This window comes from Etheostoma spectabile, chromosome 8 (assembly GCF_008692095.1).
Source record: "Etheostoma spectabile isolate EspeVRDwgs_2016 chromosome 8, UIUC_Espe_1.0, whole genome shotgun sequence".
In the NCBI taxonomy this organism is placed as follows: Eukaryota; Metazoa; Chordata; class Actinopteri; order Perciformes; family Percidae; genus Etheostoma; species Etheostoma spectabile.
In genome coordinates, this window is record NC_045740.1 from 8,434,085 (window position 1) to 8,553,559 (window position 119,475).

At 40.4% G+C, this 119,475-nt stretch overlaps 4 protein-coding genes and 1 long non-coding RNA gene across 12 annotated transcripts; 2 read left to right on the plus strand and 3 right to left on the minus strand.

Moving 5' to 3' along the window:
- Positions 1 to 294: 294 nt before the first annotated feature.
- frmd5a (FERM domain containing 5a) lies at positions 295 to 65,136 on the plus strand. 5 transcript variants are annotated; one of them, XM_032523418.1, is made up of 14 exons: positions 296 to 696; positions 46,824 to 46,928; positions 48,129 to 48,171; positions 49,395 to 49,473; positions 51,536 to 51,633; positions 52,383 to 52,506; positions 53,368 to 53,455; positions 53,651 to 53,739; positions 54,390 to 54,453; positions 54,565 to 54,656; positions 55,595 to 55,669; positions 56,755 to 56,823; positions 57,016 to 57,122; positions 60,296 to 65,136. In XM_032523418.1, the coding sequence occupies exons 1-14, from the start codon at positions 595 to 597 to the stop codon at positions 60,880 to 60,882; spliced, it is 1,722 nt and encodes a 573-aa protein (XP_032379309.1). In that variant the 5' UTR covers positions 296 to 594; the 3' UTR covers positions 60,883 to 65,136. The 5 variants fall into 5 exon arrangements, with proteins under 5 accessions (XP_032379311.1, XP_032379309.1, XP_032379310.1 ...); XM_032523419.1 differs by having other exon boundaries at positions 54,574 to 54,656; XM_032523420.1 differs by lacking the exon at positions 56,755 to 56,823 and having other exon boundaries at positions 295 to 696.
- On the plus strand, positions 22,343 to 34,198 carry LOC116694014 (uncharacterized). The gene is made up of 3 exons (XR_004333055.1): positions 22,343 to 22,614; positions 25,369 to 25,371; positions 34,187 to 34,198. It is a non-coding gene; the product is annotated as an uncharacterized LOC116694014 (long non-coding RNA).
- A 774-nt stretch (positions 65,137 to 65,910) lies between the features above and the next one.
- Positions 65,911 to 75,057, minus strand: blm (BLM RecQ like helicase). Of its 2 annotated transcripts, XM_032523711.1 has the most exons (22): positions 74,646 to 75,056; positions 73,789 to 73,846; positions 73,080 to 73,701; positions 72,821 to 72,956; positions 71,833 to 71,936; positions 71,613 to 71,727; positions 70,882 to 71,519; positions 70,150 to 70,326; positions 69,919 to 70,037; positions 69,715 to 69,828; positions 69,490 to 69,588; positions 69,251 to 69,399; positions 69,050 to 69,156; positions 68,654 to 68,814; positions 68,293 to 68,488; positions 67,878 to 68,068; positions 67,648 to 67,792; positions 67,315 to 67,514; positions 67,007 to 67,199; positions 66,790 to 66,912; positions 66,482 to 66,683; positions 65,911 to 66,349 (listed from the first exon to the last, which is right to left on the minus strand). In XM_032523711.1, the coding sequence occupies exons 1-22, from the start codon at positions 74,738 to 74,740 to the stop codon at positions 66,172 to 66,174; spliced, it is 4,122 nt and encodes a 1,373-aa protein (XP_032379602.1). In that variant the 5' UTR covers positions 74,741 to 75,056; the 3' UTR covers positions 65,911 to 66,171. The 2 variants fall into 2 exon arrangements, with proteins under 2 accessions (XP_032379602.1, XP_032379601.1); XM_032523710.1 differs by having other exon boundaries at positions 73,080 to 73,846; positions 74,646 to 75,057.
- A 259-nt stretch (positions 75,058 to 75,316) lies between these two features.
- On the minus strand, positions 75,317 to 79,625 carry ctsh (cathepsin H). The gene is made up of 12 exons (XM_032523713.1): positions 79,352 to 79,625; positions 79,128 to 79,159; positions 78,787 to 78,892; positions 78,627 to 78,697; positions 78,435 to 78,539; positions 77,480 to 77,566; positions 77,307 to 77,362; positions 77,130 to 77,211; positions 76,961 to 77,029; positions 76,774 to 76,880; positions 75,757 to 75,882; positions 75,317 to 75,668 (listed from the first exon to the last, which is right to left on the minus strand). The coding sequence occupies exons 1-12, from the start codon at positions 79,422 to 79,424 to the stop codon at positions 75,599 to 75,601; spliced, it is 984 nt and encodes a 327-aa protein (XP_032379604.1). The 5' UTR covers positions 79,425 to 79,625; the 3' UTR covers positions 75,317 to 75,598.
- Positions 79,626 to 81,128: 1,503 nt separating this feature from the next.
- Positions 81,129 to 107,608, minus strand: rasgrf1 (Ras protein specific guanine nucleotide releasing factor 1). 3 transcript variants are annotated; one of them, XM_032523841.1, is made up of 27 exons: positions 106,867 to 107,605; positions 102,446 to 102,552; positions 101,995 to 102,142; positions 100,302 to 100,394; positions 99,967 to 100,220; positions 99,042 to 99,121; positions 98,688 to 98,881; positions 97,470 to 97,579; positions 96,245 to 96,363; positions 95,576 to 95,736; positions 94,709 to 94,772; positions 94,268 to 94,410; positions 94,052 to 94,134; positions 93,713 to 93,964; positions 91,655 to 92,025; positions 91,441 to 91,560; positions 90,173 to 90,343; positions 88,467 to 88,573; positions 87,661 to 87,773; positions 87,499 to 87,559; positions 85,518 to 85,621; positions 85,335 to 85,419; positions 85,033 to 85,230; positions 84,857 to 84,936; positions 84,577 to 84,694; positions 84,422 to 84,490; positions 81,129 to 83,901 (listed from the first exon to the last, which is right to left on the minus strand). In XM_032523841.1, the coding sequence occupies exons 1-27, from the start codon at positions 107,140 to 107,142 to the stop codon at positions 83,809 to 83,811; spliced, it is 3,774 nt and encodes a 1,257-aa protein (XP_032379732.1). In that variant the 5' UTR covers positions 107,143 to 107,605; the 3' UTR covers positions 81,129 to 83,808. The 3 variants fall into 3 exon arrangements, with proteins under 3 accessions (XP_032379732.1, XP_032379733.1, XP_032379734.1); XM_032523842.1 differs by having other exon boundaries at positions 93,713 to 93,961; positions 106,867 to 107,604; XM_032523843.1 differs by lacking the exons at positions 81,129 to 83,901; positions 84,422 to 84,490; positions 84,577 to 84,694; ... (2 more) ...; positions 85,335 to 85,419; positions 85,518 to 85,621 and adding an exon at positions 87,174 to 87,230 and having other exon boundaries at positions 106,867 to 107,608.
- Between the last annotated feature and the right edge of the window lie 11,867 nt (positions 107,609 to 119,475).

The following is a 119,475-nucleotide window of genomic DNA, read 5'->3' on the forward strand; positions in this document are numbered from 1 at the left end:
ATCTCTGGATTGAATACATTTTACCATCACAGCTTTTGTTTAAAATGGGGTAGGCCTAAGGGGTAAAGACATTGCAGTCATCCCCTAGCCTAGTTGCAAACAAAAATGACAATATCCTATTCAATCTGTGAAGGATATTTAAAAAAAGAAAGAAACCAATTTGAATATTTTCTGGACCTAGGCTGGCTAGCTGTGTGTCGGGGCAAATTGCGGTGTGAGAAAAACAAATCAGCGCAGAGAAAACGCCACACACTCCCGTTGGTTCTTTACGACGTCACTTTTCATTGGGACCCGCCCACTTGCTCAAGTGGCAGCGGTGAATGGTGAGAGATAATCCTCGGCTCTACCACAGGCACACAACGGGGCTGAGCTGTCTCTGGATCTGGATGCGGGCATCCTTGGATTCTGCTCTTAGCAAGGGCCCGCTGCACGAAAACTTAACGGGACAACAATGGTGCACGCCTCGGCGGCTAAATCCTTGGCTGCTGGTCGTTTAGCGGACCGGGGACTGTGGTCAATGTGACATTCACTAGCACGCTGGTGTTGAGTTTATTGTTCTGGTCCTAGACGCTGAGCAGCGATTCTTCTGAGAAGATGTTGAGCCGATTCATGAGTGGCAGCATCAGGAATCTTGAGCGGGAATACAGCTGTACCGTCAGACTGCTGGATGATACGGAATATACGTGCACCATTCAGGTTAGTCACCTGTCGACCACATATTCACTCCGCAGAGCTCTGAATAGCGATGCAAATGTGTCTGACTTGGCAGACAGGAAAAAGCGACTGTTTGAGCAGAGGGACAGCCCGGTGTCTACCAATAGACAACAATAGACCCTAAATAGGATTATGTAGAGTTTTGCCATTTTAAGTAACACAAGGCTGATGTATTTCCTTCAAGTCTCCTACCCTACTATTGACAGGATATATGAGTGAATTTAGTGGCAGGCTTTCAGGGAGCTTTGTAGGACGGACAGTTCCCTCAAGCTCACGTTGATGGGGTGTCAAAAGCATACACTCTGAAATCCATGACAGAAAGGGCGTTTTGGACAGGATTGTTTTTCTTATGTGTCAGTTTGTCTCTTTGCTTGAGGTTGCTTGCTGGAATATTGCTTGTTGGTACTAATTATTATCATTTAGTGTTGTTGCTCATGCAGTTTCCCTTGGACCTCTGACATCAATAATGCACATATAGGGTATCCCGTTGCTGCTTTGGGCAACATGCCTACTAAGTTACATTATGTGGCTCTTGCAGATCCACACATGTGATGGTGATGCAGGATTGCATGTTGTCATTAAATGACCACAGCATACCTATGTGCATGAATAACATTTTCTTTTTTATGAAAATGGTCATTTAACACAGTGGAAAACAAACAGCTAAAATTGACAATATCAGCTTAGACATCTTGCTTGTATAGATGAAAACAAGCCCTAATATTAACATGTATTTCTCTGCCTTTGATCTCACTTCTACAAGCACTGCTTTGATGATTGTGCAGTTTTATGTTCATGCTGATTTCATAAAAAGTAGGTGAGGGGGGGCCTGTCACATCAATTACAACACAAATCCGTTCTCTTTGTATATGCTGTGCAGTTGTAGTAAAGGGGTGTAAGTAAATCCTTAGAGAATTCTCTGAGTAGTCAGCAACATGTAGGCTACGCGTTGAAGCCACCCCAAGACATATCAGGGAAACATTTAACCTGTGATGTTAAAGAATAAAACATTAATAAGACATGCATGATTCTTGTCACTTTGATATCTTTGTTATCAGCAGGAGGCTGTACGACAATCGCTCCACTTTACTCCTCTGAGCAGTTGCTGTAGGATCGTGACTGTGTGCCCAGGTTGTAAACAGACCTGCATGTTTGCTTAGAGAGCTGACCAGAGATGGACCTGGGCCAGGTTGACTGGGAAGCCACAAGCCAGCAGGTGTGCTGTTTGCAGCAGTCGTGTGGTCTGGTTGGCTGACGTCAGCAGGCTGGAAGAAGGGGAGTGTAGGGAAAGAAGAGAATGCTCCAGCTCTGTTGTGACTGTCTGGCATCCTGACTATCTTTGTGTCTAACCCGGCCATGGGAGGGAGCAGGCTAACCCACATGACTAGCCCCACCGCTAGAGTGTATTCCTCATTTAGTTTGAATTTTGCCCTTCCTTCCCTCCAGGCTTCTGGCCTGCCAAAAACCAAAATCACCCAGGATACCTAGACTAGGGAATGCAAAGTAAGAGGCATAACTGGGTCATATAGGATGGTTAGTGATCTCTCTCTACCTCTCATTGTTTTTCTGTTGATCCATCTTTCTCTTTTTCATCTTCCTATCCTGTGTTCAATGTGCTGGTAATTTATTCCCAGTAGACCTGTTTCCATTACTCTCTGATTGTTTCCCTGAACTGTTTAATGGCTCCAAATTCAGATTTACCTCTGACTTACATTAGTCTCCTTTCTTTGTTTGACATTAAATCAGTTATCAACTTCCTCAATGACAGGAACATCCCCATGGCATCTACATTTTTAAAGCTACCTTTGGCAGAAACGTCTCAATCTAAACTATGACAAACAAAATATGCATTGAGGTGTTTCAAAAGAGGCAGCACATGTGTGTATCTTTTTAAATCAGTGGCAGCTGTAATGCATGAACTTAAGTTTAGCTTTAATGCATTATGGATGTTTTGGCTGTGTGTGGATGAGGAAAAAGTGAGCACTCGTCATTTCACAGCCCTTTAGATTTAGCTCTCATCTAGTCGCAGGTTGATGGAAGTGCCTGAAAAGTCAGTTTTGCCCTCAAGCCTCTTCTGCTCCGATTTTAATGCAATGTTGCACCAGAGTCAGAATTCAGAAGTGGCTCACATTTGTGTCATGTCTGAATATAGGATAAATCACATGATGAAAATACCACATTGTTAATCAAAGACAAGACCAAGTGGATTCACTCACTATAAATGCATTTGTTTGTGGGTCTGCTCCTTAAGCAAAACTCAAAAACTGTTCTAATTTAGTTCATATCAGATGCAATATTGAATGAATCTGAGACACCTAAACGCAGGTTGTTTATTCCCAGTTTGCCTTTAAAGTTCTGTCAGTCAGTTTTTGCATATAAAAAAGCCCCAAATATGCCTTGTATACAAATATGTCAATTGCCAGTATTTCACTGGTGGTGATGCTTTGGTGGAAGAGCACATTGCCATTTGTGAGCAGCAGCAGAGAACAAAGCAGATTTAAAATAGCATAACAGCTGTAAACCTCCACGTGCATAACAGCGGCATGAATGTACTAAAGGCAGAGAGAGAATCATATTTAAATAGAGGCAGCAGCAGGGTGATAGGCTTACAATGTTGGTGTGTCGCTGAACTATTGGATGGATGAGATCAGCTAATGTGAGCAGCTGATAAGATAATCGACAGCCTGGACAGGACAGCAAGGAACAATGAAGAAGCATACTGTATGTGTAAGGATTGATTGCTGATGTGAGAGAAATGCAGAAGGTCTAAGCATGCAATAGTATAGTCTTCCTGACTGAACTTATGCTACAGCTTTGTTTCTTCAAATGCTTATAAAAAAAAAAACATGATCATAGAAGACGTATCGTATTTATTTTGTTTTCAATTAGTGCAAATCTGTTATGCATTCCAAACACCTCCAGTATTTTCTTCGTTGTGCTTCTAATAATTACATATTTATTAAGTGGCTGTTGGCCCACTCTATTCCAGATACAGAGTTAATTATAGCTTACACCCTGTGAAACCTGTGATTTCCCTTGGTTTTCTAACAACTATTTTGTATAAGGAAACCACAACCACCAGCTTTCATGTCACTAATCAACCCAAAAGGAAGAATGTAAAAAAATGGGGTGTGTTTTGAAGATTTTACTAACATATTAAAAAAGAGACTGCTGTGACCAAAATCAGTGCTGATGAAGTCCTCCTGAGGTCAGCTGACATCTTGGTGGGAAGAGTGCCGGGGGATGGGGTCTGTGTGTGTATTGTGGGGTGCCAGGGTCTCAGCTGTTGCTACGGTGACTCCACAGTTACCCTAACAAAATGTGAGCTCACTCACTGGTCAGGATTTCCCTTCCAAAAGCCCTGACAAAGACTCAACCGTTTGCGGTCACAGGAAGGTCATTTATTTTCCTAATGCCATTGGAGGGCAGTGGTGGTGAGGTGACCAATGCCATGCCCCTTCAGAGATCCCTGGTGACTGCAGGTCTTTGCTGACTTTACACTGTCGGGACCTTCAGAAGTATTCTGCGCCAGCTCTATAGGCATACATTATGTCAGCCAGGGTCCGAAAACTGCATAAGTTCTGTGTGTTCCTGTGTGCAAGTGTGTGTGTGTTCAGAGCTCACGGCGGCTGACACACTGTTGCTATGCTTTATATGAATGAATAAAATGTGTGCTAGGTCTGAATGTTTTATGAGGAGTAACCTCAGGAGAACGTCACTTGTGTTTACCAGCATCACTGCACACCAGCCTCACGATTGGCTGAACCTGTGGCGCATGGCTGGTTGCGATTAAGGATTACATCACTGTAACGTCTATCCTATCTACACAGCAGAGCAGGGCAGGACAGCCCCAGCATGCAGTTCTCTCCAATCTGTCTCATGGGGAATTGACATTTTACAGTTTTACTTTATCAGTCACGTCTTGTTGATAACGAAAGGGCTGGTGCATCGTGTCAAGGTTGCAAAGGGCTGCTTCTCTGTTGGTGCCTTTGGATGTGGTCCTTAATCTTCACCCTCATTGCTGTCTCACACACAGAGCTCTGAATGCCAGCGGGGTATTACTGGCAAATTAAGCTTTGCCTGACCTGCATTAGCTTACTGGAATTCATAAAAGAGCCAAGATGAAGATGAGATGCCAAATGTCTTTTTGGCTTTGCACTCATGAAAACACAAGCTCACAACATTAGAACTTTCCTCAATTTGTCGCACCGCATTGTATCAAGATGCTGAGGCCACTAAACCTCTTTGGGTTTGTTTTACCAAATGGCCCTCTCATATTTCCCAGTGTCTCTTTTTGTATCGGTGTATGTGGCATGGATGGAGAGCAGGCCGCAGTCTGTCAGTGTGTTGATAGCATTCTACTGAGCCCTCCATTGTGCTGTCTGGGATGTATTGTGTGACACAGAGGGGCCTGTGGTTATGCTCCACCTTGAAGCATGAATATGAAACCTTTTACCAGAGCAATATATTCCTGTTGGGACGTGTCTACTAATAAGAAGGGGACAAGAGCAGAGCAGTGCTCTACTATCAGGCCAAGGTTCACTTTAACAGGCGTTAGCCTGGAGCCATATTAATGCAAACAGATTGCAAAACTGTTGGTGATATTTATATACCTCACTGGCCTCATAAATGAGTTAACACAGTGTAGTGCAACTCTTGATGGTGATTCAAAAGAGAGAGCCTTGGATAGCTTAACTCATTTACAGTAAAAGGAGAAAAACAGTGTTGAGTTAAGCTTTGATCAATTACAGGTAATAAAGGGTGTTTGTAATCTGCAGTTATGCTGAACAGGAGTGATGCACAGCCTCATGCTAGAGAATCGGATAGGAGCTGTCTTCAAACGTCACCCTCAAACGTTTGTGAGCATAGTTTGGTATCTATCAGGATTTTAATTGCAGTGTTATATCAGGCACAGCATTTACTCTAGCAGGACAACAACAATTGATATTAGGTTATGTTTTATAATAAGACACAATTTGGTGCGGAGCATGGTGTAACAGCCCTGAAGTTCTTGTAATGGAACCATAGCATGCCCAAATCGCAGCTTTGCAGACAGATGCTAATGCAGGGAGCAAAACATATCAGTTGTGATTAGGGCTGGAATGATACACCCAGGGTTCGGTTCGTATCACAATTTTTGACCCACAATTTGATACAAACCTCAATTCTTTTTTTTCAGTAAACGTAAAAAAAGAATTTTCTGCCACATGGGATTTTTTTTTCCTTGATTACATCCCACTTTGCAACATCCCACCTTTTGCTTTTAGCCTTCTTTACAGTTAGCTAAACTTACCAGTCTAAACAGGGATAAGGCACCAAAAGGACTGATACTGATAGAAATTTAAAGATGTGGCAGCATTGGATCTGGACGGGAAGTATAACTCTGGGAGTTGGAAAGGGTGTGTCGCGATTCTGCCTTCTCACTCCGCAACACAGGTTTGTTGAGCTGAGTATCTTGATTTCGGTTTTATTTTCCATATCGTTACACCCCTAGTTGTGATATAATTGATATATTTTTCCTGCTGTATAACAGCATATTTTTTCTGTGTACTGTGTTCCTTCAAAAACCTTTTATAGACAAAAGTCCCAGTGCTGCTATAGTCAGTCTTTACTTTTTGTCCACTCCTTTCTACTTTGTCCTCGTTGCTTTGGTCCTGTTTGTCTTCGGTCACGGGGCCCTCTGCTGTATAAGAGAATCCAGTCTTTGTCTCGCTCTGTACTTCGAGGTCCTGTGCCTCTGCAGACTAATGAGGAAAAACAGGCATACGCTTCTACTACCACACTTGCAGTGAAAAACAGCAGAAGAGCACTTTTTGTTGACATTGTTGCACAACAGCAGGGTAAACATTTAGTGATTTGTATGCATTTAAATTCCATTCTATTATAAGCTATGTGGGGTCACAGAGCATGCATATATTTTGTCTCTGTCAGTCCAACAATGTCGTTACTTTTGAATAATCCTTGGTCCTGCTCTACTACACAAAAGTTGCTTTGTGATGGAAATTGATAATAATGGTGGTGTCATCAGCTCTCAGGACAGGTGCTGAGCTGAAATCAGATGTGTTCTGACAGCCGTGACACTCTGTTGGCCAACAGAGCAGCGAAAGTCACAGAAGTGCTGCTAGAGAGTGGGGTAGAGAGATTAATTTAATCTTCAACTCTCAGTTCAGTCTTCATTTCATCACTTAAGTTTGATGTGCTACAAGGGAGAATCTTTTAAGAAGAAAAAAAGTGAGCTGTTTTTATGAAGCATGTTCCTCCTTTTTTCCCTTTGGCCTCCTGCTATTTCTCTCTTTTATCCTGCTCCATGGGTCACCTCTTTCTCTCCGTCTGTACCAATCAGGCTTGTGGTTCTGCTGCACACAGCCTCACTGCAGGTTTTTTTTTTAGCTAATGTTTGCCGTCCCTCCAGTCCGTCTTCCAGCTCCCTTTTTCCTCCGTCCATGCCTCAGTGTCTCGTGTCTTCTTTGTCTCTTCAGCAGATTAACCTACTCAACGTGCTCTGTGAGATCTTGCCTCTGTAATGCTTTCAGTGTGGCCATTGCTGTTCAAGGAACAGATGATTTTAGCAATTTTTTTGTTTGTATGTCGGTATATCCGGTATAATACGTTTTAGAAGGCTTATTTCAAGGTTGACTGTGTTCATATACAAAGATTTGTGGTTCAGTTGATTTCAAGAAGGCAGCTCGGTTCATGGATCCTATGGGATTTCACTTCAGAAGATTGAGATATTACTTACAGTGTATTAATTTGAATGGAATGATGACATTGTGTTGGCTGGATAATGTCACACATAATATGTTCAGTATCAGGTAAGAAGATCCTTTAGCGAAGAGCTTTCAGGTCCTGCAGGCTTCATGTTAGGCAGTTTAACAGAATTACTGCTTGGTTGAGTATATTTTCAAATTATGTAAACAGAACTTAACCACTGTAAATTATAAGGGCTGGGTTTTAAAAGTTGATTTTACGATTCAAATCAATTTTCATTTGAATGGTCCAATATTATTTAAAAAAATCAGAATTGATCTCTGTCTGAATGAAACTGAATCTAAACAACATTGGTTACCAAACTATCCATACTGCTTGTTAGATGCTTAGAGTCATAATATGTGCATTTATTGTTGAACTGCTTAGTGGTCATGTATAATAAGTACAAAATTAATTACGTATAGCCTGAGTGTCACTGCGTTGATTCAAAAATTGCACTTTACGTAACTCCACCAGTTAGGGGGAACTGTTAAACAATTTAGAATATAATCTAAACATATTGGTTTGCAACCTGTAAATATCCCTAACTGAATGTTGTAATGAATGCCAAGGACATTGGCAATCAAATTGAACTTTGACCTGAATATAATTGGATGGCTAAAAATCAGTGACATTACCGAGGTCTAGTATATATAAGTACATAAATCTACAGATATACAGTATAGCCTCAGTTTCCACGTTGTATATTGTTTGGATTAAAAAAAAAGCAGTTACCGGTAACTCCACCATATAGTGAGCTGTATAAATAAAACATAAATATAAAGCATGCAAACATAGTTGAAAAGTTCAGCAACGGCTTAAATAGTACACATAAGTTCCATGTTTTGTAGAATATGATAATTGCTGCCACAGGCACCAGCTTCTGGCACCTAAGAAATTACTTTTGACACATAATATTAGTTTGCCAAGAGTAGGGCGATAAACAAAAAAAGCCCTTGGGAGAGGATATTCAAGTTAAAGCTTGATGCAGTTTGGATTTGCACAACCTGTCCACTGCAGCTGGAGAGGACAAGTGAAGTTTCCTTTCCTAAAGCTAAAGACCAGAATGTAAAACTACTGAGAGCTTGTGATTGCAGAACTTGAAAAATTGAAATATCTAATGCACTATTTGTCTGCCATAATGTGTATACCTCACTGCTTGGAACTCAGTGGGATTGTTTTTATTGCTGTGGCACAAACAAACAACAGCTGTGACTGAATGAATGTTGGAATATTTGAAAATGTTACATTTGAATTCTACAATGACATTGACAAAGAAATTGTATTCAATGTGGATCAGCCATGCCATGACACCCATTCTATTTTATTGGGTCATTAATACAATCCGGTGCATGAGATTGGTGCATCGGTGCCTACTGTAAACAGATGGTTTAACTTATCCAGGCGTCTGAACTAAAGGTAGTTAGAATCTGATATGAGCACTGAGAATTCTCGCTGGTTCTAAATTTTGATCGTTTTAACACCAGTACATGCTTAAAAAATAACAATGATAATACTCCCTAAAAAATAGGTAAAACAATAATATGTTTTACTACATATACAAAGGTTTTTTCTTGTTGCAACAGAAGCCAGCAGGTTGGTGCTGTTACCAGAAGGAAGCTGGTTGATCTTAAGCATCATAGTAAAAGTGCTCCCTAAGGAAAGCCATCTGCACTCTCACAAATGAGCGTCTAGCTCTAAGGGAACTCAAGATCCTGTGATCTTGGGACAGATGTGCCTAGGAGCCTGTGAGGAGGGCCACTTGAGCTGCACTGAGAGTACAAGGTCTGTTCTCTCTCAGCGGGTCTCACTCCTACTCTTCTTTATGGTCTTTTGTCTCTCTGTTCAGAAGAGTGGAAATACATAGCATCTCTCAGGTGTGCCACCGCACACAGTTGAACAAATCTGGTTATGAAAACAAGAAAGGCAGAGAACGGAGGAACTTGAAGAGAACCATGTGTATTGGTGCAAGAATATGTTGAGCCAAGGTGGGCTGGTTGTTTTTGGTAGTTAGAGTTGCAAAATCACCCTTTGAATGTTTAATTTATCTAAGTCTAATTTGCCACCCACTCCGAATAATTTCCCTTCAGAGAAAGAGTTGTTTTTTTCCGCTGTGTAGATAGATGACAGGCTAAGTTTTTTTTTATGAGAATCATTATTTGTGTGTTAGCATTATGGATGTATTATATAACTGGATACTGGATCACAAAATGGTGCCTATTCAATTCATTGGAGTTGCTCGCCTTTTTCCAGGTTTACTTCCATGATATGTGGCAGTAGTGTTTCCTCGCTGGCCCCGCCTGTGAGTTCTTGCTCTGCCCATTGACTTTTTAAGTTTTTAAATCGCTTTTCTCCGCTAGAGGGAAGTTTTCAATACAAAAAGTCCATGGATTAAACAATTCAGAATAGTGAGAATCACAACTGACTTTGTTTGCAGTTCGAAGTGCCCTGGCCGCAGTTTTACAGACGTCTCTTTGACAATAGTGGCCTATAGGAAAAAACCCTTTCTGGGTCGCAGAGGGATTTTTATTTTCCTGCAGTACCGCGGGTTGCCACTGGAAAACATTGGTGGAAAGGCTGAGCACTGTTCCTGGGGGCCGTTTAGCACTGTATGCTCACATTGCGTCTGTCTGTGTGTATAATCATTTACATGCCATATCATCCATCAGTCAATGTTTTATTCCATTTTAGAATCTAAAAAACTCTTGGGCAAACACCCATTGTAACACGTGTGTCTGTGCCTGCATATTACACTAACAGCTATTCATGCATGCAATCAGTCTCCTTTTCTTTTGTGTGTGTGTGTGTGTGTGTGTGTGTGTGTGTGTGTGTGTGTGTGTGTGTCAGCGCAGCAGTCAGAAGAGATGAGTGTCTCTGGAGAGGAGATAGATGAACACAAACACAGGAGACAAAGAGGCTGGCCATTGGAAATACACAACAAGCCACAGACACAAAGCCAGCTGTCCACTGCAGGTTCTGGGTCAATTCCATTTTTTTGTTGGATTAAAAACAGTAACAGTAGTGTTTGCCCATAAAATATTTTAAAATAACATTGTTTTTAATTAGTTAGTTAGTTTCAGAATTCCTCGCTCTCACGGAACCACATTACAAGAATAAATCATAGGTCATTTATACCTTCATATCATTACTTCTCTCAATTACTCCTGTGGAATGTCTTTCTGAGTCATCTGTTCAGTCTCTGATTATCTGGCCAACATGGAAACCAGCCAGGCCGGCCCTTACGGGCCAGAACAACCACTGCTTCTCACAAGATATTTCCCAGAGGTCTTTCTCTCTTAGCCACAATTGCTGCTCAAAATCAGTTAAGGAAAAACATTCTCATTATTCCTGGTTCATTAGGTTGTGTGTCTCCATATAATAGACAATAAGCCAAGATAAAGACTCCTCTCCTCTCCTCTCCTCTCCTCTCCTCTCCTCTCCTCTCCTCTCCTCTCCTCAGTGCTCTCTGTCTCCATTTTGCCTTGCCGACTTTAGTGGAGAGTGAGTACACAGCAGAGTAAATCAAAGGCATCTTTTCATTTGGTTCAGAAAATTCTATTTTGTGCCCTATAATGTTTCTAATTGTAAAAGTATAATTGTGCTGGATGTATTCCCACATCCAGCACAAGAAAACCATTGGAAACACATTAGGAACAGTTTAAGTGCTAAACAACTGCATTGCTGTCTCAAAGGAAATGGGTTTTCAGGCTAAGTGACACAGGTTTAGGATATAACAGTTGTGCATATGTTTTTCACCGTGATTGTCTCTCTGGTGGTGTATGTGTCATGACTGACTGAATAGAGCATCTGATATCTTCTGAGCTATCGGATGCACTTTCCTGCTCTCTGTTATGTAAAACTATAGATGAGTTGTTGCTTTTGTGTCCTGTCTTGTACTTTGTCTATTTCAAACCAAATATCAAATTGAGAGCTCTCAGTGACTACAGTTTGATGCCTGCGTCTGTAAGATTACCCTTTGGAAGAATTGGATATTAAATAATGGTGCTTAAAAGTCATTATTTGCACAGTATTCATGGTTAGTGTACTTTAACAACCTAACAATATAATGCGCTCAAGTGTGAAAGTTAAATTCATGAAAGTTTATGAAAACATTTACAACTGACAACACGAGAGAATCTATAAAATCCTTTCAAAACTGTAGAAAAAAGTAAGTACAAAATCAAAACACCAGTATAACACCAATATCTTAAAAGTGTCAATTTTTATGGCATGTAAGACTTGCAAACCTGGCTACATTTTTGGCTACAAAATAACCCTTCAAGCAGTGGTATTCAATAAAGGAAATTTGTTGAAAATTTATTTTTCCTCATCTGCCGAATTTGTACAAAGAAAAGACCTCCGTAAATAATTTTTGCCTTTGGTTGCAGCTCTGGGTTTTCGTTTCTGAGTACACAGACAGAGGTGTACCATATGGCAGCAGAATAGCAATCTGGAGGGGATTGTTTCAACATTGGTGCTTCCCTCTTAATAAATGGTGTTCATGGAGCTCTCTACTGTCCCCAGGGAAGGAGACAGGTGCCACTGAAGGGAATAAAGGGCTGTTTGCACAGCTTCCCAGCACGTCAGTCTCTTTGGCTGCACATACAGTGCAAGAGGGGAGGAGCTGCTTTAGTAGATTCTACACACATCATCTCAGTTGTTTCTGTTTGCATAATATTTTGTAAATATATTGACGTAGATCAAATATTCAGCGTTGGTTCTCTTATATTGGGAGAATTGTTTCATCATTCGCAGTGGCTTGCCTGATATGCCAAAGGTGGTATGATCGTTATGAGGCAAAGCTGTAAATCTAAAACCGCAAATAGAACTTTTCCAATATCATAACAGTCCATGTATCATATGAGCTCTCCTAACTGGAATGCAATTAAGTCTAAATCAGTCCAATCAATACAAAGATCAATTAGGTATCCTGTGGGCTATGGGTATATTGATGATGCTGATCACAAAATAGTCCAGTTTGTGGTAAGCTTAGCTATTTTTAGCACAAGTCATTCCACAGTGCAGGTACAGAGAATAAACTCTACAGAGGAGTTGGCCTAGCCAAATGCGCCCACATGCTGCCTCAAGCACAATGCAAAGGTAATGAATCATGAACACATTCGGTGACTATCATTGTCTGATCTGTCCTTGCTCTGTGTACAAACACACTTAAAGATTCAGTGATATATCTTGGATTGATTGTGTTGCTCATACTGCGCTACAGTTGTATTGCCTTTCAATCCAAAGGAGTCTTAGAAGTTTACTACATTGAGTAATGTGTAGCTTCATTTATTATTTAATTAATTAAATTATTAAACACAATTGCCATGTTGACAGCACAAATGTGATGTGTGGGTGTAGTTTTTCTCAATAAGATTGTGGATAAAACATGTTTTTCTTAAAACAAGGTTGATTTCATACAGACTTCTAGCTCCTACAGGAGCAGAGACTTTTTGTTTCCCACCACCGTAGCTTGGGGTCAGTCTACCTTGGATGGTTTAGACATTATGGCTGATAATCTAAATCCTAATGGAGAAAGACTGTTGACCGGAAATTCTGATTACCTACTCCGTTTCCGGAAGCAGGAAGTGTGACATAGGCCTATTGGCTCTACACCTAACGTTAGCCTTTTTTACTAATTACTAGCTGTGTGTTTATCAGTTTTTTTGTACCGCAGGGATTTCTATCTTGAATGTAATTTAGTTGTGTAAGATGTGCGGCTAGTTTCTCTATCCACTTGCTTATTTGCAGCGTGTGTCTTTGTGTTTGTTTTTCAAATTGGTATGCGTGTCTCTATTTGCTTCTGTTTTTATTTATCTACAGTGTTGTTGATGTTTTCCTGGATACAATGCTTGTGTTGCTGTAATAGTGAATATGTTTTCTTAATTTGATGTAATCTTATAGCCAAGAAATCTAGACGCACCCTAGCCCTGCCAATGGTGAGTTCCCTGACCCAACATCTTGATGTGGGTCTGGCGTGTCAGGCTAGCATTCTTAATTAGCTTTTCTGCACTGTGTATCTACTGTATATTGAGAGCTACTAAAAATCGTGGTCAAATTCCTTATAATTTATTTGTTAACATGCTCGGCCAATAAAAATTACTCAAATTTTTTTCAAATGGTAATTGGTTTGCGCATTTAGCATTATGTGGTGCTGTAACATTGCCGTAAGAATATATTCTGGCTTGCAAAAACAAAGCAATACTGTCACCCCCAAGACATTATTGATATTAATATTACTGAGGTTGATCTACTCCTGGACATTTGGTTTATCTGTGTTGCTTGACTCAGTTTATTGCTCATATTTTCTCAGTGTGTGATTCAGCATAGAGACAAGTTACTCTCCCTCCCTACCAAATGGCTTTTTTTTGGCTGCAGGATCTTCATTGACAACTGCTCTCCGTCCCAACTTCTTTGGCTTTTACTAATGCCTCTTATACACTAGGCATTAACTTGCCTCTATAATTAATGAGGGTAGCTAACTGAAGAGTGGCAGCAGATCTTTATGGAAAGACCCCTGGAGTGCCCTTCAGGACATCCCATTACTCCCTCTCTGGTGGGAATAGATTGTTGTTGCTGGCATGGTAATGATGTAGTACGGTGGCAGTCATGGCTGAGGAGTGCTGCAGTCTGTAGGAGGTACAATCAAGCGAGATTAATCAAGAGATTCTATCCCTTCATTATATCCCTTCATTATATCCCTTCATTATAGCTACAAACGTAGTGTAATTGCTGTCAGTATTCTTCTTTTATAGCTGTTTAGTTTCTATCCCTCAATCGCCAGTCTCTTTTAGCTTATTCCTATCCATTCAATAGATAAGTCATAATCTGTGCACATCATTGCAAAGAAACCACATTGAAGCAGGTTTGACAGTCACCATTTCAGCCACCAGAGATGTGATGAAATTGGAAGATGATGTGGTACATCCTCTGTTATGTTGCATTAATTACATCATTGCCTCAGTCAGTCTCTCTCTTAAAGTTGCAAGGGGCGAAATAATAGATGAGTGCATATATAAATGATTTATTTTTTTACTGAATACTGGGGATGTTTCATATTCAGATATTACTATGTAAGGATATTGATAATGCTTACACTCTTACATTAATGAAACTAAATATGGGCCACTTCTACTTGACCAAAGCCAGTGTTGGTTATTGCTAATTTGGCAGAAATCAGGATATTGCCTCAGGTATTTCACTGGGTTTTGAACTCATATATTTGAACTGTTTTGCAGGAAATACGTCTTTGCCCTTCTGTGAATGGTGGAGTAATTACCACCCAGTTGTCAGGCCCTGTTTGCTCTGTGACATCTGGCCAGACTTTGCAGTCAATACTTCACTGCCCACTTTATTAACTACAAACATCACCTTGATTTGATTTATCGTTAAGACTCTTGTCTTTGAGTCAAAGCACACAGGATGAGACTTTTGGAGGATCAGCAGAATTTTCTTTTGCGGTTTGTTTGGCCTTACGTACAGCAAACTTTCTTACTCAAAACGTTCACATCTTGACTTGCCAATCATAGTTGTAACTAACAACATTAATTATTGCTGCATGCCATGCCAGGTGTGCCAGTGCCACTGAATTGTACATGCTTGCTCACTCGTATGGTTTACTGTTATACCAAATGGAACAGAATCATCATTACTGTTATACAGTTGTGGAGTGGGATGAGTTATTTTAAACATGCTTTTTCAGGTAGCAAAAGTCAGATTAATTTGTTGCATAAACAATGACTCACAATTTTTCCATGGCTTGAAACTCTCACAGTTTAATCCTCAGTACAACAGATTAACAACTTTGTTAGAAAATATCTGGTTCTGTAAAAAGTCGAAATTACCAGCATGTGCACATCAAAACTCATAGGGTAGAAGTTGAATACAACTATCAAGGTGCATCAAAAACATCCAATCACAGAATATAAAATTATATTACATGTGCAGGTGACGGCCAAACTTTGTGCTGTTGAGGAAACTGGTTTTACAATCTGCAGATTGAACCAGTTCACTTATAATTTCTGGGTCACAACTAACTATGAATATAACAACTATAGCAGCATCTTTGGTTTCCAACCACAACATCAAAGCATTTTGTATCCTCTACCACTCTGGTATGTCCTCTGACTGGCTTCTTTTCCATGGCAACGGTGGCCAAGGCTTATTGGTTTTTATAGTATTAAGAGCCGCCTGGCAAGCCATAATGACAAAGAAAACATTTTCTCAGAAACAAAGTTGAAATAATTGAAGCTGGTATTCGTAGAATAACATTCAGGGTTGTTACATTCTCTAAGAGAGTCACATGTTTCTATGTTAAATAATATTAAGGGCATTTCTTTAAGAAATGTTTGAAACGCGAATTGGGGAAAATAAGCTAGCCCTCCCACTTTGCAACTCTAATACTCTAACTACCGCCCAGTGGCTCTCACATCTCATGTGATGAAGGTGCTGGAGAGGCTGGTCTTGGCCTACCTGAGGCCGCAGGTGAGTTCTTCTCTGGACCCTCTACAGTTTGCCTACCAGCCTCGACTGGGAGTGGATGACGCTGTCATCTATCTTCTGCAGCGAGCTCATTTGCACCTGGATGGTGGTGGCGGCACTGTAAGAATCACATTTTTTGATTTCTCCAGTGCATTCAACACCATCCAGCCTCAGCTACTTGGTGAGAAGCTGCGGGTGATGGGTGTCGGTGCGTCCATAGTCTCCTGGATCACTGACTACCTGACAGATAGACCACAGTTCGTCCGCCTGGACCGTGTTCTGTCTGATGTGGTGGTGAGTGGGACGGGGGCCCCACAGGGGACTGTGCTGTCTCCTTTTCTGTTCACCTTATACACCTCAGACTTCCAGTACAACTCAGAGTCATGTCACCTACAGAAGTTTTCTGATGATCTGCAGTGTTGGGTGTATAAGGGATGGACAGAAGGGGGAGTACAGGGCACTGGTGGGTGACTTTGTGGAGTGGTCTGGTAAGAACCACCTGCTGCTGAACGTGGATAAGACCAGAGAGGTGGTGATTGACTTCAGGAGGAAGGGAATGGCTCCGCAGCCCCTATGCATTCTGGAAGTGACGTGGACATGGTGGAGGATTACAGATACCTGGGTGTCAACATCGACAGCAGGCTGAACTGGAAGGTCAACAGCACTGCTGTTTACAAGAAGGGGATGAGCAGACTCTATTTCCTGAGGAAGCTGAGATCCTTCAACGTGTGCAGCAGGATGTTGGAGACCTTCTACCAGTCTGTTGTGGCCAGTGCTCTGTTCTCCTCCGTCATCTGCTGGGGCAGCAGCATCGGAGCCAGCGATACAAACAGACTGAACAAACTGATCAGGAAGGCTGGCTCCGTGATCGGCTGCAAACAGGACACATTTGAAGCTGTGGTGGAGAGGAGGTCGATGAACAAACTGTTATCTATCATGGATAACCCTGACCACCCTCTCCACCCCACACTGGTCCAACAGAGGAGCAGCTTCTCAAAGAGGCTCCGACAGTTTAAATGCCGCACGGACCGCTACAGGAAATCATTCCTACCTCAGACAATAAAACTCTTCAACACGTCATCCCTGGGGGGTAGATGAGACTCTGAGACACACAATACTACACACAATACTACAATAAGGGCAACCGGCACGACTGGGTCATATTTACAAAAGCTGCACATTTTTGTTTTGTTTTTTCCCATCTTGTATATACTTAAATATTTGTTCTTACATTCTTATATTTTTATTCTTATATTTTGTTATTATAATTATAATTATTTCATGTATATTGTATGTATGTATATTTTGTGTGCTGCTGTAACACTGTAATTTCCCATTTTTTTGGGATCAATAAATATCTATCTATCTATCTATCTATCTATCTAATAGTTACACCTGTAATTTTCCTTTTATGACAAGTTCCATTAGACTCTCTGTTCATTGGCACAGCAAATGCTGAACAGTCAGTGTCAGTGGAGACTGGTGCACATCTTTGTTAATTGCTCAGGCTTTTTGCTGTAGCGCTATGATGTACATTACGTCGACATCATGGGTGAATAGGCCCCAATCAGACCGAGCACATTTTAGCACACTTTTGAAATAGTTTTCTAGAAGAGCAAAGTGTCTTACTCGTTGCTTTTGCGTTGCTGAGCACCTTATGTTTTTTTTGCCAGAGCAACCTGAATGCCTTGAGATGCAAATGGTCTGGTTGGGGCATCTTCAACAAGAAAGGCAGTGTGGTTTTGTGCAACCAATTTGCAACCTGCAAATGCGCTCTGTCTGAACGCAGTTTTAAACATTAGATGGAGCATCTAAACCGAGAAGTATATCCATTTCAGTAAAAGCTGCACAACCAGCACATAGCCTTTGCTTAAAAGGTATCCATCGCTTCTTACTTGCATGTCCATAATGCATGTGCATTAATCTCTTTCTCTGGCTCGGCCTGGCTGAATGCTGGTCCATTGACAGTTGGTGGCTTTTAGATAAATAAGATGTGATCATTTATTTGTAAGAGTCATTTTTTGACATGCAAAAATGGGATGATTATCTGACAAAGAGTCTTTCTGGACACAAGGCAGTCAGGTGAAACTGTAGTTCAGGACAGTAATTTATCAGTAATAGACACTGATGTAATACTTGATTTGCACACAGTTTCTGCTATTTGAACATAAAATGAAGACTTCTTCCTATCTACAGTACTGATTATTTTATACTAAGTGTCCTCAAAATACATACATTTACTCTACAACATGAGGTGTTCAACATAAGCATGTTTATTTGGCCCAATTAGAATAGGCACAGGCATTTTTTTGGCAGTAATATACATGCTGCACATTGTAGTTGTCCCTCAGGACAGTGCTTGGCATATTGCACTGCTCCACTTTTCTTCCTTGTGTAGCTACTCTACTCAACAGATAAATTAGTTTTTTGTTTTCCCTCATGAGTGACAGTAACTCTTCAAGCAATCACACACACACACACACACACACACACACACACACACACACACACACACACACACACACACACACCACACACACACACACATTTGTGCTGTCAAACAATTAAAATATTGAATTGCTATTTTTTAAATTGAAAACAACATTGGCATATAGCCTATCAAGTGTTCAATTTGACATTCCCATTCTTTCTTGGAGCAGTCATTCACACTTGGAGCAAATAATCTCTCACACAATGTAACACTGTCCATCAATAAAAGGGTGAAAAAAATACTTTGACGAAGGGGTGGAGAATTTGCTTCAGCTGTGTGCTTGGCCATCAAGTGGTATTTCAGACTGGACGTGCTGCGATGATAGCTCAATTCACAACGACAAAACACACAAATCAATTTGGTCTTGTCAATAGAACCATTTGGGAACTTCTAAAAAAGTTAACTTTCCATACACAATCTTATCGGCATCCATTTCGGCGTCTCGTGCTTGCCATCCACTCAAAACTTAACGTTACTACTCTTGGCCGGCTAGCAAGCCCAAAGAAGTGTTGCGTGCCTGTTGTTTTGTTTCCGGTCTAGCTAGATCCGGTGTGGTGTTGTAGTTTTTCTAACATTACTAGTTGTTGCAACAGCATGTGAAAAAAAACTACAAAGTTTGCTAGGCCAAAAAGAATGTTAATCTCGCAATAAAAAAATGTATGCTGTTAAAATGGGTTTGTGTTAACGCCGTTAATAACGTGTTGAACCGTCAATAATGTGTTTAACTGACAGCACAAATATATATACAGCCCTCTACTGTGTGAAACCAAAATACATAAGGTTGACAAGTGTGTTAACAAGACTACAGCACTTCACCAGTAAGCCAGGCATAGTATGAAATTGCGTCTCTGTAATGCAACCTCCCACAGGTTTCATCAAATTCCCAGGTAGATTTTTCAGAAGGTGAATCCTGAGTATATAAATTTGGACACCTACATAATAGGGAAGATGACAGATGCAAGGAAATGAAGGCCAATTCTAAAGGGCTTTGTAAATCTGCTGAGTGTGGGTGTTGAAGGTCATTTGTCAAGGTTATTGCCTGATGAGTCACGATGGAGAGGCAATGAGAGAAAGGGAGAGGGGGCACAGCAGATTGCCATACCAACAATAATAATACTATTTAAGCGCGGCCACAAATCCTTCAGTATGTCAACACTGGAGGAAGAATGATGAATGCCTTATTCCTTTTAGAGAATGGTCAGGAATGGTGGCAGAAACAAAGTTCTCAGAAAATTCAATATAAGGGGTATTGAAAGCTTATATTGTATTGCTATCTATATTTTTTTAAACTGTCCTTGGAAGTAGAAGGTTTTGAACACTCATACCCCATAATCATCTCAGAGTAGATGTTTTCCCTTGAGCAAGAATAGCACTAGCGAGAATAGCGAGATATTGTTGCATCTGTGCAGGTCTGATTCAGGTTTTCTTGCTGTTCCATATGCACTTCCTTCTGCACACATACCTTTTATGTGTAGATCACGAGCCACTCTGCAGTTTTATTTCTCTGTGGCTATGTTCTGATATCCAGTAGTGGATTATTTCTCTCAATCAAGATGGTTTATGTAACCACTAGCCTGAGAGGATTATAGAAAAACATTCCGCTTTTAGATTTTAGTCCAGTGAAACATTAAGATGCGGTCCTACTATACTTTCTGTTGTATGTTGCATGTGACTAATAATCCAGCTGGTGTGAAAATGTGGTGGGTTTAATGGTTCTAAGGCATCATTGGACATGTAAACATATCTTTAAATATTTAAGAAAGAAATATCAGGTATAAATAAAATGTTTCTTGATTTCCTGAGCAAAAAACCTTTAAAACTGCACCGTTTCAAAGGTGTTGACATTTTTAATTGATGTACAGCAGCTTCAACATGCACTTGTGTTGTAATTCATGTATCTTTGGTGTTTCTGAGTGTCAGCCACTGAAAAATTACATTTCTATGTCATTGGGATGCTGTAGCACCTCATCACCATGGCAACTGCTCATTTCGTCATTGCTCCCCAGGTGTGCTGTGTAATGTGCGCCCAAACGCTCTCTGCTCCCTGCTATGTCTCACCTCATGTTGCACTTCAACGCTTACCTCACACAACATTACACTGCCTTTCTCATGACAGCACTAGATGTTATTGCTATTATGATTTAATGATTATCCCTTGTTTACTCTAAGCTTTTCCTTATGTTTTCTCACCATTTCACCCAATTTGTGAGTCATCACTTAAGGTGGCATGCAAACTGGGTACCAGACCTGTTATTGCTGAGATTTTCTCTTCAACACGCTAATCAAACTGCTGTCTACCATTCTTGTATTTACAAATTCAGCATGCACACCACAGTCAGCAAAACAGCCCACAGATGAAAATCCGTTTGTTGTGGTACCATAATTAGTGCCTCAAGGGTGCAGCATTCTGCTAATCCAGTGCTGGTGCTCTAGTGGGCTCAGGGCTAGGAGAGTAGGACTGAATTCCAGTGGAGCAGATGGATGACGTGATCCGAGGGAGGCTGATCATTAAAAAGGTTGATTACATGGTGGTAATGAGATGAGCATTTTGGGCTCTCCTTGGGCAAGTTCTCCTTGGGCTTCTACAGCCGAATTTAGAGGACTTTTGTCTGAAAAGGGCTTTTATAGTGACTTTGACTCAAAGTCATGGTTCTCAACAGGGGATTTGTTAACATATGCACATTGGGTTATGACATTGCCTTCATTAACCAAGATCACAGGACATGATTCAATGTTTTCCCGTCATTTGGTTTGTTTTTTGGCCAAAGCAACCTTCATATTTCTCCCAAACAGCCATATTGGAAACAACTTGGGGGTTTAGTGTCTTACTCAAGGACAATATGACAGTATGAGCCTTATGATTAATGGCTAACTTCTTATGAGAAATTACTCTTTTGATATTATAAAGGTCTGAATAAAGAACACTTATGATGATGATGATGATACTAATAATACTTGACTATATAATAAGTGATTATCTTTCTATTGTTCATTTTGTTATGATTATTACTAGTACCCGTTGAAAATGTGCCAGTTGGAAATGGGCCAATTGCTTCGCCTGTGGTATTGCTTCATGTGGAATTCTTCAAAACCAAATTGTACCCCAAAATGACTTACAGATCGACCGCAAATCACTTAATATGCAACTCCTCTGTATAGCCTACTACTGACTTACAGTGTACGTCTACATCAGAGGAAGACGTTGTACTAGCCTACTATTTTTACCTGAGAAACAACGGGGCAGATTCAGAATGTAATCACAAAATATCACAACGGAAATGTGGAGTAATTAGACAGTTGCCTGGCAGTGCGCTACCGGCTTGTTACGAGTGCTAATCAGCACATATCTGCGTTCATCAATCACCAGAACCGTGTGTGTGTGTGGTGTGTGTGTGTGCGTGTGCGTGTGCGTGCACACGCAGAGAGAGAGAGAGAGAGAGACGGTGTTGTCTTTTTCGTCAACAATATTGCCTGTTGATATCACCACAGTCAGTGTTGTTGTATGGTGTCTTGTCTTGTATTATCATTAACAAATTTATTAATTCAGCAGAGGTATTAATTTCCATACAGGTTTAGTGGCTTGACGGTTAACATTGAGGTATGAATTTGATTCGCGGGGATATTTTGCCAATGGTAATGTTATTAGTGTTATAACCATAAGTTAGCAGAAGGCTACATTTAATTAGCCGGACCCAGGGTGAGTCTAATGAAAACTTCTGTCTTTGGGCGGTCAGCTCCGAGATTCTTAACTTAATACTATATAGTGTCTGGTTTTTCTTTGATATTTAGTGTTGGCAAATGGCTTTTTATTGAGTTTCCTCTTAGCGAAATAACAGACACGGAAAAGCCAGCGATTACGTTAGGCCTAGCCCCTTTTTCCCCAACCTTATCCAACACAGTATTTGCAATGTTCCCGTCAGCTATCCGCTCGTGCTCCAGGAACGTGAAGAACAGTTTATATCCAGCAATCATGTTACGTTAGAAGAAGCAAAAAGGGAACCGCAGTTCCAGCCTGTACACCTCACCCCCCTCCCCGCTGCTGTCCAGAGCGTGTCAACAGTCTGTTTCGTGCTGCACCAGCAGCTTATTGTTCGGCCATTTAGTTTTATTTTTAATAACCAATGCTGTCCATATTACTCCAAAATCCAAACCCCAAGTTCATTGGGTACCCAGGAAACCAAGTGGGATTAGATTGGATGAACGGTTCATGAGATATTTCAAAGACAGATGCAGAGACATACATTGATACATACATACACACACATACACACACACACACAGAGTCGTCTCGCTTCATTATTATCACAGAATCACATCAACCAATGACAATTGTTTTTTAAATAGATGATACATCATCCCAAAGACCTTTTTATCATACCTTCATTAATCACTGTCACTGGACCAGACTGCCGGTTACACATGGCTGATGTATGTGCATATGTATCTTTTTTTCCTTTCTGTAGCACATAGAAGTTTACATACATGTCCCTAATGATGTGCCCATAAAAAAACATTGACTCTCTCTGCCTTCCATTGAATTCAAATAATGAAAATGAATGGATGGCTGGATGCGGCCTTATTCATCCCAGAACAGGGATTACAGTTTTGATTACAAGTTATTTATTAATTAGGGAAAGTAAAAAAGAAGCAAGAGCCTCATTTGGCAGGATTAAAACCGATTTAGTGGCTGTGTAGTTTCTGTGGGATTGAAACAACTTGGCTCTATTCAATTTATAAAGTCAAGCTGAATGACTTATTTCTGTTGTGTGTCTTTACATTTTCTGGAAAAATAATGCACTTTGAATTAAACAGTATAGTATTTAAAATAAAACCCAACATTCATTTGACTTTCAGTTGAGTTTTTAGTTGTTCCTTAACAGGTTATATATTTGCCAAACCTCAATCAGATGTGTCAGCGTTGGGATTTCAAGTGTTTCCAGGCTTTATGTACATGTATTTTTCATTCATGTCATTTTGATTGCGTGCTGTTTGAGCCATAAATTCAGGTATGCTGACAAACTAATCAGCATACTTCCCAGTTGCAGATTTCCTTTGCTGACAAGGGAGGTTTTCATTTTATGGGGCTGTGAGATTTTTTTTTTTTTTAACAACAGCTCATCCATCTAGAGCAGAACATTGACAGCAGCATCACTGCAGTGGGCAAAGACGGTGAAGATAATGTTGAGACACCTTTTCCTTCTGGGACCATTGCTCTCGATCACTTTAGTCTGACTGATGAATCTCTCTACCACACCCACCACGGTCACGATAACTGTTTCACTCAGTCTACCCCCCTGTTCATAGTGTATTGACTGGTACGTTAGTTCCTTTGGTAACTCCATAGTCTATATTATAGGCTTCGCCCTCTAAGGGCAACGCTATTGTTTATCCCTTCGCCATGCTCATCTGACGATTTTCTTGTCCCGCCCTAAGCGTCCACTCGGCCTCAACTACGTCCGCATTACTGCATTATAACATAGCTGACCGTTTTTCGACTCCCAAAACATCAGCTTTTTCTCAACTAATGTTCTATGAGCAGTGGCCCTTACCTTAGGGCCTATCGCTATACTATATCAGTCTGGAGTTCCAAAAGTAACGAACCGTTCTATTTCGTATAGGGCTTCGCCCTCTAAGGGATACCTATTGGGTTAGGGCGAAGCTGATGTAGTCAATGCCCCCTGCGGCACAAGGTCCCAGCAACATGCACCACATGGCCCAGCACGAAGTTACAGAGGCTAGTCATAGTCATTCTTCTACAAAGCCTGCCCTGCATGCGTGGCCGGAAAAGGTTCATGATCCCTCATATATGCAGTAGTACATGATTAGGGGGGGGTTCGTTATTGATCCTTTCGCCCGCAACGGAGAGACATGATTACCTCATGCCGGCCACTGATTAGACAACGTATTAGATACGAGCTTGTCTCACAAGAAATCCCCAGATACAGGAGGGTGAGACAGCAGAGCAGGGTCTTGCAGTCACTAGGCTTGAACGAGCATTGGCGACAAACAAGGCATCCGCTTTTTTTTTTTTTTTTTTTTAACACATTCAGCGCGGCATTGTTGTTACCGTCCCTGACTGTGGACCGTAACCGCATTAATGAAGATTCAGACAGTCTCCAGATAAAAAGCGGATGATGGTCACTGAAGCCCAAGAACGCTGCCTCGCACATGTCGGCTTACTGCCATGCTTTAATAAGCCGCCTACGCCGTCAAGCCTCGTAAGTGACCCGAATTGTTTTTTTTTTCCCCCCCCCCCCCCCCTTGGGGGGTCTCTTTCCTTCCGGCTATAGCCTGTGTATAGCCCTGCACAGCCATCGAGACGACGCTGTTTTTGAAGGGCGGAACCCTTGGGAGTGTTCTCTATAATGCACAACAGCTGCTGATTTTTCCTGATATTTGCCGTGCTTAAAAGTTTGGCAGAGCGCGCGACCTGACACAACCGGTGTGAAGCCTCCTCCGCATCTTAGCGTGAGGTGGGGGAAAAAACCCTCGAGGGAACACACCCGACCGCAATAACTAGATAAAGTCGTCTTTGTGAAGAGGGTTTGGCTTACTGTGTCGCGCTCCCATCCCGTCTATAGGAGAGGCAGACGAGAAACTGACAGTCGCATAATCACTAATTCACAGTCTTTTGGCCGACGTTAGGCAGGAGAATTGCTGTCTTAGCGACAGCATTCTTAGCGAATCCTGTGCCAAGGCTCAAAGGAGGGGCTTCCCCAAAAAGCCCGCACACCATAGCTAGTCCCAGTGGGTGCGATGGGCGAACATGCCGTTTTTGACGCCTAAAAACCCCTTTGCATGAAACGCTTCACCAGGGATCCGCAAAACGTCCTCCTCACGAAACCTTCGTGACGATGAGATGCTCTGCGTATGCTTTGACTGTATACTGAGCCAATCCATGATCCACCATATTTTGAGGTACGTCAGCACGAGAGGTAGTGACACAAGGTGGGATCTGCCGTCCCGTCTCTGTGCACCCAGCGCGGACGGCGACCAGCGCCCTGCGTATCCTGCTAGGGTATAGGGGGCCTGGAGCCTGTAGGGGCGTACCAGCGGTGGGCAAGCCTAATCTCTGGTAGCCGCTCCGCTCAGCAACCAGCCCCACAGTCCTCTGATTTATCACATGGGGCTGACAGATCCATCACCGTTCAGAGCTGGATAGAGCGTGCTCCCCGCCACGGAATCTGCCAGGGGGGAGCCACCACAGCTGAAAGGGGTTGGGACCCAAGACGCTCTCGTGCTCATCCGGGGCCACCAGAACCTTAACAGATCCTCCTCCTGACGCGCTTCAGGAGCGAGGGATCAGAGTGACCGGGGGAAAAGCATAATAGGAGGTTTGGGCTCAGGTTTTGTGGAAAGGCGTCTACGCCGAGGGGAAGGGTTGTCCCCGCGGCTCTCAAGGAAAAACACAGTGTCACTGGGTGTTCTCTCGTGAGTCGAACGATCCACCTCCGCTTCCCCGAACCTGCTCCATAACGTTTGAACTATAGTGGATTCAATCTCCACTCTTTGTGGGAGGGCCCCCCCCCTCGACATCAAGAATCGGCCCACCCGGTTCAAATCCCGGGATATACACTGCCTTGGGAGCCAGCAGGTGGCTGTCGCCCACAGCAGAGGCGCCTGGCTAGTTCTAACAGCCGGGCTGACGTATGCCCGCCCTGTGCTGTTATGACCGCCGCCGCCGCGATGTTTCCTTCCTTACTACAACATACCTCCCGTCACCACTGTGAAAAGTGTTTCCACAACCTTCAACACCGTGGACTAGCTCCAGGCATTTTATGTGGAGGGGCTAGGGGGAGGAGAGCCATGCCCCCCCCCACCCTGTGACTCGCAACATCCCCCCCAGCCAGTAGGTACGCGTCTGTGTACCCCGTCACATAGAGTCATCTTCCAGTTTAACCCGAAGACAGGCTATTGGGGGTTCCCCCAGTAGCCAGGTCTGATTGGAGGGCTTGGCTGACACCTGGCGTCCATGCTGCGAGTTCATGCCTACGTCCCAGGAACACCGATTGGTGCGGGGACAGGGCGCTCTTCTTCTTCTCCAATTTATGCAAAACCCCGGGTGCAGGTGCTGCAGACATCCATAGTGGTGAGCGCGGCTTGCTCCCGATAGGGGGCCCTAGAATGATCACGAGCCATCGTCCAAATAAAGAGGCCGCTGTATGCCCCTCTCCCGAGAGTCTGGAGCGCCTTTTCCATGCCTTGGAACAGGGCTGGGGCTAGTGATCCCCTTGGACGAGAAGCGCGGAATTTCCTCTGCCGAGAGATAGATCAAGATATTTTTTATTAGTCCCCATGTGGAATTACTGTTACTGCACTCTGTGTCAACGCCTTTTTAGTTAGTACTCACACACAGTCCTGAAATACACGCCATGCTCAGGACCGATACATGCACTAACATGAAGCTGTTCGAGTGATTGGCTTCCACTGACCCCGCCCTGGCGGTCGGTAGGGTACGTGCCTTGCTCAAGGGCACCTGGCAGTGCCCAGAGGTGAAGTGGCATCTCTCCACCACCAATCCACCTCCCAAATTTTTTGGGGTCCATATCCGGGGATTTGAACCGTGACCCTCCGTTCCCAACCCAACTCCTATGGACTGCGCTACGGCCACGATTTGGATGTTGAAAGTAATCGCTTCAGAGCCACGGGTGTAACCATTGTGCGTGGCGCACACATCCAACACGTGCCTGATGGTGAGCTTGGGGAAGGGGCCTCCATACATCCTTTTAAATTTTGACAGTCGGCAGGGGGACGCTCCTCCGACTTCTTTGGGGTGAAAAATGGAAAAACCCCCCCCTTTTTCCTCCCCCTGGAGTACCGGGAATACTCCGCCTCAGCCCCTTTCTAGCTCTGACGTCTTTTTGCCCTTCGCCAGGTATAACCGTCTCTCCAACCACCCGGGGAAAAGGGGGGGGGGGGGGGGAGGCAACTGGGTTTTACCCCGGTTTCGCTTTGACCCACAGTCACCCAAACCCACCGCCTGCACTCTGACAGCGGGACACATTTGAGGTTTTTCCCGCGGGCAGCGGGAGCCAAAAACCACCCCCGCCCTGGCGGACAGTGATGCGCCGCGCGCCCACCCATGGTAGGGTTTTTTTTCGAAGGGGCTTTGGCCGGGGCCCGCCGTGTGGGGGGGGGGAGCGTCAGGGGTAACCCAACCCCCGCCCCGCCGCACGCTGGGAGGGTGGGTGGACAACCGTCGTCCCCGTGGTGGACGCTCATTTTCCGCTGTCTCCGGGGGGACCAGGGCGCCCCCCGCGCGAGGGTTTGGGTGGTTCTTGTTGGGACGACGTCAAACGGTCTTGTTTAAGCAAACGGGGCTTTTTTGGGGCCCTTCTCCTTTTTCTTTTTTTTTCTCTTAAGGGCCCCTCCCCCCCCGGGGCCGCCTGGGGGGGGGGTTTTTGAGGGGCGTCACCCCCAAAGGGTGGGGCGTTTTCCCCCTGCCGGCCATAAAAGAGGGGCTGGGCCTCCGCATGGGGCAGCGGTTACCTTTGCTTGGGGGGGAACGCTGCATACCAAGCGCTTGTTAAGCAAACAAGGGGCGTTTGGTTGAGGGGAAAAAAACCTGTAAGGGAGGTGGGGCCCTCTAACATCCTTTGTTTTCCAACTCTCACCGAAACAGACGTCCCCGCTCCCGTCATAGCCCCGTCGTTGCGGCTTGCGGGGGGGTCGGGGCTTTGGCCGGGTTGGGGGCCGCTCTCATGGTCCCGACCTCTGGGGGCCCCCGGCCATTGGTCCGGGCTTTTTGCTGCTGGGGTTTGCCGGCCCGAAAAACCCTTCTGAAGCAAAGGGGTCCGTACGGACGCCAAACTACGCTAACTGCCGCTCCTGAGGCAGTGGAACCGGGTGTTTCACTGGGCCATCTTCCAACCATGACCCTGGCAGCCCACCCGGGGGACCGAATCCGGTGAGGTGCGGGGGCTACTTTTTTGTGCTCCAGCCCCTGGGAACCCCCGCCGTGTCGCCTTGGCCCGAGTAAACGGCGGCGGAGCGGGCCTTCATTTCCGGGCTGGGAGAAAACCCACCCGGCCGAAGCTCTGTAAGCGCACCAGAGTGGCCCGTGGGGCCTCCGGGCTTCCCTCCCCCTAAAAAGGGGCCGCGGCGGGGCTGCAGCCCCACGGGTGCTACCCTCTCCCCCTTGCCCCGCCTCTCCTCCCCGCAATCGCGAGGGGTTTTGGCGGGGGGAAAGGCTGGGTCCCGTTGGGGAAAAGGGAAGCCCTCGGCGGTGCCCCGGGCCCTTTTCGGGGGGGAAAGAGCTCCGGGGGAGCGTCTTCGCCGCCCAGGCCCAATTTCCTCCTGGGTAAGGGAGGGGAAAAAAAAAGCCGGGAAACGGCGGCGCGTCCAGAGAACAAGCCAGGGACTCTCTCTCGAAACCCCGCCCCCCCGCGACCCGGGGGTGTCGCCGTTGTTTCCGTCTGTTGCCTTGCTCCCTTTCCTGCCCCCGCAACCCCGGAAAACCCAAGAGCTTCCGCCTTCTTCTCTTTAGATGCAGGGGGGGCGAAAAACGGGCAGGAGGCCGGGGGGTAGAGCCGGCCGCAGAACGGCCCCGGGGCGGGCCCCGGGTTTAAAGCCGGCGGCAGAGTCCCGGGCTGGCGGGAGGGTCAACGCACACCACGGGAACTTTTTTTTCATACTGCTTTTGAAAAAAGTGGGAGTCGAAAAAACGGGTCCGCCTGTAATTGCAGTAATGGGGACGTAGTTAGCCCCGAGTTTGACCTAGGGGGGGGAAAGAAAATCTTCCCGCGCGCATGCGCGAGGGTAAACCCTGGGGGCCCTTAGAGGGCAAAGCCTATCAAAATAGAACTTTTATTTGCCTCAAAAAGTTCCACTTAACACATTTGCATTAAAACAGGAATTTTATTTCCCTTACCTACTTGTAATTTTCGTTTACATTGCAAGGGGTTCAATTTGTGAGCTGGACCACCACGATGATTACAAATTGACTTTGGGAGCAGAAAATTGTTCCCTTTTTAACCGGGAAAAGCTTTTGTTTTCATTTAAAGCAAGAGCACGGGGAATAAAAACGGGAATTTTCTTTCTTTTTTAATCTCGACTTTTGGTAAACTCCCAAGACCTCCCGCGAATACATCATAGCTCCCAGGCTGCCTGACCGGTAGGAGGTTGGAAAGCCGGGGAAAGGGCCTCAGGAAAAACTTGCAGCCTCCCACCCCCCCCTCCCGTAACCCAGAAAAGACCACCCTTGCCCAAGCCATCCATTCTTGGCTTCCCCCGGGGCAAAAAAAACCCCCTTCGGGCCCCATCCCTACGTGTCATCAACAAAAAATCGTTCCTTTTGGCCTCACTGTGAAGTAGCCCCCTTTTTCCCTTCTAAAACCTTTGCGGTTTTTGCAACTCACCACAAAGCTGATTTTTGGTTTTTAAATTTTTCTGCTTGCTCCTTCCATCTTAAAGGGGACATGAAGGCGAGTTATCATCCCCTAAACTACAGTTTATTAAAAATTTTCAAAAAATACCCTTCATTCCTGAGAAGTCATATGTTTTACTGCTGCGAACAAGGGGACTGGACACTGATTAAATAATAAAACCTCAAGAGAAAAACACCATAAAATGGCAACTGTAACAAAAAAAATTACTAAATTTAAAATAACTAAAAATTTATAAGATTAAAAAAAAAAAAAAAAAAAATGACTAAAAAGGACTAAATAAAATTTCATTTTTATTAAAAGACTAAAATTAAAACTAAATCAAAATCAGGTGCCGTAATTAACTGTTACCAGATAAAAGTCACAGCTTTTTTTTTTTTTTCCAAAGTTTAAATGCACAACTTGAGCCATCCATCTTCTAACCTATACCGGATTTGTTTAAATTTTTGGGGTTCCTACTGTTGGGCCCGCTTTTACTCCTGAAAAAGTGATTCTCGCGGGCCTCATGGGTATTTTTGGAATCCAACCTTGAAAAGGAAAAACTTCTGCCTGAGAGAACAAAGAAAAGATGAATTTACCCCCCCTCCATCCATTCCTTTTGAAAACTGAAGTTGGTTACTTAAATCTACAATATTAACATTGTAAATTGGCATTGAAGGATCCAACACATTTATCACACATCACATATGTTGTCGATATCCTGCATTTTTTGATGATGTGGATACTGAAAGTGGAACAGTAAATAATAGTATTTTACTGATATTTTCTAAATGTTCCTTTGGATGGTTTAGAATACTCCAGGGCCAGAATGCTATTTGTTTGACTGACGCGCATGCACCTGTACTACCATTAGCCCTCTGGGCTGATGTCATGTTTCCGCTCTGTCAGTCAGCAGACTCCCAATTTCTTTCTACCTGCAGCTTCAATCTACTGGCCTCATTCAGTCTCTCTCTCAGCAGTAGTCAGAGTGTTTAAGAAGCTAAAAAGCCTTTGAGCCCACAAGACATTTTTAAGGTTGGCAGCTTGGCTTGGCTGTGGCTCAAGAGGTAAAGCAGCTTGTCCTTTTATCACAAGGTTGGCGGTTTGATTCTGGGCCTCGTCTGCTTTAAGTCAAAGTGTCCTTGAGCAAGACACTGAACACTAACTTGCTTCTGATGGGGCGATGGGCGGGCCAGCGCCTTTTATAGGCAGCTCCGCAACCATCGAATGTAGTAATGTGTGTGTGAATGACGCACTTTGTCTGGTTTGGTAGAAAGGCGCCATGTAAATTCATTCATTTTGTTTGCAAAATTGATCTTCATCTATTGTCAAAAATAATCAATAGCTGAGCAAGGGTATTGACTTGTTGGTTTACAATGGTCTCTCCATTCTCCATGTCCATTCATTCTTCCTGTCAAAGAGTTTCAGGTTTCAGACAAATTAACAGAAAACCTAACCTATGTAACCCTGTAATGATTTCCTTATCATTCCCCTGAGTATTGCTAAATCAATTACAGCATTGTAAAGGCTTAAAGAAAGACTGATCTAGCAATAAATTAATGATGAATATTTAGCATTTTGCATGAAAAGAGTTTTTGTGCTGACATTACACCATCTCAACTCTTTATCACCTTGGTGGATGTGGGAAACTTGGAGTCCAAGGATAAGCATGCCAAGACACAGCAAATTCTTTCCTTATATAGTTATGTTCATTCTATTGATTTCCTGTTTGTGACAATTCTTTCTTAGTTGGAGTTTGGTATTCAAAGGGGGGAAAGAAGGAGCGAGGTTTAAGATTTTCATCACAGACGAATGACAGGTGTTGCTGTTATTTAAGGGTTTGACTTGCATAAGATGCAGTGTTTTCACTAGATTGTTACTGCTCTGTCTTGTATGCATTACTGAATAATTTATTGTGTATTCATTATTCTTGGAAGGCTTATGAAAATGTTCAGGCAAAACCTTACTGTACCTATGATTGTGGCACACTGCAATTTTTTTTTTAGTGTGAATTTTTTTTTTAGCATTTATCAGAAATGTCCTTGCTTTTATGAACAAAATTAGAATGTTTTCAGCAGAAATGTGAGTAAATGATGTGTGTGTGTGTGTGCGTGCGTGCGTGCGTGCGTGCGTGTGTGTGTATGTGATTGCATGCGTGCCTACGCTGAAGCAATGATACTACAAGTACTGTAGGTGAACAAGTTACTGAAGATGTTGCTCTCATTTGCAATGTTAGGATCTTTCAGTGTCACTTTAAGGGTGTGACACCCATTCAACTCATTCAATTGTTCAATTAATTTATGCCAGATAATACCAAACCTCGATACATACTAATTATTCAAGCATAATAAAAAAACATATACCTGAATTTATATGGATGCTGCTTTCTTTCTTTCTTATTCGTTGCGGGTGGCTGTAGCTCAGTCCATAGTGCATTGGGTTGGGAACCGGAGGGTCATTGGTTCAAGTCCCTGTATGGACCAAAAAGTAGGGAGTGTGTAGGGAGAAGTGGAAAAGTAGTGATTGTGTTTTGAGCAAGGCACCGTACCCGCTCAGGGCGCTGGTTCAATTGGCAGCCCACTCACTCTGACATCTCTCCATTAGTGCATGTATAGATCCTGAGCGTGTGTGTGTGTAGTTCAGGACTGTGCGTGATTACTAACAAAGTGTGGACACAGAGTGTACATTGTAATTTGTAAATTAAATCATATTTTGGGGAGGCATGGCAAGGTGAGGTTGGTGCCTCATTGTTTTGCTTTAGCCAAATGATTGTTTCTGAGCTCACATTTCCTAACTCTGAGGTGTCAGTTTGCTGTCATTTTACAGAACTTTGATATAATTTAAATATTTTATTTGCTAATCTATTTAGAGTTGCGTCTTACTCACTTGTTTTTCCATTTGAAGTCTGGCACACTCAAATCAATACCTTATGTAAGCTGCGTGGGAGACAGCTGAAGATGAATTTGAGACTCTGTTACTGAAGAACACTGAGTGCTATCTTTACATTGTGTATGTTCTGCAAAAAGTTGCCTACCTTCATTCAAAGGGCATGCATTGAAGAGTAAGGCCCTGAGTAAGTAAGGCTTAGTAAGAAGTGTTGCTAATGGATACTGCTGTTGCTATGAGACTGTTGGAAACATGTTTGAAACACAAGTCTGTTTTAAGAAATGTAAAAATATGTTCACAACTGTTTAGGCTGATGTGCATAAAATATGCTAAGCCCTTTGCTGTGAACGTGCAATAGTTTGTCCATTGAAGGCAGCAGTAATAAGAAGCCAGTGCTGTAAAAGTACACTGTGTGTTGTAAGACTGCGTTCAGCTCCCCTCCTGTCTCTTTCACTGTCGTCTGTTGTCTGATCATCTTATGAGAGACTATATTTTCCCAGAGCATGCATAACAGGGAGAGAAAAGGTCATGTTTGTCCCTCTGGGTTTGTGTTAAGAGGTTGAGCGAAGTGGTTATTGGAATAAACTCATATTGTCAGTATTAGTTTTGGATTGCGTTTGAAATGACTGTGTCTACTAAAAGATACGTGACAAAGTTAATTACATTTGCTTCTGCGTGTCAGTTTTGTAAATTTATATGCTCAGCAATTTGTCGTTCACTGCTGAAAATTTGCTGGAAAGCTTAGAGACGATCTCTGCCTTGTCTTACCACATGATGATACTGGATCTTATGTGACTGCATAGGAGGTTTTAAACCCTCGGTCTCTGTGGGCCCATAAGACAATCAGCACCATGTCTCCCCTGAGGAGAATAAGTTAAGCTGCATGGACTCATAGCTAAATAAAAAGCGGCTAAAACTGTTCTCACAGCTGCCTTTGAAAGTTCTATTTTTTGCTCCACTTCTGAAGATTTATTCTAAGAGGCTTAATTTATATTAGCTGTACAATCAGATTGCTCTCATACCAGCTATTAATTAAGCATGCAAACCACATAAGTTATGCTCCTCTTAGCTTTTTCTATGGTTAACCTCAGACAAGGTTAGTAGCTACAGAGAGGTCCACTGTCTCAGGGTTCTTTCTGCTCATATGTATGCCTTTCTAGTTTAAAGTTTACAAGGTGAAGCCATGTCAGCTCATTGAAAACTTCTGTATGCAGGTGACTGATGCACACATTAACAGTATCTGTCACAGCTTGTCATCTCATGTGTCTCTTTGCAATACATGTCTAATGCTTCTGCACATGTACATGCATTAAGTCATTTTTGCTTAGCAAAGCTCTTACTTTATCAGATTTCTCTTTATAAAAAACGTACAGTACGCTAGTGGAAGCACATGTTGAACAGAAGAGGCCCAAGAATGGAGCCTTGGGGAACTCTAAATCATTTAATTTCAGTTGTGTTGTTCAACACAAAGTAGTCCCTGTCCTTCAAATAGTATTCAAACCAGTTAAGTACTTTGCTAGAAAGTCCATCCCAGTTTTCCAGTCTGTCTAGTAATTTTTATGTTTTCAATTTTGTCAAATGTAGCACTGAGATCTTATAATACCCAAGCTGAAACTTTCCACTGTCTCTGCTTAAATGGATGCCATTCAAGACCCTAACAAAAGCATTCTGTGCTGTGGTGGTCAAAATACTGACTGGAAAACATCACAAAAATTGTATAGGACCATGAGGGTGGTAAGTGGTTCGTGTTTGTATGTTAAAATGGGAGGTTTGATGAGGTTTGAGAAGAGATTGCAAAAACTGGAATCAAGTTAATTCTCACATTTTCTTCGTTCGTTCGTTTCTCACTTTTTCCAATTTTTCTTTCTTATTGCAACATTGATCAAAGAACATATTTCCAGTGTTTTCACATTTAGCTCTAACAATGTCAAGGATTAGGGAGTTAGGATACTCCTCCATGAAGCCTAATAAGTAACATCACAGTAATTCTCTAAAATAAGCTGTCACTCCAGCTAAACTTGGTCCATTCTGTAATAACGTTTTTGATGTAATCCTCAAAAAAATATGTTGGGTAAAAATTATAAAATGATCATGACAGTGGGTTTGATGAGGCCTAATGACTTTTTTCACCTACAGAAGAGGACTTGCTTCAGTGTCCTCTGAGAGTTTTCAAAGACATGGCCTTTTGTTTCCCAGTAGGCAATGCAATTGTGTGTGACCAATACGATAATCTCCAAATTTTCCCCATTACAGTGGAGCCTGACAATTCTTGTCTTTATTAAGAGTTTCTGACTTTTAAAGGTTATTTTACCATAGTGCACCCCTGATAGTAATAGACTTCATGTTTTAGTCCATGTACTACAAATCATGCATACTTGGGGTGGCAGTATTTCGGTCCGTAGGGAGTTGGGTTGGAAACTGGAAGGTTGCTTGTTCAAGTCCCTGTACAGACCAAAGTACAGAGTGTGGACTGGTAGCTGAAGAGATGCCAGTTCTCACCTCAAGAGCACTGCCAAAGTGCTCTTGAGCAAGGCACTGAACCCCCCCCTCAACTGCTCAGGGCGCCTGTTCAGCAGTTGCAGCCCACTCACTCTTTGCAATGTTTACCATTAAGGCTGAAACTGATGATTGCTTTAAATGTTGATTAATTTGCATGTAGAATATTTTCTCTATTAATTGATTAATAGTGTGGTCTATAAATGTCATAAACTGAAAAAGGTCCTTTGCTATTTGGCACAACCCATAATGAAATGGCTTAATAATTTTTACCAACTGTAGGAAAACCACCACAGATGTACATTTGATAAGCTAGAACCAGTTTTAATCTTTAAAATGCATTGCTTAAAAAATACTTGTGATTATTATGATTGTTACCAACTAAATGTCTGTCAACTGCCTGCCTATTTGAATAATCAACTAATATGTGCAGCTCTACTGAACATCTGGTTTCATAGTTGTCACAGTTAAATGTAGGTGCAGATAGATTTGCTTTGTAACACAAACTAATACCATACTTAGATATAACACTGAATATTAGATGCTCACACAGCCTCTGACTCCTAAAATAACATTCTCAACTTTGTAATCTCTCTGTGCTAAGCTGCTACTCCTGACTCAACTGAGTCAATTGTCTCTCCAACCCTTCAGTACATAATTTAGGGACAGGAGCAGAAAGTTTGACAAAACACCCTTGGCCAGATTTACCCTTGCCATAACTAGGTGGAATGGCATTCTACGAAAGCCTGGTTTCTCTGAATCATTTATTGAGAAGACTGCATCTCCCTTGGCCCTCCATTAGAGCGTTGACACACAGGGGCAGTGGTGGGCCTTTCACGCCTGTGTGCACAGGCAGCTAGTCTCAAGGGCCAAACAGCTTTCTGCATTTTTATGGCTGGATTCACCACTGGAAAGTGATCTTTCCCGGGGCTCTGGACACAATGGAGAGGGCGAAGTGGCACCATGGAGGGCCCTTCTGCTCAGCATGAAATGTTTAAAACAGCCAAAGGGTAACAACTCTGAGAAATGGACATCTTCCCATCTGTCAATTAACCAACTCGTCTGCCAGTCACAGAAGTACTGCTCCTACACCATGTACAGACCCAGATAGTAAGATACATACATATACTACTGTAGTAGCTGTTTTAACATTTTGTAACATCAGTGGTTTACTTAAGAGGCCTAAACAGAGTCAGATTTACACACAGTAAGTGCCTCTAGCATGCTAGAGTCAGATGCAGCTGCAAAATATGTGGGAGGTCATCATAAGTACTAAAGGCACACTGAGTGAAATTCAGGCATCACTCCAGTGAGGGGGCAGCTGAATGCAGTTTACAAAGAAACACAACTGTATAGCTGTGTTGTGGGACATTGTTAAGAACAATATCTTTGTCGTTATTAATAAATCTAGAACTTTTGACAACTCTCCATCTACAAGTACAGCAGACTTTTTTTGTGAAACATTCTCATCCTCTGTAATTTTGTTTAGATATCAAACAGATTTAAATCCAACCAGATAACTTTGACGGAAATATCTTATTAGCAGTACTAGGGGTGGGTGATTTATACCAAAAGACAGTATGGATTTGTGTACCATTTTAGAGTATGTGGTACCATCACAGATTTTGCTGTTCTGTTTATACCTCAGTAGATAGCAATTTAACATCTCTAGGAGTTATGATAGTAGGACATTGTATATATCCAAAACAGACAGCCTTGTCCAGCTAATTGACAGTAGGCCTATCAACAATTTCTTAGTTGGCTTTCCAGAAACTTAACTACTTCATATCTTGATATCTCAATATATCACGATTTAAGATATACATATAACATGATAGAGAATTTGATATATATTGCCCATTCCTATAATGCACTCTATTTGCCCCATAAACCAAGAAATATGTAAAATAGAATAGAAAAATTGAAACAGAATAAAATAGAAAACAGCAAATCATAAATTGACATGTTTTGTGTTGTATGATACAGAATACTAAGATTATTAAGATTATTATTAAGATTTAAAAAATCGTTAATCTCTGTCAAGTTATTGTTGGTTGACTGATGATGACTTCCTCAGTGGGTCCGCACTGGGTCCACACTGCAAAGTCACTCTGAAAAACAAGCGAGTATATTGAGCAAACATTATTCCATCTGGAAGTAAATTCATGAGCAGAGCCAGAAAAATCAAGCTTCCACCTATTTGCCAGTGAAAAGCTTGAATTCCCTCAAAATGAATCCGCTGCCATTGCTTCTTCTTTACTGCAGCTATCTTATCACTGTGCCCTGCTGGCAAATGTGCAGTTTGCTTACATTGTCAAATAATAGAGCCCCTGTGTGCTTTGGGTTTTACAAAGTTTCTAAAGCCATCTGTCGCTATATGCTGCACAGTTTTAACGGTGTGCTGCTACTTGAATGTTTTTGCTTCATAGAAAGTAGGAAAGTTGGAGAACATGTTTGAAGCTTTCACATTAGCGGCTGTTGCATTTGCAAAGACACAACATTGTTTAAATTCACTCCACAGCCTGTGCATGACGTTTCCTGAGGTGACACGATTAGTCAGAATAAGGAGCTCTCTGAAAACAATGACAATGAAAAAAGAATCTCTGTGAAAGCTCCTTCACTTAATTTCAACAATAACTGATTAAAAGAGCTAGAGAGAGAGGAGGAATGCGATGGACGGATATGCTACTCACAGAGTGACGGCTGACTCATTAGGAATGGGTCCAGCAGGCGTCTCATGTAACGCTGTTACTCTACAAACTGAAGTTAGTTGCATTCAATAACTTCTTCTGTGTTTTTTGCCGTGGCCGCCGCGATAGCAGAGTTACCAGCGGAAACACTGGTACAAATACAGGTTTGCCTCTCATGCTTAACAATATACAGCTGTGTTAATAACAATTAAAACTGTGGACAAATGTCAGTGTTTTGGTGGAACACCGACGCAGTCGCCGCTCTGTCTCTGTTCCTGGGGAGCCTGTGTGAGTGAATGGGGGCGGGGCTGCGCAGAGAGTAAGAGGAGTGCCAAACACAGGCACGGCTTTACAAAAGAAATGGGTCATGTAACGTAAAATTAAACCATATCGTCTGAAAAACACAAACGGGACAACATGTTGCGTTTACTAGTAAACTGGTAAACTGTGTGACCGACGTATAACCGACTGCTGTCTGTTGAATTTTCCTCACGTTACTCTGTCCTCTGTGACTGTCTACATCTAGAAACTAAGCTGCGCGGTGCAGGGAACAACTCTGACTGGCTCATGATCAGACAGTGGTTTATGGAGCGGTAGATTGGCTTTGTAAAAAAACTTGCAGCGTTCAATGAACGGAATGACGCATTTAAAAACATTGCTCGATTACGCAAATTTGATTGTGGGAAGCCAAAATCGTGATTAAAATTAGATAAATTGTGCAGCCCTAGTGCATCATTTTATCCGTGCTCTGCAGATACACCAGAGACAACAAGAAAGCAGAGCCTACATCTGCTGGTGTCAGTCAAGCTCTTGATTGGTTTGATTGGTTACCTCTAGAGCAAACAACACAAACAATGACAACAAAGTCCATTCAGACAACTAAGGATCTCTTCTGGAATGTCGGTCTCATAATCTCACCATTATTTACATTCATATACCTGTAATGAGACATTGGTAGGTCCCGTCTTACCACCATTATGCTCTTCTAAGCCATTATTAAACTACCCTAGACTAGTAAAATGTGCCTGGTCAACAATGGTTCTAGGCTCTCAGACGAGTTGACTGTTTTGGACAAGGTAGCCTCACATTTCAGCTTAATGTGACAGAGAAGGCAATTTCAGGAACAAAAATCTCCATGGAGCCCTGAGGCTTCACTGCATAGCTATTCTTCACACAGGTATCCAGACACAACACAAAGCAATTGCTCTGAATTTTTAGGAAACTGCTGGGAATAATAGTAATTTGCTATCCTGTTCTAATATTCAAGATTCAGTATTTTTATCATTTAACTTTAACTTCTATTGAAAAGATGGTAATTCTCCTGTGACTTCACATTCAATCAGCCTACTTGACAAAAATAGAAGAGCTGCGGCTGGGAAATATCCCTGTTCGATAAAAATAGAAAAAGACCAAGGATTCAGAAGGGAAATTACAGTTTGACAGTAAAAATATAAAAGTGTCTCTTCTTCCCAGAAAGCCTTTTTCTCTCTGCCCTCTATCTCATGCCATCTTGCTTTTCATTAAAGATCTGACGGCATCCGTTTATTGAAGGAGACACACAATGCTTTAACCAGCTGTTTTCTTTGTGCCAGCAGATTGTTTAAGTAGCAGCACAAAAGACAGTTTTGTAAAAAACAGGAGGAAAAAAGAAAGTCAAGTCACTAATGTGCAAATTAAATGCTCTGGCACAGGAAGGCAATCAGAGTTCAGCGTACAGTCAGGAGGGGACCGTGAGACGAAAGCAACCGGTGTGCGCCCTCACGAAAAGGGGTTTCACATTATCAGCACAGTATCACTGATAATCGTGCCAAACAGAAGGTGTCATGGTAGTGAAACAATTAGGCCCCAATGGGTGTGCTCACATATCCTAAAGACGGCAGGCTGGATGCTGGAGAGAGTGTAGATTGCTAGGTAAGCTACAGCTACCTTTTCCTGAGCTTTGAAAAAGATGATTAAACTGGAGCTCAGATAACTGGTTGTCTCATTGTTTAAAAATAAAAGCCATGGTCTGGGACACACTCTCTAAGGTAAAGCCTGAGACCAATTAGTAGATAATGTAGCTCTTAACTTCTCACAATGAACCTGCATGGAAATAGTTTTTGTCTGGGTCTTATGTTCTTAGATATCATTTATAAAATAAAACACTAAAGGCTCAGAGACATTAACAGCTGCCCCTGCCGTGAAATCCTATAGTGCATTGCTTATGGCTATTACACTGATAATCAACAGACATTAGTCAATGTGTGAATGAGTCTTTGACAGCAACTCAAATGTGCATGTCTGGTACAACTCGATACGTTGGTGGGTTAATGATGTAGTTATGATAATGTAAAACTGTATGTAACTGAAAAATGTAACTGTAAAATTGCCCAGTTTTCATTTCATGTAGAGGTTAACAGTGCATGAGAATAAATGTCAGGTCTGAGGGGCTGATACAGTCTAAATATCCTTAGACACTGAGTCATTGCCCGACAGCCTTACTACACTGGGGGAGACCAAACTGGCGCATCACCACCAGAGCCGCGCAAATGCCAAAGAAATTAAGCATTGTTTAAATGCTAATCCCCAAGCATGACTCCAATTGTGTTGCTCATTCTGCTTTGGGGGTATTTGTCACACTTTTTAGTAAGAAAACCTAACTGTTGTACAGAGGGGGAGCAACTCCAAGCTCACTAAAATGTATATGGTAACCAGGGAAAAAACATAATTTTTTTCTGGCCACCAAAATACCAATCTAATGCCTGGGTGATTTTTTGTGTTATCAATCTTGCTTTGTTTACTTAGCCCACAGGGGTATACAGGGGTTATATTTTAATATAGTTGAACTCAAAATGTTTAACTGCATGTGCTGCTGAGAGATGTGACAGAAAAGCTGTTAGAGGCAGGCTGGCACTGAAATCCATCACCGGTGGGCTGAAGGACTAATGACTCAGAAATCCTCATTGAGATACGTATTTATTTACTAGTTCCTGCAGGAAGGCGCAGTGTCATTAAGGCACGCCTCACAAACAATTCTAAATCAAACCCACATCTAGAGCCACTTTGTGAGGTCCGAGGGTACATCGTTTTTGGTCCACCACTCTGTTCCAAACTGAAATATCTCACCAAATGCAGGACTGATTGATATGAAATTAGGTAAAACCAAACAACTTTTGCTTTAGCCCCACCATCAGGTCAAAATTCCAGTTAGTCCAATGCTTATAGTTTATGACCAAATACCTGCAAAGCCAATTACATTCCAACCAGCCTGTACTAGATGTTGCCAATCGCCAAATATATTAGCCATCCATCCATCAATCTTCGTGCGCTTATCCGGTATTGCGTTGCAGGGGAGCAGCTCCAGCAGCCAACTGTTAGCATGCAACAACAAAACGATGGGGAGCATGGTAAATATTATATCTGTTTACCAGCATTATTAGCATTGTCATTGTGAAGATTTGTAACTGGTTAGCGGCTGATGGCAGATGGCAAATGGCAGATGCATAGCCATTTGAGGGTATGTTTGTTAGAATAGAATACATTACATTTTTACAATACAATTATTACAATATTATTAATTATTACAATACAATACATTTTTATTGTCCTCCAGGGTGGACATTTTTCTTTGGCTCACCAGACCTACAAGATAGATAAACATACAGACAACATCTCAGACATAGTAAGTAAAGTATAAAAAGATTAAATAAAAATGGTTGAATTGCAAACAGTTTTAAAAAACCTCCAGTTTTAAAACCTCCAAGCTAAGAGACCTGCCTTGACAAATGTAACACATTCTGTTCACAACTTTTTCCTTACATGACTTTCTCACACAGTTAATAATCACTATTAAATTGACTATTTTCTCTATTATTTTTTCCTTCTATAATTACTTAACATCCTTATATCCTAAAGTAATAGCAAGCAAAGCCAACCACCAAGCTCACATAACATTATTGTGGTTCCAATCCTCTTATCACATACTGTACCCCCTCCTCTCATGTAGCATGTATAATTTGACTAGAAGATAACAGTTGGCCTTGTTAATTCATCTCTATTATTTGTATCAAAGAACCATAACATTAGTAATAATGCTGTTGATTTATTGAAAGCCTTGCCAACAGTGTCAAGCAGTGTAACAGCTAAACATATCAATTGTGAAAATCTGGAAGAGATGCCTTGGCATTTAGTGTAATAGAACATTTATATCTCATGAATTCCTCTTTTAATCATAAATGCCATCTCACATTTCACCTATTCAAACTGTCTACCATTGAGAAGCTTTAAAAGCAATTATCCATATACTCTATCCACAGCTTTCTCATGCTGTACTTATTCTCTTGATTCCTCACATTTCTGGGGCAAATCCTCGCACATTCCCATCATGTTTGGATGGCCCACTTTTCGCCTGGTAAGATTTTGCTGCAAACTGTTTCTCTTGTTTACAGCAGCATCTTGTAGGTAGACGCATTACAACTGCATGACATTGTATCTTTACATGCCATTAAACCAGTCTATTTCTTATATGAGTCAACAGTGTTAAAAAAAGAAAAAAATCTACAGTATGTGTATTCTGTGTATACTTGGCTGTAACTTTTAGGGCCAATAGTAATTGAATCTTTAAATGCTTTGTCTTTGCACTTTATGCTGTATTGTTCCTCGAAGCATCACTCTAATATTGTGGTGTCTCTTTGTCAATGTTGTTCTGTCCCTTTCACATCTTATGATTTAGAATAGTCTGAGTGAAGCTGAGTCAATTTTGAGTGATTATGTCACTTTCTCTTACATGTTCTATGTCTGCTTCAATCGCCCAGACTTACATATAAGTTAATAACCTTATTTAAAGGATGCCATTGGGCTACTGCAATGATGGCAAAGGTCCGACCATATAGCAATCACTTGGTTCCACACCTTAGGGAGAAGAGCTATTATGCTTAATTGCCTTTTATGGAGTATTTGGCCTCACCATTTCTTTTAGATATCAATCTGGACGCAGTAAAATCTATTGTGTGACATCAGATAAAGCTTGTAATTTCTTTCACTCCTGCTGACCGGTGGATTGCTGTGAGGCTGATGTTGTCATTTCCTCTCAGAAATCATACAATGCCCTCCTCAGCTAATGAATGGGATAATTGCTTGCTGACTTGCTACTCAATGGGAGAGGAAGCTTTTAGAGTTTTATAAGAAAAATGCAGAACTATTTCAGTTTATTTATTGTCTTCACCCCATTAGCCTGGCATTATCTTGAGAAGTGTATTTGAGCATTAACCCCATAAATGCAGTTCATTGCAGTCTTCTTTTATCAACTGTATAATTTACAGTTGTGTTTTAAAACCCAGATGTCTTGGCATTGGTTGTTAGAAATACTGCTGGTGGAGGAATCTGAAAATAATTCAACCTGGTCTTGCTTTTAATCATTTACCCTAAATAATAATGGCCATGGAAAATTTGGTGCTTTAACAACGCAGTGTGCCTTGAACTTGTGCATTAGGAGCACCTGTGCCATGTGACCAAAAAGTAGTACATTGTGTTATCGGAACTTAGCTGAATTTACATAAAATGAATATCCCCCTGTTCTCACCAGCTTAAAACTAATGATATAAAGTGGAATGGCATCAATTATTATGTTTGAAATCACTGTTGGACATATTTTAGTTTAATACTATAATAATTACAAGATAATAATGAACAAAACTAAAATAGTTGTAATTGCATAGATGGATGTGCTGTATTTAAACACTGCTGTGACTGCTAACTGTTTGTGTGTGCTTTGATTAAAGCTTTAGTGTGTCACTTTTTTAAATTGAACGTTCAGTACATTCAAGCTACGCGCTATAGCTTTAAATGATAAATATCAGTTATTGACTTGAAAGAATAAGACTTGATTTTTCCGCAAAGAGAGCTTCATTTAACTGTAAGTAGTTGTGGGTTGGCCTTTCTGTGCTCCCAGTCCCAAATGAAGTGACAGGGTCATGACTTGAACTCCATGCAGCTTGGTCAGCTCACTGAATCGCTCTGACACATTAAACAGTGCAACCACTCAGCCTCCTGGGACAAAAGAAAGTAATCTGCTTATGAGACTAAATAAATCACCTCAGGGTTTTAGGTACCTTTTAGGTAAAGTGATACAATCTTTTATTAATGGTCTGTGCTCCTGCGTTGACATGGAGACCATTTTAATGATTAATCTGGAAGGAAAGTGCCCATTGTAAACTGGGGGCTCTTTTGTAAATAAATATCCTCTGCATTGTTTTCAGTTAGAAGCACGTCAGAATGATCTTTTTAATTATTTTGTCTTTGTGAGATGCTCTTTTTGCCTACATTGCCTCAAGATCAGGTACCAAAATCTCTTGAATGATTTTGCTGTTTCAGATTTATTATTTCAATATTTGTCAGTATAACAGGCACATTTGGCGATTTGGTTTATGTCTTAGTCCATAAATCCATCCCTAAAACAAGCTTTTTGTTACATTTGCCTTCTCACAATTTATCCTGTTGGTTTCTCACAGTTTATTTATACAAAAGGGAGGTGACGGGAGGTTATTAATTCAACAAATATTACATGGCAGGATTGGATATTGTAAATAGGGTCTCACCTGGTTGTTTTAAAATTCAGGTCAAACCAATAAACCCTTTTGTAAATCTGTCTAGGCTCTTGTAGGGCTGTAGTGAGATGCCTATCTAAGCGAGGAAAAGGTTCATTAGTGTTAATTGGAAATTTCAGGACATCCTTTCTCTCCTGTTATCACCTCAATCTAGTAATTAGAGAGACCAGCGGGGGAATAATGCAGCTGTGTTCAGAGCGGGGCAAAGACGGAGATAGGGGGCACTGGGGAGCAAGAAAAGGGGGAGAGTTAGGGCGGTTGGTGGGAGTGCTGTTGAATACTAACACACTTGCTCTCTCCGTGCAACAAAAGAGCAGATGTCTTTTCTGCCTCAGTGTGCCCTCTCCATACAGAACCTTTTTTAAAACATGTGGTTGGCTTTGTTGTTTCCTATTTCTCCCTCTAGCAGAGTTACAGCCTGATGATAAACCCACAGGAGGAAGCACTATTTACACTTAAAAAAACAAACATTTATCCTTTATTGTGTCCTTTTTGTCTTTTAAGTGCATATAATCTGAACATCTAATTTAATTTGGATTATGAATGATTGGCAGGTTATTTTACGTGTATACTTGATGAAGAAATCGTCTTTTTCCAGGGAAAATCATGTTTCTCTAATCCCCTACTTTGGTTACTGGGACAGCTTTGCCCTTACACAGGATGTTTTGAGAAATTAGGTTACTGTAGAAAGCCACCTACATCCCAGTTACTATTTTATCTGTCTTTACATGTGTCTGTGATCCTTCAAAACGCTTCTTAATTTTTATCAAGGCCCTGTAAATTAGCAGGCACATCAGACTGGTTAGTAATGTTACAAAGAGGGAATAATCTCGAAGTGACAGTGGAGAGCACCCATGACGCCCCTCGGCCTCGCTACAGAAAGGTCAGTTATGTCCAGTAGCAGAGCTCCTATCAACATTTTGTCACAGAGAGGGAAGGCGGTTGAGCATCAACATACCTTTGTCCAAATGAAGTGCCTTTTACTGTATCTCCAGCCTGAGTGATGACATGGAGGAGAATGCTGCCAGTGACACTTCTACCAGCCTTTGGGCCACGCCTCCTCCTTTACATTGACAAGTGTCAAGTCAAAACGAAAAGCCAAATGTTAAATCTTAAAATGTCAAACGGCAATTTCCAAATGTAAACTTCAGAAGATAAAACTGAAAATTATAAAGTGCAAAGACTTTAATAAAATTATTTATTTTTTTCTATTTAAGATTTTGATTTAAGTATTTCCCTTTAAGCTTTTCTATTTTCCATTTTGAGTTTCATATTTGATGTTTCTCTCAATCAATGGAAAATGTCAAAGATTTCAGTTTAAGCATTCATGTTTCTTTTTTTTTATTATTTCATTATGGCATGATTTTTCCTAGTAGCATAGTAAAATAATAAAAATTTTAATTTGATCTTGCTTCATTTTCTCTTTGGACTTTCAATTTGAATAATGAATAAATGTTTTCTCCATACAATATGAGGGTTTGTCATGTTTCCTTGTCAGTCTGAAACGTTCAGACTAGATTCTAGCTCTTTATTGTGACTGACACGGATATACACAGTGTGGCACCTCCGCAGCTTTCGATTAGTCAATGAGCTTTCATTTATTACTGTACCTGGCTCGCTGCAGTGATGCACCCAGCTGTAATCTTCGCTCTTAATGTACTCATGCTAATAATATCTGCATCCCTCATAGCTGTATACTACTCTTCTGGAGGAAAAGCAATTAATTATTTTGAAGAGCAGCATTTGTTTCTGCCCATGCAATCTTTTGAGAGGAATTTCTAAACAGCGAATGCTACGTTTTTTAACAGTATTATGTGCTACTGTTGGATCTCTACAAGAAAATCTGTTCCAGTCTGAGCCAAATGTTCTGGTTTGAGCCACGGTGTTCAGCAGTGTTATGCAAATACATTGTTGATAACAGGAAGAGGGGTATCAGATATTTACTGGACACAGTGGAGGATGCCCAGGCCTCTCACTGTGCAGAGATATACAGTACACAGGTGTTTCTATGGGAAGCGTCCTCCTGAGGTTCAGAATTCAGAGAATTAGCAAAACCCCAGTGAGATTTTAGCATATTTAATCCATCCTTTCTTTGAGATCTTCTTTTAGCTGTGGATGGGGTTTATTCCAGACACTTCAGATGGCTCTGGCTGTGTATTAATATTGGATGAACCTGAGATATCTCTGGCAGGGTTTTCAAAAATAAATCTGAAGCTTATTCTGCGAGCAGGAAATGATATCTCATGTCTGCACTCAGGACAGTACCTTTTCTTTTGTTGAATCTTTTCCATGCCACATGTTCAAATATGTTTGCGATTTGTAGTTGTGGGCATGCTTGCTGAATTTGATATTTTCTTCTCTTCTATTACAGCGGGATGCAAAGGGACAGTATCTGTTTGACCTCATCTGCCACCATCTCAACTTGCTGGAGAAAGACTATTTTGGCATCAGATATGTGGATCCAGACAAGCAGCGGGTATGTGTTTGTGTTTATGTGTGTGTATGTGTGTGTGTGTGTGTGTGTGTGTGTGTGTGTGTGTGTGTGTGTGTGTGTGTGTGTGTGTGTGTGTGTGTGTGTGTGTGTGTGTGTGTGAGTGAGTGTGAGAGAGCATGACAGGGGTTCTTTGTGTGCAGGTTTGTTTCATTTATTCAATAAGGTATAAATGTTGAACTATTCTATTAATTGTCTGCAATGGTCTCCAAAAATAGACCCATGTTGATAATTTAAAAAAAAGAAGCTTTTTCCTCCTGTTGTTAGACCAGGTAGGCAAACTTTAAATGGAAATTGTGAGTTTGAAATCCACCTTGTTACATCCACTGTGTCCAATGTTTTGGATGTATTGGATAGTGGTTGAATGTGAACTTGGAAGGACTTCCTCCCGGCGTAACTGTGTTGCTTTGTGTCCATATAAAAGTCACTTTTATGGCTATACTTAAAAATGGATCAGGTTTGATTTAGTTGGAAGAATGAGACTGTGGGCCAGAGTGAATAGTTGTGTTCTTCAGTTTCTCTTATTCACACCACCTTTCAGACTCACGGGTGTTCCATCAGGCTCTTCTGCTGTGAGGCATGTAATTTACTGCACTGCTTGATTCATGAAGTATTCACGTTCATGTTCACAGATCATCTTGTAGTCCTGCAGACAAGAGCCAAGTCCTGCTGATGCTGCATTTCCTATGCTGTCACTCAGGACTATTTTGGTGGTTGTTGCTGTGGGTGGGTTGGGTTGGTGAGAAGACAACCTGGGAGAAAGACGGAGAGAGTATATGCTCCCAAAGAGAATGAAGAATCTGAATTTGGCTAAACTGTATAGACACACAGAGCTTGTGTAACTGTCACTACCAGCAGGAGCTCATTGTTAAGTCCAAACCTGTTGTCTCATCAACCTTCCTGCTCTAACAGTGTCTCAAGAGATCACCAGGGTCATGTTTTCAAAAGAAAACCTTGCAAATTCTTAATGTTCAATTCAGTTTTGGCGTATTGCTCAAACAGTGCCGATGTACTACCATATGTGGCACTAACAGGTTTCCCTAGAGAACAGTAGTAACAGCTGAACATCATGGCAACTAGTATTGTAAGTGTCAGCTAAATAATTTGTTGTGAAGATTTCTCAGATAGGATTTTTTGTGACATTTGATTAATTAGATTTACCTATTGTCTGTCTTTCTAATTCAGCACTGGTTGGAGTTCTCAAAATCAATTGCAAAGCAAATGAAATGTAAGTACTTTGTGTATTTGTTTATAGTCTTGAACGCTGGGCGATTAAATCCCTCATCCTCAACACAGGGTCTGCACTGATGTAGAATGACTTACTGATATTTAATCCATATAATTTACTGTGGAGTTGTAGCAACAGTTTACGGCGCAAACATTGACAATGGATTAATCATTTAAGTCATTTATCCAATGAAAACACCAAACATATGCTGGTTATGGAATGTTACTAATTCTATACAATTTTGAGGTACTTGTACTTTACTTGAGTTTTTCCATTTGTACCATTTTTTGCTTTTGATACTTACATTTGACAGGGAAAAATATAACTTTTACTTCACACAGTTTGCAGAACAACACACAAAATCACAGAGGATCTTGTTAAATATGATACATTGTTAGAGATAACATTAGTGTATATAAAGAAGTTAAGACTAGTTCCGCCTTGACCAACTGCAGCGCTTGATGCTGCTTGTAGACATTTACAGGGGCATTTGTTGTATATAATAAGTAGTAAGTGCTTTTACTTTGATACTTTAACTACATTTAGCTGTTAATACTTTTATACTTATGAGTATTTTAATACATTTACTATTACAACTTGCTTTCTTTTTTCATTATTGAAGTCAATTCTTTTGGGTTTTCTAACTGTTGACCAGAAGAAGAAAAAAACTTCACTTTGGGCTTCTGCACCTTGTGTTGGGCGAGTATCATTATTTGTGACATTTTATAGAGTAAATAATTGATCCAGAGGACATTTTGATTTATCTATATTGAAAAATCTGTAGTGTATTTATGTTTAGGATTTATTTATGACAGGGGTGATGCACATTGATTAACAGACTGATTCCAGACTGATTTCCATGTCTTGTCATTGGTCCTAAAAATATATCAAAACATCATATTTTATAAAATGAATGTACACAACATAATAAATATGCACAAGATAGTACAGTAAACTACCACCAATAAATAACGCCACCGTATAACGGATGGTAGCCACAAGCCATTATAAATGAAGCAAAAAACAAAAGCATGCAAGGAAGGGTAATAGCAGGGCCCTGATCAAGACCAACTAACTGACCTAGTAGGATTTTTGAAACTCTACTTTAAATCTGTCTGTTTGTCTCAAAACTGTCCTGCTGTCTCCCACAATCGATTGTTTGATATATGACAATGAAAGGATTCCTGTGTGTTTCTTACATGTTTTGTGTGTGTTTCCTCCAGCTCAGCCTCCATTCACCATGTGTCTGAGAGTCAAGTTCTACCCTCCTGAACCCGCCTCTCTAAAGGAGGAAATCACTCGGTATGATCTCCTGTTGTTGCCTTTACTTCAGATGAATTGATAAGGGCTCTTATACAGCTTAAGCTTACCTTTGTTTCAGTTTAAAAGTAAGGAAGAGAGACTGTGAACAGCAGCAGTGCTTTGCCTTTGTTTTTCTTTCAGATTTTCCTGTTGTACAGATTGTGCTCTAAAAGTTTCAGACAGAGCAAACATCTCTTTCTAAAACATTATTCATGGGCCTTCATAATTTAAAAGCCTGAGTACTTTAGTGTCTAAAACATTATGATAAATATTACGCAGAACACAGTTTGCAAAAGGAGCTGTAAAGCTGAGAGGAATGTAAAAGGGTTCACTCCGGTAGAACATTAAAGGAAACATGCCAGACTGAGTGTATAAATGCAAACATTTCTTTCCATGGTGATTCTTCCTAAATGGGTTTTTTACTAATTAGCAGAAACCTGAAATTAAATTAAAACGTGGAGAGCACAGAGTTTACACCGAGTTTACACTGCTTCCAGATAATGCTGAGAGTAGCCAGCTTGTTTATGTGTGTGCATGTGCAGTACTGATACATTCATCACTGACTAGAGGGAGAGGAGGCCACTCACTCTCTCTGAGGTTTAATGAGATGAAATGTGCACCACATGTAGAGTGTAATGAACAGGGCGGATAGAGGAGATATGGGTCAAAGAATGCTGCATGTTAATGCCACATTTAAATTCTAAACACACCACAAAATAGACAACCTTTCCATAAAATATGATGATGGCTTTGGTGCTATAGGTATTGACTTGTCCTAGTAGGAAAAGCACAGGTGTTACCAATAACGCTAACAATGGCTCCATTCTAGTCAAGCATCCCAGAAAGCCACGACAGAACTGAAACTGAAGGAGCTACATCGATTTTAGCCATCATTAATTGCATTCTACACACCTGCGCTTTTCCTACTGTGCCATGTCAAAATATTCTCTGTGAAAAATGCCTATTCAGTATAGTTAACATGCCTTCCCAGTGTGATCCTCAAGAAATGGGCTGACAAAACTGCTGACGTGTTTTGGCTTTAGGCCCTCATCATCTGGATGACATGTGATGAGAAGATCCATATGGCAAAACACAAACAAGGAAAACAGGGGAAAAAAGAAAGAAGGGGAAACTTATTGGGATATTTTTGTTAAAATTTACAACAATGCACAGTAGTCATCATTGACATTTTAAGAACATTAATGTTGATGTACCAGGGTAAGCTCAACAGCTAAATTATCCCTGTAGTCCAAACAAATTAAATAAAGATTAATAGGAAAAATTGAAATAAAGAAGAACAAAAGAGAAACATAAAATAAAAAAGGAGCACCATGTAAGTGCTGTACATAAAAGGTGAAATAACTTGGCAGAAGTGCTTTGTCTGTGAGTGTATGTTTGCTTTGTACAGATGTTTTGTAATACAGTCAAAACATCAGACGCCATCAGCTGCTGGCTGTAAACTTATTACCCATTAGTTGTACTCGTCACACCTTCACCTGGATCTGCTTCTGAGTGAACAATGTGGGAAATGTAAGCAGCTTTTTAATGCATCTTTCCACACAGAACGTGTTTGTGTAAATGGCCTAGATAGAGGGAAGCAGGTCTGCGAGGCTCATTGTGAAAAACAATGAGATGATTGTCGGATTTCCTGTTTTTAATATCCCACCTCTAAAAGTGATAATAACGACACTGATAACGATACAGTAATAGTAGTCATTGTCACCGTCATGGTATTTTGCCTCAGATGTTGTCCCTGGGGAAATTCCATGCTTCAGGAGCTGATGGGTTGGGTGAGTCTGAAACTAGGCTGGATGCGTTAACAGAAGCACAGCATCAGTAGCAGCTTTTGCCTCAGGGCCCTCCTCTACCCTCTATCCTCTTTCCCCAAAACAAAACCCTAATTTCAGCTAAATCAAAAAGAAATATTCAAACCAGCCATAGGAAACGTGAACTCAACATCTCTTGAGGTTTATCAGGTTTGTTGTTTTGATGCTCATCGGTATTCTCATAATAAACAGGCCTGTCAAACAGTCTGATGTGATTTTTGTCCTTTCCTTTGTAGATATCTTGTCTTCCTGCAAATCAAGAGAGACCTCTACCATGGTCGGCTCCTGTGTAAAACCTCGGATGCGGCCATGCTCGCTGCTCACATCCTCCAAGGTAATGGAAGGTGACAGATGGAAATGACTTGCACCACTTTCTGCTTTGACCTCTGTCTTACCTTGCCCTGAAGCTCACCAGTTTGATAAGTACTTAGTAGTTAGGTGATAGACTGAGAATGGACAGTGTTATGGTCCTCAAAGAATCGACACGATTGTTTATGCTTTAAGACATGTATTTCACACTCATTGAATGTGATTTTGTGCAGGCCTACTGATATTGACTCTATAACTCGTACAAAATGTAAGGTAATTCTGTACTCTGAATGATAATTTGTTCAGTGACTTGCACATTCTTTCATAGACAACCCTCCACTCTCAATTATAAAGTCTTTGAAGTGGTTATCTGGCATCTTATCATCCTTTTCAAACACACACACACCACACACACACACACACACACACACACACACACAACACACACACACACAGACATAAACAAACACAACACATAGAGGTATGCTGGCACAGCTAACATCACAGCACAGTGTTTGAGGAGAGGCTGGTCCTCTGGAGGAGGGGCTGCTGATGAATTAAAGATGGGCTGCCTGGTCAGCTCCTCCTTGCAGAGAGAAATCAGCATCAGGGTCATCTGAGGGAGTGCAGTGTGGCATGAAGGAACACAAATAATCCTGGGCATGTTCATCCTTATGAAGCAGCGCTGTGCTGAAAGCTGCAGACATTGTTTAAACTTTATTTCCCCTTTGTGAATCTGTTTAACATTTTACTTTTTTCTGATCCTCCATCCAGCTGAGATTGGTAATTACGACCCTGGGAAGCATCCTGAAGGTTACAGCTCTAAATTTCAGTTTTTCCCTAAACATTCGGAGAAGCTGGAGCGCCGGATTTCAGACATACACAAGACAGAGCTGATGTAAGAGCCAAAATATAAAACTGCACTTTTTAGATCAACATCTCTCTTGTTTTCACATACCTACAAATCCTGCTCTTAAACAGGTTGAACAAAGACCAGACCTCCTTTGGCTATTATGTGATTAAGTGCATTTTAAGCGGATAGCGGAGAAAAGCACTCTCTTCTCCACTGTCCAATCAAATACCTTCCCTTCACTATAGTTATTAGTGTGATTAGTGATGAGTCCTAGCCCAAGCTTCAAGTGGGAGAGCAGCAGAGTGCAATACTAAAAGTTAGCAGACGGAGCAAGTTCGTACACACACACATAGACGCGCGCATCCGCGCGCGCACACACACTACTCTCACAGAGAGCAGGTGAGCTCAGTCCAAATCCCCCATCTGATTGCACAAAAATATGTTTTTTTTTTTAATCATTTCTAATATGAATGAGCTGCTGTGTTAAGGACATACTGTTAGACACAACACAGGTAGAAAGACATCCCAAAGTAGTTTGGATACTGTAGGAGCAGGATGACCAACAGCATGAGACTCTGCTGCCCACTAGTGGTTTCTTCTTTCTGCACCACTACGTAAAGTCAGTGGTTCACTATGCAAACGAATACTCACATTTGACAGCCTGACTGTAACAGTTGAAGCACAGATTAACAACAACTGCTTTTTAAGTATATCATGACATATTTTCTTTGCCTCAACTGACATTATGTTAATGTTTGATCTCCATAACCTCTGTCTGCCTCTTTCAGTCTTTCAAAATGAGTGTATCACATCAGAAGTGTTTGGCCTTTTAAGACTTTTATGTTGCATTTTTTATGTTTATGCTCGACTGACACAGATGTTTGGTGTGTTGTTGCTTTCCCTCAGTGGACAGACACCAGAGACATCAGAGCGAAATTTCCTGCAGAAAGCCCAGATGCTGGAGACATATGGTGTTGATCCACATCCATGCAAGGTTTTTCAGCACTGCTGTGCTATTTTTTAGTTAGTTAGATAGTAAAAATTTCACAAAACAATTCTATCCAACTTAAACATTGAAACTCATGGGACATACAGCACCCTCTAGAATATATATAGTATGTCTGATTTATATTTGATCTGTTTTAAATGTATGGCGATCAAGTTATATTTTGAAATTGTTCTTTTTCAGGATGTGTCCGGGAACCCAGCTTTCCTCGCCTTCACACCATTTGGTTTTGTGGTGCTTCAGGGAAACAGGAGAGTTCATTTTCTTAAATGGTGAGCCAAATATGCAACATTGTCTTATGTGAGCCAAAGAAAGAGCACTCATTGAGTACTTGCAGAATGTAAATAGACAAACACGGTGCTGCAGGCCTTCATTTTACTTAATCGGACATACATGCTCCAAATGCAGGACGTTCTACATGAAACAGGATGTGCACTACTGATTGTACAGTAATACTCAACAAAGCACATCCACCTGCCTCTACCTGGGACAAGAGCTGGCGGCTAGCATGTGCACAGATAGCTAATTATGCCAAGTTAGGCCTATTGATTTGAATTCAGGAAGATGCTGTGCTTATAAATGGAACATGTCTACAATATTATTTAACATTTGTGTTTTTGTCTGTATGCTTTTTACTGAAAAGGTTCCTGTTACAATAATAAAGACTGACTTATTATGTTTGCAGTATTTATACTGGCTTTGTTTGTTTACTTGCCTTCAGAAGCGCTCAGGTTATCCTCATTCTCCACCCATTCCCAGTCTGCAGGGAATATTATCAGTTATTTGTTTTGTCAGCCAAATACAGAGCTCCATTGCTGTTTATGTGATCTCAAAGTGGTTTGTCATGAATATTTAAAGAGGCTGTGGCTTCTTGTTTCTGCTTGCTCAATGTGTGACTGTGTCTGCCCTCTCTCCTGGACAGGAACGAAGTGACCAAACTGAAGTTCGAAGGCAAGACCTTCCACGTACATGCAAATCAGAGGGAGGTGAGAGCATGAATTGTTGGATGTTTGGGTAAAATTTCAGCGTGGTGGAGTGTGGTTTTCTGTCTCAGTTTGTTATATTTTCCTGCACGATCTCTCATTTTTAACGTGCAGGATAAAAAGATCATCTTGACATACTTTGCGCCCACACCGGAGGCATGCAAGCACCTTTGGAAGTGTGGAGTGGAGAACCAAGCTTTCTATAAGTGAGTCCACAAATTTCTTCTTTCATTTAATTTTAATGTTAACTTCTTATTTCCCCGTGCTGTCATGATTTAGTTATCTGCTCTGCATCCTTGAGGGTTGTCGTCACGGTACCGGTGTCCTTAAAAGCCCCTTCCCCCCCTTGGTTGTTTGTCAGCAGAAAAATGAGGTGTGAGCTGACTATGACCTAAAGTGAATGAGCACGAGCACGATACAGCAAACACTCCAGCACTCTCTCTGACATATGGTTCCCCTGTCTAATCCATGAATAATAGTGTGGCCCCCTCTGTTCTCTCCAGCTCAGGAAAGGTGATTAAAACATTTAAAAAAATAGTCAAGCTGATGGCTTGGATGATAAAGGGTGTAGTGGTTAGCAGATAGAAAAGAGAGGTGGGCACGGTAAGGGCAGAGCTTAGCACGTGCATTGGAGCTAATGTGTTGTGACCTTTTGATGACTCTTGCAAGTGGCAAACTGATGATATTTTATCAGCCTCCCTCACTTTACATTACATTAGTACATTAGAACCGTACTGTAATAAGGCGTCTGTGAAACTAAGTGGCAAAAGGACATGTGATAGAAGAGAAGCACACATATCCCTTGAAAGCAAAATGAAACATTAAACATTAATGTCACTTACTATGACAATATCAACATATTGAATACTGTATGGAGTCATGTCTGCGTTGCAGTGCCTATACTGCAAAGAGAGGACATGCATAATTTAATAGCAGGGAATTTGATCCAAGTTTCTACTTTTTTCTGGGATTGAGAAAGCAACAATTAATATTCATGCTTCAACAGTGTAATCATAGGAAGAGCATATTATTTCAAGAATTAAATAAAGAATTGTTCACACTTTTAAGTTGTAGTTTGCCTTCCTGTTTTCATCGTTTGGGTGCAGTAGGCTTACTTTTCTCTCTTGTTCTCTTGTTCCATTAGGCTTGAGAAGTCAAGTCAGGTTCGAACGGTGTCCAGCAGCAACTTATTCTTCAAGGGCAGCCGTTTCCGTTACAGGTAGAGTACACGTCAAGACCCTATGACTGATGACAGGGAGGGGAGGACACTGCAGAAAACCCCCAGCTGGAAGTGAAGAGAAGTGTTCCCAGAAGATGCGGCCTCCTGGCCTTCTGTGCTATAACGTCAGCGTACTTTGCCCGGAGGATAGGACTGACACCTCACAAGAGGACACATAGAGGAAGATTAAATGCACCGATCACATGAGGCATTATCACCGTATATGAGCTGTAAACCTGTAGTATGGCCAAGATATTGTCCTTTATTATAGGATCAGTTCTCCCAAATTATATAAAAGAAACATTTCTCACTTATTTTTTGTTTAATGTAGCTTGGTATGACAGTTTTTGTTTTATTTGCTCAGATTTTGAAATAACAATCTCTAAGATTTTTGCCTCGAGGGGTGAATACAATTTTCTTTGTTTTACTTTCCTTTTTGACATCAACATGCATTTTCAAAAACAATGTTCCAGTTACTTGGAATAATCCACTAGTATAACTACTTCATACTAAAGATATAAGCAAATTGGATATCTTATAAACCTCAGCTGTTAAAACCACAACTACTAGAGGTAAATAATTTTTTTTATAATTTGGATGAAATGGCCACTTGAGAGGGAAATAGTTATATTTAACTGTTTAAAGGTTAATATTAAAGGGATGGAAATTAAGTGTGCAATAGAAATATCTGATAATATTCATAAATAGAGACTGTACATGAAGTGAGATCACAAGCCCAGTCAGTTAAAGGTTGAGTTTACTGTTGAAGGGAAAATCATGATCATTTTTATTTATATCTTTTCTTGCAAGTCTGTGTGTGCATTTGTGTGACTGGTAGTAATTTAGTTACATAAGCTGAATTCACCGGGTTAATTCACTCATGATGCTCATGCACTGTAGTGGTGGCTGTCCTGGCATTGGGTGACACCAGTGTGTGTGTGTGTGTGTGGTGTGTGTGTGTGTGTGTGTGTGGTGTGTGTGTGTGTGTGTGTGTGTGGTGTGTGTGTGTGTGTGTGTGTGTGTGTGTGTGTGGTGTGTGTGTGTCTGTAACTCATCCTGAGCATCGTCTCTGTGCTTTATAACAGTGGTCGAGTGGCAAAAGAGGTGATGGAGCAGAGTGCCAAAATCAAACGCGAACCTCCAGAAATACACAGGTAGAGTTGTAAACTCAGGAGAGGTCAGAATTTCATCAATCAGATTTTTGTTTCATTTTCTTAGGTACCAAGCTACTGTAGATGACTTGTAGATCAGCAGCAGCTAATCGCTAAAGTATAAGTTACCTCCGCCCGTAGCTGTTTATCTGTGCGGTGACGTTTGTGCATTTGTGTCTGTGTTTATCTCTGCAGAGCTGGCCTCGTGCCCAGCAGAAGTTGTCCATCCATCACCCACGGGCCTCGCCTAACCAGTGTGCCACGCACACGTCGGAGAGCTGTGCACATATCTATCATGGAGGGTAAGAAATGAGCTTCACCTAAATTCTTTATCAGGCCTAAGCAAGCAACAAATTATCTGCCTGTCATAGAAGTGCTGGGGCCAAATGTGTGTTTTCACAAGACATTATGTGTTCTGTACAGGCCTCACAGAGAGTATGGTATTGTTTACAAAATCCTCCTCATCCACTGAAACACGTAATTTGTTTTGGTACCATCCAGGAAGCAGTTATGATCCATCTCTTCAGATATAATAATTGATAATGCGTAACCTACTGGCTGGTACAAAATCTTAAATGGATCTTTGAGCCATTAGTCCTATTTGTGCAAACTCCTCCCCTTCTTGAGAAAACACACTTCTGCATACACACACACACACACACACACACACACACACACACACACACACACACACACACACACACACACACACACACAAGCTGTAACTTGAGGCATTTGGCCCAGTTCATGCTTACAGTGCTGGTGGGACATGCTGCAGGTGTGTGCGTCAGTCAGCTTGCTCTACTTCAATGCAGGGTTTCAGCTGTGTGTGTGTGTTTGAGCGAGTGTGTATTTGGTGTGCCAACACTGTGGCAGCTAAAGTCACTTATTTAGCCCACCTGCAGGCTCTTGGCACACAACAGATGGCCTCACTTCCCCTGTTACTGAGATGGGCGCAGCGGGTGTACTGTCTTGCATGGCTTTGGGTAAAGCCAGCAGTGATACCCTTTGACCCTACCTTTCAAGTACATACTGTACTGTATCATATAGGTGTACTGTGCATACTGATGGTCTTTGCTGTGAGTTCAAGAGAGCCATAAGAGCTTCCCACCCCCAGTGTGTGCTGACTGGGTGTCTTACAGTGGTATTAATACTCCAGCTGAAAATAACCTGGGTCTTCTACTCCATGTATGTCACTGGACTGGGTGGGGCCAAACCAGGCCAGGCCAATACCGACCATTGTAGCACAGCTGCAGAAAGACGCTGTTTTACCTCACACACTCCTCTCTGCAAACTGCAACTAAGGCAGAACCCTTTGGCCTTAACACACAAAACACACACACAGCAAGACTGTGGCCTGGACTCCGGGACAGGGACCAAAAAGACAGGATAAACACGTGCAGGAGGCAACCATGGTGAAGTGTCTGATCCGTATCACCACCCGGGTGAATGTCCACCTGCGTATGATTAACCACTGCTACCGGGATGTGAAGGTTCGCGTGCTGAGCTTGGGACCTCGTATGCTGGGCAAGGCCTTGGGCGTCCTGCCCCTTTATCCTGCCCTGACGGGGCAGCAGGAGTCTGCCAGCGTTACCCCTCTACCTAGCACTCCACTGCCCTGTGTTCAGCCCAGCAACCCTCCAGGTAGACTTGCAGAGCCAGCCAGGGATGTGCTTTACATGGATGTGCCAACTGCTTTCTCTATTTTAAATCAGTCTCTGCTTCAGCAATGTTGGCAGGGAGGGAGTGACACCATTCTTTAGGTTGTCTGTCCCTACTGGAGGTCTTAGTTGCATTTATTTAATTTTCCTTTTTGGTGCTTTTGTGAAGGTCATTTTGTTGATTTAGATTAGATGACTCTTTATGTAGCAGCCCTATTTAGTTCCAACCAATTTACAGTATTTCAAGAGGTGTGGTGTGTTTTTACTTAGTGTATTTGTTTCTTTTTAAGATGGCGTTTCAAATTATAAGCTCTGAACATGGGAAATACAAATGAAAACAATGCTTTTTCTGTTCGCTGCCTCACCTTGTAAGCACAACGTAGTATAAACTGAGGCTGATCAACACTGAGTAAAGATGGCTGCTGACAGTCGCTCAGCCTTCATGCTTTTTATTTATTTCACTTGACAGGAGTTTCATGTCAGCAGAGGCTTAGACACTGCACACAGATGGTCCTACTTTTCCTGCAGTTTAAAAGAAATGATGATGATCATGATGTGCTTCCTCATCAAAAGCTGAATTTTAATCCCTTTCCTTTACAGTGAAGGTATAATGTTGCTTTGGCATTCTGAAGAATGTGACATGGTCAGCAAAGGGCTCAACCGCAGCTCATCGTCGCTGACATGTACATAGCCTACAACTGAGGCTCTTAAATACAGTACTGTTACTTCTGCTGCAGTAGGAACAGTTGTACAGTAGCAGTAAAGTATATGTCATGCCTTGAAGCTAATGCAATAATTGTTGAATAGTTTAAGGTAGGTATACATAAATCATTAGGTTTTGCAATAGGATTTCCACCAACATAGCTTCTGTATCCCTTTTAATATCTACTGTACAGATGCATAAGACCACTGTGGGCAATGTTGCAAGCAAATGAGCATTACTGTTTTATGGCAAAATTGGATTTCTGTATGATTTTAGCATTAATCTCAGAATTGATCCTGTCTTTTTATTTATCCATAAACAGATTTCATACTGCATAAACTGTAATAGCTTTACTTAGCAGATACTCAGTGTTTGATGCTGAAGCAAGCAGGTTGATTTTAAGTTTTCTTTAGTTTTTCACATCTATCTTATAATAACTCACATGCCCCTATGTAATTTTCATATAGATATACTAGATATACAGTATATATTTGCAATAGCATGCTTTTAAAACAACCAATATATATAGAGAAATCTAATATCTAAAGTGAGATCAGTGCTGTAACATCTCGTATCTGTTTGTTTAGAGATTAGGGCTCGGAAAGTGGTCGTAGGTAAAAAGCGAGGATGTTATCTATTCTATCAGAACACAGGCTTGGTTTGAAGTAAAGTATAATTAATCTTAACACGTTTCTACACTCTGTGGTTTTTAAATGGGATCTGCAATTCCAAGTGCAAGTGGAACATCAGTATTTCTTCTATTAGAGATGATGATTAGGCATCCCACCAGGTCAAGAGCATTCTGTACAATGACAATGACCTCCTGTTTGCTTGACTCTGGGGAAATGATTAACACATTCCTGCTCTCAGGTTGGAGACTGTGTGTCTGTGCTCTGTAACAGACCTCTGCTGGACAAACAACAGAATAGACCTCTCAGCATTTAGAAGCAGAACCACAGTATACAGTATTGTGTCACTGAACGCCACACTAGTATACATTATGAATGGACACATCATGTCAGTGATTTCATTCATGCTGTAAAATGTGTGTAATATTCCTTTCTTCCTGTCTGTTTCCCTCCTCCTCTCCTTTCCTGAACCACTCCACAAGGTCTGGAGTCATTGCGTGACAGTGCCCACTCTACACCAGTGCGTTCAGTGTCCCATGGGGACTGCTTCATGCCACGCTCCCGGAGCCAGGCCACGGACGCCAGTGAGAGGACTGCGGTGATCTCCGACGAGGCCTACAGCCCGTCTGACAGCGTCCTGCCCACCCCGGTGGCCGAGCACAGCATGGAGCTAGCTGTCTCGCGCCAGATCAATGGGGCGCCCTGCAGCATCGAGGAGGAGAAGGAGTCGGAGGCGGGCACCCCCATGCGCGGGGAAGGGGGTGATTTTGGTGCGGACGGTAGATCCGCACAGGAGGGTGCAGGGGGGGACTCGACCCTCAGCGAGGTGGAACAGGTGAATAAATTTGTCTTAAGTGTCCTCCGTTTGCTCCTTGTGACCATTGGACTGCTCTTTGTCTTGCTCCTCCTCCTTATCATCCTAACCGAGTCAGACCTTGACATTGCATTTTTACGTGATATCCGCCAGACCCCCGAATTTGAGCAGTTCCATTACGAATACTTTTGTCCCCTCAGGCGGTGGTTTGCCTGCAAGCTCCGCTGGGTGGGCGAGTTGCTCATTAACAAGTGAGAGTGAGGTCGTAGAGTTCGTAAGCCCGTTCAGGGGTCTGAGATGACGGTTTAGGACTCCGGAGTGATGGAGGGCAGCCTCGTCCCAACCATGAACCCTGCTTGTCTCATCATCCTCCTGCAGACACAGCTCGGACCACTCCTGGTAACACCGGGCCTGGATCTCTCTTCCCCTCCTCCACTTTGAGTTAACCCTTACCCACCCAACCACCTCCTCGTTTCGCTTCTTTTCTTCTTCTTTTCTACAAAGCCTAAGAACTTTTTTTTTTTGCATTTTTTTTTATTTCAACTCATTCAAGTATTTTATTTTTTCAAATAACACAAAGGAAAAAAATTGTAAACAGAAATATAGGAACTGAAGAAGTTTAAACGGTTCCTTTTTACAGGAACAGAAGACTTTGCTGCAACGGATGAACGTTGCCTTCATTTATTATTTATTGCTTTTAAACATGTATTTGCATAGGGAAAGGAGAAAAGATGAACAGCAATCGAGAAGTTGATTTGTCATTAAAATGAAGATGGAAGTGAGATTTGTTAGTGTTGATAGGCCTACTGCTGTGAAGTAAATGTGAGGCAAAGTCTTTCGATATTGGTTCATCACCATCAGAAGTCAACTAGACAAACAACAAATTCAGAAAAAGCAGAACAATTTTAAGGGAATAAACCTTGATAGCAGGCGGGGTGGTTACCTAATACCTTTTTCAAGAATAAGGCACCAAGCTGCAGAAAAGGTTGATTTGTGGATTGTTTGAAGACACAATTACATTTTAGTATACAGTGGTGTACAAAGTAAACTGATGAAGAACAATATTGTTTTATCTAACATTTTATAGGGATTCAGTAAAATAAACCAGTACCCATCGTGTGCCAGATGCAGTTAGAGAAATATTCATGAAGAGCAAAGATTAATAGATAAGTCTAGATAGATGTGCAATGCTCATATGGTTTTAATAATTAAGTACTTTTGAATGTGCTCATTTGTTCAGTTGTTCTGTAATTTCTCCAATTAATTTGATTTGCATTTTTCTCATCAAGTTGAAATTCAATGAATTTCAATAATTTCTTTGTGTGAAAAGTTTATGATTTATTTTGGTTTCATATCAACCTTGCTCTTAGGTTCATGTATCATACTATATTATTATTAGAATAAGAATAACGATGTACTTTTTGTACAAATTAGTTTGTTCTAGTAGTTTTCCTAATATATATTGACAGGTTTTCCATGTATATTTTAACAGAACTGAAATGTTATTTTGTTATTGAAGATTAAATTATACCTTTTTTAGCGCTGTGTTTCAAGTAAGGTCAGAAGCGATTATAGAAATGTGGAAGTGGGGACTAAAAAAAACAGGGTTTTTATCCAGATCCACTTAACACTGATCACACCTCTCATCAGTCCACCAGCAGTGAATCAGCCTTCAATGTGTGCATAATTTTAATGTTAATGTTAATGAACATGAATTTGTACAGAATGAAATCTGGAGATATCATTATACCACCACAAGAACCAAATAATCCAAAAGCACATTTTCACCTTTCATAACTTTGCCATATCTTATTTTACTATAAGAGTTTGGAGGGGGGAGCCTGACCGATACTGGATCTTGTCACTTCATCCTTGAGCCATTACCTATCCTCACACTGAAATTCATTTTAAATATGGTGAAGCAGAACTAAAGCTGAAACAATTTGTTAATCGATTGAATTATTGGCAGCTTTTTTTAAATAATTAGCAGCTATATTTCAAGCAAAATGGCAAACATTTTCTGGTTTCAGCAGAATTTCTCTGTTTCATATCATAAATATGTAAATTGAATATAATTTGGGTTTGAGCCTGGTAAAAACTGATTTAAAAAAAGAAAATTGGCCTATTTTGAATATGTCACCTTGGGTTCTAAGAAATTCTGATGGATTTCCTTCACTATTTTCTGACATTTTATTGACCCAACAATGAATGTATTCATCTAGAAAATAATGGGCATATTAATCAATAATGAAAAAAAGTGTTTGTTGGCGTCCTAAACAAAACATTTTTTCAATAATAAATGAAGAATGAACAATTAAAGGGGACAGGAAACACACCCTCTTTGGTAGGGAGAAAACAATGTAGTCTGCTTCTGAGGTACATTATGCACTTTGCTTGCACTAAATTCTTTTTAAATACGTACTTTAGTTGTTTCCTTAAATTAATTTAATAAAAGAAGACACAAATATTTCTTTGACAAGCCAATATTGGCGAATAATACCTGCCCTAAGATTTGTCTGTCAGGCTCGAGACTCCAGGAAGCAATAACTGCCACAGTTGCGAGATTCTGGGTAAAATCTGTTTTTTGTACTGCGTGTATACATCCTGCAGCAGGTGCAGGTGTAAGTGTTACTGTGTCTGTATGTAGGAATGGAAATAAGATGAAAGGTTGTAGCGGTGGAGGATTAGACTGAGAGGTGAAAAACTTTTGAAAAAGGCAAGAAGGAATTAGTGGAAGGAAAAGAGAAAGGAAATTCAATGAGAGAAAGAGGAAGAGAAGACTGAAGGATATCAGAGGCCTTCAAGAGGTTCTTTGAATGTAGGATTTAAAAAACAAATTGGGGATGTAAGGCACTTGGTGACTCGCCACTTACAATGGCTGCACAGGGTTGCTTGTTTTTGGCCAGCTAATACAAACATCACACTCTCACACCAACACCTGCTGCTGCTCCACTAAAGGCCCGATGGTGCTACCTTCTTTGTTTGCTGTATTGCTGTATGTGTAATCCGAGCCCGTCAGGCCTTGGCTAAGTTTTAGTCCTGACCATAGAGTAGCATGCACTTTGGTGTTGTGGCTGGATCCACTCCTGAAGCTCACTATCCTTCACTAGTTATCTGTGGTGGAGGGAGCCCCACTGACATTTCTTAGCACAATGCTAGAGGGAATATCAAATCATTACAGCTACGTTGGCAAGAAACCTGTCATAGATGCAGTGCAGGAGCTTATTTATGTCAAGATCACAATTTGTAACTCGGATACAACCAGTAAATAGCGATGCAAAGATGAAGAACATTTTTCCTAACGGGGTTGGAGCAGGGTGGGTGGGTTCATTTTTTTGGTGTACATTCATACTTCATATTTATTACTTCTTTACTGACATAAAGGTCAACAGGACCGACCAGTGCAGCCGGGCTGAGTTGTTAGCAGGACATCTTTTAAAGGTCAGTTTACAAAGGTGTTTCTCATACATCTACCAGCATTATGTAGCTTCAGTAGTCTCTCTGAACATGCAACAATTAAAAAAAAAAACACAAGAAAAAGGCAGCATTATTCAAGGAGCAATAATCAGCTATAAGAGCAAAAAGATGTGATTTAAAAACTTGTGTATGAAAATCTGACGATGAGTAAGTCAAATATGTCCTTTCTGTTTCTAGAAAAAACACTTACCAAATTGCTGTTGTGCTGACTCTAACAATGATGTGACCACCTGAGACACTTACTGTTGCATTCATATATAACATTTTATAAAAAATTGATTTTTCCTTAGAGACCTCTGTTCTGCTGTTTTCTTTGCATTGTTAAGTGACAGATTGTTCCCTGTGCCTGGATCCTAACTCTGCAGTTTACCAAAGTGACAAAGAGGAAGGATTGGAGTATGAAAGACACAACATCCCTAACAACTGTACTACAGACTACTCCATCCTTAAATCTCCCAGGCCAAGCAGGAAAAACAGTTGTTTGTAATGTACTGGGCAGCCCGAATTCTCTGTCTTAATTTGTCTTTACAGGTTTCCTGTGACAAACCTGAGTTTAATTTTACATTTAATTTGCTGTGTCATGTTTACATATTTTGCAGTTCTTTTACGTCATGGGAAATGGCCAGTTTTGGCCAGATGTGTGACTTCGGATGAACTTTTGATGTTATTGTCATCCATGGTTTACAAATCAGAAAAAGCCTGTCCATCCTTAAAAAGCAGCAACGAAGGTACAGCTATGCGAATACAATGGGGTGCATTGGAAAATGAAGCATTGTTTTTTGTTGAAATTTAATATACAGGGGATGGATTCAATGACTGGAACACCCGCATGATATAATGCAACAAAATGTACCATTTGTGATACATTTTTATCAAGGGGTGGTTTAAGGGATGTTAAGGATAATTTCTGAGGTTGTACTTTTGTACCGGACTGAACTTTACTGTGAGGTGTTTTTGTTATTTTGTCTACGCCCTGTGTTTTGCTACATATTTTCAACCATCAGATGTCTTAGTAAAGGTCTCACAAACCAATGTATGTATGACATAATCAGTTAAGTTAATAAGCTTCAAAGATTGTTATTGGCTGTCATTTTAAACACTTTTTTTTTTAAAGTTTGTTATTTATGTGACAATGAAGAATTACATATCAAGTTTAGATGATGAAATCAAGTGATTTAGACACAATCGGCTACCTAAGTTTAATTCCTAAATTGCCAAAATCCCCGTCACATTAATGTAGCTGATGCATGTAGAACTAAGGATTGAGAAATTAAAGTAGTCATAACTGAAGACACCTTGATGTGCTTTTTGGCCCTCTGTCAGCCCAAGTAGGCAGACACTCACGGCTGTGCATACACATCAATAATATATATCCATGTCTGGTGGTGTGTTATGTAGTCTGCAAGGTTCTATCATGGGATTGGACATTGCTGTTTAATTACGTTATATACAAGTGTATGATGTATGTATGTATTATGTATGATGTATATATATATATATACATACATACATATATACATATATATATACACACACACACACACACACACACAGCATAAATCCATGTGCCAAATCCAGTTCTTGTTCAGTCTGATCCATTCCGAACCCATGTTTGTACTGTAACCTTCTGTACAAGTCAGTATAACATATTGTTTCTCTCCAATAGTCCCTTGTAACTGGTGCCATTAAATAAAACTATTCAAACTTGAAATAAACATTGAATAAAAATGTGACATGGCTCCTGTTGGCGTTGTGGTACAACCCAGATTCAGCACACAGCAAGAAAAATAAAAATCTTTCAATCTATTCTCTGAAAATGTGTCTTTAATTAAAAAAAGAAAATGACGATACAATGGAAAGTAAAAAAGTGACAATTTACAACATCATTGAAATGTAAACATACATCAAGACAATAATTGTACAGAACATAAATTATTAATTGTAGCAGTTTCAATAAACAGTTGGTTTATAACAGCTAAATACTTCACAACAATTAATAACAACTGGTTTGAAAATGTAGTGAAAAATTAGTCTGCTATCCTTGAAAGTCCGAGCCAGAGGACAGCTCTAGCCCAAGTGTGAAAAGGCTGGCTTCAAAAAGGGTCGCTGGTTGGTTTGAGGGGTTGGGACTGTCAGAAAGCCCGGTCTCCTGTCTGCTGATGCAGCTCCTGCTGAGCTCCTGGACCCCTGGCCTGCACCTCTGGAGCTGGACGACGACCACGATTTATTGCTGCTGTAGCCACGACTGAATCCACAACACCAAAAAAAAGAAAGAATACATGGGGGCGTTGAAATACGGTTTCAGCAATGAAGTGAAGCTTATTGCTAAATATGATCCCAGCTACTTGATAACAAGTGAGACAAATAGATTACAGACCCTTTAGAGTTGGCACTTGTGTTGCCATATGGTTTTTTCTTCTTGGAATAGTTGAAGAATGGAGCTTTCTTTCTTTTCTGTCCCTGTGCAGGCTTATTACGAAAGTACGTGGAAGACTCTGTGTTGTCCCCGTCATCTCCATACGCGCGGCCCTGTGCCGTGTCTATCCACCCATCTCCACCATTGTCAGTCGGTTCCTCTTCTACAAGACAATATAGGATTAATACCACAATATGCAGAACAAAAAAAGGGTAAAGCAGTCAAGGAAATGAGGAGAATAACACAAAACAATGAGTTGGGTCTCTTACCAGGCAGCTGCCACTCAGAGTATTTCTGTAGGACCTGAATGACTTCAGCTCCATACTTCTCCAGTTTGTCTTCTGTCACACCATCAATTTGTAGGAGGACTTCAGGGTCTGAAGAAAGTTTCTCTGTTCATGTGAAAAAAGTTTGACAAATTTAAAACACGTGTTGTATCATATGAGCAATTTAAAGGAAAGGCTTAACAATTGTTTCAGAAATTACCAGATATCTTTTTCAAGGTGGCAGTGGCGAAGATGTTGTAATAGTGAATGCCAAACGCTTTCCCCAGGTGCTTGCACAGATCCGTCAGCTCCTTAAGGCACTCCTGGATTTTCTCCTCTCTCTGGGAGATCTGAGCCACAGCAGCTTTATGTTTCCTGATGCTAGACGCGCTCTCGGTCTCATAGAACTCCACCTGCGGTAAAACAAGTGCCAGTTAGTGTTTAATATCTATACATTTTAATAAATGCTACATATCTAGCTCTTCATGCTGACATACAGTTGATAATATACTGTAGATGTCAAGTTACCTGCATGTGTCCAGACAGAACGGCCATGGCTTTGGATCCAGCAGAGATGTACACCACAGTTTGGCGGTTGTTAGTGACGTAAAGATTCTCCTCCAGGATGTTGTCCAGTACCAGTTTTTTGAAGAGACGGTCAGCATTATGCCTAGAGTAAGCTCCTCCCACCCCAAACATTCCTGTCTGTACCTTGGCCAACTTAGACCCTAACAGAAAGAAACAATTGCCCACATTCAGACCATTCTCAGTTGCCATGTGTGAATATGAAGACGTCAGTATAAGACATCATGCAGGATTCACAGTTGCAAAATGCCTTTTCATTGCATGCATGTACTTTACCAACAAAGATGTCCACCAACATATTTAGCGTCAGTCGGTTTTGCTGAGCAGTCTTGCCAAACCTTGCTCCAACTTTCTCGCAGTTCTCCTGGACAAACCTCACAACCTTCTTCACATCTTCAGTGACGTTTCTCATCTTGTATTGCTGCACACAGGTATATTTAAACTCAATTAGAAAAGACGAGGTAGGTTTTGAATTTGCAACAAATAAAGAAAGAAATGACTCCTACATTGGGTTTGGCACAGTTGTCACAGCTGACGTCTGCGTGGTCCTTACAAAAGCTTTTGTTGAACTTCATTTCCCCAAAGTATGCGAGCAGCTGAATTCTTCTGCACTCCATCATGTTCTCACAGAAGTGCACCATGCTGTGTAGGTTGTTGAAATGTGTCGCTTTGGTGTGTCTGTCACCTTCCTTGTCCACTGTGATTAAAAAAATAAAAAAAAGAGCCGTCTGAGTCTACATGAGTAATATTTACATTTAGTCATTAGGAAAGTAAATATGCTTAGAGCGATTTCATAGGTGCAGGGTATGGTGGAGACAAAACACACAGTATATGTGTAAACACACACACGCACAGGCACACACGAAAATTATACTAGTAAATTTACATGCAACAAGAAAGGTCTATAATCTGGTCACATACTGTTGATAATCCTCTTGATGCGGTGGACGTCAGTGTAGGAGTAGAAGAGAATACAGTGAGATATCTCTCCATCTCTTCCAGCTCTCCCAGACTCTTGGTAGTAACCCTCCACTGACTTAGGCAGACTGGCGTGGATCACGTAGCGAACATCTGGCTTGTCAATGCCCATGCCAAAAGCTATTGTGGCACATATGACCTGGCAGGCAAAACGAAACAGTGAAACAGGAGCAATGTGCCTCTTTAAACAGCTACTATTTTACTGTTTGCAAAATGTTCCCTTATTTTCATGCTCATGCTTTGTCTCCCAGTACCATCTACTACGTATCTTCATATTAGAGCAGCGAGCGAGTGGTGACCTCACCTGGCAGCCGTCCTGGTTGATCCACTTGCTCTGCACATGTTCTCTGTCACCGTCACTCAGGCCTGCGTGATAAGACAGAGCTAATATCCGCGCGCTCTGCAGACTCTTCGCCATGGCATCACAGTCATTACGGGACAGGCAGTATATGATGCCAGAGTCACCTGCAACATGCAGAGATGCAGGTTAACAAACAAAAGACAAAGTCAGAAGTGGGTCTGTAATTACACAGAAAATATAACATAATAACTCAACATAGAACTGTCTTTTTAAAATGATTCAGATATGACAGACTTCAGGATGTGTTCATATACAAATCAGAGTTCATTTGCAAAAAAATAGTTACGTCAGCGTTCTTAAAATAACCGGGATCAGAAAGAGTACTTTTAAATTATTTACGTGGGTAGTACTTCTTGATCCAGCTGATGCAGTCCTCGTCAACCTTTTTGGGTTTCTTGGGTAGGACAGCGTACTTCAGGTTTGTTCTGTTGAAACTCATGGTGAACCTGAAAATAGGATAGATTTAAGCTGTTGCTTGTTTGAATTCAAGAATATAAAAATGGAACTTTTTAAAACTGCAGCATGAGATGGAGCACGTACACCTGTGGCCGAGTCATATTCAGCTGGCTGAGGATGTCTTTCTGAACACGGGGAGTGGCAGTGGCTGTCAGGGCCATCATCGGCACGTTAGGGAACTTGTGACGCAGTTCATGCAACCTCTTGTAGTCGGGACGGAAATCGTGACCCCACTAAAAGAGTTAAGGTCGCAGGATGATTCACAATGGCTGTTGCAAAAATAAAAGGATAGTGCAGATTGTGTATAAAGCAGAGGAACACACCTGACTGACACAGTGGGCCTCGTCTATGACAAAGCGGGCCAAAAGGCCTCGCTCGTACAGGTTCTGCATGGCGGAGATCAGCTTGTTACTTGCACTCACCTTGGAGAGAAAAAAAAACATGCATCCGTCTTGTGTAAACATCATAGTTACTACTAGCTTTATCTATAGAAAGCAGGAAAACAAACACAGATTCAATTTAAAATTTGAATCACTTTTTTTTTTCACCTTTTCAGGAGTGACATAGAGAAGTTTAATGATGGGCTCTTTCCTTGAGAGCTGCATATAAATCCTCCCAACTTCACTGTCACTTTTATCACCAGACAGGCTTGTTGCTGGGATCTGAAATTAACATAAAATACATATTCTGAGTACCACACATATAACAAGGTCATATATTCATACTGATCCAACAGAAACAAACATACTTACATCCAGTGTAGTGAGTTTCTGGACCTGGTCTACAATAAGAGATTTGAGTGGGGAGATGACCACAGTGACTCCTGGTAACACACAGGCAGGAAGCTGGTAGCACAGGCTTTTACCTCCACCTAAAAATACCATCAGTTACAGAGAAATGTGGACATTTTTTAATGTTGTTCACATCCTATTCTACTGTTACATGGATAAAACTTGTTTTTGAAACTTTTGATAATTACTAACCCGTGGGCATCAAAACAAACGTGTCTTCTGCCAGAATCGTTGCATTAATTGCTTCTAGTTGATTGAACCTGAATTGATGAAGACCAAAACGCTTGTGAAAAATCTTCATCATCTCCTGTGAGTGGGGGAAGTTGAACCCTCTGAAGCGATCATGGGCTGGGTTTCTGAAGTTGGGTTCTGCATCAGAAAGCATTAAAGCCAAGTCAGTAAAAAGCACCACAAGACCGTCGTTAACGTAAAAGGTCTGTATTTATTGAGTGTATCATTTTTCAGGTGTGCATCATTTCAGAATCACACTTAAGAAATATGCTGAGGGTTGAACAAAGACGACTTAGTATTCATTCTCATAACTGTTTGGTGTATAAAAAGTGCCCATCACAATTCACCAAAGCCCAAGCTGAAATATTCAATGACATTCAATTAACCATCATATCAGACTTAAACAGCAAATATACAAATTCCAGTGATTTTTTGCTAATAAAAAAAAGACAATTATTCAATTATCAAGAAAGCTGGTTGATCTGTGTTCCTTTGATTGGTTTATCAACTATTGTTTTAACTCTAATAAGCTGTGTTTAATTAATGACATATTGTAGTTTTAGTTTGTAATTAACATAATGCACACACATGCAAAGACTGACCAGGTTTTTGAGAATATACATTGATGCAATTAAGCTTGTTGGACACATTTCTATGACTAAAAACACATTTTCCCATGCCATGCTAACTTACCAGGAGAGCAGATCTTTGAAGGCTTGGGTGTGGGAGCAGGTGTTGTTGGTTTCTTCTCCCACGAAAACTTGCTTGGTCCCCCCTCGTTCACTGTTGTAGTCACAGTGCTGGAGCTTGGGGGTCCGTCAAAGTAATCTGGAATATCGGAGTCATTTAGGTCATCTATGTCAAAGTCGTCAATGTAAAAGTCATCTGGTTCTAGGTATTCTGCTGCTGTACTTGCTGCTGTGGTATTACATTTATTCTGAACAACAGTCTCTGGCTTTTTGGAAGAAAAGACGAGATCTGAACCATCCAGATCTGTTGTCATTTTCTGAGAGAAATTAAAAGATGGATTTGTGAGGCTGTGGGTTGATGGACTCTGATTCTTAATACATGTTGCGCTGCTCCTATTGTGCAAGGGCTGCATGTCAATAATACTGTCTGAGTGATCAGAGGCATAGTCCACAGAGATGACAGACGATCTCCTGGTCTGAGCAGGCTTCTTGGAGTCCAGGAGCATAGAGCTGCTGGATGACATAACACTGGAATTATCACACCTAAAAGAAGATGTTTCTTTAAAGCTGGGTTCAGAAATTACAGTGCTGTCTGGCTGCATCCTCAATAAACCGTCACCACCCGTTGCAAGAATCCTCTTCCTGGGGGCGAAAGGCAGATGATTGCAATCACACCCGGATATCATTATATATCATGAATATTAACAAAGCTGTTTTTCATTTAAATGTACACACCTTTGAGCCCTCTTCAGCAAAAGCTCATTTCCACAGGCCAGAGCTATCACTTCATGTTCAGGGATGGAATCAACCAGCGAACAAATGGACTGCATGATACTGAAGAGTTGCTCATCTGTGACGCGATCAGAAGACAGAAAATACTAAATTAGTGAACAGGGACAAATACCAGAGTACTGATTTGCTTATTAAAGATCTGGGCCAATCAGAAAAAACAAACTTGGTTTGTCTTTCGAGAGGTGATCAGAGGGTTTATGCAGTGCTGTGATGGGTCCCTTTGATTGCACAGGAATATCTCTGCTTTCAGCATCCACTGATTTCGATCTGTTTGAAAAAAAAGAAGAAGTTATATTCTGTTTTGTTTTTTTTGTAAATTCTCCTTTAGGTCAAATCCAGTTAAAAACACATGAGTCTATAATACCTATTACAGTAATACAAATATCGTAAACCCTTGGCAAAAACACACCCTCTATAATCAATTTACTATCAAAAGGTAATATCAAATCAAAAGAACTTTATCTTTCCTCTGTGAGACCTGTGGTCAGGCACATTCAAACCCAACAATACAAAGTCTGTATTAAATCATACCAGAGAATACATAAATACTAAATACTAAATTACTAAAAGAAACTAAAAACCCTGTGGTAGGAGTGGAGGGGTGGGTAGGGGGAATAGGCCAGAGTCTGGATCAATCGATGTCTCAACTGATGCCTTTTATTGTAATTAGTATTCATAACTGAAAATACCAGCTGGTGTGCATGGAATATAAAAAGATATCACTGCTGCCTTAATTTATTTTTTGGGGGCATTTTTTGGCTTTCATTTTCACAGGACAGATGAAGACATGAAAGAGGAGAGAGAGGCGGAATGACATGAAGACACGAAAGAGGAAAGAGAGGCGGAATGACATGCAGCAAAGGACCGATGCGTTGAGGAGTAAAGCTCTAGATATGTGTGCCCGCTCTACCAACTGAGCCCGGGCACTTCCCCCCTAATTTTTTTTTTTACTTTCTATTGTTAGTCCAACAATGTTACAGGAGTGCAATGCTAAACAGGTGGAGTACTCCGTTAACAGCACAACTCATAACTGTGTTCATACTGCTTTTGATTACAGAAAATACACATCTATTTTAAGAGTCATTACATTCAATACCATGTAGATGCATGATCTTGTATGAAGGAAAAAAAAATAATTGAACAAAACTGACCTGGTCTCCATTGCTGAAGTACTATAAGAGATGTCATCAGGTATCGGAGAAGGGGGAATGTACTCTAGATCATCTTCAGGCTCTGAGTCGTCCTCAAGCTGTATTACCTTTGGGTCAATCCATTTTTTCTTATCGTCTAAAAAAGTCAAAAAGATATAGTCTAAGTGTAGACTACTTTTTAAATTACATGCTATCCATACACATATCTTCCCGACAACATACAAATAGAACACAATTGCTGCAACAAAAAGCTTGTTACCTGTCTGTCCTTTAAAAGGCTCAAGCAGATCACTGTTGTCCTCTTCACTATCACTCATGACAGACTTCAGAAAAGCAGGAGGAGGAGGAGGACGTCTTCGGGTCCTTTTAAGTGGAGAAACCTCAAACTCTGCCGGCTCCTGATTCAAACTAAGTCGTGGTGAAACTGCAGATTTGTTGACACTGTTCTCCAGTTCATCTGTTTCCATACAAGATTTTTCACTTCTGGGAGGATCATTTTTGTTTGCAAAACTGTTGTTCAACACTGGTGTCATAAGAGAGAATTGTGTTTTTTCCCCACTAAAAGATGACACTGGTTTGATACTCTTCCCAGATATTTCTGAACTGAATGAGTCATTTGTTGCTTTGACAGGAGTTTCAAAGTCATCAAAATCATCCCAGTCATCCACCGGGAATCCATGATATGCATCCAGAGTTGTGGAATTGCCTCCATTGTCTTTAGTAAACTGGTTGTCAGATTTAGCTGGAGCTGTCGTCACCTTAACAGCAGACAAAGCTGAAGGGGTCTGGCCACAGTTACCTGCTGGGCTGATGGAGTCCAACTTGCCTTTTGAACTTACAGGGAAGAAGTTGTTGATTTGGGATTTTTGAGGTCTCTCAAGCTTGTTTGAAAATGCCAAAGGAGATTTAGTCACCAAACTGTTAGGAACATTGACATTCCTGTTTGCCAAAACATTAGAGCTGATTACCTTGGTCGGGACTTCCACCTTGGTTGTACCTGATGACTTCTTTTTGAAAGAAAAGGCCCTGAAAAATAAACCAGTGAGAAATTATGAAAACATAATGTAACATGTGTACAGTTAAGAGCAAGGGTGTAATGACCATTTCATTTGATTGTTTAAGAGGATAGTCTAATTTGAAGTTTCCAACATTCTCTTTAAATTTGGAAAACCTGATAAATATAACAGCTAACAGTAACAACTGTTAACAACTAGCTTTGGAATTAACATCGACATGCAGAGTATCCAGGGGCGCATGGCTGATTTACTTTGAATGTCACATTTGATTTTAATAGCAGTGTCCAGGTACCGGAAGACGCACAGCAGTTGCAGCCACAGGATGTCACGTCAGATCAGTTGATACAAGTGAGTACAGCCAAATCATTATGTTTTTGATTCAAAAGTGGTGCGTAGTATAGCTTCGTTATGAGTTAGCAGCTGCAGGAAATACGTAAACAAACATAAATATTAGTTTATAATTAAATGTATAGTTCACAATTAACTGATGTGCAGAATAGTGCAGCATTTGTTAACACAAACATGCTGAATCCACACATAAACCAATTCAATCTCAGTCTAGCTCACTGTCATATCGAGTTGTGAAAGTACTTGTTCTGGATGCATGAGACTCTTTGCAACCAGCTTTACACTTAGCGCAGTAAGTTATCTCTAACAAAGCTAACATAACTAACGTTAGCTAAGAGCTTGCTAGAGTGTTTATCAGTTAGCACAGCTGAAAGATAACTAAATGGAAGCTCAAAGCCAGGTGTACCGTCAGCTTTCTGGTGTAATTTCCTCCCTATATTGTGAGCTCGCGGTAGACTTACCCCGCTTTGGGTTTAGCCAGAGAAAACTTGCTCTGAGCGGCATTGCTATGCCTCGCCAGCTGCTCCTTCAAGTTATTTTGTGGAAGACTGGACATTATCGGTAAAAAGCTGAGCTAGCTAGCTATCAGTCCGAGCTCAGTTCAAGAAGTGGCGCCCAGTTTCTTCAGCATTGCTCGCGACACAAAATGGATGAGACAAGTGAGCGGAGCTCGCACTAAGTTTGTCTCGCCGCTGGGTTGTAATTAGTTAAAGTGCATTTAGCTTGGTTACTAATGCAACCGCTACGTTTACATTCTTCGGAAAGACCCTTCAATCCATGGAGAGACTACTTTTTGCGCCCATTTAGCAAACTAACTCCTTATTGGCCAAGGTCGAGCAGGAATGAGGATTCTGGGAAATGGAGTCTTACACCATGGCTCCTAAAATTAGTTTCCCATTTGATAATGTGTTACATGTTTCTTACTGGTAGTAAATATATACCGTTGAGATAGTGGGATGTAAATACACAGAATTGTAATAGTTTTACCCGCCCCAATAATCTTTGACTCAATATAATGTCAATATTTTAACCACTAAATTACTTTATGTTAACATGCAATGCGTTATGTGAAATTATGGATGTCATTATGGATTATACTTGCACACAGCTGCAATATAGTGTGATGAAAGACTCAAACAACAAAAGATAGAATATATTTCATTTTTAATTTAACTACAATGAATTGAATGATTGGAATTTAAGTGATAATTTCCAATTTATTGATTAATATGACTTAATCCAGCCTATCATTGTGTTTCACTGGAGGTTAAGATTTACTCCACTGTGAGAAAACACACTGTACATAGAAGAACAGTAGCATACTGATTATGTAAAAAAAACAATCTTGATTATAAAATGAAATCTGGACTCTGCTCCCTTTTCAGCCCTTTTATAGTTTGCTACCATGCAGAAATCACACCACTGGGAAAGAAGAGCAGGCAGCAAGTCCACACATGTTCTTCCCACGCTCAATAAGGAAATATCTGTAAGAGAAGAACATTGTTATTATTTTTCTTTGGTTGCCATACATTTAGTGATATTTTCCTGTATGTGATTAAATAGAAGACTTACCCGCCAATCCCCCAGCCAGATCCCCATGAGTTCTTTACTATCCAGTAAGGAGTGCCACTATCCTGTCCATACCCAACTGCTAACACAGCATGGTTCACCTTGTCTGTGGTCTTGTGGCATTTAGTGCTGAAAGAAGGAAGAGAAGGTAGTTAGATCCAACTTTATTAACATGACTGTTTTGATAAAGAATGAGGAACTAACCACTTTCAGGTCTTACAGCTTTACTGACAAAAACAGGCCTTTGTATGGGTGCTTTAAACGCATAGTGCAGACAAAATGTTATAATAAATATATATATTAGTCACGGTTTTTCCAATCCTTATCCATGTGGTAAATTTGGCCTTGCCTCACCACTCCTATTTTGGTTACATTTTTAACTCTAAAAAGTGCAGTATGTTCTGTTAAATTTGATCCTAATTAAACTCAATTCATTTTGTTGAATGCACAAGTGAGCGAGCAAACACGTGTGTATTATTATGTATTTATGCATGTGTCAAAATTGCAGGGTTATCTGATACTGATAAATGAGGGAAATTGTTACTAAAGCAGAAACAGATTGTGCCTGTGATTGCGCTATTATATCTCTGTCCCGAGACTTAGTTGGTGGGAGTTGGATTTTATCTTGTAAAATATTCATGAAGGTTCTAGGGTATATATTTCTATAACAAAACCAGGAGCATGTGTGGGCTTTTTGTAAAGACAGAGTCACCTGTATGTAGACATTTATTTAGTGATGTGAGCTACACCTCAAAGCTAGAGAAAACCAGAATGGAAAAACACTAGATTAACCAGTTTCCCACCCTATGGAAGCAAATTCTGTACACTATGTATTAATTATTTAGCATAGTATACATTGCTATATAATGGGCTGTGCCTTTGTATACTGTATCAGATGGTATACTCTCCCCACTCATGTTTATTGATCACCCGTTTACAGTATAAGTGTACGCATGAAAACTGACAGACAAATCAATTTCCAAGAGCATACATGACAAAATTCCCGTGATGTCTGCTCACCTGGTGTACACGCCCTTGGAGTAATGCATGAAGTCAGGGGTCACTTCAAAGGCCAAGCTGACAGGATTGCGTGTAGCGACAGCGTCCACCATCCCCATCTCATCATACTGAAACAGAAAAACTTTATCAACCACAGGCTGTTCCATAAAGACATCTATCTGGAGGACAGATATTGATGTTCACTCACCGCGGTTATGTTTATCACCTCCTTCACAAACGCAGATGCTAGTTCTGGTTTATATGCACAAGTATCTTCCTGATTTCAAAAAAAAAAGCCATACAATATGTGACTTCAAAATCAGTTTACTTATTATTTAGTTTTGTTTACACTGTAGGATGGCAAATTATTTAGTTACGTAAGCTGTGTATGGGTAGTCCTCCTCTTTCATCAGTCCCTTGTTGTACATAATGTATTCAAATGCTTGACTGGGAAGGCCGCTAGAAAACAAATTGAGATCTTGTTATAAAATTGTGTCCATGGTGATGCAGGAAAACTATCAAAAGACTAAGGAAACATAGTGTTTGACTCTCACCCGTTACATCCATGGTTGTTGAAGTCCTGAGCGCAGTCAACCAGCTGTTGTTCTGACTAAGTAATTAGTAATAAGTAAAAATATATCCATTAATAACCTGCACTCACTATCACATTGGAACTATAGTTTTTGTACAAGGGCAACAGTTTGAAAGTGAAGGGAAAGATTGTCACCAATGGTACAAGCTTGCCAGTGCTGATGGCGGTAACAGACTCCAGACAGCCGGTGGTGGAAAAAGTCCAGCAGCTACCACAATTCCCCTTTGATGAAGAAAAAAAGTTTACACAATAAGCCATGTGATTTTTGAAATAAAACAGATTCACAGGCCATTTTTTTCTTTCCAGAAAACATGAGAAGTCACAGCCGTAAAAGCACAGGTAGAGCTAATAACATTTACTGTTAGCACCGGTCCAGCAATTACTGCAATGCATGCAGTAATTACCGTTCTTATTTAGTTAGTTAGTCATAGTATACTGTTTCTTAAATGAGTTCAAAAGAAATAAACATAGGCCTACTTTACTGTTTTGCAATAACAGGGAATGAGATGTGCTATTAGATCAATCAATCTGCAACTTTAAACTGCCAATTAAACTTATTTTTTCATTTATTTATTAAAAAAAAAACTTTGGGGGCATATTTGGGCCTTTATTTGACAAGACAGCTGAAGAAATAAAAGGGGAATGACATGCAGCAAAAGGCCGCAGGTCAGAATCAAACCCTGGCCCGCTGCGTCGAGGAGTAAACCTCTTTATATGGGCAACCCGGGCACCCCCAATTAAACTTAACAAAGAGACAACTAAATATTATTTTTTTCACCACTATCCACAATAAGTTTAAGAATTTATTTCCAGCAATGAGCAGCTACTCTATTTCCTTTTTGCATTGCATTGTAGAAGTGTGTGTGTGTGTGTGTGTTTTAGTATGCCTGATGACTGTTTTAAGGAAATATTTTTATTTGTTCACTTTTCCATTGTTAACACGTATGTATTTGGCAATTTGACAAATAGTTGGAGTTATCAGTTATCACCAGAAACTCTTTTACCTTGCATCAATGTACTGTAACCTTCAAGATCAATAACTGAAAATAAAATGTGTGTGTGTGTGTGTGGATGTGAAGTGAAACTTCACCTGGTTCTTAACATCTGTCACATAGTTTCCTTTCTTTCTCCAGTCAATGGAGTCTGGATGTGGTCCGTTGCTGCTGAAGTAGTTCCCCTTGGTAGCAGAGCAGTTCTGTACAAGACAATATGCTAAATAAAAGCCCTACTGTTCTAAAAACATCTGTGTATACAACTTCCTGTATGTATGGAAATACTGTACCTGTGGCTCAGACCAGAGGAAAGCTTTTCGAAATGCACTAAATGTCATGTCTGAAAACTGGTTCAGCCCCACTGCAGGAAAAGATGAAACAATGCCTAAAATATTTTACTATGGACCATGAGGAAAAAAAATAGAAAATGCAATAACATGCTCTTCCTACTTGTGAATGTGTGATTTCCTTCATTGTGTTTGTCAATCCTCCTCTTGTTCTCAGTGAATATCTGGAGTCTCTCATAGTACTCCTCCGTGCTGTACACTCTGTTGTGCTGTACATGGGGGGTTACTGCTGTTAATATTGCTACATAGCCTATATATTAAAGATAAATTATGGGCATACATGAGTAGTGATCAGCTTCTACGGTTGCATGTAGCTCGCACTTGAACATCACACTTCAGAGACAGTGATTTTTCATTTTCATTGTAGGTAACTTCCTCTTATAACCATATACTGTACACATTTGTTACACAGCGTTGGATTGATATAACTGATACATAACGTACCTGTGCCATCCATGACTTGAAGTGAAACTCGTCTGAAAACATGTCAAAATGTAGCCAATGTAATACAAAGAATTAAACAATGAGAACAGATTTAATAAATGTAACGCCATGGTAGATTATGAAAGTGAAAGCTAACACCAGTGGTTACACAATTCAACGTACTGTAAGTAAAAAGTAAGTGTACTGTAAACAACCACAAAAAATGTACGATCACAGCAGCTTACCTTGTTCAGACGGCAGGTGAAAAGCTGAAGCTGCCGACAGCAAAGCAAACAAAAGCAAAAAAGTGTTCATCATGATCACTTATTAGCTATAGCTGACTGAAGTCGGTGCAACAGCGCGTGAAAGTGAAGTGAGATAGATAATCACGAGGTGAACTGCTGCTGCCTGTTCAAACTCCCCTACCGACCAAAATAAAATGTCAGTGAATGAACCCACAGGCAAACTTTACTTTCTTCCTCTTATGCTAAGGTCACCAGATCAGAAAGACTCGGGACAGTCCCGTATTTCCAAGCGAATCCTGTCCCAGTTGTCCGAAATTGTCCCGAAAATTAGAGCAAAGTTTCAAGAGCAGCCTCTCCTTGTAAGCCTAGTTATATAGAACATTAAAAACGGTTCATGGTGAGTTGTCCTGCTGCCAGCTCCCGTCGGCTGCCCATTGGCTGGGTAGGGAAATACCCCTGGAGCCCTGCAGTGTTACCGGAGTTTTGAAATTCCCCTCGTCCCATCCCGACCCGAGTTTTACCCATTCTCATCTGGTCACCCTCATTTGGGTTATTTTGAGCGTTGCCATAGCATACTGTAGATAGCCTAGCTTGTTGTAGCCTACCGCGTAAATAACATGCAGTTTAATTTATCTTTTTTTCATCTTAATTAGTTAAATGATATGTTTTACATTCATTTTTGAAACCACGAGAGACTTGTATTACTTCAAAATACCCTAGTTTTAAGGTAAAGTAAGGTGCTAATGGTCAAATTGTGTATGTCTACGTTAGGTCAGTGGGTTATTTGATAGGCTAATGGTTGGCTAGGCTACATTTTTTCTCCCATAAATAACTAAACATCGTAGCCTAAACTGTGCAGAAAAGGGTAATATTAAGCCTTAATTATCAAGTGTACACTGACCAGTTGCTATAAGAATCAACCAGATAATACATCCCTTTGAGCCCCTTACTTTATTTGAAATGATTATAATATAATATTTGAACAGAGGCGACATACTATGTAAGGATAGGTTTGGGTGTAATACAAACTGTAATAGTGATTTGGCTTAAAGGTTAAAGGAAACATTTAAGCACCAATGTTCTACCAACTTCTCCAAGTGATTGTAAGAACAGATGAGCCTACTAACTGGGCAACAGACCCGGCAGCCCAAAAAGGAACTGATTCACTGTTTGAACTACAAAAGTGTAAAATCAACTAAGGCCTGCTTTTTATGAATAGGGGCTCCTGTGTCAAAATCTAGTTTTACTTTGAATTTATATTGTGGTCACATAATCCTAAATAAAGTTGTGTTTAATCAAACTGCCTCAAACTTATTGAAACAAAGAAAACCTGAGCCAGGTATTATTCCAGAAGGAGTGGTTTGGATCTGGGCATGTAATAAAGGAGGGAGGCTCAATGATGTTTTCCCTGGGGAAGGTGAATCCAGTCAATATTTATACCATACATTAACATTAAAATATATACAAAATAAATGAATTCAAAGAGATAACAAACTGTGACTGTAATTGCTACCTCCAGATCTAAAATTGAGTGATTTTCAAATTGTGAAACTCTCTCCTAACTATGTGTCCATGTCGTTTCACACGTAACTATGTGTCCATGTCGTTTCACACGTAACTGCTACATCTATCATATGTATATTTTATGCAGGCTTATGCATTTGTGAAAACTGTGAATTCTCAATATGCCTGTGTTGTTGTAGATACAGCTGATATGTTACACTTTTGTCCACTACATCATGGCTTGCTAGGACAGAGAGATGCTGGTGATGTTAAATACTTTCAGATTAGATTTTATTTCATTCCGAGAGAGCATGATGCCGACTGATAGATGATCTACAAAAACACTTGAGACAAAATGCCCCTGATATAAAATGGATTTATTAGCAAGAGGTAACTTGGAAACATATGTTTATTTGTTGTTATTATCACCATCATATATTTTCTTTTGTTGTCTTTTCATTTTGTTTTCTTACAAAACTGGGAATATTTCTGAAGGTGTGGAAACATGAGGGTTGAAAGATAATTTTCATACCACTGGGTATTGCTAACAGCAAAATGTTTATTTGTGTATATACCTTATAAGAGTATGTGCATGTATAAGTGTATACAGTATAAGTATATAGTATTATTCTGTTTGTGAAGGTGTTGCATGCCTGCCACATGAGCTTCAAAAGTGTACTGTACATACATAGTAAAAATACATACAAATATTCACAGAATAAGCACTACATTACTATATTCCTGCTAACAGAAATGGTTATAGCCAGGATTACAGTATAAATGCAAAACACTTTGAAGTTGTCTCCTACCTCTAAGTCATGGTTTCCACACTTGTAGCATTTTGTGTTTAAGCTTGAGATACAACTCTTTTTTTTGTTGAAAGGATTACACTGTTCCACATTGAGAAATATGCAGGGTTGCATGTACAAAATGTACAGCACATCTTCAGTGAGGTGAATTAACAACAACGTACAAAATACTTTCCCATGTTCATATAAAGAGCAGGTTACTCTCTCTTATACTACTACAAAAATAGTGTTTGAATGCTGCAGGCAGAGGTCATTCACATACGTTTTTATCATAGTTTTAGTAAACAGCAATGCATATAACAGAGTGATATACAGTCACGTTCCACAATCACTGGAACAGCAAAAAAGGACAGATTGTCTTTTAATTACAGAAGAGCAACCACCTTTTACTCTACAGAAGTATTGTAAAAAACCTGAAGTACAACACTTTCCACCGCATGTGATATTTCTTTATGAGTAGAACTAAAAACCAGGAAACATCAAATTTGAACATAGATATAACTCACTGTACTGTATTGGTGTGTTTTAAGTGTAACTGTAAATTCAGATGACTAATGCTTCACCTTAAATCACAGCAATCTAAAGAGATGCAACCTTTCTTTATTATTTACTGTGTTATGTCACACAGCTTTTAAGAAATTAGTTAAATATACTGAGGTGAGTTTGAGCACCTTGTGTGACAAGAGGCTAAAAAGAATGTTAATGAGTTAATGAGGACATGTGTCTTAAAACAGAGGTTCCTGACCCCTATGGACCGTCACTGGCCCTCGGAAAATTTGCTACCGGGGAGCAAAGAAATTGTATGATTCTCTGAAAAAAACCTTAATAATTATAAAAGAATGTCTGTCCTGCGTTTTTCATCAGCTCCAGTCACGCTCTCACCAACAATGTTTGCAGCATGGCTCTAGAGATGGCAATGCTCATCAGTCTGTCACCACCACTTTGATCCAGACCGAAATATTTCAACTACTGAATTACATTGAAATTCGGTACGAATATTCACAGTTCCTGGAGGATGAAGTCTACTGACTTTAGTGTCCCTTTCACTTTTTCTCTAATGCCACCATAAGGTTTACACAATTGTTTTTCCAAGTGAAAAGTCAACAACTGTTAAAATAAATTTGGTTCAGATATTCATGTCCCACTCAGGATTAATTATGATAACTTTGGTGATCCCTTGACTTTTCTTCTAGGGCAATATTTAGGTCAAAATTGTAATTGGTCCAATACTTTATGATCAAATACTTGCATAACTAAACATACTTTTTGTTTATTGCTAATGTTAGCATGCTAACACACTAAACAAAGATGGTTAACATGGTAAACATAAGCATGATAGCATTGGCCTTTTGCGTATGTTAGAATGCTGATGTTATCATCAGGGTCAAAGCACCACTGTGCCTAAGTAAAGCCTCACAACGCTGCTAGCCTGGCAGTAGACTCTTAGCCGTGTTCATTAAAGGAATTCATGAGTATGTGAGGTAACCTTTCCCTCAACAGCACATTGAGCACTTATTCATTATTAGTAGTTTAATTGTTTTCCCTTCAGGTTTCCTCCCAATGGGCTGGTCCACAATAACACTGTCAATATAAAAGCGGTTGGGATCCTCTGACTTCAGAGTAGTGCGCAGGAATTAAGAAACAAATCCCTCTTGTTTTGGTTGTGGAAGCACAAAGACAGTTATGCTTCAGGTACCTCACTGTCATCTCCACTGATCATCGTTCCATATCTTTAAATGAAGTGCTTCTCCGTACTTTTACCTGATTTGATGCGGTTACATTTTTACAATGCTACATTGGTTGCAGAGAGAAACTCAGTAATTGATAAAACTCAAGCAACGGGCGGCAGCACGAGTGCTCAGAAAGTGCAAAGTCAAAACGGTATGAAATGATGCAAAATAATGTCATTGGTCACTAAGAAAACACAGTTTTGTGCAACTTAAGGGACCTCTGTTATTATGCTTGAAATACCCCAAAAGAAAAAAAAAAATCTTAAAGCAGGTGGCATCATGGCAACGTTAACAAACAACCTTAAATATCTACTGTACAGAAGAGCAAATATCTTAAACATGTACAACTATACAAAAGTTGATGTGTATGTTAACTGGTGTGTAATATTAACAGAGAAAATAATGAACTTTCTTATCAGTTGGGCACTTTAGGCTCAATTCTGAGTGAGGCTTCATACATGCTTTCTTCATCCAGAACAAAGCTATTATCCAGCAGATACTGGGTTACCTGGAACATTCAAAAAAAAAAAAAAAAAAAAGGTTAAAAAAAAAATCAGGTTAAAGATTTTTTTATATTTAAATTAATCTTTACACTTTACAAACAATAGTAAACAGCTAAGGCAGCCACTATTGTTCATTGTCTACATCAGTGGTTCCCAACCTTTATGGTTCATGACCCCTTTAAAGCAACACTATGTAACTTTTCCCGCTTTGGTCCCTCTACAGGTTGAAAGCAGAACTGTCCCATTATGTCTCATTGGAACTACAGATCCGCTACCCGATCTGGCAAACTTGCATGGTGGGCTTATAGCCGGTAGAGAGCCGCAAAGCGAATGCAGAAGTCCCGTTCACCCTGTTACGAGTTGATGAGCCACTAAAACAATTTTTGTAAACATTGTTTTAAGTTACAAAAACTTCTCTAGTCTTGCTTTAAATAAAGCATTGACTATGCATCTCAGCTTTCCTTTAGGGTGTCACAAGACAGAATAATTGTGCACCACCTGTGTACAGTTTTGGTATTTGTTTACCTTTGGTTGAAGGTCAATCTTATATGCTGTTTGCTGAAACTGCCTGATTTCTCTGATGATGTGAGAAATCTGTAAAACATGAGAAACAGGATGTTCATTTCTGACAGTAAAACACACATTTGCACTAAGTCTCAACAGGACAATGAAAATCTTACCATTCTCATCTTCGAGAAGTTGACCAAGTTGTCTTCGGTGTAGTTTGGTGTTCCCTCCTCAATGAAAGCCAGGTCTGTGAGGTACATCCCCAGATAGGGCACACAGGGAGGATCACAGCTGGTGGGAAACAAACACACACACACACACACACACACACACACACACACACACACACACACACACACACACACCATTCGTCATTCATCATTCATCATTCACTAGCACTGCACGCTTGCTTTATTGATCCAGTACACAACTATGTCCTTGAACTGAACTCACTTCTTCAAAGCCTCTCTCAGATTTTTGAACCTTCCTTCTGATGAGACCAGCTTCTGCAGCTTGTCAATCAATCCTTTTGTCTGGAAGAAAAAAGGTTATTGAGAACACAATGAATGATAACTCTAAGCACATTAGGAGGAAAAGGCTTAACACACAATACATAGTCAGATACACACTTGCTTGGAAACCTTGAGCCAGGACTTCTTGAGACGGAAAACAGAGCTGCGGTTGAGGGAGGAGGTGATCTCGAGCACTGCGTTGTAGTTGTGGAGACAGCGACAGATGTCGGCTACAGCCACCCATTTCTCTATGACCACCACTCGTGTGACCACGTCCTCGCAGCGCAGGATCTCTGTGGCAATAAGGTTGCTTATCTTGCACAGAAAAGATAGAAATAAATGGTTAGTTATAATTATTTGACAATCACTCAAAGTTACCGAAGACGCGTTGCGTAAGGGGTTTGTTGATTAAAACATACATCATTGAAGTGCTTTGTTGTTCTCATGATGTACGGCGTCTTCTCATTTTTGTCATTCTTCATCCAACCTTGTCCAAAGAATTCCCTGGTAACAGATTAAGAAAAAGACAAAAAACACTGAATTTTTCTGTGTGGTCTTCTTGGCCACAGACATGTACAGCTGAGATGTGTGATGGCACTCACTCATATGGAATGACTTTAAACACCAGGTGGTCCAGCAGAGTGAGCTGTTCTGCGATCTCTAATGCAGAGTGGCTCTCAAAGGGCTCAACCTTTCCTTCGCCCATCTAGGAGAAAGAAAACAGCAAGGAAGTTATTAAATGTGTCCCAGGCAACCTAGCACAAAGCGGCATGCTAGTAAAAAAGTAGCTCATGTGTGATTGCTTTCTCCCAAAGCACATTTGTCAGCTTTCTTTAGACTTGGCAATGCTTTACTGATTTTGATTTTTCACTTTTTGTGGGTAGAGGAATGAACATTCAAAACCTTAGAATTTCACTGCAAGTGTGCAAATCTAATTCTCAGTTAAATGCCCAATATGTGGGCTAATATATTTACTGTAATAAATCCAAAAATGACTCCAATGCATCATCAGATATTAAAGAAAACATGGCAAGTTGAAATATTATCTTTTCTGACAACAATGCTAATGCCAGTATTTTCTCCTTTTGTAATTTCCGTTCCGTGACAGAATTTCTGTTTGTGTTTTGGCCTTTGTGTTGTTATCGACTGCCTAGTTTGATAGACAGGCCGGGTGGCCAGATATACCTCTAAAAACGTAAACCCAGTGCGCTAGCGTACAGCTGTAATGCTAGTAGGCCTACAGACATGAAAGCAGCAAACAAACGGACGGGATCAACGGAGATAGATTCTACCCGACCTAAAAAAAAACGGCATGTTAACAGTTGCGTGACCAGAGACGTAACAAACCCCGGGTAAATATTGGAGATGTATTTGAAAGATTGAGACAGTTAGAGCCCAAAAGGACGCCGAGTTGGCTAATTTCCTCCTGAACAGGTAAGCATTAGCTTCAGGTTAATTTGTCATGGCTACTAGGGACGGGCATTTTATATCATTTCAACATTTGTGTACTCACATTGAACTGTATAGCTAGTACCTGAGTTGTTTACATACTCGCAAAAACAATTGAGACACAGCTAGTAAAGTAGCCTAATCCCGATTGGTCCTGGCTAACGCCGCCATGCTAACCCTGCTAACTGCTAACGTTACCGGAGGACCAGGCAAGCGGGACACGGCTGTCGCCGACAGTGGTCACACCTTTTAACCCAAGAGAAGGGGCTGTAAATTGGGAAGAGAGGACCGTGAGTTAGCAGTGTGTTTAGTGATTGTTGCCGTAATTCTAATCCAATAAAGTGTGTATTTCAGTTGGGTGGAAAAGGACGGCGAAGTTGTGGAATTTTTAGTGGTTTCTAATGTAATTCTAAGCCGAGGAAGTGTGTCTGTTAGTTGGGAACATAGTTCCGCGTGAGCACAAGCTTTTTTGACTGTCATATTGCCAGCATCTAACGTTTGCTACTTCGCTGTGCTTAGAAATAATGTCTGCCTATGTGAAACAAGTGTCTAGCAACACTGTTGCGGTCTCAGCCTGGCAACCAACGTGAACTTTGAGTCTGGGGAGGAGGAGATGGGGTAGACGACTCTCCAGTATTTTGAATTTGTACTGCAGTAACTATTTTAAACACCAGCTGTTAGTAGGCTATTACTTATTGCACCTTTAATGTTGGTAGAACTGAAATAATTAATTAGATTGGCCGAGAAAGAGTTTCAATAATTAATCAAGAATTTATTTCTGTTGGCAAAAATGCCACATATTCTCTGGTTCCAGCTTCTCAAATGTGAATATTTCTTGGTCTTCTTAGTCTTCTTTGGATTTTGGACTGTTGGTTGGAAAAAAAGCCATTTGGAGATGCACCTTTTGCTCATAGAAATCAGCCATTTTATACACCAAGCGAATAACCGATAGAATAAATAGAATAGTTGCAGCACTAGATGAGGTGCTCTTGTCCATCAAAGCCCCACATTGTGCTTTTGCTTGATCTGTATAAATGTGGATGTATTTTAATATTTTTGTTACAATCTTGCCTCCTGCGGCTTTTAAAACTGCTCCCCACTAAACATTTATTAACAGCAGCTGACTTCACTCACCAGTTGTGTCACGTCTTCAAGGGTGATCTGATTGTCACTGTGATCTTCCTGAGTTAGAGTCCTGACAGACAGTAAGAGAAGGTCAAGCTCTATAGTATGTAGCTACAGTATAATACATAATTTCAAATGTGTTTAATTAAATTGTAGGCACACAAACAGTACCTGATTATGTTGGCTGCTGCTTTTCTCTCCTGGGTCAACAGCTCGGGGTCATGCATCACCTCTTCCAGGAAGACAATAACTTTTGTCTTCAGCTCATTGTTACTTTCAAAGTCCTTGAGAAGGATGGATAGCACATGTACATGTGGCTTGAAAACTATTGTGTAATTACATACATCACCAATCACCAAATTGTGATATTCTTTGCTTTTTAGAGTTTTTATTTTAAAATGTGTTCTACTCTGTAGTGAACCAACTTTTTCTTAGCTTTCTTGTCTACTTCTTCGTGTGTTATTGCCAAAAGGGACTTTCCAAAAGTATGTGCACTATCTAACTAGGTGGAACGCATGCAATTTTGCATACAATGAAAACGTGTTCTGCATACCATGTTACCAAAGATACATGAGATAATGCACAATTATATAATTCTTTACGGTTGAGCAGCTATTTTTGGGGATTTTTGGGGCTTTTTGGGGCATGCATTACATCACTACACTTCCGAGGAATCTTCCTTTTTATTTAATTTCACATTATTATTATTCGGTACTTTGTACTGATGATGGAAATCAAGTTTTATGTTTAGACAAAATACACAATTTTTTCTCCAGTTACACACATACGTATAAAGAAATTGAAACATTTTGTGTAAAATTCGAGTGTCCCTGCTACAAAAGCCAACTTACAGAATCAATGTGAAAAGAGGAAATTAATCAGTATATGAATACGTAAACAAATCCAGTGTTAATATGGCAGTGGTTGGCAAGTACTGCTCCTATGAATATGTCTTGAAGTGTGTGGGGATTTTTTACCGGAGAGTGTTTGGACACCCAGTGCCTCAGGACATTCAGAACTCTGTTGGTCGCTGCTCGTCTGATCACAAACTCTTTGTCTCCATTTCTCTGATCTGTTGGGAAGCCTGCAGAAAACATATCAACGAAGTTTTTACATAAAGCTCTCATCCCTATGATACATACAGCTTTGGCAAAGAGCAACAAGGTTTGGAGAATCCATACACTGTAAATAATGGCTGTGAAACCTATAGTTATTTACTTTAGATTTCGCAGTAACACTACCATATATTATTTTTACAGTAGAATGCTGTAACGTTTACATTACAACCGTGTTGACATGACAAAATCACAGTGGTCTAAGTTTTACAGTTGAAATTACAGTAGTTAAAGCATTACTGTAAAAAAATCACAATATAGCCACAACAGTAGTGTAAAGAATAAAGTGAACTACTGTATTTTTACCTTTTTTTTAATCTTATGTTATCTTTCTTTAAACTCATACCCAGTAAGGACACATACAGCAAAGTATTCAAAAGATCTTAATCTGCGTCTGAATGTCTTCATGTTACACACACTGTTGATGTGATGAACAGTAAATCTGAATTCATCACACCAACATATTCGCACAACAGTCGACAAAGGAAGCAAATAAGGTGCCAGTCTACGAAGGGTTAGGATGGAGACTGCTTCATTGCTGCTGTCAAACCCCATCGTAAGCACTATTTCATTTTAACGTATGCTAGCTGACGTTAATACAAATATTTCTATGTTTCCGCATGTGGAAGTTGGTGTTCATCTTACAAATAATAAGATGTGGTAACGCTAGCTAGTGTTGAGTTATAAAAAGTTAAAAAAACAACGTTTTGAAAACAATGTATTTCTGTTGATGTATGATGCAGCCAAGTTAGGATAATATGCATTTTGTCTCTGTGAAGAGACCGTAGAGATGAGATTTCTTTTCTGAAGTTTCTTTTCATTTCTGATTTAAATGTTCATGCAAATGTTCAATATTTTATTTGTTATTGTTCAATGTTTTATTTTATTTCATAATTTCCATTATGTTATTCGTTGCTCTTTAGAACGTGTTTAGCGTGTCGTCCATTATCCCTTATTATAGACCTGTTTTGTCACGTTACTGTTCACCAAATCTTAAATAAATAACTGTTAACAATTTTCTTGTTGTCTGTCGTTAATGGAAATATTTTAGAATACGGGTGATTCTATTAATGCTGGCTAATATAAAATCACAATGATACAGTATTTAAATTGTACAATGAGAAACTAAATTTACAGTGATTAACTGATGCATACTGTTAAAAGTACTGTATTGCCGTATACAATACATAAAAACAGTGCTTAACTGTTTTTATTTGTACAGTAAATAAACAGCACTGTAAATGCAATCAAAATCACAGTATTTGATTAATATTTATTTTACAGTAAAACAAGCAATACTGTCAATACAACTAAAATCATAGTGTTTAATTGTTCTGTATTTAAAGTGAATAAAGTGACTTACTGGCCAATTATTGCCAGTAAGTTACTGTACATTTTACGTTAAATTTGTCACAGTGTACATCTAATATGTAATATGTATATATCAGTTGACCTGATGTGGGGCAGTTTTGCAATTCCTGGCCGCCTGGTTTTGTTAATCTGTAACTGAAATTGAACTGTACCTGAAAGAGCTTAGGTCTAATGGAATAGTGAATAGGCGTGTGTACCAGTACTGGCTAGGGACATCCGCCGATATTTTTCCTTTGTGGGTGTGCCCTCATTGGCTCCAGCTGTAGCAATAGCAAAGGCAGAGGCAGCAGACAGGGCACTGCGATTGTTGTCCAGCTCTCGACATGAGGACATTACCATGCCGTTGTTGTAGGAAAACAGGGAGAACTCTACAGAGAAGCAAAGATGAAGAGAAAATAACTCTCCGGAAACTGTCAAAAGCTTGATTTTGGTGGTATGTAGATGAAATGGGTGGGTAGTTTGAGGAGGGACAAAACACATTATATGTAACTCAAAATTTACAGAAAATTATTATTTATATTACTGAGTATAACTGAATCTATATAGACTGCAGAATGACCTGCTTTTGTTACACAAGCGTCCACTGGGGGGCACTATAGGCCAAGACAACAGTTTCCTCAGACTTTCCCTTACAAGAGGCTTTGATATTCAAGATGGTTGCAGCTAAATATAGCCACCAAATATCAGCATAACAGAGGAATCAACAGATTCTCTGCAGTCTGCTATGTTTAAACATAGACAGATTATAAGCAGCTAAGAACTCTATACCATGTGAGACACTCGCTGCTTTGCAATTTCATTTAACTCTTTGCTTCAGATGATAGATTCCTCTCAAATCCATTGTGTAATTTTGATAGATTTAGAAATCATAGATAATCTTGGCTGCAGTCAAAAAGCCTCATTAGTGGGGGCGGAAGGGAAAACACGCTCCTGATGTAGTTGCTATGACACAAGTTTCCCTAACACCTACTGAAGCCAAGCAATGGCTTTCCTCATATGACCATAACCATCAACCAATTTACATTTGATATGAATTACGCTTCACAGTGGCAGGTTTTTGTTTTCTTTAAACAAAGTCAGGGCTAAAATTTCCATTTAAAAAAATGAATCCACAATACAGTTGGTTGGTTGCGTCTCCCTATGACTTTTACATTTTCTATTATGAAATAGACAGTAAAATAAAGGCTTTTTTCTATACTTCATTGAATTCCTGACCACAAAGAGCCCCTTCAATCATCTGACTGAACTTCCTGAGCACCCTGGACCTTGTTTTCTTGCCTACATACAGTAAACTTTGGCCTTTTTTTTTTCTCCAAATCTTTTTCAGCTACAAGCATTGTTTTATTATGTGGTCTGTTACTGTGGTCAAATAAAATGTGTAGAGGTCTCTTATGAATGTAGAACTGGCTGGTACACTGGAGTAGTGGCATGTTATGTCACTGCATAGTTTTAGGACACAATGTACCTGAGGAGTTTTTGCATTTGATGTTTTTTGGGGTGGTTGGTGATTTGATAGGAGAGGCTTCTGGGTCCCCATCATCACTCTGGTTTTGGTCAATGTCACTTTCTTCTCGTACAGAGTGATCTGTATCATAAAAAATCACAGAGATCAATAAAAACATAATTCCTGCAAATCAAAATTGTAATAACTTGCTGATGATTGAATCTTGCTGACTTACCTTGTTTGCTCACTAAGATATCCTCCACCTTGTCCTTCTTGTCTTCTCCCTCATCAGGGATTTTGCTCGAAGTAGGACTGGACACGTACAGTTTGTTGATGTCCAAGGTGGTCTTGCTGAATGGGGACATAGATGAGTACATGCTTGCATAGCCATTTGAGGAGCAGCTGAGGGCAGCAAGGTCAAGAGCTTTGCCCCCAGTGATGATAGGGATGTTGAGGGAGAGCTTGCGCCGGCGGTTTGGGGATGAATTCTTGGCAATAGCGAGAGGAGGTGGGGAGGAGAACTTTCTGCTGGCCCTGGGGGAGCTAGGAGGCTCTCCATACAAGAATTTACTGTTCTGGCTGCTGGCAAAGAACAACTCCAGGGACCTGCATCAAGGGAGGATAAATGCATTTGAATTTAGGATTTAGGAATATGTTTCCTTGATATGTGGAAAATATTCTTTATGTTTTAAGAGCTTAGCTAAATACACAACATCTCCTAAATAATAAATGAAAACCAAGTTAGCACAGCAACCAGTAGTCACATTGTTTTAAGCAGGATACAAGCTGCAGTGTTGCAGAAAACCTCTCCCACTCCCTGCCACCCTCCTGGCGACCTCACGGGTTCCCATAAATAGCACAGCGAGTGATAGTGCGCATGGCCACTGCTGACACAAGCAGCCAAGTGTAGGTGTCTCACACAGTGACATGACAAGCGCCACGGGAGAGCATGCTGCAGGGCGTGGGCATGGGGAGCTCCCGGTGATCTGAAGCCCACAGTGGGGCCCTCACTCTAGGCCTGTGGAGCAGCGAGTTAGCCCCACTGCAACACTCTGTCAATATTTCACACTATGGATCTTTTGCAGACAAGGAGAGAGGGAGGGAGGGGAGGAAGGGAAGGGTGGGGTCCTGCAGCATCAATGTTGGTTGCCATAGAGCGACAGAGCCCGGTTGAGACACTCCCGGGCAGGCAAGAGAGACTGGACCTCATTATTGCTTTCGACCACTGAACACACGCATAAATACAAACACACATGCACACACACGTGCGTGTAAGCACATACACACGCACACGCACACACACACACACACACACACACAGGAATACTTAAGAATCATAAGCAACAAACTCCCCAAATGCGCACACAAAGCTTTAGAAATCACTGGACTTAGTGATACATACAGTGTGTGAACACTAATTCTGTCACATGTAATGCAACAATAACAAATATCCCCGAACACCAGCTTGACTCACATTTTATCTATCTATCTATCTATCTTCTTTCCATTGTTGTTTTATGCCATTTGCAAGAGCTGCTAGACAGTGGCCTAGAACATGTATTGCCTTCATGATTGAAGTGAGATTCCTCAGGTGAAACTTACCTTCTTTATATGTTAAAGCTGAAACAAATCCATCACTTCTGCCTTGGCCTGCACGAGTAATTGTTAAAAAATTGCAATCTTGATTCACCCTGTTCACAATTTTAATTTATAAATAAATCCAATAAAGAAAAAATTCATCACAAACGCTACTATTTTCTTCTGTGGGTTTTAAATATAGACTGTATAAAATAGGTTTTAATGCTCTTCCTTCTCTTCATTAAGGCCTCTATGTTTACAGGCTCGTGGTGATGAGCAATGTGCTATAGGTGCCAAAAATAAATCTGTGTTTGGTACTGCCGTTCTGTTTTGTCATGGTTCAGGTGTGCAATAAACATTACACTTTGTGAGAAAGAAATCGTGGTAGACAATTGTGATATCAATTCTAAGCAAAATTATGATTCATATGTTTCCGAGAATCACGCAGGCCTACTTCAGGCTAAAAAAACAGTAAGAAACAAGTCATATGGTTGCAGTAAAACCTAAAAATTCTACCTGCAAGCTCCTTGGCTCCTGCACATGCCTTGCATTGATTAGAAGACAACAAATTGATCAATCTCATATTTATGCAGCAGATCAAAGTCTGGAGGGATGCCAATGTAACAAATACTGTAAGCTGTGTTTGTCTATTGTTACATCAGTGCCATAAACAACTTTACAACATTCAAATCTGTCCACATGTAACGTGACTTACCGAGCAGGGATTGCACTAATGGGCTTCTTGTAGATGGTGATGAGCTTGTCTAGCACCACATCAGCTGTGGTGAACACACGATAGGAGTGCAGAAAGGTGTTGAGGAAGTCAATGGAGAGGAAACGAAGGTCGGTCAGTCTCTCCAGCAGGCGCTCAACACTGGCATAGCGGATCTGCAGCACCTTGCAGGAGTTCATCATCTTGCTGAACCGGATGTCCACATCATCGCAGTACAGACTTGAATCTGATCTGCTCAGAAAATAAAAAAGACAAACAAAACTAGAAATGAATGCAAAGGGAAAGCTGCAAAGAATAGCATATACAAAAAACCAGGCTTACTTGATCATCTGCGGCACTGTGACTTTGGAGTTGTCTTCGAAGGCGTTCATCATCAGGCCATTGCAGCGGATATTGTCTATGCACTGTGGAACAGACAACGGAAGTAAAAAGAGAGGACATAAGAACATGTTAGGGAGTTCTGTAACATGCAAGCTTTCTGCCGACATCTTTGACTTCTTGTCTGACTGCTGGAGACATTGAAGCGTGTTGACGTGCCTGGCTGATGTCACTGGTCCATGCAGACTTCTCTTGCCTCGAGGAGGCCACCAGGATGACTGTGAATGACTGGCTTTCCTTTGGCTCCACGACAATCTTAAAGTCCAGGTGCTCCATGTCCTGGCCGCTCTTGTCTGATTTGGCTTTGAGGCAAACACAAAGACATAACTAGATGTAATTTTCTCTTCCTCTAAAAATGCATACATTTCAAATGTTTATACTGTATCTGCATTAACATCATCGTTTGACGTCTATGTTGAGTCTGTATTATTTTCTAGTGGAACTTTCTGCCTTTGGAGCAAATTTGCAACTGTTTCAAATATGGAATATAAAATATTAATAAATTCAGGCACACACTAGTAATCCAACATAATATACATTTGCAAACCTGGTAGATTTTATGCATATCTCTGTAAGCTGCTACATGAATAAAACACTCACACTCATCATCTGTCCCTTCAGGGTCCTCCATAAGAGTGCAGTCTATAAGCGAGACTACTCCATTCTGGAAACAACATACAATATATGTTTAGTGTCTTCACTCATGCTCTTACATTGCAGCTATAGCATACTGAACATTTACACTAAAAGGGTCAAGATTCATGAGTGCTATATTGTGAATTTTAGAATTAAAATATGAAAATGCAGATGTGATTGGGAAAAAGTCTCATCAGCAACTCTACTGCCCATATACATTTAATTAACTACCTTTACCTTTTCATTTATATGCTATTTATATCCCTTTGTCAAAGGGACAAGAATCAGATGCAAGGTGTCATTAACATCAGCTCTAAAACTCTTAGCAAAACACACTGAACAAGTGAACAGTTGTAGCACAACAGTTTTCTTTCTGTATAGATTGACAAATGCACTTGAACCTTTCTTATGCAGAAAACTGTTGGCCAGCTTCAGATTGGGCCACTGCCATCAACCCTTGTGTCTTTCAGCTTTTTTCTTTCTTTCTCTGATACCTGCTAACAAGTTTGCCGTATCAACTTGAAAAGTGAGCTGTGTGTGTGTGTGTGTGTGTGTGTGTGTGTGTGTGTGTGTGTGTGTGTGTGTGTGTGTTGTGTGTGTGGGCTTGTGTGGGCTTGTGTGGGCTTGTGTGTTTGCAGGCTTATATGAGTGTGTGTAGCTCCAGCGGTCATTGCCACTGATAAAAGCCACAACATTGCTAACCCTGTAGCTTTCATCTCAGTTAATCCGTTGAAATTAGCTCAGCGATTTAGGGTTTTTTTGCAGCGCAGTAAGATTGTGATGTTTGAAATGAGGAGCAGCTCCACTGCTAACTCAGCAGCGCAGGCACACCTTGGTGAGATGAAGCTTTCCCCCAGAACCCCTGGTGCAGATGATTAAATGCTTGGAGAAGAGAAAGCACTGCCTCTCCCCCTCCTTCTTCAGAGACAGAGAGCCTAGTCGCCCACGGGTGATCTTGCCCTTCTCGCTCATCGGCACCTGGATGAGAGACCCTGTATGTGGGAATAAAAGAGTGTATAAATGGAAAAGAGTCAAGGACAGGGGGTAAAAAAAGGAGCAAGAGGAGCTGGCAGTGGAGGAACTGAATAAAAGAAAGAATCAATGTTACATTGCTTGTCTAGCCTTCTTCTACATATGAATACATGTAGAGTCACATGAGATACTAATGATTAAATAATGTACCATTTTGGTTTGCCCTCTCCTCATCCGTCAAGGCCTGTTGGGGACGTGTGACATTTACAGTCCCAGATTCATCATCAGTTTGCCTCTGAACATTCTAATTACACTTGAAAATTAAAGCCTGTACACGTTGTTCCCCTGCGAGAGAGATATATTCTTTGTATCTCAGTATTTTCCCCTCAATACAGTGCTGAAGATGTGAGATCAGGCTGTCAGACAAGTAAGGAGGAACAGGAAATCCCCCTCTCTTACAGGTCTTCTTTTCTGTTGAATTGGAGTTTTTTTTTTGCTGGGATTTAAAGTACAGCAGGCAGACGTTACCTTGTCTTACAAATGTCTGGCTGGTGTCAAGGAGAATCTCGCAGCCCTCTATGATCATGCGCTCTATTGCCAGGTTCTTCCTGATGTTCTCGGTCTCGCTCACTTCATCATGCATGATTCTAGGGAAAAGGAACATCTAATTATTCTCATTTAATCTATATAGGACTCAGTACCCCTCAGTAAAATCTGAGTCAGTGACTGTCCATATGCCAAATATCTAATGAAATAAATAATAATAAAGTTAATGAAGTCATCTGGGTAGCCTTGAATTATGCGGTCGTTTACAGCAAAAGGCAAGTGCTTGTCATACTTTCTTTGCCTCTTTGGCAACATACAGCTTGCTTTGCAGATACTGCTTTAAAAAGTATTACCTCTGCATGTTTTTACAGGTAATAAAAGAATAATTAACCCTATGTTTCTATATACCGTTAAACTTCTCCTACAAATGTTTTTTTGTTACTACCATTATAACAGAAAACATGATAACCAGTTTCATACTGGTAGTTTGTTAAATTATTTGCTAGATTTATGTTAATGTATATAAATGAACAACATAACATGTATGCCCTTTATGTCGTGTAAAGTGATGTCGCTCAGTCGAGATGCCATGCAAGTCTTGACTTAACTTTATTGGAAGGGACTGTCCTCCCCTGAAAAACAATCTCATTATATACCCAAATTCACATATACTGCGGCTATGACCTCTTGTGGTTGTAGTAATTATGACGGACGTAAAGGAGGAAGTTAAGTAATGTAAAATAAAGAGTGACAAAGTCTTCGTCTGGAGTAGGTTGCAGCGGCCGGGTCAATCAAACAAAGGACTTTCATCCGGGAAACAGTTGTCTCATATAAAACTGAAAGTTAATGTTGTTAAAGTACTTACATAAGTTAAGTATGTAACTACATATATGCTACGTAACATTAAACTATGTCACGTACGTAACTGAAGTTATATAACGAACGTACTTATTTTGACCCAAACCACAATCTTTTCCTAAACCTAACCAAGTAGTTTTGTTGCCTAAACTTAACCAAACTGTGACCTTTTCACAACATTAACCACATCTTAAAACTGCAATCGTTGTGTTTAGGTATGAGGGTGTGTTGATCTCCTGCCACGTGTAGGGGTGCTTTTTTGAGAAAGCTTCCTGTGGGTCATATTAGATGGTAGGAACAAATGACCTGTGGTGGAAATAAATCGGAGGAATTGTTGATATAGATGTACCTGGAAAGCTCCTCCAGCTTAGATTTGGCGTAGTCCAGACTGTTTCTCTCTACATGTTCATGGGGAGTGTGGGCCAGAAGTTCATGGAGCGTAAGAATGTAGCGGGGAATCTACAGAGACAAAACGAAAAGCAACAGCGGAGTCACACTCAAATATAAGAACTTACATGCACATGCCAACGTGCACGCACACTAATGAGAAGTAGATCAGTGGAGAGCACAATCTACACTCATCAGCAAAATGTATTATCAACACAGCACAGCCTGCAGAAGGGCCCAGCAGAGGAACTGTCGGGAAACTGCGTGCCTTGCCAGAAAGGAGCCATTATTAAAGACTGAGCTCCAAAAAACAAACGCTTTTCATAGATGAAAAACACTACAAGGACATTCTTAGCAAAAGCAGACCCATACCTGCTGTTTCTGTTCTTGATCAGTATTGCTACAATATGGGACATCACTCAGAGAGACAATGAGTGCTCGAGAAGGAATCGGGTCTTTGGTTGAGCCATGATGGCCAGAATAGTGCCCAGAACACATGAAATGTATACAAATGTATAATCCAAAGCAAAAGTCCTTGTGTGTGTCCTCATACCTGGCAAATAAAGCTTATTCTGAAATGTATATTCGTCAATTTGGTTACAATTATTATTAAATCCTATGTGGGATTTGCTATTTGACATATTTACCATGAGTTATGCAGCAGGTTTCTCCAGAGACTGTGGGATCATCTTTCATCTTCACTTTATATAATTATAGAGCAACTGAAACAGTTCACCTCAAGGTAATGCACTGCAGGTTAATTGTATTTAGGGAAATAAGTCTATGATATCCTTTGAGAGCAATAAATAAAACCTGAAAATTGCAATTAACGTGTATCAATAGTGGTGGAATAGAGGTTAAAATGGGGGCAATTTGCTGTCCAATGTCAAGATATACTCTGGACAAGACACGTTTACAACGGCTTTGAATATCGAGGACACAAACCACTTTACAGACAGCTACAACTGGGTTGTATTGGCGTAGCTATAGCCAACTAGTATTACGCTGGTGAAATATACGGCCCAAGGGTAACATTTCTATATGGAGAGAAGAATTTGGCCTAGAAAGACAGGGAGAGCTCAGAATTAACAGCAAAATCTGTCTCTAGGCTGCAGCACTACAGAAAACAAATGGGTCTGCCTTTATTTCGTGTGTATATCTGTGAGACAAATGAGCTCACCTGGAACATGGGGTAGGTGAGGAAGGTCTCCAGAGTCCTCTCCTCACAGTCAGGCTTTGCCTCGTACTGCTTCAGCAGCTTGTCAAAGTCTCTGTTCTGCTTGCAGTGAGCCAGGATCTGCAGGCTGTACTGGTGGTTCCTCACAAACTCCTGGTAGATATTCAGCATGGGCAGCAGGATGTCGAACAGGTCGGCTTATAGAGGGATCAATACCAAGATACTTTACTGTCTCAAGGACACAAACAATACTGTGGAGTAATTCAACATTCATCTTGAATCATATGACACTCACACTGAACCAGCTTCATGATGGTCACATTATGAAAACAATCATGAAATGAAAATGTTTCTTACCCAGCACTAATGTTGGCCAGCTCGCTATTCTGGCTTTTAGACCTTGGTAAAATATCTGATGTAGAAACATGATAGTTTCACTGACAAAAAAGAAAGAAAATAGGATTAACTTCTTAAAGAAATACAGAGTTTGTATTCATAATTCTGCCAAAATCCAGTGAAGTTGTTATTAAAGAAAGCCCTGACACCAGACAGTGTGTAAGAGAGCATGGGTGTGCAGGTTTTGAGCATGAAGGTGGTTGGATGAGTTTGTGGGTGGATTTTGAATGGGCCTATAGGGGTGTGTGTAGATTACTGTCTTCACTGTAATGCGTGTGTGTTTGGCATAGATTTGTCTAATGGGACACAAAACTCAATCTGGAACCTCAAACTTAATAAACATATATATATATATATATATATATATATATATATATATATATATATATATATATATATATATATATCAAAGAGCGAATATAAGAGAATCCTAAATAATCCAATAGACTACATATAGCTTGTACAGCTCATATTTTTCCGATTTCTGATCTTTCTTCATAGGAATTTTGTTTATATTGAGGTTAAAATAGAATTTCACTAAGTCTTAGAATACATGTTTACATGTTTTTTTTTTTTACTGTAGAAGAAGACACTTAAGAAATACATTGTATGTATTCTTGAGATCTCCTTCCTCCATCTCCTTCCATTTGAAAAGGTGATTTGTGATTTTACATTTGCATTGTTTACATATTTTGCTAGCTTGTAGTCTTCTTAGTTTCTATTACTTCCACCAATTGGCGTTCAGTGGAACAGCACATGTCCAAGAGATATAAACAAATCGAGCTTCCACTCACAATACCATTGCTCCATAATGCTACTAGTGTTAAGTTTAAAATAAAAACTCCACAGATGACCATGTTTAGTAAGGCAATTAATGGAAACCAACCTGTTGAGGAAGATGCTGCTGACATCATCGTGGGTGATGGGCGGTTTCTTGGAACTGGCTGCCATGCGGAGGGGCCTCAGGAAATTGTTCACCAGGATGTGAAGCTGCTGGACGTACTCGGCCTCTGAGTCCAACATGCTGAACACCACCTGGTTCCTCTTCCTCATGCTCTCTGCATGTGGTGAGCGGATGTAATCCTGGATGATTGTCTTCCACTTCCTCCTGCAGATCCAGCCTCGCAGGAAGCTCTGGACCTGGAATTTTAAAGGCTTTTGTCAGTTTCTCAGCATCTTAATATATAACATTTAGCAACAAGTTTTAATTCATGCGTTTACTTTTTTGATTTTCTTGATTTCTGAGTCGTCATCGGTTGGGACGGCTGCAGGGCTGTCGTGAATCTTCTCGTTGTCTTTGAGCATCCCAGAGATCTGCCGCGGAGCCAACCACAAGAAAGACTAATCATTCCCACTCACACACTTCTCACTTACTGTACCAGCATGTAAACAGAGTGACTGAATCAACAGGACAGGACCTGTGAGCACTGTCAACACTGAGACATTAGCCTGACTAAACTAGCTGTGTTCACTTGGCTGGTGCCTCTGCCTCAATACTTATTTTTTACATTGGTCATGTACATAGAACCAAACTGTCTTGCATGTTGACATGAGGTAACAGACGGCTGAAAAAAAGACAGATCGGAGGTGCCTTGAACTGTTTGAAGCCAAGTGTCTCCATTTACATTGTAGACGGCAAGAGAGTTAATTGACATTGCATTTCATAGAAGTGATGCAATTTAAAGCCGTGTTCATGCATATTCAGCACATAAATTGATTTCAAGCATCACATTTGCACATCAAAGTAAAATGACTATTTGATCTGAAGATTACAGCCGGGAAAGCAGCCCTATTGGAGGCATTGTTTCTGAGAGGAGATGCAAAGTGGAGTGTGGTTGGCCTGAACACGTTTCTCTCTGTGACAATGCAGTGCTTCCATTTCTGTCCTCTAACACTTCTTCATACATATGAGGCAAACAACAATAATCAGCATAATCCATCATTTTCCCACTAGTTCAGCTGTTACTTGCTGTGCTGGCGAGATGAGGAGTGAGTGTGCGGAGCAAGAAGAAGTGGTAATATAGTATTATTGTGCCAGTTTAGGAAGTCTATTTACAGCACGTCTGACTGATACTGTGTGTGGCTGCCACACATTTATCTATACATGGAAAACCCTGTAATACCTGCGTATTGTGGTTTGGTCAGAAAGGACAACAAGTTGGATATTTCAACCGTAAAACATCTGCCATCGGAAGAATACAATAGCCCAGACAGATACTCTTGATCTAATGTAATGTAGAGCTTCTAACTGTATCTGTTTATCTTTAAAAAAAGATGTGTAAATCTGACAGGCTTCCTCGTTCTACTAGCATGTATGTTTGAAACGGTCCCTAACTTCAGCTCAAGTCACTCAAGGTGTCAGGCTTCAGTATCGGATGATGATGATAGGAACGCTGTGGAACACCAGTCAAGCTTTATCCTGAACTGCACAACAAATCTGGTGAGGACTGGTGAGAAGTAATTGAGGATGAACTGTTTTTAATATGTAGCCTATTTACAATCTGATACATTTTCATCAGGAAAATCATGCTGGTTTGTCTACTAGCAGTTCATGTTCATACTGTACAGACAACAATGCCCAGGATTACTTTGATAGTGAAGAAACAATGATAATATTGAGCAAAAAACAATAAGAGCAATTATAAGTTCTTAGGAGTGCCTTTTTTCTATGGTTTCTAAATAGATATAGCCTCAATGCACATCAGAGATCCTGACACTGCTGTAAAAAGTGAATTCAGCTGATTGTGACAAGGTGAGTTTAGATCTGTCTGAGGTACGACTGAGAACAACAGTTGTGATGTTTGTGGGGAAAAAAGTGTCGATTGACAGGGGGTGTTTGCTGTTTGTATCCGTTCAAATCTGAATAATGTATTCATAATTGTTTATAGCGTAAAGGCATCACAGTGAGCATTACCTCTGACTTAAGCCTTTCAATCTCTATTTCCCCATCTTCTATCTGTTGTCGAAGTTGCTTAGCAACTGTTTTCTCTGTCTCCACAATCTGAAGCAGATGAAGATACTTCTGCATGAGAGTCTCATGCTCGTTGGCCAAGTTTCTGTAACTGTTACACACACACACACACACACACACACACACACACACACACACACACACACACACACACACACACAGTCAGTTTGAGTAATGCATTTCACATCAGTGTATGTAGTTTTATCTGACATCGAAGAAATCAGGTTTTTCTTGTGAACAAAGCATTTTTCTGTAATTTCTTTATAGTTTAACCCCACTTATGAAACCATGGCAACATCCCCCACAGACTGAGCAACCCAAGATTACTTACCTCTAATGACTAATTCAACTTATAATTGCCATGTCTGCACATTTCACTGATGTGTGCCTTTACCTGGCATGTGATATTGCAGCCACCCATTCATCGCAGTCCTTTACATCTTCTGTGCGTAACTCAAGCGCCTTTTGGTTTTCATGGGTAAAGTTGACAGTGAAATAGTACTGAAACAAACAAGGGAGAAAGGGTGTAGAGTTCTTGTTAGACACAACAGTACTATCATTAACCTGACTTGTTATATGTTCTACATAGAAAGGAGCATTCGTTATTGCATACCTTCTAGATAAATCTATTATATAGGGGCTTAACTGAAGCTTTTCCACTGCTTTTGTCTTTGTGTTTGTTCCACTGCCTCGCTGCTGCAGACATCAAGCGGGTGATTTAAAACCACACAGGGCCTGGGGAAGCCACATCTTTCTCGCCCACCACTGCAATTGATGGAGCTCACTGAGGAAACCCTCCCCCAGCTCGGTTCCTGGGATGTCTCTGGTTCCCAGGAGGAAATGCCATAAGACATGGAGGCTGGAGCCACGGCCAATTACATAACAGTGTGAGACCTGTTTCCTAGCAACTAAAGCTCAACTGAAAATAATGTATTATTAGTATTGTTATTATTGTTATAATTATTGCTACATTAGCATTTCAAATCATTTACTATGGTTTTATAGATGATGCATGGGTCATTGATAGGGTCAGATTTTGGGGTTTTCAAACTGTGAAACATGTATTTGGAATTTCCTTGAACGTACATTCTGCATTATGATAATTACTTTTACTTTTGATACTAATAACATTGTTCAATTCAATTTTGTTTACAGTATCAATTCATAACAAGAGTTATCTTGAGACACTTTACAGATAGAGTAGACCACACTCCATAATTTACAAGTACCCAACAGTTCTAGTAGTTTCCTCCAGAGTAAGCAACAGTGCGACAGTGGCGAGGAAAAACTTCCTTTTAGGCAGAAACCTCGGACAGACCCAGGCTCCTGGTGGGCGGTGTCTGACGACCGGTTGGGGTTAAAATGAAGAATGGCAATAACAGTCACAAAAAATAGTAGTTTGTAGTAGTTCTTTGTAGTAGTTGTTGCAGATAATACTTAAGTACTTTTGCTTAAACAATTTTTTTTTTTATACAAAATCTTTACAAGGATTTAACATTTATACTATCACTGGTGAAATTCCACAACGCTGTAACTATTTGGATAAATGTAAATGGAGCAAACATCGCCTTAAATCAAATATAGTGATCCTTGTGAGTAAGTTTGCCCGCTTCCGTCTGACTGCCTCGGTCTCTCTTTTTGTTTTTTTTCCCATCCTCCCGAGCAACCATAAAAGATTCCTTCATGTATCCACATGTACCGTGTGTAGTCTTGTGCATTTTATTGTGATGTTGTTATGTCTTGTGCACTATGTTGTTATCTGCATTGTTTCTTTTCGATACAGCGTGTGGTGGCGCTGTTCCGTAGCTGCCGGCCGGAGGCTTGTTCCAATCTAAGTTAAATTCCTCGTATGCGTTCATACCTGGCAAATAAAGCTGATTCTGATTCTGATTCTGATAAAGTGTCCATACTATCTAGATAAATAAATAAACAAATAAATAATAATCTTGTAAATAACTTATCTTATAGTACAAATAGTACTTTTCTCATATCAAAGAAAGAATAATACATCACCAGCATTTATTTCTTTCAATTCTAAATGTAATAGTTCTTGGGTTTATATTATGTTTAGGAAGGCCTTTTTGATCAGAGCTACATATAGAATATTTTGCTTATGAAAACAGCGATGATAAAACGATACCACAAGTCCCATAAGTGAAATGTAATTTTTCCCATGGACTGTTCCGGCCATGCTGAGGGAGACCAGACTCTAATATTTGGCCTGCAGATGTTCAACAGGCGCCTATCAACCTGCAACTGATCATTATTCATGGATGACTGCTCTTCTATCTTCACATTAGGTATTCATCCTACCGTCAAAGAAAATCTATTTCTGGCAGAGAGGCATGCGTGTTGTTGTAGTTTTCCCTCATGATCTCTCTAAGAGTGCGGTGAGTGTCTGGTGTGAGGCAATTTTAAGTGCACTGTCTGCTTCCTGGTTTATGTTTATGGCTGAGTCATGCACCTTTAAAAAGTCATTACTGATCAGAACAGAGATATATTAGATTGACAAAGCAGTGGTAAAACGTATCCGATTATTATTTGCTCTTATATCCTAGAATCTTTTGTTATGGGGGCAAGACTGACTTGTCAGTCTTGGTGTGCTGTGAATATGAGTGGTAAATAATTCATTAGACATGAGTGGAATAATTCTTTTGTCTTGTATAATTGCTATTGACTGATAAACAGCTCAGTTTTATTGCAGCAATACTAAAGGACTTTCCTGAATCCTATAATGAGATCTATGAGGTAGTATATTCCCTGGAGCACTAAGTGTTGGTTATCAATCTACTTGCATTCACTTTCATTTTAATGAGGATCTTTAGTTTGGATGTTAGCCTTCTCCATACCAACATCACCAGGTTGTCATACATCACTGGTACGTATTAGTCAGATCTTGATTTACAGTACAGTTTGTATTAAATCAACCAGCTAGCTTTGTGTTTTATTGGTCAAAGTGCTGCTGTTTCCCAGTGTGAGCGAGCTGTGTTTTCTATAAATGGACACTGACCTCTCCAAGATACTGCAAGGAACAAATTTTGCCCACATAGCACTCGCATGGATAGGAGAGATGCGAGACACTACTTCTATCCTCTCTGTTACCCCGCCTCTCCCAACTGCATCATTCTTTAGGATGCAAATAAGGGTTGCCATAGTAACCACAGGCTCAAATGCATTATTATTTTCACACTAAATGCATTTCAGGATATATATAATGTAGGGATTATGGTGGATTGCTAATATGTTTGCACAAAACCATGAATCAAACTGAGGATAGGAGATGGAGGTGATATTTTTTCGCTCTTATTTGTCGTTGTTAAGGATATTGATTTGTTTATACTGAGTGGTAACTCTTCAGCAGCCATTAATATCAGTCACATTAGTCATTCATTATTTGTGTACCACTCAATGCTTTCACTCTCAGCAAACATGATTCTCAGAAAAAAAGCAATCAAGCATCTTCTTTTAAGTTTATCATGAATTCCGTCCATCTATGGATCAGGCTTTTGCATTGGAACAGCAAAATGCATTGGAAACAGCACTGCTGACCAAAATAAAGATATATAATATATAATAAATTCTTTCAGGGAGTTTTTTTTGGGTGCCTTTAAAGCAACTGTGAGAGCACAACATTAGCCAGTGTGTTGCATTCTGCTTCGTCAGCACAAAGGCAGCTGTTCACAGGAAGAGCCAGGACTCACTTTGGACTGCAGCCCTACCGACAGAGCCAGGCACAGAGCCTGGAGAGAGGAAAGGAGAGCTAGTGGCAGCGAAGCATTATGTTCCCATTCGGTTTATTGACAATAACAATGTCAACAGACCTGTCAACCTCTATACTCCTCACTTTCATGTTTTGCTGTGTTAAGAAGCAGCCAGAGGAGTTTTTTAAAAATATTGAGTGGATACATTATATGCAGATCTGATTTTAAATGTATCCTGTTACATGTAGTCTTAACACTGTGTGATAGAGTCTTTCTTAAAGATTTGATACCACTAATAAGAAGTAATAAAAAAATTACCATCTCTAATGCTAATTATAAATTCCAGTAATAGACTGAATAATTTCATTTAGGTCATCTAGATGAGAGCAGACTGATCACGGGCGCCCTTCTGTTTTTGCAGCTTCAGCTGTAGTTTCATCATTTCACCACAAGATAGAAACCTTGAGGCAACAACTTTTTTTGTGTGTGCATGTTTTATTGGAAGGAGCATTAGACATATCACTCTCCACCCTAAAGCGTCAAAAAGATACTGACTGAAAGTCAAAAGCAAAATATGTGACCAACTCGGATGCAAATGCATCCTACTGAAAATAACAGAAATCCATTTACATCCATTGCACCAACTATCCCATCAAAAATCCTCGAGCTCGGGTTTGCTGCAACCTAAAGCAAAACACTGCAGAGCCCAGTGCAAGAACTGTTAATGTTAATATCATTAGGTGGAAGTGTTACCTCATCATTAATGCCATGCATGGATTACATAACGTGCAATACACCAATCTGGAACCTCGTGCTATTTTGCTGCGCTGGATTTGAGGTCATCAAGCGATTGGATGTAAGAAGAATATACGCATAAGGAAAGCGTTTTGTTGGTGACTAGATTAGTTCAAAGGCGTTTGCGGCGTAGGTGCAAATTTTACACCGTGTTACACCTCGTCAATATATTTTACACAAAGCCTTAAAAAACAATAAAGCAGTGCGAGAGAGAGGGAGAGCGTGTGTGTGTGTGTGTGTGTGTGTGTGTGTGTGCGTGCGTGCGTGCGTGCGTGCGTGCGCGCGCGCGCGCGCGTGTGTGTGTGTGCGCGCGCCATACCTGCTTTTCCAAACACTCCTTGGCTGACTGTGAAGGTTTTGGTGAAGGCGCCCTGTCGCATATGCATCCCTCCAACAGGTATAATCCCGAGGGTCGAGAGCTGGACTCGTTCTCAAAATAAAAGAGCATATTTTGTAACAAAGCAAACCACTTTGTGTGCCATTTCGTGTTGTCTGAGCTTTTTTTGCTCAAGCACCCTCGTCTTGTACCATCCTTTTTTGCCAAAAGCCCCAGGTAGGTGACATGACCATCATTAAGTCGTATTCCCTTCTGCATTTTGATGAGAAGACTTCAGCTGCGCAAGGTGGATCGGTCGTTACATCTTTCTGAAGTCGCTCCAGGGAAAATAGAATTAAGAAAGACAAGACTTGACTGTCGACTTTCTGAATGCGGACCAGCAGGCTTGTCCACTTTGTCCGACGCATTCACCGTGTTGGCATTTAAGTAAAAAGAGAGGAACGAAACGAGCAGCACAAGTCCAGCATTATAAAATCTTGTGTCATACTCCGAGCGCTTTGACGGTCCACATTATCCGATAAAAACAAAAACAAAAAAACGGAAGGGGGGATGCGGCGCAAAATAAACACTCTAAACAACGCAAGATGAGAGGGAAAGGGGTTTGGGGTTCGTCCTTTTCCTCACATGAAATCTCCGGAAAGCAGCAGGCTCGGTGCTGAGCTCGGCAGTGCTGGGTGAAGTCACATGGCGCATGCTTGAGAAAGCAGATTTCAGGACCTTGGACAGGAACGTTTCCACAAGATGTTGAGTTTCCTTTCAAGCCTGCAGTATTAAGTAGTACTGGGGATACAAGAGGGGGGGGGGGGGGGGGAATGGAGAATCACATACCTTCAAGAGAAAACAAAATCCGCTTTAATTGAAGTAAGCCATTTAACAGGTTGCTGAATAAAATAATAAAATGTCCCCCTTATTTTCTTTTTCACTGATTGTCATTCACCGTTCAGCACATTGTTCCTGACAAAGTAAACAATCAGTGTAGATATTTTGAGTTTTAAAGTGGTTACATAAAACACTAAAAGTTGCTCTAGAGGAGTAATTTTTTGTTGCAGTTAAGCCTCTTGAGGACAATATTTTTTAGTTTACAACTTAAAATCTGAATATAAAAAACTTAAATATATCTCAGTTTAAATGTGTGTCTGGGCTCCACTTATCTTTCTTGAGCTTTCAACTGCATCTCACAATCTTCCTCCACCTGGTACTGAGGTTCTTGAGTTGAAATTAGTTTGTCACACATTAAGGTCAAGAATGAACTTCCATGCTAAAGTGACATTTCACTAAAAATCAAAGACAAGAAAAAAGTATTTCTTTACTTAGTGGAAAGGACTATTTATTGCATGTTTTACCCATTTACTGCAAACCCAACTAATCACAAACACTTTACATTTGTGCTAACAATTTATGTGTATTATGTTTTTATGTGTTTAGGTTTAGTTCAGTTACATCTACGAGTATGACATGGCATCAACTATCACAATTATGCTGCATTGCCTCTAAATAGACTATTTTATAATAATAATAATACATTTTATATATAATGCCCTTTACATTTCAAAAAGAAATCTCAAAGTGCTACAATTAATAGGGAGTTAAAAACAGTTTCCAGAATAAAATACAATTGACAAGCAATAATAAAACACCATAAAACTAAAATTAAAACAACAACTGTTTAAAAGGCCTTTTGAAATAGTAGTGTCTTTAGGCCCTTCTTAAAAGTCTCCACAGTTTGTGGGGCTCTTAGGGTCTCTGGGAGGGCGTTCCAGAGCCCTGGGGCGACTGCCTGGAAGGCCCTGTCTCCTATCGTAGACAGTTTAGTCCTTGGTTGGAGCAGGCGATAGGTGGAGATGGATGAGCGGAGGTTTTGTGAGGTGGTGTGTGGGGTGTGGGGTGAGGAGTTCGCTGAGGTAGGTATTTTTACTAAAATGGTTTACTAATAACATTGAGTCTCTGCAAACTGATTTTTATTCTGTGGTTACATGAATGAAAACAAGTAGGCCCTCTTCACTGCAGTCTTTTTGACACAGGTGTTAATCTAATAACATTAACAATGTCTCTGCTCTACTCAAGTGCAGTGAGCCAGCCAGCATGCACAATACCATGACCAAACCAAAGCAGCTGAATGGAATTCAGCCTTCATTCATTTGAGAAGTTACTTTGTGCTTTTCCTACTGTGACATATCAAAAGATCTTTTTTATGAAAAAGGCTTATGGTTGCCTGGAAGTTGTGTAAAAACAAACAAACAATAACGCACTCTAAAAATGATTAGCTGCACTGGTAAGTTCAGTAAATGACATGCAGGGTAAATAGACTAAAATGTTCAAAAACAACAGCATGGTCCTTTAAAAGGTATTGTAGCTGTTTAAGATCAGTTGCTGCTACGTTTTAAAGAGTGCAACCAGTGGCAGGAAGAAGATAGTAGAAGATAAACTGCGGTCCCATATTGGCTGTGGGGTATGTCACAGTAGGATGTTGACTCTGGAATTCAGTGTAACATTGGTCAGATTTATTTTGCAGATCATGGGTTACACTGAAAGAGAAGCAACACGCTCAATGTGAAACATTTGAGTATTTGTGAGAAATGATACAACACAGAAACACATGATAAAGACTTCACCCTGATGATGGGAATAAACACCATACATAATATCTAGTAGTGTCCTTTAATACAAGGCTGAATTCCATTCAGGTGCTTTTTAAGGGCATGTAGGGTTTACCTTTTACAACACACCTTTTTGTGTTTCCTGTGTTTTTTTCCAGATTTATTTTTTCACCCGGTTTTATCTCCAGATGAAATAAATAATTACCAAACAGAAACTCACTTTCAGATTACAGAAACCCATTTGGGTTGGTCCCCTTATGTTTTATGTCATCCCCTTAATATATTCTTAACCTTGGCTCTGAACACTGTCTCCAGCTTTTGCAATACAAGCTGAGACAACAGTTGATAGGTGAATAGTTAAAAAGGGTAATTGCAAAATATAAATTTGCACCATGAGCTTGTTTTAACACCATGAGGTCGTGTTTGAACTGTAAGACTTGTGTGTCTCAGTGGTCACAGAGCTGACCTGTAAAACATGCTCAAGGACACAGCCAATATGCCTCTTTGAGCACCTAATTTGTTTAAAAGGCACAGTCTCTAATCTGCTGCTGTCAGTCCTCCAGCTACTTCTCAGAGAGGAGATTTATTTATTACTCCATCTCTATTGTTGTCTGCACTCTCTCTGATCTTTTCTGCCATAAACCTCTGCAGGCTCTGCAGCGTCTTCCTGAACAAGCCCTTTTTTCTTCAATTAGTCACTCACTAGTTAGATATTAACCAAATATTTAAACAGGTGGTCAGTGAAACCCTGGCTGAGATGTAGAGAAACTATTTGGTTTGTTATAAACTGATGCAATGTCAGCCACATGTGCTGTGACTAAGCAACTGACATTGCCAAGTTTTGAATAGATTTGCATAACACTGGGGGTATTTTTGGTCTGCACTGTGTGAGCCAAGGTGCAACACAACAGGGCAGTTGTGCTTAATGTGGGGATTTTCAGTCCATCCTTCTCTGTGGATCGTTTCAGATGTGTCAGTAACGCCTACTATGTAGATAGTTCAATGAATTTGTGTTATCTGAATCAGCAGCACCTCAGTCGCTTTTATCAAACTGAGGCTCACAGCTGAAGCAAACAACTCACAGAGAAGGGAGGGTGCGGGTTGTTCATGAGTGTCAATAATGACTGGTAAGGGTGTATTTCTGTTTAACGAGAAGAGCTGACATCTGTGCTGTTCACTTTTCCAACATGAAGATTTCCCCCACATAACTGATCATTGCATGTATCATAGTGCATTAATAAAAAACATTTTAAATCAAAATGTGTTTTTGTATTCTGATGAAATAGTAAAGTTAAACTGGTAATGCAATTAGCAATCAAATGAAAGACATTAGTGAAAAATGCTGAGCCGTAGGTGACATTTTCAATTGTTATCCAAGTAAGATACTTGAATAATAATACTATTATTATTAGTATTATTATTGTTATATAAAAATATAAAATTATTTTAAATTAAAAAAAAAATTCTTATACAAAATTATATAAAACAGACAAAAGCAGCATATTTGAGAATCAGGTACCATTAAATATATTCCATATTTTGCTTGATATATGACTGAAATGGTTAATCGATTCTCAAAATGAATGTTAACTATTACGTTCTGCCAATTGATACATCAACTTATAGTTACAGTAGTCGTTAATGTGAAATGTGGAAATCCACTCTTAAATGGCTTTTGAATCCTTTTGGACACCTTTATTCATGAAAATGGAAAATGTATTTATTGTCCAGGTCATTAAAATGTATTTTGGCACAACTGAAAAGGTTTTCTAAAAAGGAAGAGTAAACGTGAAAAAAGTAAAATGCCCAAAAGTGCACTTACTAACAGAAATGTAATTTTAAATTGTTACATACACTCAAAATAAAATATTATGTCCAATGTAATTTGTTTTAAAAATGATGTTACATATGGAAACCCAAATCTTCAGTACAAGCTCAAACGTGTTATCCACATCCACATACATGACATCTGGTCAGATATGTGAACCAAGAGAATAAGAAAAAAATTCAGTGTCATAGTCTGTGTGTGTCTGTGTGTGTGTGTCAAATGGTGTTTTCTGTAACAGCTCGTAGTGCTGTCAGTGTTCAGCAGAGGATGCTGCTGTGGTGTCCTCGTCCTTCCCTGAGCTGCCTATGAAAAGGCTCCAGTCCTAATTACATGATCCACCAGGCTTCTAATTCGACATACTCCTCTCAAATGACATTTACTAATTACTCCTTCCTTTTTTAGAAACAGCGTTCTGGATTTGATCCAGGCTCCCTCATGCTCATTGTCATGTAGGAACAAATAAGTTGGCTGTTGTGGCAGTCACAGTCTGTTTAATTGAAAGTGAGTAAGCAAACATAAAAGCAGACAAATCCCTTTAAAGCATGATGTTGTGTTAAACAATATGGATTATCCGTAAAAAGGAATTAAATAAAAACAGAGAGATGGGGGTCCCAACAAAGCAGAGTAGTCAGAGCCCAAACAACTTCTTCAAAGAGAGCAACCAAAATGTTGTTCCCAGTGATGCTCCAGCCCTATGTGCACAGTTTCTTTGCTTGTAATAATATTGTGGAGCCACATCCACGCTGTATGCAAATAGCCGTCATGTGTGCTTTGATAACATATCTGCTGTATGTGAAAGATTTTTCTCTTCCCAAGATGAAACCCAGACTCTGCAATAGACATGAGACTTGTCGGGGATGCTTCAATATCCTCTGCCCAGTGTATGATGGGAAAACTTCTGGCAGGTTGTGTGCACAGACTCTCTGTGCGGCAGTGGTGAGAACTCTTGCAACGGGTTAGAGGCTGCTTATTAAAGGGTTTAGAAGTTGTAGCTAATAGTTAATAAATAATTAAATGTTTGATGGATCCAGCCAATAATAAGAACAAAAAGGGCTTAAGTTAAAAAGGTATAAATTAAAAAGTTTTTTACAATAATCTCTCAAGGTGGAAGTTGTAAATGTTAATAAGTTGTTGATCCATTTATTTTGGTCCAGATTCCCTGCATTCCCAGAAGGTCGGAGGCCAAACCGTCTCCTATAGTGCAAGTGTTATGGTGAAAGAGGAAAAACATCAGCCCAAAAGTTGTTCTTGTTTAATTCCTTATAAGTCATCTACAAATTTTTCATATATCATTTAACAACAATAATAAAGCCTTCTGCAACAACATATACTGTATAAGAGGGACATTATGGTCTTAGTCATGGTCAGTTTGTACGCTTCAGGTTGCATCAAAGTAGCGCTTAAACTAGAGGGCCTTTAAATTAACACACTGCAGAAATGTGTTCATTTTCTGTTTGTTTCTGTGTTTTGCAATTCCTCACTGGGTTGCAATACAGTACAACACGGTTTTGGGACTTTAACCGGAATATAGTCTGACATGTCCTGCTGACAGTCTCCGATGTGGCAGGCAGGCATTGCTCCCACGGCTGCTCCCTCTCAACTCAGACTGATTCTCCTGTGTCAAGATGGGTTAGCCTGCCTGCCACTCACAGCTCATGAGTGGGGGAGTGGGAGAAACTGGACCCACCAGACACTGGATGCATTATGTGCGACAGTGATACTTCTGACCATGGCACACAATATCTAACCTTCAAATAATATGTGTACAAGTAAAATTTTTAGGACAAATGCTATGCTTTTCATCTTGTTATTGGAGCTGACTGTGGCCTTTTGTGTTGTTCGCTGATACTCCCTTCGCTCACAAGCATTGTGTAACAGCCACAGAGATGTTTCAGGATCTCCAGGGGCCACAGCATCTTGGTCACATGTAGGAAGTCTGGGCTTGTGTTCATGCAGAGTTCATGTCTGCCTGGTTGAGCCTTCACAGACCAGAACGATTTCACTTCTATTTAAAGTTTTAACTCACATCAGCCAGAGATGAGACTCGAGTCCCACACACAGTGACTTCAGACTTGACTTGAGATTCATCCTCAAAAGACTTCGGACTCAACTCTGGACTCATGAACAATGTTTATTTTTAGGAATTGTCTGAGGAGCTTAATGCTATTCCCCTTCCTGTGTAACCTACAACCTATCGATGTAACACGTAATATGTAACATAACTGATGCACACGGCCACACACACTCACACACACACACAACAAACATGGCGACCGCACCAGCAATGAAGAAATGACAACAGACTGTTTAGTAAACCTACATGGTGAAATTTGAGCACATGTCACTGTATACATTATATTCTAAACATTACAAACAACAGTCATCTCTAATGTGTTAAAATGGTTAAGTCAATTTCATCTATAGAGCCCAATATCACAAATCAGGGGGCTTTATACGACACCCTCTGTCCCCTTAGACAGTCACTTCAAATAAGAAAAAAACTCTTAACCTTAAACGGACAGGAAGAGCAAATGAAGAGGGATCCCTCTCCAAGGACAGACATATGTGCAATAGGTGTAAAGAATAGACCAACGTAACACAATTACAATATAGACAATCCAAATTACAAAATTATACGTAAACATAAATAGAATCCCATTCCATCTGAAAACAGGCAGCTTTTAACTCCACATGTATGATTCTATTTTTGCAGCCGCCAATGAAACAGTGTGTACTGTTCGAGTACTCTATTTTAGGAGCAGGATATGAATTATAGAGCAAAATGGCCAACATTGTGTATTGCATTCCTTTTCTTCTGACCTGAGTGCACTGAGAGAGACACGCGTGGAAAGTGGCTGTGATGAGTGACCATGAGCTGCTCTTGGAGTGTTGGTGGGCTGTGTGATGGCAGAATCCCAGTTCTTGGCAGCAGCCCAGGCCATTGTGATTTGTGCTTGATGATGCCTACAGGGTCGCCACCTGGCTGCCGCTTCCTCCAATCTCCCTGAGTTACACAGAATGCATCCACAGCAGGTCTGTAATTGAATTTCACACATGTCACAGTCAGCTTAACTGTGTTTTCTGCAAGGTGCGTATAGCTTGAAAATTTCAATATGCTTGTGAATGATCGTGATGAGAGAGAACGTACTTCAGCTCCTCTGCACACTTTGACTGCCGCTAAAATTAATGTAGGTAAGCAAGGGGCCAAAACAATAAAAGTGTTGACTTTGAATTTTCGGAGGGTTGACCTGTCTGATTTACGACATTATCTGGACTTTATATTTGTTTTGTGATTAACATTTTGTCGGTTGTTGGGAGTCTTTATAATCTTAATAACTGTAATACAAGACACTAACTTTCACTTCCTCATACAACAAGACCTAATTTTTATTTGTTTTTATTTCATAAAATGATGTGCATTTTATGAAAAACATTAAAACAAAAAATATGTATGTGTGAAATGAAATTCCCAATTCTGAAAAAGCAGGATGATGTATTTCTGGGGATAGTTCAAGAATATTTTGTTTTTGTAGCCTGGGTAACTGTATTAAAAAATTTTTTTTTTTTTTTTTTTTTTTTTTTTTTTTTAACCTTTATTTATCCAGGTAAACTGTTTTGAGAACCAATTCTCATTTACAAACATGACCTGGCCTAACATGAATTTTACAAGACTAATAAGACACTATACAGTGGTGGCAATTTAGCAAGTTAGCTATTTATAGCTCGAAAGATTATTCCATTTCAAAAGAAAGTTTGACACAATCATCCCAAATGGGCACACTTTACTGTTGCAAGCCTCTAGTCAATGCAGTATGAACTGGATCAGCTGTGGTTCTTCACAGGTTCAAAACTTCTTTTCCTCTGGCTTTTTTCATTACTATGTTTTTGTGTTTCCACTTCCACTTAAGTGAAATCTTCATACAGTGGTTTCTATCCCTTTTCCCTACTGTACAATTCTACATGAGACACAAACGCTCGGCTCAAAGTAGGCCAATTACCAGTCACTATGAACAAAGACATTAATGCAATGTGGCAGAGCCCAAGAAGAGCAGCAAAGGCAGGGTGTCTTCCTTCAGCTAAAATGAACTCATAGGGGACACATAAACAAGTCCCTCTATTACATAATCAGTCCCTTTCTCCTTGGTGCATGTTCTCTTATTTTACACACCCATACCCCATTATGTCTTCTCTCTGCTCGCTGGCTCCAGCAGAGACTGAAAATCGTTGATGTTGTCTAATTTCATACTTCATGTGGCGTTAAAGCTGCCTCATTACTTCCTCATGGTCCCTAGAGGATGAATCCTGCTGACTTTAGTGAACCCATGACTTTCTTCTAGCACCACAATGAGGTTAATATCCTAACAACTATTAGATGGATTGTTGTGGAATTTGCTGCAGATATTTAAGGTCTCTAGAGGATGAATTCTGAGGATTTTGATGACCCTGTGACTTTTCTTATAGCGACAATAGCAGGTCAAAGTTTTTCACTCATTAAGTAAAATAGCTTGACATTTACTGGATGGACTGGCACAAATTTAATTCATGGATCAAATTAAATGTATCCTAATGACTTTGGTGATCCATTCACCAAAGTCCAAAGTCCAACCATCAATAGGTCAAAAGTTTAATTTTCAGATACGCAAAAACTCTGGTTTTTGGTTAGAACTGCATCCACAAACAATAGTGTAAATTACACCAACATGATTCACTGAAAATAAAACACACTGAGACCAAAATGTTGACCTGCTACGATACCACACATTGTGAATTTTAGTTTCTAAAAGTTATATTTTTGGAAGTGGAAGACTAATATGAGAAACAAACCAAAATTGTAGGTACATGGCCCAAGCACCAGACTGTATCCACTGCCTAAATGAAATGGGCACAGGAGATGTGCCATAACGGGTGGCTGGCACAGGTTTTATCTGGAAGAAGAGGGGCAATGAAGCGGTCCGCAGAGGTTATTGTCAATATGGTCTCTGCAGCACTCAATCACTGCTAAATTAAATCTAAGGATGACAGATGCTGCCAATCAGTGACGGGTTAGTGAGGTCAAATTAGGATCCTCTGTACAATGACCTTTTCATTGGCTGGCTCCTCTCAGAGTGCCTATCATCAGGGCTATCATTAGGGACTAATGAGCCTTAATGGTCAGATCCTGGCAAAGTGCCTTCGCTTACACTACAGCCCAGTGCTCGCCAGGCCCAGGCAAGGTTATACCACTGTTGACGAGTGCTCTCAATGAAAATGCTATTATCTCAGCTGTTGCAGTGCATCAACGGCTCCTTCACCACCCCATTGCCCGACTCAGCATGAACCCATCTTAAAACTTCTTCAGTGTGTTGGTCTTTTTCTTGTCTGGGTGACAGCGCAGATTTCGAGGAAAAGGATATGTCCTGTAGTTTGTGCACACCTTACTTTAATTCACTACTACACCACGTTTGAATCGATGAGCTAAAACTTAGGTGGGTCCTTGTGGAGGACTATGTGCCCTGTGAGGTTTGCATACCTGCCTTCCTGTCCCAGCAACACAACTGTCTGTGCCAGAAGTCAGGGAGACACAGTCAACCGCAAGACCCAGAGTCCATTGTAAGCGACTCATTTGAAGGGTGAGGGAGCACAAAATATTTAGTACTGTCATCCCTCTTTCAGTCAGAGTAATAAACTTTACACTGTAACCTGCTTCTTGGTTTATTACCAAAATAGGCCCCTTGGTCAAAGCCTGGGCAAGCAAGTGTTACTCCTAGAACCACAGGGCCAAGATCATTTATGTAAGCACTACCACAATGTAAAAAAAAACAGCAACAAACAATATCACAAGTAGTAGCCCAGTAAAAGTACGGAAGTGTTGTCAGTAAAATGTCTCCAAGTGTCAAAAGTAAAAGTACTTAGAATGCAGAATGGCTCCTTTCAGTTTTACACTATTATATTTATAGTATTATTACTGATGCATCAAAATATAAGCAACATTTCAATGTTGTAGTCAATGTTGAGCTGTATATTGATTGTTGTGTTGTAATTAACTGTTGGTTAGTTGATAACTACAACTTAATTTTCTCTTAACATGCAAAGTAACTCGAATGCAGTGTAGTAAGAAAGTATATTTCCCTCTGAATTGTGGTGTAGTTAAGGCAGTCTCAATATACTATACTTGAGGAAATGTATTTAGTTACTTTTTACCAGTGATAACTGGGAATGGCTACTGGCGCCTTTTATGAAGTGTCTACACTCCAACAATTTGGAGGAAAGACAACATAACAGGAGCTACTATCCATATTTTTGTATGAAATGACAATGTGAAAACAATGTGTCAATGTGAAAGTTGTCTGATGAACCTGAAGAGTCATCAGCTGAATCTGCTGCCTCCAAGTGGACAAACGTTTAAAAATTTCAACCTGAATTTATCTTTTTAGTTACGAGAGACAGCTTCAGGCCATGACAGTAGGAAGACCTATAAGAGGATGTACTCATTGTTTTAATGTGTTAAAATCTATTAAAAACAATGTTGAATTTAATCACATACTTGAATTTAATGCAATTTTGTGTGTGAAACAGCATTAATTAATTTCCTGAGTACTTTTGGCTCTTCATTTACTTTTGCCTGCATAGAGAAGTATTTTGCCAGATGACTTAAACAAAATAACTTTTTTACTCTTTGGCTGAACATAATCATAGATCAAGGATCAGCATTAAGCAGTTGTGATGCTCATCGGGCCGCTGTGAAGGTGTCCCTTTTTTCCACATTGAAGGTGACAACCCTACCATATTCCTTAATTATGATGAACATGGGAACTGTAGTTTAAGTTGAGTAAATCTCACATACACCGGCCTGCTGCTGTAAATACTCACTAGAGCACCAAATGTGTATATTAATACACATCTTGAAATAGTCCCACACAAATACTCTATTTCCTCCAGTTTGAGCAATGTTTGCTAAAAAACTACAGTTCCCAGCTGATTTACTAAACTACTGAGCCCTTTTTTTATAAAGAAACTACATATTTGTGACCTGTTTTTAATGATCTTTAGGAAAACAATGGCCTCAGGGCAGAGAGAGCCACATGCAGGTTGGGGAAGTCAGAAAGCTTTTTGAGAGATGGACTAATGCATTGTTGTTTTCGGTCTTTTCATGGGATATGTTATAACACTTACAATAAGTAAAATTAAGACAGCAGCCTTATCCTTTCATCTTATGTATGTAAGCATGTTTGTACTTTTCGTCTGGTTACTACGTGTCAATTCAGTTTGCTGGAGCCTTCCTCCTGTCGAGGGTGACAGTTACAGGCGTTGTGGTTGGTCTTGGTGATTTTACATGACAACCAACATATCAGTGATGAGGGATGACAGTCTCACACCAAAATCCACTGAGTTAAAACTGTACTTGCCAAAGTCATCGGCTTGACATCTCTCACTGATATTTGTTGATCAAACTGCTGCCCTTTTCTTCTGTTGATGAGATACTGATCATTAGGTGTTTAATTTGTCAATATTTGTCTAGTTTTTTTCAAGTGTCGTTTACAGGAACAATGGCAAAACAAAGGGTTTTAATCAAGATGACAATCATGAAATGCTGTGAATGAAATACTATATTTTTGCTCCTTGCGCCTCTTCTTCTTTGTTACCTTTTTATTGCACTTGTTTTTAGCCCGAGTAATCGTGGAAATTAAAACTTCCTTGTGCTCCCTCACTGCAGACGGTTATCTTTAGCTTTTATCTGTACTTCAAAATGCAGTTATGAACAAATGTTGACACTTGGGTGAGCTTTTATGCATCGTAATACAAATGTGCAGGCTCACCAAGGCTTGCACCGAGTGATTGAGCCGTGAACTGTGAAAATGTCAGTCTCTATTAATAACAATGTTGGATCAAGTATGCTGGATCGTCTGCACTCCATCCATTATATTTAGATGATCAACATTAGAAGTCTATTTTTGTCACACAGTGAGTGAATTTTTTTTTTCCTGATTGTGGCCTTCAGAGTAAAGCTGCAGCCCTGGGATTAATAAGCCCCTCTCAGTCTGCCTCGGTTAGACTCAAAGCCACAAAGCCACAAGGAAGCCGAGCAGCAGCCGCCTGCAGTGCATAACAACAGCTCAAAATCTGATAGAATTGGACAAGTCAATGTGAGGGTGTAATTTTTGGGAAGAAAAAAACACTGTTTTGTTT

Excerpts from the sequence above, each read along its gene's own strand:
- ctsh (XM_032523713.1), bottom strand. The coding sequence starts at position 79,424 with ATGATGAACACTTTTTTGCTTTTGTTTGCTTTGCTGTCGGCAGCTTCA. Across the intron at positions 75,883-76,773 it reads TCCAAGGGCGTGTACACCAG|CACTAAATGCCACAAGACCA; the intron begins GTGAGCAGACAT and ends TCCTTCTTTCAG. Across the intron at positions 75,669-75,756 it reads TCTGGCTGGGGGATTGGCGG|ATATTTCCTTATTGAGCGTG; the intron begins GTAAGTCTTCTA and ends CTTCTCTTACAG.
- frmd5a (XM_032523418.1), top strand. The coding sequence starts at position 595 with ATGTTGAGCCGATTCATGAGTGGCAGCATCAGGAATCTTGAGCGGGAA. Across the intron at positions 46,929-48,128 it reads TGGATCCAGACAAGCAGCGG|CACTGGTTGGAGTTCTCAAA; the intron begins GTATGTGTTTGT and ends TTTCTAATTCAG. Across the intron at positions 53,456-53,650 it reads TTGATCCACATCCATGCAAG|GATGTGTCCGGGAACCCAGC; the intron begins GTTTTTCAGCAC and ends GTTCTTTTTCAG.
- rasgrf1 (XM_032523841.1), bottom strand. The coding sequence starts at position 107,142 with ATGCAGAAGGGAATACGACTTAATGATGGTCATGTCACCTACCTGGGG. Across the intron at positions 102,553-106,866 it reads AGGAGTGTTTGGAAAAGCAG|TACTATTTCACTGTCAACTT; the intron begins GTATGGCGCGCG and ends TGTTTGTTTCAG. Across the intron at positions 88,574-90,172 it reads GATGTCCCTAGCCAGTACTG|GCTTCCCAACAGATCAGAGA; the intron begins GTACACACGCCT and ends TGTTTTCTGCAG.
- blm (XM_032523710.1), bottom strand. The coding sequence starts at position 74,740 with ATGTCCAGTCTTCCACAAAATAACTTGAAGGAGCAGCTGGCGAGGCAT. Across the intron at positions 68,815-69,049 it reads GATCAAGAAGTACTACCCAC|GTGACTCTGGCATCATATAC; the intron begins GTAAATAATTTA and ends TGCATGTTGCAG. Across the intron at positions 66,350-66,481 it reads ACAAGTGCCAACTCTAAAGG|TCGTGGCTACAGCAGCAATA; the intron begins GTCTGTAATCTA and ends TTGTGGATTCAG.